A 144,179-nucleotide genomic window follows, 5' to 3' on the forward strand; every position below is an offset into this window, starting at 1 on the left:
TCCTGTAGTCCACAATCATCTCCTTTGTCTTGATCACGTTGACGGAGAGGTTGTTGTGCTGGTACCACACGGCCATGTCTCTGACCTCCTCCCTGTAGGCTGTCTCGTCAATGTCAGTGATCAGGTCTACCACTGCTGTGTCATCGGCAAACTTAATGATGGTGTTGGAGTCGTGAACGGCCGTGCAGTCATGAGTGACCAGGGAGTACAGGAGGGGACTGAGTACGCACCCCTGAGGGGCCCCCGTGTCGAGGATCAGCGTGGCGGATGTGTTGTTACCTACCCTTACCACCTGGGGGGGCGGCCCGTCAAGAAGTCCAGGATCCAGTTGCAGAGGGAGGTGTTTAGTCCCAGGGTCCTTAGCTTAGTGATGAGCTTTGAGGGCACTAAGGTGTTGAACGCCGAGCTGTAGTCAATGAATAGCATTCTCACATAGGTGTTCCTTTTGTCCAGGTGTGAAAGGGCAGTGTGGAGTACAATAGAGGTTGCATCATCTGTGGATCTGTTCAGGCGGTATGCAAATTGGAGTGGGTCTAGGGTTTCAGGGATAATGGTGTTGATGTGAGACATGACCAGCTATTCAAGCAATTCATGGCTACAGACGTGAGTGCTACGGGTCGTAGTCATTTAGGCAGGTTACCTTAGTATCGTTAAAGGTTGATGTGAAAGGTTAAAAATGATATAATAATACAAAATAAATGATCATCTTCAATTATAAATTAATTTCCCAACTCTGTTTGTAAGCTTAAATGATATCAATCTGAAGCTTTTATATTTTCCAGTGATGAAGACATGGACGTCTAATTGTAGGGTGAGGGATGCAAAACGGGTCAACTTTGAGCACCTTTATCACCAAAAAAGTCACTTTCTGAGCACTTCTACAATGGGTAAATATGTATCAAAAGGAGTACTCTCAAAAACAGATTGAATTCAACTGGATTTAGTTACCCGTTCAGTACATTTCATCACAGGGATAGATATTCGAATTTAGATGTGGGGATGGTTGACAAATACAAACTTTATACTGTTGCCATCAGAACAATGTAGCTAGTCACAAGTCAATTAAAATGCACGTGAAAAAGTGACACATACAGTACCAGTCAGGCTTGTATAATTACGAATCTGATCCATCTCTGAAGAATGTTGTGGTTCGTCCTGCCCAGTAGTTTAAAAAGAAGTCAAACAGGGTTGAGTTCAGTACGAGAGAACGGTGTGAAACGTTGAATTCAACGAAAACGGTAGACCTACTGTACTGAACGACCAGTTGAAAAACTTAGAAATTATGGTGGCTCAGAGTGCAGTTATCATATGGTGTGCTGCACGAGTTTTGCGATTTCAGATGGTCACACCTACATTGACCAGGCCACACACACACACCAAACGGGCGCAAACGTATGCTACCTCAAAGGCTTTCGAAGAAAGGTCTGCACCGTTTTGGGGAAACGTGTGGTTCAGTGTAAACGTTAACGCGAACTGAACGCACTCCAGCACACACACACACACTCTCAAACTGCATCGCGCTTAATGTCATAAACTAGTTTTGAGGACTTTGTAGCCAAATTAAGCCAATAATTGCAGTCAAATATTGATATATACAAAGTACTTTGCTACCAACAACTATTCAGCCTCCGCATTCTCTTGACTAGACATCCCACGCGAGTCATATTTGGGAGATTGCTGTCGCATGACAACCCTAAACGGACCAAAAACTATTGATACCGACGAATATGCGTATTTTTTAGGCAGGGCATGGGTCCTCTGTACAATTCTTAAGCCGTTACGTTTATCTAGGGCAAGTTATTTTCAATGATTTAGCAGGATTTAGTTCGCCTTGTCCAGCAGTGACTGGAACAGATTGGCATTTCGTTTTTAGACATGCACGGACTGAGTTGCAAATGTAAATGGGGCCTTACTTTCACTCTGTTCTTATCTGTCATTTGCGTGTTTATCTTCTGTGAATATTTGATATATTACCCTGCAATTTTGCGTTGTTCGTGGCCGAAGTTGAATAGAGACAGCGGCAAGGGAGTCCCCCCGCTTCAGGCTTTGTTTCTGTCGGATACCCACCTCCTTGGCGCAATAAAGGGACACTGGTTCGACAAACTGCGAAGGTAGGCTTTAAACTCCTATTCCAATTTCATTGCTTATGCGTATTTGATAAGTTATCATATTAATAAAAAAAATAGTTTATTTTTGTGTGTTTTACATCCCTGTAGGACTGTCGTTTGTTGAATGTGTGCATTTCAAACCTCTCTTTGATCAAAACTGTAATTTGCATCTCATATCAGATGTACAGAAAACTAAAATCTGGAAACAATGAACAGAAACAGACAGCACAATTCCCTCCAAACACGTCCATAAATCATGGACAGTGGGAGCTTTTTTTTTAGGACAGGAATAGAATTAATCCTCTTAGATGGCTCAAATTAATATCAGATAATATGAAATCACCATGGCATCCAACTTCACCAGCTAGGGCACTAAACCGGATCACAGGTTTGACTGCAATGCTTCATGTTCACATGGTCCACAAAATGAGTTCTAGTGGTCAGTCTCAATAGCTTTTTTCATTGGGAGGATGCTACCAGGATTTATTAAATACATTATACAGCATGATGGACAAGAACACTTTCAATCAAAGATGGTTGTATCTTGGTAGTGTTGGGTAGTCCTGACCAACAGATTATTATCAGGGCCAGGAGTATTTCCTTATGAGGCCTCATCAGGACAACTCTGGACTGTAATAGGCTATCACTATAGTCAGGGCCCAGAGTTTTTCCTAGTGGTCCTTCCTTGTGTTCTTTCCACATGGTCAGGAAAACTCCCTGCCCTAATCATAATGTACTGTACTTCCTGATAGAGAATGGCAGATGGAGAGAGCTTTCCAGACCGCACTGGGGGTCCTACAGCCAGAGGTGGTCTTCATTTTGGGAGACATCTTCGACGAGGGGAAATGGAGCTCCCCAAAGGTTAGTTGATGGACACGGTCGATTATCAGAAACGATAGACCACACACACCGCCAACAGCTAGACTACTCAGGATATGTGATAATAATATTATCTGTTGGCACATAAGGGGATGTGCGTGTGTGTGTGCGTGGATTTGAGCATTGGCCATTCCAATTTCATTTTTCTTGATTTGATTGTCCTTGAGGTGTGACTAACCTCCACCAGTTGTGCTTTAGTAGAAACACAGACAGTGAATGGCAGTAGGTGTTTGGGAGTTCATTACATGTATTATGAGGTAATGGTATGATGTAACCTAAATCCAACTGAGGGTGGAATTAAATAACAGTAGTACACACCCTACTGTGTCTAGTGCTAGGAGGGGTTGAGGCAGATGTTGATACCCCAGCTCAAACTGTTCCTCTGTGACCCTCTGAATATGCACCTTGTGTTCTTCAGGACTGGGAGGATGACGTCCGCCGCTTTAAGCAGATCTTCCGACATCCCAGAGACATGGAGCTTATAGCCATCATTGGTAACCATGACATCGGCTTCCATCATGAGTAAGTTAAGTTCAGAAGTCTCACTGTTAAATGGAGGCTACCAAGAACATGTCAACAGCGTTGTTCTCTCTATTCTCACCTAGTTCCGCTAACAATAGGGAGTTATGTTGTCTGTAGTTGATGTGCGTTAGTAGGCCCTAGCCCTGTGGTTGTGCTCACTTTCTCTTGACATAACATTTTTTTTTTTTTTTTTTTTTTTAAATCTTTGAACAGAATGAGCTGGTACAAACTTGAACGCTTCGAGAGGGTGTTCAATGTCACCTCTGCCCGGATCGTAACCAACAAGGGAGTCAAGTAGGTCCCTTTACTGTAAATTGTGTCATCTAACCTTGTCTCAAAATTATGCATGTAAACAGTTTAACAATGTGTTGTTTGTGGTTAGTCACGTTGATGTGTAGCTTAGCTCCAATCCTTGTACCAACATTAATGTGTGTGTGTGTGTGTGTGTGTGTGTATGTATGTTCCCACAAAGTTTTGTACTGGTGAACAGTATGGCCATGCATGGAGACCGCTGCCCCATCTGCGAGCATGTGGAAAACGAGCTGTACAGCCTCTCTCAGGCTCTCAACTGTTCAGTGCTGGTGATCTTAATCACAACCATCATCCTCATCAATGCCACACACACACACACAAACACACAAACAAAATAGGGGTTATTGGGATTTGGAAAGAAGCAGAGATTTGAACATTGACAAAAAAATAAGTATTTCTCTCCCGAGTGCAATCAAGAGTCACCATATGGCTTTTGCATGTTACTCAGCGCCAAAGATATGTGGGTCAAATGTTTTGGGTTAATCCCAGACTTTATTCACTAACATCCCCAGAAATGTCTTTTGAAATGTGGTAAGCATTATGTTGTCACGAAAGAGGAAGGATTGTCCCTACACATTGTCAACATTATGTTACTCCCATTGCTAATGTGAAAGTAGATTGTAATGATATTGTGGATTTCACAGAGCCACCGGTCAAGCAGCATGAGAACATACTGTCAGGAGGATATGCAGAAGTTTCCCCGCTCATCACCTATCATCCTACAGGTAAGGTTTAATGTGTGTGTGCGTGCTTGCGAAGTGACTGAGACTACTTTAGTTAATTATAGGTCATTGCAGAGTCATTGTACACTGAGTGTACAAAACATAGGAACATGGCATGGACTACAAGGTGTTGAAAGGATGCTGGCCAATGTTGACTCCAATGCTTCCAACAGTTGTGTCAAGTTGGCTGGATGTCCTTAGGGTAGTGGACCATTCTTGATACACACAAGAAACTGTTGAGGGTGAAAAAGCAAGCAGTGTTGCAGTTCTTTACACACACAAACCGGTGCGCTTGGCACCTACTACAATACCCCATTCAAAGGCACTTACATATTTTATCTTGCCTATTCACCCTCTGAATGGCACACATACACAGTCCATTTATCAATTGTCTCAAGGCTTAAAAAGCCTTGTTTAACCTGTCTCCCCTTCATCTATACTGATTGAAGTGGATTTAACAGGTGACATCAATAAGGGATCATAGCTTTGGTATTTTCTGTTTTATTAGGATCCCTATTAGCTGTTGCAAAAGCAGCAGCTACTCTTCCTCGGGTCCACACAAAACATGAAACATGACATAATACAGAACATTAATAGACAAGGACAGAACTACATACATTCTTTTAAAAGTCACACGTAGCCTACATATCAATGCATACACAAACTATCTAGGTCAAATAGGGGAGAGGCGTTGTGAGGTGTTGCTTTATCAGTTTTTTTAAAACCAGGTTTGCTGTTTATTTGAGCAATATGATATGGAACAGAGTTCCATGCAATATGGCTCTATATAATATTGTACGCTTTCTTGAATTTGTTCTGGATTTGGGGACTGTGAAAAGACACCTGGTGCCATGTCTGGTGGGGTGTGTGTGTCAGAGTTATGTGTAAGTTGACTATGCAAACAATTTGGGATTTTCAACACAATGTTTCTTATAAAAAGAAGTGATGCAGTCAGTCTCTCCTCAACTCTTAGCCAAGAGAGACTGGCATGAATAGTATTTATATTAGCCCTCTGATTACAATGAAGAGCAAGACGTGCCGCTCTGTTCTGGGCCAGCTGCAGCTTAACTAGGTCTTTCCTTGCAGCACTGGACCACACAATTCGACAATAATCAAGACAAAACTAGAGGCTGCAGGACTTGCTTTTTGGAGTGTGGTGTCAAAAAAGCAGAGCATCTCTTGATTACAAACAGACCTCTCCTCATCTTTACAACCATTGAATCTATATGTTTTGACCATGACAGTTTACAATCGAAGGTAACGCCAAGTAATTTACTCTCCCCAACTTGTTCAACAGCCACACCATTCATTACCAGACTCAGCTGAGATCTAGAACTTATTGAATGATTTGTACCAAATACAATGCTCTTAGTTTTAGAGATGTTCAGGACCGGTTTATTACTGGCCACCCATTCCAAAACAGGTTGCAACTCTTTAAGTGTTTCTGTGACTTCATTAGCTGTGGTTGCTGATGCGTATATGGTTGAATCATCAGCATACACGGACACACATGCTTTGTTTAATGCCAGTGGCAGGTCATTGGTAAAAATAGAAAAGAGGGCCTAGAGAGCTGCCCTGCGGTACACCACACTTTACATTTTTGACATTAGAGAAGCTTCCATTAAAGAAAACCCTTTGAGTTATATTAGATAGATAGATAGATAGATAGATAGATAGATAGATAGATAGATAGATAGATAGATAGATAGATAGATAGATAGATAGATAGATAGATAGATAGATAGATAGATAGATAGATAGATAGATAGATAGCTCTGTATCCACGATATGGCAGAAGTTGAAAAGCCATAACACATACGTTTTTTCAACAACAGGTTATGGTCAATAATATCAAAGGCTGCACTGAAATCTAACAGTACAGCTCCCACAATCTTCTTATTATCAATTTCTTTCAACCAATCATCAGTCAATTGTGTCAGTGCAGTACATGTTGAGTGCCCTTCTCTATAAGCACGCTGAAAGTCTGTTGTGAATTTGTTTACAGAGAAATAGCATTGTATTTGGTCAAACACAATTTCTTCCAACAGCTTGCTAAGAGCTGGCTGCACTGAAAGCTTATAGGTCTGCTGTTAGAACCAGTAAAGGCAGCTTTACCACTCTTGGGTTGCGGAATGACTTTGCTTCCCTCCAGGCCTGAGGACAAAGACTTTCCTCTAGGTTCAGATTAAAGATATGACAGATAGGAGTGGCTATAGAGTCAGATTAAAGATATGACAGATAGGAGTGGCTATAGAGTCAGCTACCATCCTCAGTAGCTTTCCATCTAAGTTGTCAATGCCAGGAGGTTTGTCATTATTGATCGAAAACAATAATTTTTCCACCTCTCCCACACTAACTTTACAGAACTTGCAATGCTTTTCTTTCATTATTAGTTTTCTTATGCATGAATACGATGGCTCACTGTTCATTGTTGACATTTCCTGCCTAAGTTTGCCCACTTTGCCAATTAAGTAATCATTAAAATAATTGGCAACATCAAATGGTTTTGTGATGAATAAGCCATCTGATTCGATGAAAGATGGAGTTGAATTTGTCTTTCTGCCCATAATTTCATTTAAAGTACTCCAAAGTTTATATCATTGATCTTGGCTTCATAATACAGTTTCTTCTTCTTTTTGTTGAGTTTAGTCACATAATTTCTCAATTTGCAGTAAATCAGCCAGTCAGATCTGCAGCCAGACTTATTAGCCACTCCTTTTGCCCCATCTCTTTCAACCATATAGTTTTTCAATTCGTTATCAATCCATGGAGCCTTAACAGTTCTAACAGTCAGTTTCTTAACAGGTGCATGTTTATCAATAATTGGAAGAAGCAATTTCATAAATTCATCAGGTGCAGCGTCTGGATGCTCCTCATTAATCGCATCAGACCAACAAATATTTTGAACATGAGTCACAGTAAAATCTTTTGTATGATCTCTTATACATTATTTTAGGCACAGCTGTTGGAACTTTGGCTTTCCTGGATATAGCCACTATATTGTGATCACTGCATCCAATGGGTACAGATACAGCTTTAGAACAAAGTTCTACAGAGTTAGTAAAAGTGTGATCGATACATGTGGATGCTCTTGTTCCTGTAGTGTTTGTAAACACCCTAGTAGGTTGATTAATAATCTGAACAAGATTACAGGCACTGGTTACAGTAAGAAGCTTCCTCTTGAGCAGACAACTTGATGAAAACCAGTTAATATCCAGGTCCCCAAGAAAGTAGACCTCTTTGTTTACATCACATACACTATCAAGCATTTCACACATTATTTAGTTACTGAATTAATTATCTAAGTGAGTCTCAGAAATGGCTAATATATGAATGTTATCTGATGTTAGCAAGTTATTGATTTTATGAACCTTATTTCTAAGGCTACATCTATTAATATGGGCTATTTTCAGCACTTTCCTGGGTAGCTTATCACTTAGACATAATACTGAAAAGAGCAAGCAAAGCAAGAGAACAAAATATACATTCAGCAGTCCATTAATCAATTGGTGTGTGTGTGTTGCAGGGTTGAAGCTACGAACCCATAGGCTTGGCTCTCTCATCCCCTCCAGGCTTCTGGGAGGGAGGGTGGACAATGAGTCTGTCGTAGCGGATGTACGCAATGTCCCCATGCACTCTGGCAGCTTCCATGGCTGGGATCAGTTATTTCCTCTTCTGGCGCACAGCTTCAGGATAGTCCTTGTTGAGGAAGATATACGTTCCTCTCAAGTTCTTGGCTCTTTCCAGAACAGCTATCTTGTCCTTGAACCTCATGAACTTGAACACTATAGGCCTGGGCCTACCACCTGGGCCGGTTGTGGGCTTTCCAGTCCTGTGGGCACGTTCCAACTCAATCTTCCTGTGGTCCATCTTCAATTTCTCAAAGATCATTTCCCTCACTTTGTCTTCAGACTCCATCTATGTCTCATGTGGAGATTCTGCAATTCCATCCACAACCATGTTGTTCCGCCTCGACTGTCCCTCGATGTATCTGTCATTGTTATCATGGCCTCACACATAGATCTGATGTCCTCTCTCAATGACTTACAGATTGCTGTCATCTTGCCGTTCTCCTGTTTCAACTCATTGAGCTGACCGTGGGAGAACTGCAAACTGTTCTTCGGGTCCTGGACCTCTCGTGTCAGGTCATCCATTCTTTTATTAGTTGAATCCACCAATATTTGGACAAAACACTTGAAGCTATTTCCTTGTTATTGTAACAACTGCTTGTGGAACTATTTTTGTTCGTTTAAAAGATCTTTCACCTGTGATTGAGAGACACCACTGTCCTCAACGGTATTTCCGCCAGCTTTGGTCTTTGTCATGGTAGCTAGCAACGTATGTTAGGCTGTTAATCCTTGCAGTTCCAGACAGGGCAGGTCACAGGGAAGATTGAAAACAACAAACTGCAGGGATCTAGACAGCCACAAACCCGGGACAATCTGCGGTCCCAGCCACAATGGCTAACCGCATCACGGGCTACGTTCAATCCCTCAAGAAAACCCCGCTACCTTGATATGCAGCTAGCTAGCAGCTAGGCTAGTTGAGGACTTGAATTAGCTAACACAACATGCCATTGGAACACAGGAGTGATGGTTGCTGATAATGGGCCTTTGTACGCCTATGTAGATATTACATAAAAAATCTGCCGTTTCCAGCTGCAATAGTCATTTACAACATTAACAATGTCTGCACTGTATTTGTGATCAATTTGATGTTATTTTAATGGACAAAAAATTAGCTTTTCTTTCAAAACAAGGACATTTCTAAGTGACCCCAAACTTTTGAATGGTAGTGTATGTCTAGTATATAATTCTGTAAAGTTATAATAGCCTAAATCTGTTCCAGTTCACACCATCTCATGATGCTCAGCACTTCAAGCCATGCGCCATCCATGTGTACACCTCTCTCTTGCTCTCTCCCCACTGGTGAAATTTCTCACGCCTGCACTTATCTGACCAATCAAACATGTAAACAACTAGGGTTCCAAAGCAAGCTTCTCTATCCGTGCTAATGAGTCAAGTAAATATATATGCTCTTTCCATGACATAGACTGACCAGGTGAAAGTTATGATCCCTTATTGATGTCACTTGAAAATAGATTTTTTAAAGCATCTCTCCTGTAACTATTCCCCAGGCCGTTGCTGTAAATAAGAATGTGTTCTCAGTCAACTTACCTGGTAAAATAAGGGTTCAAATAAAATTGAGACATGGATTGTGTATGTGTGCTATTCCGAGGGTGAATGGGCAAGACAAAAGATTTAAGTGCCTTTTGAATGGGGTATGGTAGTAGGTGCCAGCCACACCAGTTTGTGTCAAGAACTGCAATGCTGCTGGGTTTTTCCACGCTCAACAGTTTCATGTGTGTATCAAGAATGGTCCACCACCCACAGGACATCCAGCCAACTTGACACAACTGTGGGAAGCATTGGCGTCAACATGAGCCAGCATCCCTGTGGAACGCTTTCAACACCATGTAGAGTCCATGCCCTGACGAATTGAAGCTGTTCTGGGGGAGGGTAGGGTTGCAAATGAAATCCATATTGTGTATAGCCTACCTATTATACAAAAACACCTAGCATTGTTCACTTACAGTATGTTATGTACTGTGTATTGACCTTCTGTCGGAAGCACTACCCTTTGTACCGACCCAACGATGCAGAGTGCACTGGGCAGGACGCCGCCTCTCCTGAAGAGCGACAGCAGGTGTTCCATGAGCGCTATGACGTGCTATCCCAGGAGGCTTCTCAAAGGGTGAGCTTACACACACTCGGTCATATAACTAACACCTGGGGTGCATCTCATTGTCTAAAGTGGCCTCCTCTCCTTGCTTGCACCGGTTTTATTTTATTCAGATCGTGCAGATGAAGGAAAGGAGACAAGGAGAGGAAGCCACTTTAGGCTATTGAGATACAGCCCTAGGGCTCATTCTGAAGAGTGCATGTTTCTGACTGAAAACCATAACAAATGTTGGGTCTTCTTAAGCCTTGTTCACACCGCATGCCTTAATGCTCATATCAGTTTTGTTTGTTCAGTTTATTTTGGCAAGTTACAAGTGACCAAATTGTGTGTGTTCAGACAGCAGTCATGTGCTGACAAGGCTATGCTAGTTGTCATAGTAACGAGGGGTGTGTGTGCAGTGGTCTAGACTGATTGGTGGTGGTGCTTGTGCTTCCTATCACTCAGTTATGTAGCAAGCTAAGGTGACAATAATGCCTGTCATGGACATTTCCCAGTTGTTTTGAATGTTCAAAATCATAGTGGTAAGAACACTTTTAAAGCTTCAAAGGATAAGATGATCCAACTTTCAAAACAAGTGCTTTTTGACTAGCCACAGCAGTCCACTAGCTAGCTGGCCAGCCACAGCAGTCCACTAGCTAGCTAGCCACAGCAGTCCACTAGCTAGCTAGCCACAGAAATCTACTAGCTAGCTGGCCAGCCACAGTAGTCTACTAGCTAGCCACATCAGTCTACTAGCTAGCTACAGCAGTCTACTAGCTAGCTACATCAGTCTACTAGCTAGCCACAGCAGTCTACTAGCTAGCCACAGCAGTCTACTAGCTAGCCACAGCAGTCTACTAGCTAGCTAGCCACAGCAGTCCACTAGCTAGCTGGGTAGCTGTTTAGCTTTCTAGCACATTCACTCATTTGTTTCTAAACAATTAACAAGCTATGTGGCTACCACATGTCAACAGTTGAATAAAGGTTAAATTAAAAAAACATTAAAAACAGAGTAGCTAGCAAGCAACAAGATACCAACTAACAGTCTAAAACCACATGATGACAAATAAATCAGATTTGACTGTTCAGACACAAGTCGCATGGCCAGGAATCGAATTTGTATATGACTTCAAACCACTTAGGAAGGTGGTTTGAAATGTGGCTAGAAATATCTGATTCCATGTGTTTTTTGGCTGTTCATACTGCAGGAAAAATAAATAAATACGATTTGAGTCAGTTCAAACGGCCAATGTGAACACGACTTTCGAGGCATGTTATTACAGAAATATGATCGATTCTTTTGGTCCCACTCTGCAGTTACTTTGGTGGTTCCAGCCCCGCCTTATCCTGAGTGGCCACACCCACAGTGCCTGTAAGGTGGTCCATGACAACAAGCACCCAGAAATCAGCGTTCCTTCCTTCAGCTGGAGAAACCGCAACAACCCCAGCTTCATCCTGGTAACTAATTAACTACACTGAATGAAAATATAAACACAACATGTAGAGTCCCATGTTTCATAAGCTGAAATAAAACATCTCAGAAATTGTCCATACGCACAAAAAAAACATATTTCTCTCAAATGTTGTGCACATCCCTATTAGTGAGCATTTATCCTATGCCAAGATAATTGGTGGGGGTATAGGCAGGCATAACCTACGGACAATGAACACAATTGCATTTTATCGATGGATATTTGAATACACAGATACCGTGACGAGAACCTGATGCCTGTTGTCGTGCCATTCATTCGATCCACCAACCTTTCGGTTACTGGCCCAACGCTCTAACCACTAGGCTACCTGCTGGTTACTGGCCCAACGCTCTAACCACTAGGCTACCTGCTGGTTACTGGCCCAACGCTCTAACCACTAGGCTACCTGCTGGTTACTGCCCCAACGCTCTAACCACTAGGCTACCTGCTGGTTACTGGCCCAACGCTCTAACCACTAGGCTACCTGCTGGTTACTGGCCCAACGCTCTAACCACTAGGCTACCTGCTGGTTACTGGCCCAACGCTCTAACCACTAGGCTACCTGCTGGTTACTGGCCCAACGCTCTAACCACTAGGCTACCTGCTGGTTACTGGCCCAACGCTCTAACCACTAGGCTACCTGCTGGTTACTGGCCCAACGCTCTAACCACTAGGCTACCTGCTGCCCCCATGTCACAAGGATCTGTACACAATTCCTGGAAGCTGAAAATGTCCCAATTCTTCCATGGCCTGCATATTCACCAGGCATGTCACCCATTGAGCAAGTTTGGGATGCTCTGGATTGACGTGTACAACAGCGTGTTCCAGTTCCCACCAATATCCAGCAACTTCGCACAGCCATTGTAGTGGGACAAAATTTCAGTCAACAATCAACAGCCTGATCAACTCTATGCAAAGGAATGTGTTGTGCTGCATGAGGCAAATGGTGGTCACACCAGATACTGACTGGTTTTCTGATCCACACCCCTAGCTTTTTGTTTAAGGTAGTCGTGACCATCAGATGCATATCTGTATTCCCCAGTCACATTTCCTTATATGAACTGTAACTGTTCTTTGAAATCGTTGCATGTTACGTTTATATTTTTGTTCAGTCTCAGGGTTGGGGTCAATTCCATTTTAAATTAAAGTTTACCTCTCTCTCCAGGGCACCTTCTCTCCCACGGACTTCCAGTTGGCCAAGTGCTTCCTGCCAGAAGAGAGCAGCGTGGTGGCCATCTACTGTTCCACAGCCATGGTCGTCTCCCTCCTGCTCTTGGCCCACCTACACCTCACCAAGACCTCCATGCTCCTGGCCACCAATCTCATGGGCAAGCACAAGGGCTTCTGACAGTTTCCCCTAGATCAAACTATTTGCTTGGCGGGCCGCTTAAAAGAAAGTCCCCTGAAGTGTGACTGAAACCAATAGAGGGTGAAATGTTCTAGGTGAAGGGCAAGAGATAGGCCCTATGATACCTGTCAAAGTAACTGTATGAGGACATCGGTGTGACCTGTCACCTTTGATGCCCTCAGGCCCCATGTTCCAAAGACTCCTGTGTAGTGTAGACACTCCTGACATAGAACCCAACATCACCTTTTACAGGGAGGGTCTGGGTCCTGACATAGAACCCAACAGCACCTTTTACAGGGAGGGTCTGGGTCCTGACATAGAACCCAACAGCACCTTTTATAGGGAGGGCCTGGGTCCTGACATAGAACCCAACAGCACCTTTTACAGGGATGGTCACTCTGGGATAGCTTTTACTGATCAATTACGTGCCCTGAGATTTTATCCGTTGTTTCCCTTTTTAAATTATTGGCAACTTGAATGTTTTATTTTATCTCTGATCTACTGGTGAATAAGCTATGGCAGGGCCATCTTTGAGCTTTTTAAATGTGACCTGGACGAAAACAGTCGAGGGAAGATGGTGACACTGGGTTTCTTGTAACTGTAATTTATGCATATACAAAGTGTACATAATCTGTCATATTTTCCCGCATATTCAGTTTCGACAAACCCCCCCCCCCAAAAAGTATTCTGATGTGCCTCTTTATTAAAATAAAAATGTTTTTCCGTATTCCATAAAGGCCTGACACAAACGTATCACTCCTGCCTCCTCGCTCTCAGAACAGACTTGCACATTGAAAGCTGCTGTTCGGTGTAAAGAACAGCCCATCTAACTGGGTTCACACACTCACGCCTGTGGCAATGTGAAGGGCTCTCCGTGTCCATGACCGACGTGATCACTACTTTCTACTCTCATTCTATATAAGTTGATGCCTATGCATGTGTATGCATACATACGTTCTAGACATTCATAAATATGTATACACATAGGCACACACATTACTATGTATAATTGTACATATAGATTTATAGAATATATGTATATCTTTAAATGTATATGTACATATATAAAATGTATATGTACAATGTACATATACAATGCATGAGTGCATGTGTGTATATGTTTTACAGTACATGCATGCTTCGAAGCACACACACACACATTTACTGGTACGTGTATGTATACATCTCATACACACTTCATATCTAAAAAGTTGCTTCCTACTGTAGTAAAACAACACCAGGTTGCGATTTGGACACGTCAATTGATCTTGTAATGTATTAAAGCTGAGAATCAGAAACAAAAATTGAAATGTTCACCGTCAAAACGAAGGAGGATGAATGCAATGTCTCTGGCTGCGACCTGGGGTCACTGCGGTAGGTAAGTGGTTAATTTGCATAATGTATACAGGATTTCCGTGTGTTTTTTTTTAACCCCTCGCAAATTTTTCCTCCTTTTTCTATTAAAGAACATTTTCCTTTTTTATAAACCAGAAAAATGTACCTCTACAGAGAGAGAGAGAGAGAGAGAGAGACGCCCTACCTGCAGTCTCTACTGTCAGATAGAGTTTGACATCAAGCTGTACAGGGGCAGTCAACAACATACATCAGAGCTCAATTTACAGGTACAGCCATTATCAAGGCACAAAGATCTTCTACAAGTAGTTTTTTTCTCAATAAAGTTGTACAAAATAACATTACATTTTGCAGTCTGTACAAGATAATCAACAAAAACAAATCTATATATATATATATATAGAACTCTTGCCCAAGAGGATCTAAGTAAAAAGGACCGTCTGTGGGCAAATCAAAGTGAGTGTGGTATTTCTCTTTCCATCTAGACACGTGGCAGAAAGCTGCTGCTGCCCCTACAGCCGGAGGTGCATTGGACTCAAACTCCCAGCATCCTCCTATTCTCCCACAAGCCCCACCCCCTCTATGCTAAAATCTACAGCCTGAAAGCCTCGCTCTCCATCATCCTGCAATAAAATGATACAAAATAAACAAAGTGACAGAGTAATAAATATCACGGTGCTACATCATGTGTATACTTCCTTGACGGCATTAAGTTACCTGATACATCTGCTGCCCGCCCCACCCACCCCTTCATCAAGTACTCGAGAAAGAGAAAGAGGGAGAGAGAGAGAGAAGTGTTGGGAGGAACCAGCATACACAGGAGTCCATCAGATCCCTCAACTCTCACGCACACACACACCCTCTTAACAACTTCAGCTGGTCCAGATCAAACAACAGAAATGACAGAAGAAGATGACTAGTTTCAAACAAAAACTACAAGAAAATATGTCTAAAAAGGCTTAGTGGAATGAACAGAATAAAGGCATTGGAAATAAAAGATGAGGCACACACACAATGTCCCATCCCTGCTTAGACCTACAAAATAAAGTCAAGATTGGCCATAAATAAAAGAACAAAGGAAGGAGAAAACAAAATAGAAAAACAACAACAATGGCAAACAAAATGACAGCATTGTGATGCTTCAGTAGTTCTCCTGGTCCCCCTGGTAACAGGGCCTTGTGTTTTGGGAGTGGAATCATACTGCGCCGGGATTGGCAGAGCGCTGACTGGATGGTGGGCTGCAACCAATCACAATAGTTCGTATTGGCGCAGGTGCATCCTCTGGATGATGTCTCGGCAGTCGTTGAAGACACGACGGATGTTCTCCGTGTCCACGGCGCAGGTGAAGTGGGGGTAGCAGTAGTGTTTGCCGTCACCGCTCGCCGTGCTGATCCTCTGTGGGGTGGTGGAGAGACACATCCACATTTCACTTTATTTCGTGAATTGACTGAACTGAAATGGAAATGACTCCAACCTTGAAATGGCTGCCTCTAAGTTAAGACTAGAAAACAAGGGTCTACAGTCAGTACAGAATGAAAACGGTACGTACAAGGAACTCATCTCGGATGAAAAATTTGGCCCGGGTCACTATAGGGTCCTCTCCAGGGTCTGGAACGGCTGTCCACAAAGAGACAAGCGGTTCAGGGTTTTAAAGACTACAGTATTTAATGTCATCAGAAGAAGGATATCATTAGGACAGGATGTAATCAGTGTAGTGCCTGATGGCAGTGCCTGCAATCAAATGTTTATCTCTCTAACTACTGTTCTCCATGCTCCAAACCATTCTCATTTCACAATGGGAAGAAAGGCATGTTAATGCTCACATACTGCAATAGAGTCCCTGGAATATCTAGAAGTAATAGTGTCATTGGAGGTCTAAATTAGGTTGATTCCAGGGCCAGCGCAAATGATTCCATTTGATTCACATTTTCAAAAGTGTGAGTTGCCAAAATGGGTTAACCTTTGAATACATCTTGAGGATCGGTTTGGAAGTCCTTCACTGTGAAGCAACAACAACGATGCTTCGTTTCTGGAGTGTGTGAACCTTAGGTTAGTAAATTTGAATAATTTATTATGATCCAGTTTATAATAGCTTTTAAATAATGAACAATTATAAATGCTTATAAATATTGAATATGAGTAAAATCAACAATGATTTAAACAATGGGGTGTTTTCCGTCCATCTTAGTACCCACCTTCAGCCGGTACTGTATAGCGAACATACTCAGGGAAGTAGTCTTCTAGTTTGGATTTCCCTGCTAAGATCTTGTCAGCCAACATGTCCTGCTTGTTCAAGAACAGGATGACTGAAATGGTCCGTAGAAACCTGAAAACAAAGAATGGCGTGACTAGACAGGTATTTAAACAATCACATTGTGTCAGAGTTAGTGGAATGTGAACGGATGGCTTTAAAAATAAAACCTCTCCGTCCAACTCTCATGTTTCTGCTTCTGTTTAACACTGATTTCACAACATTGTCCGATTAACACTGATTTCACAACATTGTCCGATTAACACTGATATCACAACATTGTCCGATTAACACTGATATCACAACATTGTCCGATTAACACTGATATCACAACATTGTCCGATTAACACTGATATCACAACATTGTCCGATTAACACTGATATCACAACATTGTCCGATTAACACTGATATCACAACATTGTCCGATTAACACTGATATCACAACATTGTCCGATTAACACTGATATCACAACATTGTCCGATTAACACTGATATCACAACATTGTCCGATTAACACTGATATCACAACATTGTCCGATTAACACTGATATCACAACATTGTCCGATTAACACTGATATCACAACATTGTTCGATTAACACTGATATCACAACATTGTCCGATTAACACTGATATCACCACCTTGACCGATTAACACTAAATGGGAAGCACATTTATATAGTGTTGCAATGTGTTACAGAAAACACCAACAAAGTTGGTTTGAAATGCATTTTCAGTTTGCAAATGTATTGCAAGTGTATTGAAAATATATTGAAATCATAACACAATGGAATGCCAATGGAATACATTACTAAATCTGGTGCGAAATGTTCAGTACGGCAAAATTGGGTTGGGAGAGGGCAGCGAGAGCCAGACGAGGTGACTGAGGACCAGAGGGCAGAGAGCCAGACGAGGTGACTGAGGACCAGAGGGCAGAGAGCCAGACGAGGTGACTGAGGACCAGAGGGCAGAGAGCCAGACGAGGTGACTGTGGACCAGAGGGCAGCGAGAGCCAGACGAGGTGACTGAGGACCAGAGGGCAGCGAGAGCCAGACGAGGTGACTGAGGACCAGAGGGCAGCGAGAGCCAGACGAGGTGACTGAGGACCAGAGGGCAGAGAGCCAGACGAGGTGACTGAGGACCAGAGGGCAGAGAGCCAGACGAGGTGACTGAGGACCAGAGGGCAGAGAGCCAGACGAGGTGACTGAGGACCAGAGGGCAGAGAGCCAGACGAGGTGACTGTGGACCAGAGGGCAGAGAGCCAGACGAGGTGACTGTGGACCAGAGGGCAGAGAGCCAGACGAGGTGACTGTGGACCAGAGGGCAGAGAGCCAGACGAGGTGACTGTGGACCAGAGGGCAGAGAGCCAGACGAGGTGACTGTGGACCAGAGGGCAGAGAGCCAGACGAGGTGACTGTGGACCAGAGGGCAGAGAGCCAGACGAGGTGACTGTGGACCAGAGGGCAGAGAGCCAGACGAGGTGACTGTGGACCAGAGGGCAGAGAGCCAGACGAGGTGACTGTGGACCAGAGGGCAGACGAGGTGACTGTGGACCAGAGGGCAGAGAGCCAGACGAGGTGACTGTGGACCAGAGGGCAGAGAGCCAGACGAGGTGACTGTGGACCAGAGGGCAGAGAGCCAGACGAGGTGACTGTGGACCAGAGGGCAGAGAGCCAGACGAGGTGACTGTGGACCAGAGGGCAGAGAGCCAGACGAGGTGACTGTGGACCAGAGGGCAGAGAGCCAGACGAGGTGACTGTGGACCAGAGGGCAGAGAGCCAGACGAGGTGACTGTGGACCAGAGGGCAGAGAGCCAGACGAGGTGACTGTGGACCAGAGGGCAGAGAGCCAGACGAGGTGACTGTGGACCAGAGGGCAGAGAGCCAGACGAGGTGACTGTGGACCAGAGGGCAGAGAGCCAGACGAGGTGACTGAGGACCAACCTGTTATTCCAGATGCTCTTGAAGAGATCCAGTGATTCCCGGAGTCTGTTGGTGCTGTTGTCTTCCCTTATGACCATGTTATAACTGCTGCTTGCTGCCACAAAGATGATGGCCGTCACGTCTGAAAGAAATAGGAGCACAGTGAAATGGGTTGTTTCAGTACTCATTTATAAAAATAAAAAAATAAAAAAATGTAACCTTTATTTAACCAGACAAGTCAGTTAAGAACAAATTCTTATTTACAATGATGGCCTACCCCGGCCAAAACCTAACTAGGACGACGCCGGGCCAGTTGTGCGCCGCCATTTGAGACTCCCAATCACGGTTGGTTGTGACACAGCCTGGAATCGAACCAGGGTCTGTAGTGACGCCTCTAGCACTGAGATGCAGTGCCATAGACCGCTGTGCCACTCGGGAGTGAGTACCAGACGCTGAGACCTCGCAAACCACATCATATAGCATGTAATACTAATGAATCCTTCCGTATAAAATGTGGAAGTGGATCCAGATATGGTATACAATGCAGAGCTACTGCAACACAGTCGTCTGTCCCACTTCAAGACTGTGCTAGCCTGTTAAGCTAAAGCCTGGGCATTATCATATGTGCTAACATGAGTCTTCCAGTTTCAGAAAAGTTTACTCGTTGACCCTCATTCACCGAACCACCATAGTTACACTCACAGCACAACACAGTGGGGAGCGGAACAGCACAGTGGGGAGCAGAACAGCACAGTGGGGAGCAGAACAGCACCGTGGGGAGCAGAACAGCACCGTGGGGAGCAGAACAGCACAGTGGGGAGCAGAACAGCACAGTGGGGAACAGAACAGCACAGTGGGGAGCAGAACAGCACAGTGGGGAGCAGAACAGCACGGTGGGGAGCAGAACAGCACGGTGGGGAGCAGAACAGCACGGTGGGGAGCAGAACAGGACGGTGGGCAGGAGAACAGGACGGTGGGCAGGAGAACAGGACGGTGGGGAGCAGAACAGCACAGTGGGGAGCAGAACAGCACCGTGGGGAGCAGAACAGCACCGTGGGGAGCAGAACAGCACAGTGGGGAGCAGAACAGCACAGTGGGGAACAGAACAGCACAGTGGGGAGCAGAACAGCACAGTGGGGAGCAGAACAGCACGGTGGGGAGCAGAACAGCACGGTGGGGAGCAGAACAGCACGGTGGGGAGCAGAACAGGACGGTGGGCAGGAGAACAGGACGGTGGGCAGGAGAACAGGACGGTGGGGAGCAGAACAGCACGGTGGGGAGCAGAACAGCACAGTGGGGAGCAGAACAGCACAGTGGGGAGCAGAACAGCACAGTGGGGAGCAGAACAGCACGGTGGGCAGGAGAACAGGACGGTGGGCAGGAGAACAGGACGGTGGGCAGGAGAACAGGACGGTGGGCAGGAGAACAGGACGGTGGGCAGGAGAACAGGACGGTGGGCAGGAGAACAGGACGGTGGGCAGGAGAACAGGACGGTGGGCAGGAGAACAGGACGGTGGGCAGGAGAACAGGACGGTGGGCAGGAGAACAGGACGGTGGGCAGGAGAACAGGACGGTGGGCAGGAGAACAGGACGGTGGGCAGGAGAACAGGATGGTGGGCAGGAGAACAGGATGGTGGGCAGGAGAACAGGATGGTGGGCAGGAGAACAGGACGGTGGGCAGGAGAACAGGATGGTGGGCAGGAGAACAGGACGGTGGGCAGGAGAACAGGATGGTGGGCAGGAGAACAGGATGGTGGGCAGGAGAACAGGACGGTGGGCAGGAGAACAGGATGGTGGGCAGGAGAACAGGACGGTGGGCAGGAGAACAGGACGGTGGGCAGGAGAACAGGATGGTGGGCAGGAGAACAGGATGGTGGGCAGGAGAACAGCACTGTGGATAGCAGAACCGTACACAGGATCCAAACTCACCGTTAAAGCACTGGATCCATTTTCTCCTCTCGTCTCTCTGGCCGCCTACATCAAACATACTGAGAGAGAGAGGGACAAACCTGTTAACTTCTGTATGGTCCAATGTGTGGAGAAGCCCATTTAACTCAAACCTTGAGACAGTCTATTGGACTAGTTTTCTACATGGAGTGATGGTGATGGAAACAGAGCCCCCTTGTGGGTAAAGTTAACCACAACACTAAACCACTTGGCAGTATGTTGATTTGCCGTGTCATGGTGTTTCAGTGCTGATACTTCTTTCCATTTAGTGTGCATTTGTTAGACAACCAACATGTTAATTACCAAAAAGGAAAAGACAAAAAGACTCTTCCAAAGAAATGTTGGTGGTTGACTGTAAATAGTATGATACTAATCACTTAGCTACATTTGTATTTTAACAAATGATGTCCATATAACAAACAAAAACCTAACACAAACAGAAGCAAAGCTTTATGCTTTTCATGACAGCCATTTAGAGACAAATTAAAAACTACCCTAGACGACCACAAGGTGGGGACATTTCCATGATAACAGGAAACCACCATAGCCATGTACATACAGTACATTGTTCATACAGTTAAGACAACAGACAATGCTGTGTAACATTACATCACAATGAAGGAAAGGGAACACTTACTGAAAGTTCACTTTGTCGACTTGAAATCTTGTTTCAAAAATACCTGAAGTCAAAACTCGGCAGCGAAGCAAGTCCTGGGGTTCAAAACAAGAGGGGCACAGAGATGAAGAGATGCACAAAAAGAATAACCAAAATAGAAAGGAAGAAGGAGAGAATTTGAAAACAAATCAAACATTGATAAACTCCCATAACTGTTAGGTGAAATACCGCAGTGTGCAGTCATGTTGCCATGAGAAAAGGGTAGCCAGTGGAGCACAAACAACATTGTAAATACAACCCATATTTATGTTGATTTTCCATTTCATACTTCAACTACTATCACATTGTTAAAACACTGTACATAGCCAACAACATAACATTTGAAATTAAATGTACTAATGTTTCCCTTGTTTATTTCCCCTTTGTTTATTGTCTATTCCATTTGCTTTGGCAATGTAAACACGTTTCCCATGCCAATAAAGCCCTTTGAATTGAATTGAATTGAGAGAGAGCGAAAAAGAGTGACGAGAAAGAGCGAGAGAGAAATAAAGAAAGAGAGAACGAGAGAGAGAAAGAGTAACGTTTTACTACACAGTGCTTCAGATAATACAGCAAAACAACGTTTAACATGTCATTTATCAGTACATTAGAGCTATGCTCTAGAATGTTGAAAACCCTTCTAACCTGATCTGTTGGTGTGTAGTCATTCGACCTCACAGACTCAATTTTGTTCAAGAAGCTGCAAAACAGAAAACAAAAGACATAATTATATGACACTGGCCTGGATCTAAGGAACAGTACATATCACTGACATTATAGTAGAATAGATAAAGATCTGACTCCACACATTTTAACTAAGGAAAAGCATTAAGAAGAAATAAAGTCATATTTTCTTGTGTCTGTTGCCATGGTGTCTTTAAACCCCTCCCCTATCGCACGCACGCACGCGCCCCAGTGTGTTCCTGGATAGATGCAGCATATGGCTGGATATGGCGGCTGGTTTTGGAGCTGGGGCTCTGAGACAACCAGTGGTTAGGGACAGGAGAAGAGGGAGGGACAGTGAGAACACTAGAGAAACACACAATACAACATAATGTTTTTCTATCAAACAGACAGTGGATCAGAGGTCTAGCCAAGCACGGAACAATAATTTCATTACATAGCTATATCTGTTCTAACTGCCAAAATAAAGGAAACACTTGAGTAAATGAGGGATACAAAGTATATTGAAAGCAGGTGCTTCCACACAGGTGTGGTTCCTGAGTCAATTAAGCAATTAACATCCCATCATGCTTAGGGTCATGTATAAAACACCCAGTTACACATTCTGGCTACCATGGCTAGAAGAAGAGATCTCAGGGACTTTGAAAGAGGGGTCTCAAAGGAGCTCAGGGGGTTAAAGGGTGTGTGTGTGTGTGTCTCAGTCTCCAGATCTCAACCCATTTGAACACTTACAGGAGATTCTGGTGTGGTGCCTGAGACAGCGTTTTCCAGCACCATCAACAAAAACACCAAATTATGGAATAATGGTGTCACATCCCTCCAATAGAGTTCTAGACACTTGTATAATCTATGCCAAGGTCCATTGAAGCTGTTCTGGCTCGTGGTGGCCCAACGCCCTATTAAGACACTATGTTGGTGATTCCTTTATTATGGCAGTTAACTGTATATATACACTGCTCAAAAAAATAAAGGGAACACTTAAACAACACAATGTAACTCCAAGTCAATCACACTTCTGTGAAATCAAACTGTCCACTTAGGAAGCAACACTGATTGACAATACATTTCACATGCTGTTGTGCAAATGGAATAGACAAAAGGTGCAAATTATAGGCAATTAGCAAGACACCCCCAATAAAGGAGTGGTTCTGCAGGTGGTGACCACAGACCACTTCTCAGTTCCTATGCTTCCTGGCTGATGTTTTGGTCACTTTTGAATGCTGGCGGTTCTTTCACTCTAGTGGTAGCATGAGACTGAGTCTACAACCCACACAAGTGGCTCAGGTAGTGCAGCTCATCCAGGATGGCACATCAATGCGAGCTGTGGCAAGAAGGTTTGCTGTGTCTGTCAGCGTAGTGTCCAGAGCATGGAGGCGCTACCAGGAGACAGGCCAGTACATCAGGAGACAGGCCAGTACATCAGGAGACGTGGAGGAGGCCGTAGGAGGGCAACAACACAGCAGCAGGACCGCTACTTCCGCCTTTGTGCAAGGAGGAGCACTGCCAGAGCCCTGCAAAATGACCTCCAGCAGGCCACAAATGTGCATATATATATATATATATGTCTGTCATGTAAGACATATAATGGGGTCCGCTCTATTCACTGTATTTCTATCTACTGCATTCTGAACATGTCACTTCACTACATAGCTAAACTCAGCAAAAAAGAAACGTCCTCTCACTGTCAACTGTGTTTATTTTCAGCAAATATAACATGTGTAAATACTTGTGTGAACATAAGATTCAACAACTGAGACAAACTGAACAAGTTCCACAGACATGTGATGAACAAAGGGGGGGGGGTCAAAATCAAAAGTAACAGTCAGTATCTGGTGTGGCCACCAGCTGCATTAAGTACTGCAGTGCATCTCCTCCTCATGGACTGCACCAGATTTGCCAGTTCTTGCTGTGAGATGTTACCCCACTCTTCCACCAAGGCACCTGCAAGTTCCCGGACATTTCTAGGGGGAATGGCCCTAGCCCTCACCCTCCGATCCAACAGGTCCCAGACGTGCTCAATGGGATTGAGTTCCGGGCTCTTCGCTGGCCATGGCAGAACACTGACATTCCTGTCTTGCAGGAAATCAGCCATACTGCTCGTTCTGTGCGTGGTGGCATTGTCATGCTGGAGGGTCATGTCAGGATGAGCCTGCAGGAAGGGTACCACATGAGGGAGGAGGATGTCTTCCCTGTAACGCACAGCGTTGAGATTACCTAAAATGACAACAAGCTCAGTCAGATGATGCTGTGACACACCGCCCCAGACCATGACGGACTCTCCACCTCCAAATCGATCCTGCTCCAGAGTACAGGCCTCGGTGTAACACTCATTCCTTCGACAAAAAACGCAAATCCGACCATCAACCCTGGTGAGACAAAACCGTGACTCGCCAGTGAAGAGCACTTTTTGCCAGTCCTGTCTGATCCAGTGACGGTGGGTTTGTGCCCATAGGCGACATTGTTGCCGGTGATGTCTACAAGCCCTCAGTCCAGCCTCTCTCAACCTATTGCGGACAGTCTGAGCACTGATGGAGGGATTGTGCGATCCTGGTGTAACTCGGGCAGTTGTAGTTGCCATCCTGTACCTGTCCCGCAGGTGTGATGTTCGGTTGTACCGATCCTGTGCAGGTGTTGTTACACGTGGTCTGCCACTGCGAGGACAATCAGCTGTCCATCCTGTCTCCCTGTAGCGTTGTCTTAGTCATCTCACAGTACAGACATTGCAATTTATTGCAGTCCTCATGCCTCCTTGCAGCATGAGGCACGTTCACGCAGATGAGCAGGGACCCTGGGCATCTTTCTTTTGGTGTTTGTCAGATTCAGTAGAAAGGCCTCTTTAGTGTCTTAAGTTTTCATACCTGTGACCTTAATTGCCTACCGTCTGTAAGTTGTTAGTGTCTTAACGACCATTCCACAGGTGCATGTTCATTAATTGTCTATTGTTCATTGAACAAGCATGGGAAACAGTGTTTAAACCCTTTACAATGAAGATCGGTGACGTTATTTGGAATTTTATGTTTATGAAAGACAGGGTACTGAAAAAGGGACATTTCTTTTTTTGCTAAGTTTATATCGCTAGGAGATATCACTATGCTGACTGACTAACACTACTGCAGATCTCATCCCCAGGCTGTACCATCCCTCCCCAGCAGAGGGCGTCCCCCTCTTCCTGTTCCATTATTAAAGACAGCAGTTAGTTCCTGCCATAGAGCTAGATCAGACCATCTTGCTCTGGTGTGCACGAGCTGTATCTTCCCTGTGTGTGTGTGTGTGTGTGTGTGTGTGTGTGTGTGTGTGTCCCTGTGGTCCAAACCCCATGCACGCACCCAAGCACGCGCGCGCACATTTGTAACCGCTGAACCAGCAGATACCACCCTAAACATCCCAACTCTAATTTACTCTATTCTGCCGTCTTCTATTCTACACTGAGGAGGCAACCACCACAAAAGTCAGTTCTGTAAAGTTTTATTTGAGGTTGTGTTCTAACTTAAGAATTCACTTATAGGAACTGACGGATATATAGGCCTGCGTGTGATAACAATGATCACACGTTGCGCATTAGGGAGGTCCATGATCAAGTCTATTTAACCAGGTCCATTATCAATTATATTTAACCAGGTCTTTAAACGTGTACATGACATTGCAACAAAATGTCCCCATCGGGACAATAAAGTCACTTAGTACCGACTGGTGCTAGTTTGAATTAGTCCCATAAAAAAACAGAATATAAGGTTGTTACTGTGTTATTGCCTTCATATACATTCTGATGTAACTACCTGGTTAGTCCTTTATAATGGACCTGGTTAAATACATTCTGATGTAACTACCTGGTTAGTCCTTTATAATGGACCTGGTTAAATACATTCTGATGTAACTACCTGGTTAGGTCTTTATAATGGACCTGGTTAAATACATTCTGATGTAACTACCTGGTTAGGTCTTTATAATGGACCTGGTTAAATACATTCTGATGTAACTACCTGGTTAGTCCTTTATAATGGACCTGGTTAAATACATTCTGATGTAACTACCTGGTTAGGTCTTTATAATGGACCTGGTTAAATACATTCTGATGTAACTACCTGGTTAGGTCTTTATAATGGACCTGGTTAAATACATTCTGATGTAACTACCTGGTTAGGTCTTTATAATGGACCTGGTTAAATACATTCTGATGTAACTACCTGGTTAGGTCTTTATAATGGACCTGGTTAAATACATTCTGATGTAACTACCTGGTTAGGTCTTTATAATGGACCTGGTTAAATAGAATTGATAATGGACCAGTTGGTACCAGCCAGTTACCAATGGAATTATTTAGTTAGAACCATAGTTAATAAAATGTTACCAACCCTCTTATACAAGTTACACAGAAACCCCGAAACAAAAAGTATCCTGTAGAGTTTGGGCCTGTAAACACGACCAAACACAGCCACGTTTCATAATTCACTCTCCCTGACTGAGTGACCCCCCATCCCTTGCTCCCAACACTCAGCTCTTAAACGGAAGGTTGAACTGTTACTCCACTAAACACAGACCAGTGCTGCCCTGTTTTCATTTGACCCATGGACTTGTCCACAGCCTAAATCTACTGGCTGATGCTATTAATTGGTCGAATGGAAAGATGGAATCAATAGTTTCCACATTTTGAGTGTCTGTGGTGGTCAGTGTGGAAATCGGGTCACTCAACAAAACGATCACTCACGATACAACACACAGAGAATGGCTTTACCAAAAGAACCAGACGCTTTCAAAATAGCAGTGAGAGAAATATGGATGATTGGGACGGCCTATACTGTAGTCTCTCCTAATGACTGCTAATAATACAAAGAAGAGACTGGAAACATTTTAGACCACAAGTTTTGACTTAAAGGCACATCTGTAAGCTTGATGGAGTATGAAGCCATTTCACAATAGGATGCTGTATACATAACACACACTTTGTAACACCAAAGCAGGGCACTAAAATACACTGAAAAATATAAAACGTAACATGTAAAGTGTTGGTGCCATGAGCTGAAATAAAAGACCCCAGAAATTCTCCATATGCACAAAAATCTGATTTCTCTCAAATTCTGTTAGTGAGCATTTCTCCTTGGCCAAGACAATCCATCCACCTGACAGCTGTGGCATATCAGCATGATCATTACACAGATACACCTTGTGCTGGTGGCAATAAAAGGTCATTCTAAAAATGTGCAGTTTTGTCACACAACACAATGTTATAAATGTTTAAAGTTTTGAAGGAGCGTGTTCTCAGCGCTACTACATTGACGTTAGGCGTGTTCTCAGCGCTACTACATTGACGTTAGGAGTGTTCTCAGCGCTACTACATTGACGTTAGGAGTGTTCTCAGTGCTACTACTACATTGACGTTAGGCGTGTTCTCAGTACTACTACATTGATGTTAGGCGTGTTCTCAGAGCTACTACATTGATGTTAGGCGTGTTCTCAGAGCTACTACATTGACGTTAGGCGTGTTCTCAGCGCTACTACATTGACGTTAGGAGTGTTCTCAGTGCTACTACATTGACGTTAGGAGTGTTCTCAGTGCTACTACTACATTGACGTTAGGCGTGTTCTCAGTACTACTACATTGATGTTAGGAGTGTTCTCAGTGCTACTACATTGACGTTAGGCGTGTTCTCAGCGCTACTACATTGACGTTAGGCGTGTTCTCAGCGCTACTACATTGACGTTAGGAGTGTTCTCAGTGCTACTACATTGACGTTAGGAGTGTTCTCAGTACTACTACATTGACGTTAGGAGTGTTCTCAGTACTACTACATTGACGTTAGGAGTGTTCTCAGTACTACTACATTGATGTTAGGAGTGTTCTCAGTACTACTACATTGACGTTAGGCGTGTTCTCAGTGCTACTACATTGACGTTAGGAGTGTTCTCAGCGCTACTACATTGACGTTAGGCGTGTTCTCAGCGCTACTACATTGATGTTAGGCGTGTTCTCAGCGCTACTACATTGACGTTAGGAGTGTTCTCAGTGCTACTACATTGACGTTAGGAGTGTTCTCAGTGCTACTACTACATTGACGTTAGGCGTGTTCTCAGCGCTACTACATTGACGTTAGGAGTGTTCTCAGTGCTACTACATTGACGTTAGGAGTGTTCTCAGTGCTACTACTACATTGACGTTAGGCGTGTTCTCAGCGCTACTACATTGACGTTAGGCGTGTTCTCAGCGCTACTACATTGACGTTAGGCGTGTTCTCAGCGCTACTACATTGACGTTAGGCGTGTTCTCAGCGCTACTACATTGACGTTAGGAGTGTTCTCAGTACTACTACATTGACGTTAGGCGTGTTCTCAGCGCTACTACATTGACGTTAGGAGTGTTCTCAGTGCTACTACTACATTGACGTTAGGCGTGTTCTCAGCGCTACTACATTGACGTTAGGAGTGTTCTCAGTGCTACTACTACATTGACGTTAGGCGTGTTCTCAGCACTACTACATTGACGTTAGGCGTGTTCTCAGCGCTACTACATTGACGTTAGGAGTGTTCTCAGTGCTACTACTACATTGACGTTAGGCGTGTTCTCAGTGCTACTACATTGACGTTAGGAGTGTTCTCAGTGCTACTACTACATTGACGTTAGGCGTGTTCTCAGCGCTACTACATTGACGTTAGGCGTGTTCTCAGCGCTACTACATTGACGTTAGGAGTGTTCTCAGCGCTACTACATTGACGTTAGGAGTGTTCTCAGCGCTACTACATTGACGTTAGGCGTGTTCTCAGCGCTACTACATTGACGTTAGGAGTGTTCTCAGCGCTACTACATTGATGTTAGGAGTGTTCTCAGCGCTACTACATTGACGTTAGGCGTGTTCTCAGCGCTACTACATTGATGTTAGGAGTGTTCTCAGCGCTACTACATTGACGTTAGGCGTGTTCTCAGCGCTACTACATTGATGTTAGGAGTGTTCTCAGCGCTACTACATTGATGTTAGGAGTGTTCTCAGCGCTACTACATTGACGTTAGGCGTGTTCTCAGTGCTACATTGATGTTAGGAGTGTTCTCAGTGCTACATTGATGTTAGGAGTGTTCTCAGTGCTACTACATTGATGTTAGGAGTGTTCTCAGTACTACTACATTGACGTTAGGCGTGTTCTCAGTGCTACATTGACGTTAGGAGTGTTCTCAGTACTACATTGATGTTAGGAGTGTTCTCGGCGCTACTACATTGACGTTAGGAGTGTTCTCAGTGCTACTACATTGACGTTAGGCGTGTTCTCAGTGCTACATTGATGTTAGGAGTGTTCTCAGTACTACATTGATGTTAGGAGTGTTCTCGGCGCTACTACATTGATGTTAGGAGTGTTCTCAGTGCTACTACATTGACGTTAGGAGTGTTCTCGGCGCTACTACATTGACGTTAGGAGTGTTCTCAGTGCTACATTGATGTTAGGAGTGTTCTCAGTGCTACTACATTGACGTTAGGCGTGTTCTCAGTGCTACTACATTGACGTTAGGAGTGTTCTCGGCGCTACTACATTGACGTTAGGAGTGTTCTCAGCGCTACTACATTGACGTTAGGAGTGTTCTCAGAGCTACTACATTGACGTTAGGAGTGTTCTCAGCGCTACTACATTGACGTTAGGAGTGTTCTCAGCGCTACTACATTGACGTTAGGAGTGTTCTCAGCGCTACTACATTGACGTTAGGAGTGTTCTCAGCGCTACTACTACATTGACGTTAGGCGTGTTCTCAGCGCTACTACATTGATGTTAGGAGTGTTCTCAGCACTACTACATTGACGTTAGGCGTGTTCTCAGCACTACTACATTGACGTTAGGAGTGTTCTCAGCACTACTACATTGACGTTAGGCGTGTTCTCAGCACTACTACATTGACGTTAGGAGTGTTCTCAGTGCTACTACTACATTGACGTTAGGCGTGTTCTCAGCACTACTACATTGACGTTAGGCGTGTTCTCAGCACTACTACATTGACGTTAGGCGTGTTCTCAGCACTACTACATTGACGTTAGGAGTGTTCTCAGTGCTACTACTACATTGACGTTAGGCGTGTTCTCAGTGCTACTACATTGATGTTAGGAGTGTTCTCGGCGCTACTACATTGACGTTAGGAGTGTTCTCAGCGCTACTACATTGACGTTAGGAGTGTTCTCAGTGCTACTACTACATTGATGTTAGGAGTGTTCTCAGCGCTACTACATTGACGTTAGGAGTGTTCTCAGCGCTACTACATTGATGTTAGGAGTGTTCTCAGCGCTACTACATTGACGTTAGGAGTGTTCTCAGCGCTACTACATTGATGTTAGGAGTGTTCTCAGTGCTACTACATTGATGTTAGGAGTGTTCTCAGCGCTACTACATTGATGTTAGGAGTGTTCTCGGCGCTACTACATTGACGTTAGGAGTGTTCTCAGTGCTACTACATTGACGTTAGGAGTGTTCTCAGCGCTACTACATTGACGTTAGGCGTGTTCTCAGAGCTACTACATTGACGTTAGGCGTGTTCTCAGAGCTACTACATTGATGTTAGGAGTGTTCTCAGAGCTACTACATTGATGTTAGGAGTGTTCTCAGCGCTACTACATTGACGTTAGGAGTGTTCTCAGTGCTACATTGATGTTAGGAGTGTTCTCAGTGCTACATTGATGTTAGGAGTGTTCTCAGTGCTACATTGATGTTAGGAGTGTTCTCAGTGCTACATTGACGTTAGGAGTGTTCTCAGAGCTACATTGACGTTAGGAGTGTTCTCAGTGCTACATTGATGTTAGGAGTGTTCTCAGTGCTACATTGACGTTAGGAGTGTTCTCAGAGCTACATTGACGTTAGGAGTGTTCTCAGTGCTACATTGACGTTAGGAGTGTTCTCAGTGCTACATTGACGTTAGGAGTGTTCTCAGTGCTACATTGACGTTAGGAGTGTTCTCAGTGCTACATTGACGTTAGGAGTGTTCTCAGTGCTACATTGATGTTAGGAGTGTTCTCAGTGCTACATTGACGTTAGGAGTGTTCTCAGAGCTACATTGACGTTAGGAGTGTTCTCAGTACTACATTGACGTTAGGAGTGTTCTCAGTGCTACATTGATGTTAGGAGTGTTCTCAGTGCTACTACATTGACGTTAGGCGTGTTCTCAGCGCTACTACATTGATGTTAGGAGTGTTCTCAGTGCTACTACATTGACGTTAGGCGTGTTCTCAGCGCTACTACATTGACGTTAGGAGTGTTCTCAGTACTACATTGACGTTAGGAGTGTTCTCAGTGCTACTACATTGACGTTAGGCGTGTTCTCAGCGCTACTACATTGATGTTAGGAGTGTTCTCAGCGCTACTACATTGACGTTAGGAGTGTTCTCAGTGCTACTACATTGACGTTAGGAGTGTTCTCAGCGCTACTACATTGACGTTAGGAGTGTTCTCAGTACTACATTGACGTTAGGAGTGTTCTCAGTGCTACTACATTGACGTTAGGCGTGTTCTCAGCGCTACTACATTGACGTTAGGAGTGTTCTCAGTGCTACTACATTGACGTTAGGAGTGTTCTCAGTGCTACTACATTGACGTTAGGAGTGTTCTCGGCGCTACTACTACATTGACGTTAGGCGTGTTCTCAGCGCTACTACATTGATGTTAGGAGTGTTCTCGGCGCTACTACTACATTGATGTTAGGAGTGTTCTCAGCGCTACTACATTGATGTTAGGAGTGTTCTCAGCGCTACTACATTGATGTTAGGAGTGTTCTCAGCGCTACTACATTGATGTTAGGAGTGTTCTCAGCGCTACTACATTGATGTTAGGAGTGTTCTCAGCGCTACTACATTGATGTTAGGAGTGTTCTCAGTGCTACTACATTGACGTTAGGAGTGTTCTCAGCGCTACTACATTGATGTTAGGAGTGTTCTCAGCGCTACTACATTGATGTTAGGAGTGTTCTCAGCGCTACTACATTGACGTTAGGAGTGTTCTCAGCGCTACTACATTGATGTTAGGAGTGTTCTCAGTGCTACTACATTGATGTTAGGAGTGTTCTCAGCGCTACTACATTGATGTTAGGAGTGTTCTCAGTACTACATTGATGTTAGGAGTGTTCTCAGTGCTACTACATTGATGTTAGGAGTGTTCTCAGTGCTACTACATTGACGTTAGGAGTGTTCTCAGTGCTACTACATTGACGTTAGGAGTGTTCTCAGCGCTACTACATTGATGTTAGGAGTGTTCTCAGCGCTACTACATTGATGTTAGGAGTGTTCTCAGTGCTACTACATTGACGTTAGGAGTGTTCTCAGTGCTACTACATTGATGTTAGGAGTGTTCTCAGTGCTACTACATTGATGTTAGGAGTGTTCTCAGCGCTACTACATTGATGTTAGGAGTGTTCTCAGTGCTACTACATTGACGTTAGGAGTGTTCTCAGTGCTACTACATTGATGTTAGGAGTGTTCTCGGCGCTACTACATTGATGTTAGGAGTGTTCTCAGTGCTACTACATTGACGTTAGGAGTGTTCTCGGCGCTACTACTACATTGACGTTAGGAGTGTTCTCAGCGCTACTACATTGATGTTAGGAGTGTTCTCAGCGCTACTACATTGACGTTAGGAGTGTTCTCAGTGCTACTACATTGATGTTAGGAGTGTTCTCAGCGCTACTACATTGACGTTAGGAGTGTTCTCAGCGCTACTACATTGATGTTAGGAGTGTTCTCAGTGCTACTACATTGATGTTAGGAGTGTTCTCAGCGCTACTACATTGACGTTAGGAGTGTTCTCAGCGCTACTACATTGATGTTAGGAGTGTTCTCAGTACTACATTGATGTTAGGAGTGTTCTCAGTGCTACTACATTGATGTTAGGAGTGTTCTCAGTGCTACTACATTGATGTTAGGAGTGTTCTCAGTGCTACTACATTGACGTTAGGAGTGTTCTCAGCGCTACTACATTGATGTTAGGAGTGTTCTCAGCGCTACTACATTGATGTTAGGAGTGTTCTCAGTGCTACTACATTGATGTTAGGAGTGTTCTCAGCGCTACTACATTGATGTTAGGAGTGTTCTCAGCGCTACTACATTGATGTTAGGAGTGTTCTCAGTGCTACTACATTGACGTTAGGAGTGTTCTCGGCGCTACTACATTGACGTTAGGAGTGTTCTCAGCGCTACTACATTGATGTTAGGAGTGTTCTCAGCGCTACTACATTGATGTTAGGAGTGTTCTCAGCGCTACTACATTGACGTTAGGAGTGTTCTCAGCGCTACTACATTGATGTTAGGAGTGTTCTCAGCGCTACTACATTGATGTTAGGAGTGTTCTCAGCGCTACTACATTGATGTTAGGAGTGTTCTCAGCGCTACTACATTGATGTTAGGAGTGTTCTCGGCGCTACTACATTGACGTTAGGAGTGTTCTCAGTGCTACTACATTGACGTTAGGAGTGTTCTCAGTGCTACTACATTGACGTTAGGAGTGTTCTCAGCGCTACTACATTGACGTTAGGAGTGTTCTCAGTGCTACTACATTGACGTTAGGAGTGTTCTCAGTGCTACTACATTGACGTTAGGCGTGTTCTCAGAGCTACTACATTGATGTTAGGAGTGTTCTCAGAGCTACTACATTGATGTTAGGAGTGTTCTCAGCGCTACTACATTGACGTTAGGAGTGTTCTCAGTGCTACATTGATGTTAGGAGTGTTCTCAGTGCTACATTGATGTTAGGAGTGTTCTCAGTGCTACATTGATGTTAGGAGTGTTCTCAGTGCTACATTGACGTTAGGAGTGTTCTCAGAGCTACATTGACGTTAGGAGTGTTCTCAGTACTACATTGACGTTAGGAGTGTTCTCAGTGCTACATTGATGTTAGGAGTGTTCTCAGTACTACATTGACGTTAGGAGTGTTCTCAGTACTACATTGATGTTAGGAGTGTTCTCAGTGCTACTACATTGATGTTAGGAGTGTTCTCAGTGCTACTACATTGACGTTAGGCGTGTTCTCAGTGCTACTACATTGACGTTAGGCGTGTTCTCAGTGCTACATTGATGTTAGGAGTGTTCTCAGTGCTACTACATTGACGTTAGGCGTGTTCTCAGTGCTACATTGATGTTAGGAGTGTTCTCAGTACTACTACATTGACGTTAGGCGTGTTCTCAGTGCTACATTGACGTTAGGAGTGTTCTCAGTACTACTACATTGACGTTAGGAGTGTTCTCAGTGCTACTACATTGACGTTAGGAGTGTTCTCAGTGCTACTACATTGATGTTAGGAGTGTTCTCAGTACTACATTGACGTTAGGAGTGTTCTCAGTGCTACTACTACATTGACGTTAGGCGTGTTCTCAGTGCTACTACATTGACGTTAGGCGTGTTCTCAGCGCTACTACATTGACGTTAGGAGTGTTCTCAGCGCTACTACATTGACGTTAGGAGTGTTCTCAGCGCTACTACATTGACGTTAGGAGTGTTCTCAGCGCTACTACATTGACGTTAGGAGTGTTCTCAGCGCTACTACATTGACGTTAGGAGTGTTCTCAGTGCTACTACTACATTGACGTTAGGCGTGTTCTCAGTGCTACTACATTGACGTTAGGAGTGTTCTCAGCGCTACTACATTGACGTTAGGAGTGTTCTCAGCGCTACTACATTGACGTTAGGAGTGTTCTCAGCGCTACTACATTGACGTTAGGAGTGTTCTCAGCGCTACTACATTGACGTTAGGAGTGTTCTCAGCGCTACTACATTGACGTTAGGAGTGTTCTCAGTGCTACTACTACATTGACGTTAGGCGTGTTCTCAGTGCTACTACATTGACGTTAGGAGTGTTCTCAGCGCTACTACATTGATGTTAGGAGTGTTCTCAGTGCTACTACATTGATGTTAGGAGTGTTCTCAGCGCTACTACATTGATGTTAGGAGTGTTCTCAGTACTACATTGACGTTAGGAGTGTTCTCAGTACTCCATTGATGTTAGGAGTGTTCTCAGTACTCCATTGATGTTAGGAGTGTTCTCAGTGCTACTACATTGATGTTAGGAGTGTTCTCAGTGCTACTACATTGATGTTAGGAGTGTTCTCAGTACTACTACTACATTGATGTTAGGAGTGTTGTAAATACTACTACATTGATGTTAGGAGTGTTGTAAATACTACTAGAGCCTATGATAGGAGCTCTTCTTCTGCCTGACAATGGACAGTTTCTATGAGGAAAGACGGGGCCATTTTGCATCCTGACAGATACATTAAACAGATTAAGACTTGCACCAGTGTTTCTGCTGCACTTATTTTGCCGATCCAACAGGTCCCAGACGTGCTCAATGGGATTGAGATTTGGCCTCGTCGCTGGCCATGGCAGAACACTGACATTCCTGTCTTGCAGGAAATCATGCACAGACCGAGCAGTATGGCTGATGGCATTGTCATGCTGGAGGGTCATGTCAGGATGAGCCTGCAGGAAGGGTACCACATGAGGGAGGAGGATGTCTTCCCTGTAACGCACAGCGTTGATAATGCCTGCAATGACAACAAGCTCAGTCAGATGATGCTGTGACACACCGCCCCAGACCATGATGGACCCTCCACCTCCAAATCAATCCTGCTCAGAGCACAGGCCTCTGTGTAATGCTCATTCCTTCAACAATAAACGCGAATCTAACCATCACCCCTGGTGAGACAAAACCGCAACTCGTCAGTGAAGAGCACTTTTTGCCAGTCCTGTATGGTTCAGCGACGGTGTGTTTGTGCCCATAGGCGACGTTGTTGCCGGTGATCTCTGGTGAGGACCTGCCTTACAACAGATCTACAAGCTCTCAGTCCAGCCTCTCAGCCTATTGCGGACAGTCTGAGCACTGATGGAGGGATTGTGCATTCCTGATGTAACTTGGGCAGTTGTTGTTGCCATCCTGTATCTGTCCCGCAGGTGTGATGTTTGGTTGTACCGATCCTGTGCAGTTGTCGTTACACGTGGTCTGCCACTGCGAGGACGATCAGCTGTCCGTCCTGTCTCCCTGTAGCGCTGTCTTAGTTGTCTCACAGTACGAACATTGCAATTTATTGCCCTGGCCCCATCTGCAGTCCTCATGCCTGCAGCATGCCTCAGGCATGTTCACGCAGATGAGCAGGGACCATGGGCATCTTTCTTTTGGTGATTTTCAGAGTCAGTAGAAAGGCCTCTTTAGTGTCCTAAGTTTTCATAACTGTGACCTTAATTGCCTACCTCTGTAAGCTGTTAGTACTTCTTATGGCTGCAAGGGGCAGTATTGAGTAGCCAGTTAAATCGTGCCCATTTCAAACGGCCTCGTACTCAATTCTTGCTCGTACAATATGCATATTATTATTACTATTGGATAGAAAACACTCTCTAGTTTCTAAAACCGTTTGAATTATTTCTCTGAGTGAAACAGAACTCATTCTGCAGCACATTTCCTGACCAGGAAGTGGAATGTCAGAAATCGATGCTCTGTTCAACTTCCTGCCTATACATGGGCATGACACGTAAGAGTCTACGTACACTTCATACACCTTCCCCTGGTTGTCAAGAGGCGGTGAGAGAAGAAATTTCGTGTTTATCTTGGTCTGAGGTGGAATTAAAGCTCTTTGTATGACGTGACCGTCCATTTCCTGTTTCTGGAGCGCGCGAAAGGGGACATGGATTTGCCTTCTGTTTAGCTGTCGTTATGGACGACTAACATCTCCGGTTTAGATTTTATTTGATACATGTGACCATATCATCGTAAAGTATGTTTTTTCAATATAGTTTAATCAGATTATTGAAATTTTTTCGGGAGTTTTGCCGTGTTCCGTTCTCTGACTTTGTTGACGTTGGAGAGATCCGTGCCACTTGGCAAGTGCCCATGCTAAATCAAGAGGGAAATTTGCCGTTCCAGATCCAAACAACGACTGTTCTGGACAAAGGACACCTTGTCCAACATTCTGACGGAAGATCACCAAAAGTAAGAAACATTTTATGATGCTATTTCTAATATCTGTCGTGCATGTGAACTGGTCGTCGGCGCCCAAGTGTTTCTGGCTATTGTGGCTACGCTAATATAACGCTATATTGTGTTTTCGCTGTAAAACACTTGATAAATCGGAAATATTGTCTGGAATCACACGATGCCTGTCTTTCAATTGCTGTACACTATGTATTTTTCAGAAATGTTTTATGATGAGTAATTAGGTATTTGACGTTGGTGTCTGTAAATATTATGGCTGCTTTCGGTGCAATTTCTGATTGTAGCTGAAATGTAAACTATGATTTATACCTGAAATATGCAAATTTTTCGAACAAAACATATGCTATACAATAAATATGTTATCAGACTGTCATCTGATGAAGTTGTTTCTTGGTTAGTGGCTATTTATATCTTTATTTGGTCGAATTTGTGATAGCTACTGATGGAGTAAAAAACTGATGGAGTAAGAAAAGTGGTGTCTTTTGCTAACGTGGTTAGCTAATAGATTTACATATTGTGTCTTCCCTGTAAAACATTTAAAAAAATCGGACATGTTGGCTGGATTCACAAGATGTGTACCTTTCATATACTGTATTGGACTTGTTAATGTGTGAAAGTTAAATATTTAAAAAAAATATCTTTTGAATTTCGCGCCCTGCACTTGAGCTGGATGTTGTCATAAGTGTACCGGTGTCGGGCTGCACCCCAAACAGGTTAACGACCGTTCCAGAGGTGCATGTTCATTAATTGTTTATGGTTCATTGAACAAGCATGGGAAACAGTGTTTAAACCCTTTACAATGAAGATCTATGAAGTTATTTAGATTTTTACGAATTATCTTTGAAAGACTTGCTGAGTTTACATTTACCAATATGTTATTGGGCTCATTTCTGAAGGTGGAAATGATATTTTATATGATGTCAGCATAATTTTTTCCCCATTTATTTTGGAGTAGAATGTCCTTTTAAAAAGTCACCAGAACTGAGCTTCTCAGTACTTCAAAATAAAAAAAAATCCGGGGGGGATCCCAGACTCCCAGAACAACCCCCCCCCCCACTGCAACACATTTTTCCAGAGGAAACCTTACGTGCCAATACACAAATACACCCCCCCCCCCCCCACACACACACACACACACACACATAGACACACCCAGCTGTAGGGGAGCTGGTGCTAAAATTAACCCTGGGAATGGATCTTCAGATTATACAAGCCCCGAGCAGGCGTATAAACACACTGTACCTGCTCCACTACGATAGTGCACAGAGTGGGGGGGGGGGAGACAGCTAAGCACATACACTCAGCAGGACCTAGCAGTGTGACACACACACACACACACACACACACACACACACACACACACACACACACACACACACACACACAGGGGAGTAGATTTATGTGCAAACTTTTGAGGAACTGCTGACGACGAGAGAGGTATGTCTAAACGTCTACAGCTGTTCCAATCGTTAACTTCCCTAAATAAAACGGGGACAAATATATAGTAGCAGAGCTCTGATAGGATGTTTTATTCCCTCAAAAGGAACGGGGCCAAGCCCATGCAGCTTCTTGACTCTATACTGACTGAACCGAGCAGACGGGGTGAGGCTCCATTTGTGTTATTCCTCTAGTGGCCTCTGGGTGGCGCCCCCTCAGATGGGCAAAGCGAGAACACCTCCTTTGGTGACCGACTGTGCCTGCATTGGGCTGCAGCTGGGTTGCCACGGCAACCCCTGTCAGCGGGGTCGATAGAGAGCGCTCCTCCTCTTCCTTAGCTGGCTTATGCTCGATCACACACACAATTTACAGAGATGTGTGTATGCGCCTAGGCCTCTTTCCATAACAGCTGGACCTAACTGACTGACGAGAGAAGTCTCTACAGCTGGATCTAACTGACTGACGAGAGAAGTCATAAACTACCTAAAGAATCAGAGTAAATCACAAACATCAAATGTATCTGTCTAGAAACCTCTGCACATGGACAAACAATGACCAAAGGCTGTGTGGTGATTAATGAAGGTGACAAACTAGAGAATGAATCAAAATGTCTGACAAGGACCAAGTGGTGAAGGCAGTTAGAGGAGAAGGATGGGCCTTCAACTCTCCTCCATTTTAGATGCATTGCCACCAGGATTGGAGCTATTTAGTATAGTTGCCATACATACAGAAGTTGCCGTATACATTTCTTATTTATTTATTTCACCTTTATTTAACCAGGTAGGCTAGTTGAGAACAAGTTCTCATTTACAACTGCGACCTGGCCAAGATAAAGCAAAGCAGTGCGACAAAAACAACAACAGAGTTACACATAAACAAACATACAGTGAATAATACAATAGAAAAAGTCTATATACAGTGTGTGCAAATGAGGTAGGAAAAGGGAGGTAAGGTAATAAATAGGCCATGGTGGCAAAGTAATTACAATATAGCAATTAAACACTGGAATGGTAGATGTGCAGAAGATGAGCGCGCAAGTAGAGATACTGGGATGCAAAGGAGCAAAATAAATAACAATATGGGAATGAGGGAGTTGGATGGGCTATTTACAGATGGGCTACGTACAAGTGCAGTGATCTGTGAGCTGCTCTGACAGCAGATGCTTAAAGTTAGTGAGAGAGATATGGGTCTCCAGCTCCAGTGATTTTTGCAGTTCGTTCCAGTCATTGGCAGCAGAGCACGCGTAGGAAAGGCGGCCAAAGGAGGAATTGGCTTTGGGGATGACCAGTGAAATATACCTGCTGGAGTGCGTGCTACGGGTGGGTGCTGCTATGGTGACCAGTGAGCTGAGATAAGGCGGGGCTTTACCTAGCAAAGACTTATAGATGACCTGGAGCCAGTGGGTTTGGCGACGAATATGAAGCGAGGGCCAGCTAACGAGAGCATTCAGGTTGCAGTGGTGGTTAGTATATGGGGCTTTCGTGACAAAACGGATGGCACTGTGATAGACTGCATCCAATTTGCTGAGTAGAGTGTTGGAGGCTATTTTGTAAATGACATCGCCGAAGTCAAGAATCGGTAGGATAGCCAGTTTTACGAGGGTATGTTTGGCAGCATGAGTGAAGGATGCTTTGTTGCGAAATAGGAAGCTGATTCTAGATTTACTTTTGGATTGGAGATGCTTAACGTGAGTCTGGAAGAGGAGTTTACAGTCTAACCAGACACCTAGGTATTTGTAGTTGTCCACATATTCTAAGTCAGAACCGTCCAGAGTAGTGATGCTGGACGGGCGGGCAGGTGTGGGCAGCGATCGGTTGAAGAGCATGCATTTAGTTTTACTTGCATTTAAAGAGCAGTTGAAGGCGACGGAAGGAGAGTTGTATGGCATTGAAGCTCGTCTGGAGGTTAGATAACACAGTATCCAAAGAAGGGCCAGAAGTATACAGAATGGTGTCGTCTGCGTAGAGGTGGATCAGACATGGTATATCATGTATACAGTCGTGGCAAAAAATATTGGTACCCTTGCACTTCTTTCAAGTAACACACAGTTTTCCCTAAAAATAAGTTGAAATTTACCAAAGTATTTGGTCTCCACAGTTCATTATATCACTGTTAATAAAACAGAACCTTTGTTTTTGATTCAGAACTTAATATATCCATTTAAATTGACATCATAGACTTAATATCTGGTAGCACAAACTTTGGTCAAAATAACTGCAATCAAGTCCAGTGTTTTGTCTTGAACCCTTCCTGGGTGCTTTTTGAAGTGTGTTTGGGTCATTGTCCTGCTGGAAGACCCATGACCTTCGATGGAGACCCAGCTTTCTGACACTGGGTCTGACATTGCGCTCCAAAACGCTTTGGTATTCTCCTGATTTCATGATGCCATACACACGTTCAAGGCACCCAGTGCCAGAGTCAGAAAGCAACCCCAAAATATCACTGAACCTCCTCCATGTTTGACTGTAGGGAAGGTGTTCTTTTATTTGAAAGCTTTATTTTGCTTTCTGTAACCATCGAGATGGTGTGCTTTACCCAAAAGCTCTAATTTGGTCTCATCTGTCCACAGGACAATCTCCCAGAAGGACTTTGGCATGTTCCAATGTGTTTTGCCAAATTGCAGTCAGGTTTTTTATGTCCCTCTCTCAGCAGTGGGGTCCTCCTGGGTCTCCTACCATATAACCCCCTTTCATTGAGTTGGCGACGGATGGTGCGAGTAGAAACTGTCGTACTTTGTGTCTAAAGTTCAGCTTGAATCTGTGTGGCAGTTCACCGAGGTGCTTATCCAACATTCAAACAATCCTCCGCTGCAAACTTCCATCAAGTTCTCTCGTGCGGCCACGTCCAGTGTGGTTGGCTACAGTGGCATCGGCCTTAAAACTTCTTGATAACATTACGTACGGTGGAAACAGGAACATCAAGGTCTCTGGAGATGGACTTGTAGCCTTGAGATTGTGCAAGCTTGGCTACCATCTTGTGTCTGACCTCCTCAGATAATTCTCTGGTTGTGTTTGTTTTCTCCATCGTGCTCATTGCGGTACACGCAGTGACACAAAACAGAATGAGTCCATTTCTCTATTCAAACTGGTTGAATTCGCGATTTCTATATTGCAGGCACCTGCAACTTACCACAGGTGAGTTCAATTCCAAAGTAAAAGGACAATCATCTGCTTGAAATCAAATTATTTCTAACCACTTCTAGAAGGTGCAAATAATATTGTCCGGGACATTTTAGGATTTCTTTGTGGAATAAGCTAACATTTAGTAAATTATTCAGATATTTTGGTTTTGTTGAACTGCAAACCAAAGACATACATACGTGGATATCAAAATACGTTTTAATTTCAACCGTTTTCTGGAAGAAATGGTGCATTATTTGAAAAAAGTGCATGGGTGCCAATATTTTTTGCCACGACTATATAATTCTAAGAAGCAGAATATCTTCAGAGCATTGGTGTGGGACTGTGTATTAGTGCGTGAGTTACATGCATATGACAAATGCTCTGTTCTGTGTGTCTAGTCTGTGTGGTGCCGTCCCCTCCACTTTCCTAAGACGGCTACAACACACACACACACACACACACACACACACACACACACACACACACACACACACACACACACACACACACACACACACACACACACACACACACACACACTCCTGAGTGATAGAGGAGGGGGTGGAAGGCACTGGGGGCTTCACACAAGGATGAGCTGTCTGCAAGCACACACACACACACACACATTCCTCTAGGGGCCACCTATCCCTATCCAGTAGCACCACAAACGAGTGTGTGTGTGTGTGGTGTGTGTGTGTGTTTTGCTATAATCAGAGCTGGTGTCACAATGATATCCTCTCCTAAGGCCTTCAGCCCGTGTGGCTTGGTTGAGTTGAATGTTTGGCAGGACTGTGTGAGTGCACAAGCAAAGCAATCTATATGTGCACTGTCTCACCTTCTGAGTAAGGGTGTGTGTGTGTGTGTGTGTTTATGCTAGCGTGTGCATTGAAGACCAGAGAATATTTTATATGTGTATGTAAGTAGTACAGTCTATGAGTGTGTGTGTACAGTATGCATGTATGTGCACATGTACGTATATATATATATATATATATATATATATATATATATGTGTGTGTGTATGCTCAAAGACCCATGTACTACTACAGTACCTAGTATGTGTGTTCTGTGTGTGTGTGCTAAATGTGTGTGTGTGTGCAGACCACCTCTCTCTGTGTGTGTGTGCCTGACCTTCCTTTGTCTACAGCCTATTGGTGGGTTCCTCCCTTTGATTTGGCCACACAGCCACGTGACCCTGCAGCCAGCCTGTGCTCTGCAACTCGGCACTGCTAAAAATAGCTCCAGCTCGCCCCAGCTCGTTTACATAAGCTCTGAGGAGCTGGGGGGGAGAGACCCCGAGGAGAGGAGGGGGGATGAGAAAGAGGAGGAGTAGTGGACAGAAGTCCACAGGCGCTGGCTGGGGCCTAAAATACAGCGCTGTGGCCAGCTGTTCTGCTCTCCAGCTGTTCCTGCATGTCCTCTCTCTCACTCTCTCCCTCTCCCTCTCTCTCACTCTCACGCTGGTGCCTGATGCACGCATGCGCACAGACGGACACAGAAACACATACACAAACACACTCAGAGAAGCAGACAGGCACAGATACGCATGTACACACATAGCTACTTTGAAACAGCCCTCATACTGAATGAGTCACAGAGTAGTCATCTCCAAGTCTGTCTTTATGGTGTTATGTTATGGTCCTAATCTGTCCTATGCTACGGTCCTAATCTGTCCTATGATATGGTCCTAATGTGTCTTTATAGTGCTATGCTATGCTCCTAATTTGTCTTTATGGTGCTATGCTCCTAATCTGTCTTTATGGTGCTATGCTCCTAATTTGTCTTTATGGTGCTATGCTCCTAATTTGTCTTTATGGTGCTATGCTATGCTCCTAATCTGTCTTTATGGTCATATGCTATGCTCCTAATCTGTTTTTACGGTGCTATGCTATGCTCCTAATCTGTCTTTACGGTCATATGCTATGCTCCTAATCTGTCTTTACGGTCATATGCTATGCTCCTAATCTGTCTTTATGGTGCTATGCTATGCTCCTAATCTGTCTTTATGGTGCTATGCTATGCTCCTAATCTGTCTTTATGGTGCTATGCTATGCTCCTAATCTGTCTTTATGGTGCTATGCTATGCTCCTAATCTGTCTTTATGGTGCTATGCTATGCTCCTAATCTGTCTTTACGGTCATATGCTATGCTCCTAATCTATCTTTATGGTCATATGCTATGCTCCTAATCTGTCTTTATGGTCCTAATCTGTCTTTATGTTGATATGCTGTAAATGAGAATGCGTTCAGTCAACTTACCTGGTAAAAATAAATAAAAATGTTAGAAAATAAATTTCACCAAGACAAATATGATTCTTCATGTTCAGAACGGTTCAGTGGGGTCTTTCTCTAACATATCATTCATTAATAAGGCCCGGGGTTGGGTTTATACTAAGCTAACATATCATTCAGTAATAAGGCCCGGGGTTGGGTTTACCCTAAGCTAACATATCATTTAGCAATAAGGTCCGGGGTTGGGTTTACCCTAACATATAATTTAGCAATAAGGCCAGAGGTTGGGTTTATCCTAAGCTAACATATCATTCATTAATAAGGCCCGGGTTGGGTTTATACTAAGCTAACACATCATTCATTAATAAGGCCCGGGGTTGGGTTTATACTAAGCTAACATATCATTCAGTAATAAGGCCCGGGGTTGGGTTTACCCTAACCTAACATATCATTCAGTAATAAGGCCCGGGGTTGGGTTTACCCTAAACTAACATATCATTTAGCAATAAGGTCCGGGGTTGGGTTTACCCTAACATATAATTTAGCAATAAGGCCAGAGGTTGGGTTTATCCTAAGCTAACATATCATTCATTAATAAGGCCCGGGGTTGGGTTTATACTAAGCTAACATATCATTCAGTAATAAGGTTGGGTTTATACTAAGCTAACATATCATTCAGTAATAAGGCCCGGGGTTGGGTTTATACTAAGCTAACATATCATTCAGTAATAAGGCCCGGGGTTGGGTTTATACTGAGCTAACATATCATTCAGTAATAAGGCCCGAGGTTGGGTTCATACTAACCTAACATATCATTCAGTAATAAGGCCCGGGGTTGGGTTTACCCTAAGCTAACATATCATTTAGCAATAAGGTCCGGGGTTGGGTTTACCCTAACATATAATTTAGCAATAAGGCCAGAGGTTGGGTTTATCCTAAGCTAACATATCATTCATTAATAAGGCCCGGGGTTGGGTTTATACTAAGCTAACATATCATTCAGTAATAAGGTTGGGTTTATACTAAGCTAACATATCATTCAGTAATAAGGCCCGGGGTTGGGTTTATACTAAGCTAACATATCATTCAGTAATAAGGCCCGGGGTTGGGTTTATACTGAGCTAACATATCATTCAGTAATAAGGCCCGAGGTTGGGTTCATACTAAGCTAACATATCATTCAGTAATAAGGTTGGGTTTATACTAAGCTAACACATCATTCATTAATAAGGCCCGGGGTTGGGTTTATACTAAGCTAACATATCATTCAGTAATAAGGCACGGGGTTGGGTTTATCATAAGCTAACATATCATTCATTAATAAGGCCCGGGGTTGGGTTTATACTAAGCTAACATATCATTCAGTAATAAGGTTGGGTTTATACTAAGCTAACATATCATTCAGTAATAAGGCCCGGGGTTGGGTTTATACTAAGCTAACATATCATTCGGTAATAAGGTCCGGGGTTGGGTTTACCCTAACCTAACATATCATTCGGTAATAAGGTCCGGGGTTGGGTTTACCCTAAGCTAACATATCATTCAGTAATAAGGCCCGGGGTTGGGTTTATACTAAGCTAACATATCATTCAGTAATAAGGCCCGGGGTTGGGTTTATACTAAGCTAACACATCATTCATTAATAAGGCCCGGGGTTGGGTTTATCCTAAGCTAACATATCATTCAGTAATAAGGTTGGGTTTATACTAAGCTAACATATCATTCAGTAATAAGGCCCGGGGTTGGGTTTATACTAAGCTAACATATCATTCAGTAATAAGGTTGGGTTTATACTAAGCTAACATATCATTCAGTAATAAGGCCCGGGGTTGGGTTTATACTAAGCTAACATATCACTCAGTAATAAAGCCCGGGGTTGGGTTTATACTAAGCTAACATATAATTCAGTAATAAGGCCCGGGGTTGGGTTTATCCTAAGCTAACATATCATTCTGTAATAAGGTTGGGTTTATACTAAGCTAACATATCATTCAGTAATAAAGCCCAATGTTGGGTTTATACTAAGCTAACATATCATTCATTAATAAGGCCCGGGGTTGGGTTTATCATAAGCTAATATATAATTCAGTAATAAAGGTTGGGTTTATACTAAGCTAACATATAATTCAGTAATAAGGCCCGGGGTTGGGTTTACCCTAACATATAATTCAGTAATAAGGCCCGGGGTTGGGTTTATCCTAAGCTAACATATGGAATTGTTTTAAGATGGTCATACCATGGATCTTTTAGCTATTTGATTTGAAAATTTAAGACCCCTGTAGGTTAATATACAGTATATCATCAGTATATCAGTATATCATATCAATTATTCGAAGAAACATTGAATTTGGCCTTACTGCTACTAGCCCATAGAAACACATTGATTAACAGATTCATAAATGGAAAAACAGTCCAAAAATAAATCAAAAGGAAGTATGTTTTGAAGCGTCTGTCCTGAATCTGAGAGATATACGAAAGATCAGAAAAATATAATTTGTGGAATTATCCCTACACCTTTGATGTAAATGCCCCATTCACCAGGTTACCTTCCAGTGACACTTGTGTGGGTCATAAAGCAAAACAGAGAACACCATCGTGTTTGTGAGAGTTTCATCTTTTCATAGAGAGGTCAGATTATTTTGTAGCCCAAATGGACACTACAGATGTTTGTGAGAAGACCGATGTCTGGGATGTCTCCTAGTCTGACAAACAGAGCTGTAGCTCTGCCACCTTCCACTGCAGATGCGGAAGGCCGACATCGGCAGATTGAGATGCAGCCCATGCAAGAAAACAGACTTCTCTAATTTAAAACAGACAAATTTGCTAAATCTAAAATCTACTGTATATGTATCTTACCTCTATATTGTTTTATGTCCTCTGGATTCGAGAAGAAAGATGAGTTCAAAGGTGAGCCTGTCAGTTAGCATCAACTCTCGCATAGCATCCAGTCTAGCTGACATATCATCTATTTTCCAGATTTTTTCCCACTTTTTTTCTCTGGCCTCCATTGATTTAGTCACCCTAATTCTAGCCATCCTACAAGGGAAAAACTCCAATAACTTTTGAACGGATTATGATAGAGATATGAGGTTTAGAACATTCATTTTTCATAGAGGAGCAGCTACATAATTAACAGAATTTTACCCATTAGTCAAAATATGTGTTTTGATTGTACCATTTATACTGGGTCATAGAATACTTCATTATCATGATATTGTCATTTTTACATATTTAACTGTACGTCCAGTATATGTGGCTCATGCAGGAGTCAGAAGCACCCTAATGTTGCAAGCACCAGGGTCCAACCACAGAATTAAATAGAACAACTGCAATGGTCATCAAAACAGGCCGTATAAGGGCAATAAGACGTTATGCAGTATATGCCGTTTAGCAAGATGCTTTTATCCAAAGCTATTTACAGTCACGCGTGCACACAGTTTCTATGTATGGGTGGTCCTGGGAAACGACCCAACTATCCTGGCATTGGAAGCGTCACGCTCTACAAACTGATCTACAGAGGACCTCCGGTGGCCAGGCTACACACTTGACCCTGGGTGCTCCTCGTTGTATAATCTGGAAGAAATCCAGCACAACGGCAGAACCATATGTAAGATCTTAATTTGAGCGAGCTTTCTGCAACAACAGGATGATCAAATTAAGATAAGGCATCTGTATCATAGAACAATGACACAGTGTGTGGTTGAATTCAACTGTACTGAGTAATTTGGCTGCATTGCACAATCTTCTAGGAAGCCCTTGTATGGCAAATAGGAAGTCTGATATTCCTGCATTCATTGACATAATTGGTAAACACCACACCTCAATTAGAACAATATTTGATCTCAAATTGTAATCTCAATACTATTTTTTTAGGGTATACGTGTTCAGCCAAAGCCAATTCCAAAAGCACGAGATCACCAGAGTTGGCGACATGCTCCGGTACTTTGGCGACTAGTAAGTTTTATTTAAACCTCCCGTTTTGGGCTGGATGTCTAAATGTGTAGTTCATACAGGCATAATCTATAAGCAGAATAACGTTTTTACAGATTTAAGATCTTCATTTAAGCCTGTTTAATACATCAGGAAAATATTCCTGCAGCAACAGGAATTATTATGTGGATTATAATAATGGACATTTTTGTAGGGTTGATACATTTTTCAAGTCTGAAATGCCAAAGTGGAAATGATAAAGTTCTCCTGCAACAGGGTGATCAAATTAAGATCCTACATCTGTGCCTCAATTAACCAAGAAATTCCTAGTTTGAAAGCATCTGTTTTCTGGAAGGTGTGCGGTGCCATTTTCCCTTACATTTCCCCCATGTTGACCAGCCCTCTAGCAATTCGAGTTTCAGCCAATGGGCTTCAGCCATTCGCCATTTGAGTCACAGCTAGCAAGACACACACAGCAGAGCAATGACGTGGTGCACATATGTAATGTAGTACACAATTTTCGGGGACCACTTTTGGCTCGTGGGCACTACTTTCAGAACTACTGGCTAAAAGGTATACAAAAGTACCGGAGAATATCTTTAAAGCTGGAACCCTTAATGGTCAAACTGCCACGTCCGTTTGCAATATTACAACAAAGAAGTTACTGCAAACAGTGTTTTTCCCCCATGACATCACTGATAGAACAACAGAATATGTACTTGTCAATAAAACAAAAACAATAGCGTTCATTGGGCGGACAGTGGCGCAGTTTGAAATACGGCTGAGACAGAAACAAACTCAACTAAAGGCTGCTTACAATCTGGTTTGGGCAGGGGGGAAAAAACTGTGCACTTGGGAGTCTCCACATAGGACCATCTAGATTAACTAGGGCTGGCCTGGAGAGGGAGTGCAGGGTTTGTGTATGCACAATGCTCTCGCCGAGCTAGAAACAGAACAGGCCAGTCAGAACAGGGCACCTATTGTGCTCCCACAGGACTATATTAAGGCCTTATCAGCCTGCAACATCAACAGTGTCCTCTGCTTCCTACTGAGCACACAAACCAGGATCTGCAGCTAGCGCACACAGCTTTAGCATGCTAATGAGCACACACACCAAGATCTATAGCTTTAGCATGCTAATGCTAATGAGCACACACACACCACTGTGCTAAGCTAATGATGACATCTAACGTGCTAACACTTACCATGCTAGCGCTAATGTTTTGGAGGTGGTAGCTATCAAATACATGACCACATGAGTAGGGAAAGGGGGACACCTAGTCAGTTGTACAACTGAATGCCTTCAACTGAAATGTGTCTTCCGCATTTAACCCAACCCCTCTGAATCAGAGAGGTTCGGGGGGCTGCCTTAATCGACATCCACGTCTTCGGGGCACGGGGAACAGTGGGTTAACTGCCTTGCTCAGGAGCAGAAAGACAGATTTTTACCTTGTCAGTTCGGGGATTCGATCCAGCAACTTTTCGGTTACTGGCCCGAAGCTTTAACCACTAAGCTACCAGTATCAGTGACACAGCCGACAGGAGTTACCGTGTAGCTTTGAGAGTACAACATACGGTTGTTATGTGTATACAGGGGCGCAACTTTGGTTTTTGAAGTGGGGGGGGGGGGGGGGGGGTCGGCATTATTCTTTAAAAAAAACACCCAAACAGCCTACCCGACTGCTCAGAGGCGTCAGCAAGTTCCTAAAGCACATCGTTGCCTCGTTTTTTAAAATCACACTCCAATGATAAAACTGGGGGGACAAAAATACAATTTCAGAATGTGGGGGGACATGCCCCCCCCCATCCCCTGTGAAAGTTGCACCCCTGTGTGTATATGTTTGCATGACCATGCGTGCGATGTTGTTTTTAAGCAAAATTCAAACGTTAAGTCATAGGTTGAAGGCATCCATTTTGACGGGCTTAAATCTTTGGAGTTTTGTATATCAGGATGAATGAAGTAGCCTGAAGCCGAGATTACCTGTCGAGGGAGGAATTCTTGAGTACTGGTATGATATCAGTTACTGAAACGTACAGCAAGCTAGAGGGTAAACTCCATGGTACACAAAGGGAAGAGCCTCTAGATGCTAGCTCTCAAGCTACGGCACAGTATTGTATAGAAAACTAGATGGTATGGCTGTCGTTGGCAAGTTAAAATGTCGGACTGCATCCCTATATCAGGTTGTTATATATATAATATATATATATTTAGTTGTTTTGTAAATAGCAATTTGTTCACTGCTGTTTTAATACAGTGTAATATACCCACAACTGACAAGTGTTTTGTATTGATACAGGGTGCTACAAGTACAAAGTAAAGTTAAAACGTCAAGACACTTTACTTTAGAACAAGTTGAGTCACAACTCTGGACAAAACACTAATGAGTAAAACAAAGTGGAATGAAACAAACGAGCCATTCCATGACATTTATGGGCTTTTCCAAACAACGATGCTTCATTGCATGGCCCAAAGGCTCCAACTGGGCTGGGCAATGGAACAGAACATTGAAATCAATTCAAATGCTGAAAATTGATCTACCCCTCCTCCCAAAACAGGCCTACATGTACAATATACAGTCGGTATTGACTGGCTTATAGGATTGTGGAACGTCAATATGGGCCTCCTCTTTGACACAAGCACTTGGATCGGCCCATAATCATTTTGCGTTTCAATTGGGGCTGGAGAGATAGCAGCAGCTAGCTGAACAAGGGGGTGCTAGTGAGCACTGATTGCTCAGCAGTTTCCATTGCTTTACACGTTCATTGGAGGACCTAAGAATAGCACCACGTAGACTATGCTGGTTCTGATGGTGGCTCTGAACCAGCCACCAATGGAAAATCACGACTTAAAAGGAAGACACAGCAATATGACATCATCAAAACAGAGGGGCGACTTCCTGCTTACCGATATCAACAACAGATTATAAACAGCCAATAGTGGCAGCCTTGGCAGAGTTGACATTTGTCTACCAGCTGTGTACAATGACATCATATCGCTGAATCTACCTTTAAGGCGAAACAAAGTGAGCAGACTAGAAACAACACGTTATCATGCTAGCTACAGCTAAATGAACAGGAACAGAGGTTGAAATGCGCTGTCATGCTAACTTAGAGCTAAGCGTCAGTTATGGACCCTGACAGATAACAGTTTCCTCCTCCTAACCCCAACGGGTGTCACTTTGTTTCAGTATACAGAAGGCAGAGATATTGTCAATGGAAACGAGATAGAGCTGTTAAACATGGATACAGTGGAGCTACTGTGCGTCATGGCATTGAGCGATATGTGCATGCGCGCGCACACACACACACACACACACACACAGTTAGCCAGAACAAGCACTAGACGGGTGTGTGTCTGCCTTCTGTAAGCCTCAGCATAACGTCTGTCTTCCTGGGAGAGGAACAACAAGGGGGTCTGACGTCACATATTTCATGCCACTCCAATCCAAACACCTCACAGCCACGTTCTGACTGACTGGAGATTAGAAAAGGGACAACTTGTGTGTATTTCATGGTCACAGAACTTGCCGGTGGTATAAAACACTGCTTCACACCGAAGAGGGGAGCACAATCAGAGACTAGAACTCGGCCAGCAAGCCAAGTGGTGTCTGGAGTGCTCCTCTTAAACAAAAGCTATGGAAATCATAACCTTGAGTCACATATTGTCTACTCTCATTCAAGCACATCATCGACAACAACATGTTGCACTGTATGTTACATAATACGCGTTACCGTCGCCTATGGAAATGGCATGGTTATTAATGAGGGTCAAATAATGATCTAATAAGGGGTTGGGTTCTGCAGACCACCATAAAAATAAAGAAATACTACAGTACTTACTATAGAATACTACATTACTTACTATTGAATACTACAGTACTTACTATAGAATACTACAGTACTTACTATAGAATACTGTAGTATTTCATTTGCATATACCCAGCCCATTCCCCTCCCCATATCCCAACATGTTCCACACATAGAAACCTAAATGCCAAGTATAGACCATATATTGTATTCTATAGTCCACAACAACACTAGAGTAAATACTACAGTATACTACATTCCGCAAAGACACTACAGTAAATACTACAGTCCACAGAAACACTACAGTAAATACTACAGTATACTGTACTACAGTCCACAGAAACACTACAGTAAATACTACAGTATACTGTACTACAGTCCACAGAAACACTACAGTAAACACTACAGTCCACAGAAACACTACAGTATACTACAGTAAATACTACAGTATACTACATTCTGCAGACACTACAGTATACTAGAGGAATGGCCGATTAATTAGGGCCGATTTCAAGTTTTCATAACAACCGGAAATCTGTATTTGTGTTTTTTTTTTTTTACACCTTTACACCTAACCATAAACATCAATGCCTTTCTTAAAATCAATACACAGAAGTATATATTTTTAAACCTGCATATTTAGCTAAAAGAAATCCAGGTTAGCAGGCAATATTAACCAGGTGAAATTGTGTCACTTCTCTTGCGTTCATTGCACGCAGAGTCAGGGTATATGCAATAATAATAAACGTTTTGTTTTCTAAATGATAGTTTCCGGATTCGACCATATTAAATGACCAAATGCTCGTATTCCTATGTGTTATTATGTTATAATTAAGTCTATAATTTGATATTTGATAGAGCAGTCTGACTGAGCGGTGGTAGGCAGCAGCAGGCTCGTAAGCATTCATTCAAACAGCACTTTCGTGCGTTTTACCAGCAGCTCTTCACTGTGCTTCAAGCATTGCGCTGTTTATCACTTCAAGCCTATCACCTCCCGAGATTAGGCTGGCGTAACCGATGTGAAATGGCTAGCTAGTTAGCGGGGTGCGCGCTAACTAGTTTCATACGTCACTCACTCTGAGACTTGGAGTAGTTGTTCCCCTTGCTCTGCATGGGTAACGCTGCTTCGAGCGTGGCTGTTGTCGACGTGTTCCTCGTTCGAGCCCAGGTAGGAGCGAGGAGAGGGACTGAAGCTATACTGTTACACTGGTAATACTAAAGTGCCTATAAGAACATCCAATAGTAAAAGGTATATGGAATACAAATGGTATAGAGAGAAATAGTCCTATAAATACTATATTAACTACAACCTAAAACCTCTTACCTTGGAATATTGAAGTCTCATGTTAAAAGGAACCACCAGCTTTCATATGTTCTCATGTTCTGAGCAAGGAACTTAAACGTTAGCTTTTTTACATGGCACATATTGCACATTTACTTTCTTCTCCAACACTTTATTTTTGCATTATTTAAACCAAATTGAACATGTTTCATTATTTATTTGAGGCTAAATTGATTTTTATTGATGTATTATATTAAGTTAAAATAAGTGTTCATTCAGTATTGTTGTAATTGTCATTATTACAATAAATGTAAAACAAAAATGGCTGATTAATCGGTATCGGCTTTTTTGGGTCCTCCAATAATCGGTATCGGCGTTGAAAAATCATAAAATCGGTCGACCTCTACAGTATACTACAGTCCACAAAGACACTACAGTAAATACTACAGTATACAGGTACACAATTATCTATATCCACAGTAAAACGAATCCTATAGACATAACTTGAAAGGCCGCTCGGCAAGGAAGAAGCCACTGCTCCAAAACCGCCATAGAAAAAGCCAGACTACGGTTTGCAACTGCACATTGGGACAAAGATCGTACTTTTTGGAGAAATGTCCTCTGGCCTGATGAAACAAAAATTGAACTGTTTGGCCATAATGACCATCGTTATGTTTGGAGGAAAAAGGGGGAGGCTTGCAAGCCGAAGAACACCATCCCAACCGTGAAGCACGGGGGTGGCAGCATCATGTTGTGGGGTGCTTTGCTGCAGGAGGGACTGGTGCACTTCACAAAATAGATGGCATCATGAGGCAGGAAAATTCTGTGGATATATTGAAGCAACATCTCAAGACATCAGTCAGGAAGTTAAGGCTTGGTCGCAAATGGGTCTTCCAAAATGACAATGACTCCAAGCATACTTGCAGAGTTGTGTCAAAATGGCATAAGGACAACAAAGTCAAGGTATTGGAGTGGCCATCACAAAGCCCTGACCTCAATCCTATAGAAAATTTGAGGGCAGAACTGAAAAAGTGTGTGCGAGCAAGGAGGCCAACAAACCTGACTCAGTTACACCAGCTCTGTCAGGAGGAATGGGCCAAAATTCACCCAACGTATTGTGGGAAGCTTGTGGAAGTCTACCCGAAACATTTGACCCAAGTTAACAATTTAAAGGCAATGCTACCAAATACTAATTGAGTGTATGTAAACTTCTGACCCACTGGGAATGTGTTGAAAAAATAAAAGCTTAAATAAATCATTCTCTTTATTATTATTCTGACATTTCACATTCTTAAAATAAAGTGGTGATCCTAAGACAGGGAATGTTTACTAGGATTAAATGTCAGGAATTGTGAAAAACTGAGTTTAAATGTATTTGGCTAAGGTGTATGTAAACTTCCGACTTCAACTGTGTTTGTTATTTCATAGTTTTGATGTCTTCACTATTATTCTACAACATAGAAAATCGTAAAAAATAAATTAAAACCCTTAAATGAGTAGGTGTGTCAAAACTTTTGACTGCTACTGTGTACATTCACACACACACACACACACACACACAAACAGCCAAAACATTATGTGCCATTAAACTCCCTGAAGAGCACCTCTGAGGACTTGGAAGACTTTGTCAGAGCTCCATGGGTGATTATATGAGGTCTAAAAGGCCAATCAGAATGCCCAGAACACATGAGGAGAGTCAACGGAGACACACCATTGGCTGAGAGAGCAACCAGGGCTGTGATGGGATGGAAATTGCCTCTCAAAGGGATCTACCTTTCATTAACGAGGAAGCTTGCGTAACACACAATGAATATCCTTACACGTAAAACAACCGGACTGGCTTAATTAAGGTACTTTCAACAACCTCTCTACTGGATTCTTACAACAGGGGTTGTCACCTGTTACTTGGGGATGAGTAGTTATGCATAACAATACATGTGTGCCTGCGTGTGTTTTCTTCACACACCGCTAACCAGAAAAATTATTTTGGGGTGGTACGAATTTCAGTCGGTAATTGCCAGCAACCTGAGATGGAACACAAACATTGTTATATGGACCAAGCCTCCAAGAGATCCACATGGTAAACCCCAGGTAGCGCTACCTTACTGGGGACATCAATGTGACTGGGTGAAAGGGCCTGAAAGCACGGTTACCTCAGTGCAAGGTAAAAGACACGTGTTGTGAACAACGCTAAAAGCCCTCTCTTCTCTTCACCAGGAGCGTGCGTCTCAACATACGGTCTTAAGGGTACTATCTGAACACAACTGTGCGTGTCTTTTTGTCGTCACAACAGGGCACCTGGCACATGTGGGCTTCTGGGGGTTCGGGTTAGCAGACTGCGGGACACGCAACGTCAGTGGAGAGATGGAGAGTCCACAGGGATGGGTTAGCGAGGGAGAGTGGGATATAGGAGGAGAGGGAAGGAGGGATGGAGAAGAATGGAGAGTTAGAAGGATGAGTTGAGAGAGGAATGGAAAGAGAGGGATGGGGAGGGAGGTATAGGAATGGAAAGAGAAAGAGGGATGGGGAGGGAGAGATAGGAATGGAAAGAGAAAGAGGGATGGGGATGGAGAGATAGGAATGGAAAGAGAAAGAGGGATGGGGATGGAGAGATAGGAATGGAAAGAGAAAGGGGTATGGGGAGGGAGATAGAGATAAAGGGATAGGACAGAGGGAGAAAATGGACAGGGAGGAAGAGAGAAGGGAAGAGAGGAGAAAGGGGAATGGGAAAAGAATGGTGAGAGTGGAAGAGAGAGATGAGGAGGAAGGGAGGGTACGAGGGTTGGGGCCCAGGGGGTACTCACTACTGTGCGCAGTCGATGAGCTGGTACTCATTGGAGCGCTCAAAGCAAGCCTTCACGCCTTCATCGTCCCACAGCTGCTTGGCATGCTCGAAGAACTCCTGTTGTTCATGAAAGAGAATAAAAGAGAGAAACAGGAGCTTTGGTTTCAGACAAGAGAGACAACTTGTCATCACGTTGGCTTTGCTGTACATTTGCATGATAGATGAAAGTACATTTGATGTGATTGTCCTCTGTAGCAGCATGTTAGATAATCATTGTACATTACTCAGGTGTTGCAGAGGGTGAACTGACTGGTCCTATAGGATGAGAAATACAACTACGGTGGAAAACGTCTGATCCATTCACAACGTCAAACACAAAAAACAAGAATAAGGAGGAGGGAAATTATACCCTTCCCTGAGAAAGAACATCCCCATAAATACCTATTCAATGATAGACTGCTCTTCCACTCACTTGCCTATGGACAGAAGGTGTGTAGTGGAGGAGGGTGGGAACTTGTTTCATATGAGGACCGGGCTAATCTAACATGGCACTGGTGCCTTCTAGACAGCCACAGACACGCCAATATAAAGATTAACTTTAAAAATCCAAACTGAGAAAGACATGACAATATAAAGCTGAACGTTTAGGGACCAACCAGCACTAAAATTCAAAATGCTTTTTTTGATGCAACACAAACACACTGTTTGCCATCTTCTGCCTCAGAAGTATACCAATGGGAAAGAGAGCGGGAGGGAGGGACGAGTGGAGGCAGGAAGGCGAAGAGAGGAGAGAGGGAGGGAGGTTCTGAGAAAGAGAAGACTTGTTTTCCCACCCGCTTGTTCCTTAGAGAGAGCCGAGAGCTGGGTTTACAATAATTAGTCCCCCGGTGGGGTCATCGCATAATAACCACAATACAGGCAAACAAATGGCAACAGAGATGCAAAACAAACTCAGATGCTAAAGTCGCTAACGCCGATGCAACAAGGCCTTGCGTGAAGTTTGAACAACCCTGTAAATGGCAGCATGTTCACGATTCAGCTAAACAGTCTGAGCTGAACTATTGTGCAGTATCGACCGTGTATCTATTGTCAAAAATGTGTCAACCATTTTCTAGAAACAAAACACAGTAGGAGGCCATTTACTCATTTTGACAGTTCACTTTTTTTTTACTTTCACACCTCAATACTACCATAGGAAAAACAATTCCTCCACACACTGTAATGTGCAAAATATGCAAGATAGGTTATTACCATGAGAACTACACCTCAAATCTACATCTTAATTAGCTTCACTTAACAGATTTACTGTGAATGTCTCCCTTCACACACTGAAAGCCAGCTGTGTATGAGCACAACCGCACCTCTCGGACTTCCTCTTTGCTCCCATTAGTTACAGGTGACATTTTGATGCACCGAGTCAGGATCTCTCTCTCCACATGCAAAGCAGAGTGTGTCTGCCTGCCAGGGCAGTTTCCTGGCCAAGGCTGATGATCTCACCACGAGAACAGGAAGTCGCTAAGCGGAGAGGACACAGAGACAGTTCATCTGCCCGTATCAGCCCAGACGCTGCTGTACTATGTGTTTACAGGGAGAATGGAGAAGATATGGGGATGTTGCTTTAACGTGTGCCATGTTACTACGTTACAATAACACTGAGCCAGGTCCTGTCGGTCTCGTGACTGAGGAAAGTCGGATGTTTTTCCCCCATATGAGTCATTAATTGCACTGTTGTCGACTCAACCTGCGACTGTCAGTATCACATATATTGCAATGAGGATACTCTAGAACGTTCTAGAACTACTGACAAGCACACAGCCTATACTTTTCTACAATTTTGTCCCCAAAACATTGGCTAAGAAAGTTAATTAATTGTGGAGTGCAAAAAAGGGGAGGTACCCAGCCAACTGAAATCCATGATAATAGAGTGAAATTCCCCACTATGAACCAGTTTCAATTCCTGAAAAAAAGCAAAAAAACACTTGAGCAAAAAAACTAAATAACTGTAGAGAACCTATGTAGCCTACTTGACAGGCAGCCTATCACAGGGATGGGGAATACTAAAGCAGCCCTGTGGGTCCCCACAGTCAAAACTCACAGGGCCCAACACTGAGCCCTGGGGAGCACCTGGTGACACAAAAACACGTAAACAAAACACTGAAGCCCATTAGGAGCCCTTCCATTTAACCGGCACGTCCTTTACTGAACCTAAGCCTTCATTAGTGATGCGGCGAAGGCAAAAAAAAAGAGTCATTAGCAGTTGGGTTAGAAACAGCTAGCCCATGGGCCTGTGGCTAATGACGTCCCTGGCTGCTTTTCGGGCATCCTCCAGTCCCTCCACACCGCTACCAGTGCGATCACCTCAGATTCCCTGGGCACACTCACCCACCCCTGGGTATCAACGCTATCCCTTGTATACCCACCATTGGACCAGAGAGGGAGATTGTGCTAGGATACCGCTGTCTTTAGTGCCACAACACAGGGTCAATCTATGGCGATCTATGTGACTGTTAGTTGTTAGGGCCACAGTTCTGTCCAGGTGATGGGTGACATCACAGTCATGTAAAGGCCATGTTCAGGGTGGTCTGATACCTGACTTAGAACACAGGGAGGCTGTGGACGTTCAGCTCAAAACAACTGTGTGTGTGTGTGTGTAGGGAGGGAGGGAGTTCTTCCTGTGTCTTCTGCAACACTGTTGTGTTATGGTAACCACAGACAAATCAAAAGACAAAGTTCTGGTGAGACGACATTCTCAGTCACGTGTAAAGAATAATCAACTCACTCAATGAAGCCCTTTGGGTAGCCTGCCTGTCAGCTACGGTTTGCTGTCACTAAATGCTCCATTAAATGCTCCAGTGTTTCAGTTTGTGCATGTGGATACATATTCCATAAACCATGAATGTAGCAATATCCACATTGTTATTCATGGTTATCCCTTTTTGAACACAATGGTTCATCAAGTTTATGAAAACAACATCAAACATGAAGTCCCATGAACGATCCCCTTGAATGTATTTCGGCTTAGAAACCAAGTTGGAGAATACAATGAGACAAAGGATTCTTAGATATATTTTCCAATGCACAGCTATGTGTAACGGATCTGAAATGGCTAGCTAGTTAGCGGTGGTGCACGCTAATAGCGTTTCAATCGGTTACGTCACTCGCTTTGAGACCTTGAAGTAGTGGTTCCCCTTGCTCTGCAAGGCTTTTGTGGAGCGATGGGTAACGATGCTTCGCGGGTGACTTGTCTGTGTGCAGAGGGTCCCTGGTTCGCGCCCGGGTCGGGGCGAGGGGACGTACTAAAGTTGAACTGTTACATATGCACCAAGTCATTTTACAGAGCCTGCGTTTCTGGCCCAGGTATAGCTTTACTGTCATACATAAGACTACGATGAGTCATCAACAAAACGAATAGTTCTCAAACACACACACGATCAGACAAGATCGTCAGGGGAGACACAGCGCTGGTCACAACGCCAGTGAGGCGTGATCCTGCGTCTCTCTGCTACGTCCTGTTACACTTCAAAACCTCCCTTCCTGTCAAACACGCACACACACATACTGATGCGCACAACCACTTTCTGGTCGAAAAACATAAGCAAATCTCAACTGCCTGCCTGCCTGTCTGCCTGTCTGCCTGTCTGCCTGCCTGTCTGCCTGTCTGACTGCCTGTCTGACTGCCTGTCTGACTGCCTGTCTGACTGCCTGTCTGTGCCATGCCATGCTGTAGAGTAGACTAATCTGGTCTAAATCTCTGCTGTTAGGAAATGGTGATGCAGCCCAGAGCAAATGAGCCCCAGACAATGGATTCACAGAAAGAGATCGAGAGAGAGACATAGAGAGATAGTGAGAGAACAAGTGAGACAAGAGAGTAAGAAAGAAAAAGAAAGAGAAAATCTGGTCCTGTTACCAATTCTGCTGTATTATTTTGTCACTGCCTGACAAAGAGAATAATGGATCTGAACTGGATCTGTGGGTGACTGAATGTATTGAAATCCTAGCCTGACAACAAACACCCCATAGCCCAAAAAAGTTGACAAACATGTCACACGGCATTTCGGGGAACCTTCTTAGAACTAAAACAGATAAATATCGGATTAATCTGCAATTATCAATGGTCTATTTTGGTTTAAGGATGTTTGGGTGGGGAGACTGTTACACAGTAGTATTCAGTGTCTTCAGCAAGCATTACAAAATGTAATTCCTGAGGTCTGTCTGAAGGGCGGGCTTACCCAGACAAGACTGGAGGTCTGCGACTCAAATTATAATTTTTAAATGTTTTTTTAATTTTTTTATTTAACTAGGCAAGTCAGTTAAGAACAAATCCTTATTTACAATGACAGCCTAGGAACAGTGAGTTAACTGCCTTGTTCAGGGGCAGAACGACAGATTTTTACCTTGTCAGCTCGGGGATTCGATCCTTTCGGTTACTGTCCCAACGCTCTAACCACTAGGCTCCCTGCTTCCCCATTTAATTTGGATTAAAAAGCCTATCGGTCTTCATCTTGCTATCAATGGCCTACTAACTAAAACATATGACTGATCTCACTTTGTTTACAAATGCTATGTATGCTATGTCGGCCAAATGAAGTCACAGAGCCAGACTACTCCATACTGTAGTGTATGGTGTTAATCTCGTCCACCATTCAACCCTGTCCCCTACACTCTGCAGGGTTCGTCCACTATTCAACCCTGTCCCCTACACTCTGGAGGGTTCGTCCACCATTAAACCCCGTCCCCTACACACTGGAGGGTTCGTCCACTATTCAACCCTATCCCCTACACTCTGGCGGGTTCGTCCACCATTCAACCCTGTCCCCTGCACTCTGGAGGGTTCGTCCACCATTCAACCCCGTCCCCTACACACTGGAGGGTTCGTCCACTATTCAACCCTATCCCCTACACTCTGGCGGGTTCGTCCAGCCGTCAAGTTGAAAAAGACTTAAGCGCCAATGGCTCTGTCCTCTTCCAATGGCTTAACAAAGGAGGCCTACTATGATCAAACTGTGTGTGTGTGTGTGTGGGTATATAAAGAAGCAGAAGACACTCCTCAGGGCTCAGTTTCAGGGAGGCTCATGACACAGTGTGAATAAATGCAGTATGCAGTTTACTGCCTCTAACGGAAGGGCCCATGAAAGAGAGCAAGCGGGACGTTGTGCACATAACTTACGGTTCCTTAACCGTTTCATACCTATGGCCTTATACCGCGCTCTCACCGTATTGGTCAAACCTTATTAATCCAATGTACTGACATTTCTGTAGTTGTCTCAGATAAATGTCTTCATTGGTAGCTGCCGTCATTTACATGAGATATTAACAGGAGTGTGTGTTTTATATAATTGATTGTTACAGCTTAATACCTGCATCAATAGTTTACATAGAATACATAGACACAAGTAGATTAAATGTTTGAAGGAATAGTTGTGATGTTGCATATTGAAGTGGTAAACGTCAGCTTTGGGCAGATGAAAAAAGGCCTAGTAAACTGAACACATGAGAATGTACTGGAGCCAAGTGGCAAGCCCCAAAACAATCTAAGATTATTCTAGTCTAGCCGCTACTGGCACCATGACAAGAAATCCTGGAATGGATGAAGAAAATAAAAAAGTATGCTCTTCAATTATGTAACCGCAATCAACTGCTGATGCATTGTTTTAAAGCCCAGTGTTTTAAGACCAAGGGTATGTCATCTACTGCCAATATAAGCATTGAGCCAGGGCAGCAGCAACACAAGCCATATATTTTGCCATATTTATTTTAGCGTAAATAAATGGCCAAGCAATCTCTGAAAAACGAGATAGACATAAAGACACATTCACTCTGTTTTATCATGCTGCATGATAAACTGGTTGTGATGATTAATTACCAACGAGTGCAGGTGGGTAGTGATTAAAGCATATGGTATGAAACTCTGCTTGTTATTGTTTTAATCATCTGAAGGGAACCATTTTGAAAGGGTGTGTGTGTGTGTGTGTCTCTCACGCGCTCCCTCTCGTGGGCATGGTGCATGAAGTTGAGGGCATAATTTCATTAATTCAAGTGAAATTCAACAAAACGTGAGGTTAAACAAACCCATTTGCGAAACAACTTAAACACTGGACAAGTGCTCTTCTTAGAAATTCCCTTTTTTTTGCAACATTAACAAGTTACACATGCAGGCGGCAATTGGATGATACGAATCTACATTTGCCTACAGGTAGCATAGCATGGCAGCAAAAGCATCACATCAACTGTCAAATCATCAGCGGAGGCCAAGGCTAAAAGTTATTCTTTGTCATTTTTTCTATACGGTTTGTGGGGAAGTTGCATTTTGAAATCTCTGCTGTGGTAGACAAAGGGTGTTTTGAGTCCTGGCAGAAACAAGGCCTTACATGTGACATAGGAGGCCCTACATGAAACACGGACCTGCTTTAGAGGAAAATATTCATTTGTTTGAATGCTGTGAGGGCCTCTCTTTGTCCACATGTCTGAGCCACTAGCCAGCTGGTTTACCAACAGAAATCGATGTGCCTTTACATAATAGGCCTAATTAATGAAACCTGTGTTGCAGCCAAAAAATCTACTGTTCCTACTGTCCATCTTTGACTGACTGGTATACAGTATGGATCACCACTGGTATGAATACACAGACAAAAACACAGACGGACAGACGGACGGAGACGGGACAGATACCGCCAACAACTGGGCAAAACCAGAGAGAATAGGACTAATTCAACTAATTAAAGACAGACAAAAAAATATATAATTCATGAATTTACATCTAATTAGTTTGAACTTTAAAGCAAAAGCACCAGATCTAACTCAAAACAACATTAAGGGAGGATCTTTTCGCACACAACGCAATAGACTTCATGTACCACTACTTCTTAGAGTGGTCCCTTATAAAAAGCTAATTTTAAAAAATTCTGCACCGCGGAAACGGAAGCTCGTACGTCACAGATATCCTCATCTCGGGGTCAAATAAAGTTTTGAAAGTCCCATATTTCATGCTTGTGGTCCACTCACAAATCAGTGTTTCCTATTAGCAATCCACTGTCAGCATCACAACAACCTCCATCAGCGCTGGCAGAGTACACAGTTAAAGCATTAGATAACAGAGTATCAACAAACCCTGGAGCAGACCCTTATTCCCATCATCGTTTCATGTCGTCTGCAGCGTCACTGACCCAACACAGGGAATCTGAGACACTAAAAGAATCGACTGTTTGGAATCTTTCGTAACACCTCGGCACAAACAGACCAACGCTTTGTCTGCCTTGCCTTGACCCACAGCACTCAAAAAAGGCATCAAACAATTCCTTTTGAGGGAGAAGGGACGGCTTTGATTTAAATTGCTAACGATGCGCTCCCCCAAACTCCGCCCTCCCCCCAAAAAATAAAATTAGGTTACTAAAAGCTTTTTTTAGCAAGCCGACTCATCATGTAACAGTTGATTAGTATTTATCTAGTCCAACAGATGTGTCCAGATTGCGCACTGGGCCAGCTTACCCTTATTCACTGTCTGAAAAAACAAGGTTCCTGATTGGAGCAAAGTTTTGGACCTAAATCCGATTTTGTGGACATTCCAATGGGAGAAAAAAAAGAACAAATACCAACAGCCAATAGGAACTCTTACAGGGTATATACTGTGTAGATACACTATATATACACAAAAGTATGTGGACACCCCTTCAAATTAGTGGTTTCGGCTATTTCTGCCACACCCGTTGCTGACAGGTGTATAACATCGAGCACAGCCATGCAATCTCCGTAGACAAATATTGGCAATTGAATGGCCTTACTGAAGAGCTCAGTGACTTTCAATGTGTCACCGTCATAGGATGACATTTTTCCAACAAGTCATTTTGTCAAATTTCTGCTCCTCTAGAGCTGTCCCGGTCAACTGTAAGTGCTGTTACTGTGAAGTGGAAATGTCTAGGAGCAACAACGGCTCAGACGCGAAGTGGTAGGCCACACAAGCTCACAGAACGGGACCACTGATTGCCGAACTGTGGAGCGTAAAAATGGTCTGTTCTCGGTTGTAACACTCACTACCGATTTCCAAACTGCCTCTGGAAGCAACGTCAGCGCAAGACTTTGTCGCAAACTACATGAAATGGATTTCCATGGCAGATGCCAAGTGTCGGCTGGAGTGGTATAAACCTTGCCGCCATAGGACGCTGCAGCATTGAAAACGCATTCTCTGGAGTGATGAATCATGCTTCACCAACTGGCAGAGGCCAGGAGAACGCTACCTGTCCGAAGCCATAGTGCCAACTGTAAAGTTTGGTGGGAGGAGGAATAATGGTCTCGGTCTGTTTTTCATGGTTTGGGCTACGCCCCTTAGTTCCAGTGAAGGAAAATCGTAACACTATAGCATACGACAATTCTGTGCTTCCAACTTTGTGGCAACAGTTTGGGGAAGGCCCTTCCTTGTTTCAGCATGACAATGCCCCCATGCACAAAGCGATGGTAATACAGAAATGGTTTGTCAAGATCGCTGTGGAAGAACTTTACTGGCCTTCACAGAGCCCTGATCTCAACCCAATCGAACACCTTTGGGATTAATTGGAACGCCGACTGCGATCCAGGCCTAATCACCCAACATCAGTGCCGACCTCACTAATGCGCTTGTGGCTGAATGGACGCAAGTCCATTCAGCAATGTTTCAACATCTAGTGGAAAGCCTTCCCAGAAGAGTGGAGCCTGTTACTGCAGCAAAGGGGGGACTAACTCCATATTAATGACCATGATTTTGGAATCAGATCTTTGACGAGCAGGTGTCTACATCATTTTGGTCATGTAGTGTATATTTCCAGGCAGTCAAATATAGCAAAGTATTTGTTTTACTGTGTACTCATAAAATTCTATTCATAGCTGGGCGATATCACTGGAAGCAAACACCAGAAGTAATTACATCTATTTGCCCACATCAGGCCCTTTCAATCAAATCCAAAGTAAAGAAATCATCTAAGGTAATTCCACCGTGGCTTACTACTGGGTGTTTGCAGAACGTGTTGCAGAGCTCAGGTAATCATACATATTTCACAATTTAATAAAGCATTTACAACTTAAAAAATATACCCTGCCATGGTTCATTCATTTCTAAATTGCCTAATCATATAGCTTATGTTCCAGTAGGTGATGGTTTTGAATGGACTCTTATCCTTTGTATGTAGGATCTGAACATTTCTCAGAACAAACGTAAAATCCCTCGCTTCTCGTTGTTTCCTCCAGGAAGAAATTGCATATGGAGCTAGTGGACACTAGTGAATGTGTTTTTTTTTAGATGACTGCTATTTCAGTATAGGCTTGCATAACTTTTTTTCATAGTCACCGTATATTTGGCATCAGCATTTAAACAGACTCCACTTTGAACAACCTGACTACAAATAGACTTAGACAACATTTGTATTTGATTGTCCACTGAATGAGTAAATTCAATCAGAGTTGGATACACTATGAATCTATGAATAGCAAAGACCTGATCAATGCCTCGAGGTTGCTTCTCAGGGCATAACTAACAAGCTGTAAAGATCTCTCTCTCTCTACGTATGTATGTATGTATGTATGTATGTATGTATGTATGTATGTATGTATGTATGTATGTATAGATCAGTCAGAGTTTGACAGACGGTCGCCCCTTACCTCTGTGTAGTCGAAGTCCGAGAGAGGTGCTATACTTTTGATGTAGTCAATTCTGTACTCGTTCGCTGGGTTACCTATTGGAACTGGGGGTATTAACGTGCTCATCGCCGAAACTACCGTCTACAAAGCAGATAAAAACAAAAACACAGACATCAAGCCGGATACATGGGGAAAAGCCCTTCTATCAGTCAAATGGGATTGCAGGAAACAATCTCAGCGGGTGTGACCATGTACATTATATCATACAATTCTCAGCACCTCATCTTTTTATTTGAGTAGGCTACATACAGCCTACAACTTACCACAATGGCATCCTTCACATTTTTCCGGATGTCCAGGACCTTCTGTTTCTTTTCTCTGGGTGGAGAAACAACATACAGAATTAGGACTGTTAGGCATTAATGAATAATGGAAAAGTGATCGCTGGATTCATTAAAAGGAACCTTTATGCTGTCCTGTAGAAAGAAGAGGATGTCTCACAGACCACTAATGCAAACCAGAGGCATAATAGGTTGTTTGGTCATACTTACCATTTGTAAATTAACAGTAATTATGTATTGTGCTAAAATGTTATTTGAAAGTTTACTTTATAATACTATTACAGTAGCCTCCCACTGGGCACAGACAATAATTAAACGTCTATTCCACGTTGGTTCAACGTAATTTTGAAACAAGTTGATTCAGTGGGCTGTTAGCACTACCCCAATATTCAGAGAGATTTGTCCCATTCAGCAACAAAAGTGGATGGACATTAAGCATTGACTATATGTATCTTGGTCCATTTGCTGAAATACTATCAAAGATATTATTACATATATAAATAGGAGGCAGATTTTCAAAAAACGTATTAAATTAGACCTCTACAGCCTATACAGAATACTATATATAGTACATTGCACAATGTAATCAAATCAAACGATAATGTAACTAAGTCTAGATGGGATATTATAGGCCATAGAAAGGCTTACAGATACATTGTTTCAGCATCGTTGTAAAATACCACTGCACACGTTACTTTTGTATAACCGTTTTTTCAGCCAATGAATTCAGTTTTTAGATGTTTTTTTTGTTGGCTTGTGCATTATAATGTAATAGCAACTAAGACTAACATTTATCTGGCAGTGTTTTGGCACACAGAATCTAGACCACATAATATGACGTCTTTATCTCTGTGACAGCTATTAGAAATCAGTTGGACATAGCAGGCTGGTCGCCATGCTGTTGTTAAAACCATTGGGCCCGATGACTCCCGATGGACACTGCAGTGCTACAGCGCAAAGAAACGTCTACCCAACACACGGTCATTTTCTTCTCTTGCATGGAACAAATTGAAATGACCACAAGAAAACATATTCTAATACACAACAGTATCCACATAGAATAGGAATACGTCAACATTTGGTACGTAAATGCGGTCAAATATATGAAATAACGTGTACTTACTCTGCGTTAAAGCCATTGACGTGCAGAATCCGCATCTGCTTGACAATCGTGCTTTTCCCAGACTCTCCAGCCCCTTCGACATAAAACACAGATCTAACATAAGGACCTGGAGCTATCACTAAAATATTAAAATATACTTGGGTGCCGCATATGCTGGTGTTTAAAATCCATGAGAATTAGGCTACAATCCATCTGAAGATTCAGTCAGCGCTCGCTTGCGAGACCTGTCAACGTATGTGGGCTGGGGTGCGAATCTCTGAAAACATACATGATACATATCATTTATCAAATCCACCTTCTGGACCTTACCCAATAAAAGCAGTCGATGTGTGGCTTTATATGCTTGTCTTTCCTTTTGTAATTGTTTCTCTATTTTTTTATTCGCTTCTCTTTGTGCCTTTTCATCGATGCGTTGATCTTCAGTCTTGCTGTTGCCCAAACAACCCATCTTCCGCTGACCTCTTCTCGTAAACAGAAAGTATAAAATAACAGCTAATGTAAATCCTTCTTTCAATATAAAATGAGAACAAATGGGGCGATAAATCCGTGCGCCACTTCTCCGTCGCTCAGAGAAAAACCTTCCCGTTACAATTTCGTTTTAACCCCTTGTCAAACCCAATCCAGTAGATTCAGTCGATTCTAATAAATACGTGCATCATAAATAGAACAAAAAGATAGATACATTAATTTCATAAATATGCAAAGAGTGGAGCGGGGCTGAATCTGGAAGCCAGCCAACTGCTCCTCTCTCTCGCTCCTGCTTCCCACTCTCTATTTTTCCTTTCTAAAATGCTGTTTGTGTTTCTGTCTTTTTAACTCAGCACTGCCTCTCTCTGTAGCACCAGGAAGTCACACAGAACCGAAAAAGAAACACCTCAAAGCGCGCGCCACCATACCACTGTTTGAATATCCAGTTGAACAAAAAAAAATGATTTATCGACTATCTTATCTTGATTTTTACCGGTAGAACAAACAAAAAGTACAGCCTACGTTAATCTAGTAAATGTGCGTCAAAAGCTTTCGCTTCAGAAGGACGGGGGCCCCAGGGAAAGTTAAGACTACCCGTTGATATGGTTTCTATATTTGCCTTCCTCTCTCTGTGATAGAGGGGCATTGGCTTCACTTTAGTTCTTTAATGGGCGGGTCTATATATTATGTTAATGATATAATGTATTTACATATGGCCTACATATTTACACTATTAAAAACATTGGCTACAATAACATGAGAATAATTCAAAGCCTTGTTGAATGTATTGGAAGCTCTCTAATGGCCCGCCGGATAGCCTAATGAATGTTTAGCATAAAAAAAAGGTAATTGATATAGTTAAATATAGTTTACAAAAACGTGTTTATATTTGTGTTATTATTGAATAGGCTACCTAGAATAGAAGATGCACCAGACAGACACTTGATGGCGTTTTCCACAAATAGTTTCCTTTATACACTTCACGCGCGTAAATAATTTCACTGGTGCCCGCAAACACCGGTAAATGGAGCTAAACTAGAGCACGCGACCAAACAGGTTTATACACTAGATAGGATCCCTACCCTATTGCAGTCGTAATTTCAAATGGTTAAGTTAACTCACGTGGAAAACTGATTGGATTTGCAAAAAGTCAACAACATAAGGTTATTTCGTCTCTTTTTTTACCCAACTTTTAACCTAAATCCAATGGCATGGCGCATTTTTTTGTTGATTTCACTTTAAATTCAAGTTAGTTGACAACTCAACCAAATGTCAATCACAACTATACCTTGACATCTATGCCCAGTGGGAAGGGTTATGGAAAGGGTATGGGTAGGGGTTAAGGTTAGCGTTTAGGGTAGGGACGTCCCAAGGATCCCGGATCTCACTAAGCCGCACACCAGACGCATAACCACACAAACCATATTGAAATTACGAGACCAAATGATAACACAGTTACAAAATCTGAACAAATAAGACTTTTTTTTTTATAGTTGGCTGCTATTCAAAGTTCTCTGAAGTATTAACTTGACATAGGCCTACTACTGTATATGACCTTCAATCTGTAGCAAAACAAAATGTCAAACTATAATAATAGTAGAGAATGTAAAGGTTGACTATAACAGAAAAGTACCTCAACCTTTGAGGGACAAAAAAGACATCATGCAAATGTAATGAAATATATGCAAACAAGTTGGAGTTTAGATGTCAGTGTCTATGTCCTAGCAGATGTCCATGTAGTGAGTGAGAGCCCAAGACAACCTCCCAAATTGTATGGGATGGAGGAGCTTTCTGGGTCATTTTAAGGGGTAGGTTGGATGAATAGACAAATGTTCTGACAACCAATAAAAGCCATCCTCAAAGGAAAGCATTGTTGGGGAAATGAATCACTAATGAAGTCCTTTCAAACCCCATTAAAATGTAGTGAACTAATTGAAAGACAACTGGTACACTGATTAAAGTAGTACTTTGTGATCTGAAGTAAGTGGGGTTGATGTGTTTGACTGTTTCAGTGGCAAACTAGACTCAGAAGGACTAGAATGAATTACATTGATTGAACGATTGATTGATTTCCAAAACGTCAAAAACAGAATTCTGACCTCATATCAAAACATGGATTATACCAAAAGTAGTGTGAGGAAAACTGTCAACCGTGAGACCAGATGACTATCTGTGTCACTGGCGAGAACATTACAGCCTCCAGAACAATTGAAAGATTCTCCAGTACCAAAAAAAAAAAATTATGAAAACAAGATGCAAATGTGATCTTATAGGGTGAGTTGACCAGTGTGGCTCCTCTGGATGCAAATTTAGCCCGCTGAGCTTCCTAACTGTTAATGTGTGTTGGTTGAGTGCACTGTTGAGAGATGTATTCAGAAGTGAGTCATGTACTATATGTCTCCCTACAGTGGCCATGGGGAGTAAAGACAATCTTTGCTGTCACTCATTTTGGTTTTTGTCAACTTTTTCGATACAACTATGTGAGCTACAGTGCCCAAGTTCTTTTCCTGTTTGGCACAAGGAGTTAAGTAACAAAAACACATTTATTTAATGCCAGTGTCAATGTAAATCAGCACATTGCATGTTGTCTTACATTGCCTTTTGTCTCCCTCTTGTGGTTTGCATGAATACTACACTTCAATGTGTGTGTGCATGCGTGATGACAATATGCATTTACAACAAGGGAATGGTCAAGAAAAACAGGCGTCCTTTACGAGAGAGCCATGACTGTATGACTTTCCCCCCTCCTCCTTGTTCCCTGGATAAAAATGTATTGTGTATGAGGTTAATATATGTTCAGGTCATAGACTAGAAAACAGGTTTCCAGTCTATCTTTAGTCAGGTGCATTCTTTGTGTTTCCAGTGAGTACACAGATATGATTAGAGATTAAGAAGATATCTGGAATGATAACTAGTTTTCTAAAAGTTAACCATATGAGATTCCCAACAGGCCCTGTACAGGGCCATATTCTTTAGGCACCAAATGGAAGAAAATGGCTTGACACAGGGAGGGACTACCACAGGGAGGGACTAAAAATGTGCGTTACTGATTGGACTTCTTTTCCCAAAACACTTCACTACGGTGTGCCCTACTGAACTCGACCCAGGAGATCTGCAGGTTACTATTGATCAGGTAAACTTGCAAATTGCAAAAGCAAGTTGAGAGTGCATCTACGAGAAGAGCAGTCTGTCAGCAGGCTAAGAACAGGGTGGTCTGTCAGCAGGCTAAAAACAGGGTGGTCTGTCAGCAGGCTAAAAACAGGGCGGTCTGTCAGTAGGCTAAAAACAGGGCGGTCTGTCAGCAGGCTAAAAACAGGGCGGTCTGTCAGTAGGCTAAAAACAGGGCGGTCTGTCAGTAGGCTAAAAACAGGGCGGTCTGTCAGTAGGCTAAAAACAGGGCGGTCTGTCAGCAGGCTAAGAACAGTGCGGTCTGTCAGCAGGCTAAGAACAGTGCGGTCTGTCAGCAGGCTAAAAACAGTGCGGTCTGTCAGCAGGCTAAGAACAGGGCGGTCTGTCAGCAGGCTAAGAACAGGGCGGTCTGTCAGCAGGCTAAAAACAGGGCGGTCTGTCAGTAGGCTAAAAACAGGGCGGTCTGTCAGCAGGCTAAAAACAGGGCGGTCTGTCAGCAGGCTAAAAACAGGGCGGTCTGTCAGCAGGCTAAAAACAGGGCGGTCTGTCAGTAGGCTAAAAACAGGGCGGTCTGTCAGTAGGCTAAAAACAGGGCGGTCTGTCAGTAGGCTAAAAACAGGGCGGTCTGTCAGTAGGCTAAAAACAGGGCGGTCTGTCAGTAGGCTAAAAACAGGGCGGTCTGTCAGCAGGCTAAAAACAGGGCGGTCTGTCAGCAGGCTAAAAACAGGGCGGTCTGTCAGCAGGCTAAAAACAGGGCGGTCTGTCAGCAGGCTAAAAACAGGGCGGTCTGTCAGCAGGCTAAAAACAGGGCGGTCTGTCAGCAGGCTAAAAACAGGGCGGTCTGTCAGCAGGCTTCAAGCTAAAACAGGGCGGTCTGTCAGCAGGCTAAAAACAGGGCGGTCTGTCAGCAGGCTAAAAACAGGGCGGTCTGTCAGCAGGCTAAAAACAGGGCGGTCTGTCAGCAGGCTAAAAACAGGGCGGTCTGTCAGCAAGCTAAAAACAGGGCGGTCTGTCAGCAGGCTAAAAACAGGGCGGTCTGTCAGTAGGCTAAGAACAGGGCGGTCTGTCAGTAGGCTAAGAACAGGGCGGTCTGTCAGCAGGCTAAAAACAGGGCGGTCTGTCAGCAGGCTAAAAACAGGGCGGTCTGTCAGCAGGCTAAGAACAGGGCGGTCTGTCAGCAGGCTAAAAACAGGGCGGTCTGTCAGCAGGCTAAAAACAGTGCGGTCTGTCAGTAGACTAAAAACAAGGCGGTCTGTCAGCAGGCTAAAAACAGGGCGGTCTGTCAGCAGGCCAAAAACAGGGCGGTCTGTCAGTAGGCTAGTGGCCAAAATGAGTGCGTTTGGGATATTACTGTCCTTTGTCACACATTCCTGGTGTGTGATCTTTGGTTTTGTTTTTGTTCGAGATGAACTTTCAAATCCCGCTGGACAGCCCCGGGCTAGTATCCGCAGGACGGTGGGGCCCAATTTAGAAAGCGAGAGTAAAAATATAGCCAGAAAACAGGACGCACATTTTCTCCCCAGATAACGGTAGGTGTAAGAGAGGTCTGATGAGGTCATCAACACCACTGTCTGTCTGGCCAGAGTTGGACACAGGACTGAGCAAGTGAAACCATTCCCAGGAATGACATATCTTTACAAATGGCACACCATAATTAAGTCACCTTAACTTGAACCCTTTGTAGAAAGAGCTACATGTCGTGGTAATTATGTTATAGATGTCATAAATATATCTGGATGCTGGACTGGTATCAGCTTTTAAACAGTTGGAAATAAACCAAGGTTTAACGATAGCCAACTTGCTTACCTCATGACATTTTATCTGATGAGTCAGTTGACAAACACAAAAATGCCCCCCCCCCCCCCCCCCCCAAAAAAAAATGAAATCTGTTACATTACTATTATAAAAGCAATATGTAAGCCTCGTAACTTATGTCTCCAGTTAAGTGTAACCAGCAGACGTTTGGCTGCTGACTTTGGCACTCTATATAGTGAATCATAATCTCCGGTTTTGAGGAAACTCCCAAGTCAGATCTACTGGTCTAGTGACTGAGGGAGAAAACTGATTAGGGACGTTGCCGTCAAGGAACATTAAAGGATGTTAGAAGAGATCAGTAGTTAGGAGGAGGTTTTTGTCCCAATAACCTGACCAGTGTCTGCTGACCAAAATGTAAATAGAATGATAGTCCTATTTTTCCTATTACCAAACAGAGAAATGCCACCAAGGCTTGAACGATATACAAAAAAAAAAAATGGAACAAAATTTTCCCGGATTGACTGACCTTCATGTCTTAAAATAATGATGGACTGTTCTGTTTCTCTTTGCTTACTTGAGCTGTTCTTGCCATAATATGGACTTGGTCTTTTGCCAAATAGGGCTATCTTCTGTATACCAACCCTACCTTATCACAACACAACTGATTGGCTCAAACACATTAAGGAAATTCCAAAAATGTACTTTTAACAAGGCACACCTGTTAATTGAAATGCATTCCAGGTGACTACCTCTTGAAGCTGGTTGAGAGAATGCCAAGAGTGTGCAAAGCTATCATCACTGGCCACTTTTAAGAATCTCAAATATAAAATATATAACACTTTTTTGGTTAATACATGATTCCATATGTGTTACTTTATAGTTTTATGTATTCACTATTATTCTACAATGTAGAAAATAGTACAAATAAAGAGAACCCCTTGAATGAGTAGGTGTGTCCAAACTTTTGACTGGTACTTTAGATAAAAACCTTTTGGGGACATGTTTGGCCTTTTCACACGGCATGTTCTTACCTCAGAATGATCCTTAATTAATATTACACTTAGGTGAAAACGGGAAGAACGGAACTGATTGGCTACCCTAACCCTGAAGATATCATGTTTTTAAGAGCTCTCAATTGTGGATTTCTTACTCACTTAGAAGGTTAAATGCAACGTATATGACTTTAGTGTTACATTTTCAAAAGATGGCTACTTGAGGGTGTAGGATATTTTCCCACTGACCTCAGAACATTTGCATATTTGGATAGAACCTGAACCTGCTTGAGAGCATCTCTGTTCCATTTCTTGAAATTCCGTAACCCAGATTCTATCTGAATATGGGCTAAAAATAGCCTCCTGGAGAGCGTCTCTCTCGCTCAGAGCCTCTCACTGCTGCTCTGATATGGAATGATAACAGAGCCAACCTGCCACTTAGCATGCAGAAAACACACAAACAAACTAACATGCACACAGAGACATGTAACACTGTACACATATGTGCACACTTCCAATTGCCTCCTCACAAACTTGCTCCACCACACTCACAGGTACACACACACACACCACTTGAACTCAAACTCCCATCTTCATAACTAAGGGATATGTGCTGTATGAATAAGCAATGAACATATGGTACTCTAAGGTAAAGCCTTCCCCTCTATCTCTTATCATTGACCATCCCAGAAATTAAACATCCCAATACCTGAAAACGTGGCTGCCATAATCAGGCCATGAGACAGAGAAAGCAAGATGATGAAGGGTTTATGGGACGGACCGGCAGCAAAAATAGCACAGACTTTGGACTATTCCCACTTGCTTCTATATATGGCAACTTGACACAAGGATGGACCTCACTCTCAATAAACAGGATATCATAAGATGGGATGAGACGTGCATACAGTAGGAGAATTAGGAGTTGTTGGTCAAGGAGAGAATAGAACTAATCCTAATCATCTCAGACCTTATTTGGTTATAGACAGACCAACATGCCAGCAGTAAAGTACACTAGCAGTAGCAAAGTATAGTATTCATATTTGTAGAACTGTGATACTCCTTGCCAGGGCAAGTGTATGCTGTGAAGGGTAGTACCTAAATACACAATCATAGAGTTCTAGCAGGGTAGTAGAATCTGGACACACCTGTGTGTGTGTGTGTGTGTCCAAAATTCTGTGTTTTCCCAGAGGCTGCTTTGGAGGCCTTGGTCCCCCACCTGAAAGTACATGTGGGGGTTGAAAATAGGCTCAGATGCACATAGGGTAGCCCAGAGATTGGATAGCAGCAAACTACCAACAGGTCACGTACCATTTTCACACTTTTATGCCGACACAAACCATACAGTGATGTTTCCTTTTCACATTGTCCAGTTCCAGCAACTATGGCGAATACATAACCAGGCCTGCACAGTCCAGCTTGGTTTGGCTCAGCTCAGCTTGGTAGTGTGGAAAGTTATGTAGCAGATGAGTGTTGGGCATATGATGCCTGCCTGTGCTCCCAATGATGATCAGCCTCCATCAAGAATGCTGAAATACTTCAGGATGATTGAAGGTTACGCAAGAAGATGCTGATTGTCTTTTATGTAATCATTCAAAGAAATTGCCATTGGTAGGCCTAAAACGTCGATTGCCTTTTAATAAAACTAAACTACCATGGCAAACTGACTGACATTCTAAATAGGATGCCTCAGTGTGACTGTGAATAACACACACACTTGATTAGAATCAGTGCTGATGCTGTTCTGAGTCTGACACGGTCAAAACATTACCTGACTGTTAGCTCTGATCACCTCCGACCTACCTAAACGTTAAATTCCTTAGACTAACACACACCCTGATACCTCCGGTTGCTAGGCGCCAGTCATATAACCCTAAGTGAAGTTGTCACCTTCTTCGACTTCCCTTCCAAATAAAAAGCAGAGGAATGGTGTCAAATCTAGCGTGCTTGTCATTTCAGCAGTAAACTGCTACAGCTTACACTGTATAATAACATGAACTATCATGTGATAGTTGTGAGTGTTATGGTCAGCAAGTATTTTCTTATTTTTACTGCACGTTGTCAATAAAAGGATAATTCTGTCATTGGAGAAACAAATTACTTTTTGATTCAAAAACAGCAAATACAGATTGCTACCCCTCATTTGAAATCTAGACTCCATCTGACGTTATAAGGGGAACTGACTGACTGATGTTCCAGGACACTTGCTGGTCACATTCACTGGGCCTACTACCACTGCTAGTTAAGCAGTATTTGATGTGTGCCTCTTGGTCTTTGATAAACTAGATTTTGGAATGCTGCGATACGACCACTGTGACGGTTACACATATTCTGGTCCCAGATCTGTTAGTGCAGTCTTGCCAACTCCTATATGATCATTGTCACGTTAAGGCAAGACTTCACAAACAGATCTGGGACCAGGCTAGGTTACACAAGGGGCTGTCATTGTGACATTGTTAGAAAGCACTGATTCCATGCTTGATTTGGAATGCATGGGACTGGATGATAGTATCTGTGTGGATGCATGTGGTAGACTACAGTAGTCTTGTGTTCTTCTTTGGTTTTAAATTAAGTTTGAAATACTTTAAAAGTGGCACTCATGTTGTCATGTAGGGCTGGGCGATATATTTAATTAATTTGAATGTATGTTTAAGAGCGATGTTCCAAATGCCTTTATCGCAAGAATCAAAGTTGTTATTTTTGCAATTCTACAAACAATTATCATATTTTTGGGAGTGGCGGCAACGATTTAGCAGCGGCGGCCCGTCGCTGCTAAATTAATATAGGGGAAACACTGAGCCTTATATTTAAAAATTATTATTATTATTTTACTAGGCAAGTCATTTAAGAATAAATTCTTATTTACAAAGAGCCTACCGGGGAACAGTGGGTTAACTGCCTTGTTCAGGGGCAACAGGTAGCCTAGTGGTTAGAGCATTGGGCCAGTAACCAAAAGGTTGCTAGATTGAATCCCCGAGCTGACCAGGTAAAATCTGTCATTCTGCCCCTGAACAAGGCAGTTAACCCACTGTTCCTAGGCTGTCATAGTAAATAAGAATTTGTTCTTAACTGACTTGCCTAGTTAAATACATATATTTTTAAAAGAGAAGATTTTTTACCTTGTCAGCTTGGGGATTCAATCCAGCAACTTTTCAGTTACTGGCCCAATGCTCTAACCACTAGGCTAAGCCATATACATGGTCAATATAAGGCTCTGCCACAACTTCAGGGTATAATTATGATCTTTATGGGCTTTAGTGACTGAAAATATTATTTGAAGTTGCTGGGTGAAGTGTCTCTTTATTTTCTGTTGCCTCTTGTACAGCATTGGTGCACTGATAACGATGACCCCTTTGCATTATGTAGGCCTGTTACATTTAACTCCAAGTACATCACTGGTAGGCTACATATTTTGAATATAACAGACTCATTAATTGGTAGAGGAGAACTAGTGAGCATAAGCCTGGTGACCATCAAGACACCACGTGTTAGAGGTAGCCGTGCATTAATTGCCCGAGACGTTTACCATATCTTGATTGCGCGCGAATTGTGCACAGAGGTTAATATGCGGATATGATAGGCAGAAGCTACTCACACGTCTATTCTGTTCCATTTGATAGAGCTAATATAGCCAAATCATATATCTCATTGATTTGACTTTGTGGCACGTTGATTGCAGAAGGATAACATACCTCATAAGCCTACCCTACAGCCTCCCGTTCGCACCTGACCTAAGTCAGGACATCCGAAATTAAATACGGGAAACGTTATTTCAGGGCTGAAATGTGATACACAAGAGCACTTGGCTGGTCAATTTATTGGCCCCAACCTTACCATCTCCCACCTACCAAGTAAAAGCAGACGATGAGTCTGCTCGTATTCCCGTTGATGCTCCTTCAGAGTTAGATCGATATGTTTACTGACTTTCTTCGCCTGTTTTTTGACCTCCTCCGATAACTTTTTGTCCTTGTTTTTCTGTTTGCTGAGCGTTTTCTGCAGCAATTGCTGTCGCTGGCTGCGGTCTGCTCCCCCACCGCCCCCATTCTGTATGGGCACGCCGTCAGTCGTGTCCCATCGACGGGCATCTCCCCCAAATGGTTTGCCTTTGCCAGGGCCCCTGCGGTGACAGAAACAACGACGGCACGGTGACATGTCATTATATGCCTCTGTATCCTCGTGATCAAGGTCCTTGGAGCGTAACCGTACAGAGGTGTCCGCCGGCTGCTCGGTATCACCGGGTTCGTCAAGACTAGGACGCAGGCTATAGCACAGTCCCATTGTCGTGTTTGTTCCTTAGTAAAAATGGAAACGAATAATTCAGATTAAAATTTTAAAAATCCTCAAGAGATGATACCTGTCCTCATTGCGGTATTTCCCCTGTCCTGGGATGTGTGTGAAATTCCAACTGGATATGTTATCTAATCACGATTCTGGACAATTTTGCATTTTGTCCCGTCTGTTAATGACAGTCAGCCCGTAATTGGATCCGCTGAGCTATAATAAGAACTAGAGACAGCCTCCAAGATGGCCGACCATTGTTTTCAAGTACTCTACTCATGGTCGCATTCGTGGGGGCTGACATCTTGCTAGTTCCTGTTTCAGGAGCCAATTAGTACATGCGCACTGGAGCCAAGCCCAGCTAGAACACAACGCCTGCAGGAGCAGGGACTGCACTACAGCAGCGCTAGAGCGGGGTAGTGGAACCAGTGGTGTAATGCCATCATTTCCTCAATCAAAGTTTGTACCGACAGATGTAGCCTATTGAATAGCATGTCGTTATAGAACAGGGTTCTCCAACCCTGTTCCCGGACCGGAGAGCTACCCGACTCAGCACGTGACGTCCATGGGACATAGAATTATGGGCGTTATCGGATCCGTCCGTCGTGGTCGCTATTTCCCAAATTGGGCTATGTTTAGTTCATCCGCTAGCTTGCTGTGCTCATTGAAAACACGAGATCCATGAAATAATAATTTATTGCATTGCCTATATTGATTATGGTGGCTTAATGGAAATATCCACAGTAAAATAATATTTATCTTGTTAAATTGTCAGATGTTCTGACAGGCAAAATATGACTGAAAACAGCCTGTAATCTCATGAGTGCACAATTTAACAACTGAATTTATAACAATTTGAATTGGATATTTTAAACGCCATTTCTTCTTTGACAACGTTACTGCACAAGTGCTAGGGGGACACGCGACTGTGAGCCATTTGCACCGTTTACTCCTCACGACCACACAGTTGCCATACAGCACAGCGACAACTTAAAAAAAAAATTGTCAGAATAATTTTCTAAACATTTTGTAGTCTGATCAGGTCGCAAACTTGTTTTCTCTAGACTTCTCTCTAGAATGCAGATGCTAACTAGCTAGCTAGCTAACGTTACAACAGACAGAAGTGGATAGCTAAATATCTAGACTAGATACAAGGCGGGAAAACATAGTTAGCAAATCAGCTAGCTATCTAACGTGCTGTATGGATTAACTAGCTTTCTAAATAGCTAGATATCATAGTTTGTGAGGCGCATTAATAAGCCACTAAGAAGGGAGATGAGGACAATGAGTTGGCCAAATGTATTTACCTAGATGGCTACAGTTGAAATCGGAAGTTTACATACACTTTAGCCAAATACATTTAAACTCAGATTTTCACAATTCCTGACATTTAATCCTAGTAAAAATTCCCTGTTTTAGGTCAGTTAGGATCACCACTTTATTTTAAGAATGTGAAATATCAGAATAATAGTAGAGTGATTTATTTAGGCTTTTATTTCTTTCATCACATTCCCAGTGGGTCAGAAGTTCACATGCATTCAATTAGTATTTGGTAGCATTGCCTTTAAATTGTTTAACTTGGGTCAAACGTTTCGGGTAGCCTTCCACAAGCTTCCCACAATAAGTTGGATGAATTTTGGTCCATCCCTCCTGACAGAGCTGTGTAACTGAGTCAGTTTTGTAGGTCTCCTTGCTCGCACACGCTTTTTCAGTTATGCCTACAAATCTTCTATAGGGTTGAGGTCAGGGCTTTGATGGCCACTCCAATACTTTGACTTTGTTGTCCTTAAGCCATTTTGCCACAACTTTGGAAGTATGCTTGGGGTCATTGTCCATTTGGAAGACCCATTTGCGACCAAGCCTTAACTTCCTGACTGATGTCTTGAGATGTTGCTTCAATATATCCACATCATTCTCCTACCTCATGATTCCATCTATTTTGTGAAGTGCACCAGTCCCTCCTGCAGCAAGGCATCCCCACAACATGATGCTGCCACCCTCGTGCTTCACGGTTGGGATGGTGTTCTTCAGCTTGCAAGCCTCCCCCTTTTTGCAAGCCTCCCCCTTTTTGGTCATTATGGCGTAACAGTTCTATTTTTGTTTCATCAAACCTGAGGACATTTCTCCAAAAAGTACGATCTTTATCCCAATGTACAGTTGCAAACCGTAGTCTGGCTTTTTTATGAAGGTTTTGGAGCAGTGGCTTCTTCCTTGCTGAGCGGCCTTTCAGGTTAGGTTGATATAGGACTCGTTTTACTGTGGATATAGATACTTTTGTACCTGTTTCCTCCAGTATCTTCACAAGGTCCTTTGCTGTTGTTCTGGGATTTATTAGCACTTTTCGCACCAAAGTGCGTTCATCTCTAGGAGACAGAACTTGTCTCCTTCCTGAGCGGTATGACGGCTGCGTGGTCCCATGGTGTTTATACTTGCGTACTGTTGTTTCTACAGATGAACGTGGTACCTTCAGGCATTTAGAAATTGCTCCCAAGGATGAACCAGACTTGTGGAGGTCTACCATTTTTTTTCTGAGGTCTTGGCTGATTTCTTTTAATTTTCCCATGATGTCAAGCAAAGAGGCACTGAGTTTGTAGGTAGGCCTTGAAATACATCCACAGGGACACCTCCAATTGACTCAAATTATGTCAATTAGCCTATCAGAAGCTTCTAAAGCCATGACATCATTTTCTGGAATTTTTCAAGCTGTTTAAAGGCACAGTCAATTTAGTGTATGTAAATTTCTGACCCACTGGATTTGTGATACAGTGAATTTTAAGTGAAATAATCTGTCTGTAAACAATTGTTGGTAAAATGACTTGTGTCATGCACAAAGTAGATGTCCTAACCGACTTGCCAAAACTGTAGTTTGTTAAACCAGAAATTTGTGGAGTGGTTGAAAAACAAGTTTTAATGACTCCAACCTAAGTGTATTTAAAATTACGACTTCAACTGTAGCTACTGCTGGGGATTAGCTAATCATTGGTGTGTGCGCGTGTAGCTAACTAACGTTAGTTATGTAGCTAGCTTTCGTTAGCAAACCTTTTTTTTCTCTAGCAGCTAATGTTAGCGTTAGCTACTCTGGGTAACCTTAACTGCAGTCAGATGCTGAGTTACCTAATAGGTAAACAATTTTCATTCCAAAACACTATGTATCCACTGGGGGGGTATCTTTCTCTTTCAGGTATATCAGATACATATCTAGATAAGATACATGTTTATACAAGGAAGAAACTATTCAATTTGGTTATATATCCTTCATCCTTAGACTACGCTGGAGAGAACCTGTCAGGCTCAGGTTTGTATGTCCGTGCAGAAGACAGTCATTATTTTATGCAGAATAGTACATTCTGATTTAAGGGCATATTTATGTCTGTTTTGACTTTATCTGTATACATCTTGATGCTTTTTATAGTGGAGATCAAGTTTATAAATTGCCTGGCAGGGCTAATGATACAGTGGATTGCGCAGTCAGATTGAACAGAGGAAATAGGCATTTTAACATCACAGATTAGCTGTTGGTAACTTGTGGAATAGACACCAGCTGGAATGCGGCTTTAACCAATCACTATTCAGGATTAGACCCACCCGTTGTATAATCACAGTCACTGTCAGTACACTCAGTGGTGGGAAAAGTACTCAATTGTCATACTTGAGTAAAAGTAAAGACACATTAACAGAAAATGACAGAAGAGTGAAAGTCACCCAGTAAAATACTACTTTAGTAAAAGTATTTGGTTTTAAATATACACTACCGGTCAAAAGTCTTAGAAAACATAACCATTCAAGGGTTTTTCTTTATTTTTACTATTTTCTACATTCTAGAATAATAGTGAAAACATCAACACTATGAAATAAGCCATATAGAATCATGTAGCAACCAAAAAAGTGTTAAACAAATCAAAATATATTATTTATTTGAGATTCTTCAAATATCCACCCTTTGCCTTGATGACAGCTTTGCACACTCTTGGCCTGAGGTAGCTTCATGAGGTAGTCACCTGGAATGCATTTCAATAAACCGGTTTGCCTTCTTAAAGGTTAATTTGTGGAATTTCTTTCCTTAATGCGTTTGAGCCGATCAGTTGTGTTGTGACATGGTAGGGGTGGTATACAGAAGAAAGCCCTATTTGGTAAAAGACCAAGTCCATATTATGGCAAGAACAGCTCAAATAAGCAAAGATAAACGACAGTCCATCATTACTTTAAGGCATGAAGGTCAGTCAATACGAAACATTTCAAGAACTTTGAAGGTTTCTTCAAGTGCGGTCACAAAAACCATCAAGCGCTATGATGAAACTGGCTCTCATGAGGACCGCCACAGGAATGGAAGACCCAGATGTACCTCTGCTGCAGAGGATAAATTCATTAGAGTTACCAGCCTCAGAAATTACAGCCCAAATAAATGCTCCACAGAGTAGGGTGCAGGCCAGGCAGCAGGCTGTTAGCCAGCCTGTCAGCTTAGTGGAGTCTGCCACTAGCACAGTCAGTGTAGTCAGCTCAGCTATCCCCATTGAGACCGTGTCTGTGCCTTGACCTAGGTAGGGCAAAACTTAACATGGCGGTGTTCGCCTTAGTAATCTCACTAGAATAATGACCTCCTCCATTCCTGCCATTATTGAAAGAGATCGTGATACCTCACATCTCAAAATAGGGCTACTTAATATTAGGTCCCTCACTTCAAAGGCAGTTATAGTCAATTAACTAATCACTGATCATAATCTTGATGTGATTGGCCTGACTGAAACATGACTTAAGCCTGATGAATTTACTGTGTTAAATGAGGCCTCACCTCCTGGTTACACTAGTGACCATATCCCCCGTGCATCCCGCAAAGGCGGAGGTGTTGCTAACCTTTACGATAGCAAATTTCAATTTACAAAAAAAAACAGACGTTTTTGTCTTTTGAGCTTCTAGTCATGAAATCTATGAAGCCTACCCAATCACTTTTTATAGCTACTGTTTACAGGCCTCCTGAGCCATATACAGCGTTTCTCACCGAGTTCCCTGAATTCCTATCGGACCTTGTAGTCATAGCAGATAATATTCAAATTTTTGGTGACTTTAATATTCACATGGAAAATTCCACAGACCCACTCCAAAAGGTTTCGGAGCCATCATCGACTCTGGACCTACTCACTGCCACAGTCATACTCTGGACCTAGTTTTGTCCCATGGAATAAATGTTGTGGATCTTAATGTTTTTCCTCATAACCCTGGAATATCGGACCACCATTTTATTACGTTTGCAATCGCAACAAATAATCTGCTCAGACCCCAACCAAGGATCATCAAAAGTCGTGCTATAAATTCTCAGACAACCCAAAGATTCCTTGATGCCCTTCTAGACTCCCTCTGCCTACCCAAGGACGTCAGAGGACAAAAATCAGTTAACCACCTAACTGAGGAACTCAATTTAACCTTGCGCAATACCCTAGATGCAGTTGCACCCCTAAAAACTAAAAACATTTGTCATAAGAAACTAGCTCCCTGGTATGCAGAAAATACCCGAGCTCTGACGCAAGCTTCCAGAAAATTGGAACGGAAATCGCGCCACACCAAACTGGAAGTCTTCCGACTAGCTTGGAAAGACAGTACCGTGCAGTATCGAAGAGCCCTCACTGCTGCTCGATCATCCAATGTTTCAACTTAATTGAGGAAAATAAGAACAATCCAAAATTTCCTTTTGATACTGTCGCAAAGCTAACTAAAAAGCAGCATTCCCCAAGAGAGGATGGCTTTCACTTTAGCAGTAATAAATTCATGAACTTCTTTGAGGAAAAGATCATGATCATTAGAAAGCAAATTACGGACTCCTCTTTAAATCTGCGTATTCCTCCAAAGCTCAGTTGTCCTGAGTCTGCACAACTCTGCCAGGACCTAGGATCAAGGGAGACACTCAAGTGTTTTAGTACTATATCTCTTGACACAATGATGAAAATAATCATGGCCTCTAAACCTTCAAGCTGCATACTGGACCCTATTCCAACTAAACTACTGAAAGAGCTGCTTCCTGTGCTTGGCCCTCCTATGTTGAACATAATAAATGGCTCTCTATCCACCGGATGTGTACCAAATTCACTAAAAGTGGCAGTAATAAAGCCTCTCTTGAAAAAGCCAAACCTTGACCCAGAAAATATAAAAAACTATCGGCCTATATCGAATCTTCCATTCCTCTCTAAAATTGTAGAAAAAGCTGTTGAGCAGCAACTCACTGCCTTCCTGGAGACAAACAATGTATTTGAAATGCTTCCGTCTGGTTTTAGACCCCATCATAGCACTGAGACTGCACTTGTGAAGGTGGTAAATTACCTTTTAATGGCGTCAGACCGAGGCTCTGCATCTGTCCTCGTGCTCCTAGACCTTAGTGCTGCTTTTGATACCATCAATCACCACATTCTTTTGGAGAGTTTGGAAACCCAAATTGGTCTACACGGACAAGTTCTGGCCTGGTTTAGATCTTATCTGTTGGAAAGATATCAATTTGTCTCTGTGAATGGTTTGTCCTCTGACAAATCAACTGTAAATTTCGGTGTTCCTCAAGGTTCCGTTTTAGGACCACTATTGTTTTCACTATATATTTTACCTCTTGGGGATGTCATTCAAAAACATAATGTTAACTTTCACTGCTATGTGGATGACACACAGTTGTACATTTCAATGAAACATGGTGAAGCCCCAAAATTGCCCTCCCTAGAAGCCTGTGTTTCAGACATAAGGAAGTGGATGGCTGCAAACTTTCTACTTTTAAACTCGGACAAAACAGAGATGCTTGTTCTAGGTCCCAAGAAACAAAGAGATCTTCTGTTGAATCTGACAATTAATCTTGATGGTTGTACAGTCGTCTCAAATAAAACTTTGAAGGACCTCGGCGTTACTCTGGACCCTGATCTCTCTTTTGACGAACATATCAAGACTGTTTCAAGAACAGCTTTTTTCCATCTACGTAGCATTGTAAAAATCAGAAACTTTCTGTCCAACAATGATGCAGAAAAATTAATCCATGCTTTTGTTACTTCTAGGTTAGACTACTGCAATGCTCTACTTTCCGGCTCCCTGGATAAAGCACTAAATAAACTTAATTTTAGTGCTAAATACGGCTGCTAGAATCCTGACTAGAACCCAAAAATTGGATCATATTATTCAGTGCTAGCCTCCCTACACTGGCTTCCTGTTAAGGCAAGGGCTGATTTCAAGGTTTTACTGCTAACCTACAAAGCATTACATGGGCTTGCTCCTACCTATCTTTCCGATTTGGTCCTGCCGTACATGCCTACACGTACGCTACGGTCACAAGACGCAGGCCTCCTAATTGTCCCTAGAATTTCTAAGCAAACAGCTGGAGGCAGGGCTTTCTCCTATAGAGCTCCATTTTTATGGAATGTTCTGCCTACCCATGTGAGAGACGCAGACTCAGTCTCAACCTTTAAGTCTTTACTGAAGACTCATCTCTTCAGTAGGTCATATGATTGAGTGTAGTCTGGCCCAGGAGTGTGAAAGTGAACGGAAAGGCTCTGGAGCAACGAAACGCCCTTGCTGTCTCTGCCTGGCCGGTTCCCCTCTCTCCACTGGGATTCTCTGCCTCTAACCCTATTACAGGGGCTGAGTCACTGGCTTACTGGTGCTCTTCCATGCCGTCCCTAGGAGGGGTGCGTCACTTGAGTGGGTTGAGTTGCTGACGTGATCTTCCTGTCTGGGTTGGTGCCCCCCTTGGGTTGTGCCGTGGCGGAGATCTTTGTGGGCTATACTCAGCCTTGTCTCAGGATGTTAAGTTGGTGGTTGAAGGTATCCCTCTAGTGGTGTGGGGGCTGTGCTTTGGCAAAGTGGGTGGGGTTATATCCTGCCTGTTTGGCCCTGTCCGGGGGTATCATCGGATGGGGCCACAGTGTCTTCTGACCCCTCCTGTCTCAGCCTCCAGTATTTATGTTGCAGTAGTTTATGTGTCGGGGGGCTAGGGTCAGTCTGTTATATCTGGGTTATTTCTCCTGTCTTATCCGGTGTCCTGTGTGAATTTAAGTATGCTCTCTCTAATTCTTTCTTTCTCTCTCTCGGAGGACCTGAGCCCTAGGACCATGCCTCAGGACTACCTGGCCTGATGACTCCTTGCTGTCCCCAGTCCACCTGGCCGTGCTGCTGCTCCAGTTTCAACTGTTCTGCCTGTGGCTATGGAACCCTGACCTGTTCACCGGATGTGCTACCTGTCCCAGACCTGCTGTTTTCAACTCTCTAGAGACAGCAGGAGCGGTAGAGATACTCTCAATGTTTGGCTATGAAAAGCCAACTGACATTTACTCCTGAGGTGCTGACTTGTTGCACCCTCGACAACTACTGTGATTATTATTGTTTGACCTTGCTGGTCATTTATGAGCATTTGAACATCTTGGCCATGTTCTGTTATAATCTCCACCCGGCACAGCCAGAAGAGGACTGGCCATCCCTCATAGCCTGGTTCCTCTCTAGGTTTCTTCCTAGGTTTTGGCCTTTCTAGGGAGATTTTCCTAGCCACCGTGCTTCTACACCTGCATTGCTTGCTGTTAGTGGTTTTAAGTTGGGTTTCTGTACAGCACTTTGATATATCAGAAGGGCTATATAAATACATTTGATTTGATTTGAGTTCAAGTAACAGACACATCTCAACATCATCTGTTCAGAGGAGACTGTGAATCAGGCCTTCATGGTCAAATCGCTGCAAAGAAACCACTACTAAAGGACCCCAATAAGAAGAAGAGACTTGCTTGGGCCAAGAAACACGAGCAATGGACATTCGACCGGTGGAAATTTGTCCTTTGGTCTGGAGTCCAAATTGGAGATTTCTGGATCCAACCGCCGTGTTTTTGTGAGACGCAGTGTGGGTGAACAGATGATCTCTGCATGTGTATTTCCCACCGTAAAGCATGGAGGAGGAGCTGTTATGGTGTGGGAGTGCTTTGCTCGTGACACTGTCAGTGATTTATTTAGAATTCAACCAGCATGGCTACCACAACCTTCTGCAGCGATACGCCATCCCATCTGGTTTGCGCTTAGTGGGACTATCATTTGTTTTTCAACAGGACAATGACCCAACACACCTCCAGGCTGTTTAAGGGCTATTTTACCAAGAAGGAGAGCGATGGAGTGCTGCATCAGATGTCCTGGCCTCGACAATCCCCCGACCTCAACCAAATTGAGATGGTTTGGGTTGAGTCGGACCGGAAGAGTGAAGGAAAAGCAGCCAACAAGTGCTCAGCATATGTAGGAACTCCTTCAAGACTGTTGGAAAAGCATTCCAGGTGAAGCTGGTTGAGAGAATGCGAAAAGTTTTCAAAGCTGTGGCTATTTGAAGAATCTCATTTTGTTTAACACTTTTTTTGGTTACTTCATGATTCCATATGTGTTATTTGATAGTGTTGATGTCTTCACTATTATTCTACAATGTAGAAAATAGTAAAATAAAGAAAAACCCTTAAATGAGTAGGTGTTCTAAAACTTTGGACCGCTAGTGTACATGCAGTGCATTCGGAAAGTAATCAGACTCCTTGACTTTTCCACATTTTGTTACTTTACAGCCTTATTCTAAAATGTATTCAATATTTGCAAATGTATTAAAAATAAAAAACAGAAATACCTTATTTACATAAGTATTCAGACCTTTTGCTATGAGCCTCGAAATTAAGGTTTGGTGCATCCTTTCCATTGATTGTCCTTGAGATGTTTCTACAACTTGATTGGAGTCCACCTGTGGTAAATTCAATTGATTGGACATCTATATAAGGTCCCACAGTTGACAGTACATGTCAGAGCAAAAACTAAGCCATGAGGTTGAAGGAATTGTCCGTAGAGCTCAGACACAGTTGTCGTGTCTTTGCTATCATTAAATTGAAGACTTATAGTTTATATCAAAGATTTTCTGTAATTAGTTATTACGCGATCAACTAAACAAATTAACTAGGAATTTTGGGGGACCAGGGAAAGTGTTCAGATTACAAAGTTATAATTTCCCAATATAACCTTTCAGATATTTTCATATCTGATCAATAGTCTTCTGATTAATGATTTATTTATTTTACCTCACGTTAGTCTCATTCCAAACGTCGTAAATTGTTGGTTATCTGCACGAACCCAGTCTTCACTATGAGTCATCCATACATCAATTGTCTTAAATTATTTATTTATTACTAACTAAGTAATTCACAGAAATGCATAAACAAACAAACAAACTTAAAATGGTTACATGAAGTGATAATATGCCCTAGTGGGCTGAACCGGCATGGCGGCTTGTTAGACAAAGGGGAAATGGGGGGTCGACCAAGAAGTCACTGCAGAGTTCATAATTATAACAATTGACATGCTAATCCTTTACACATGAACGCTCACTCATTCAGGAACAATTGCAATCAATATATATATATTTACGCTCAGTGTGTCGTCTTGATCGCTGGAGAAAAGTTAGTTTCTGTTGGAGAGTTTCGTCCGTCTCTGTCTTGGTTATTGTGAATAGTTCAGAGTGACATTCGTTATAGAATGGATGTTTCGGCGGTTGTCGTTCTTCGCGTTCAATGATACCGAATTCCTAGCTGCAGACTAGTAGTCAATATCAAAGACTTGTTCTTATTCGTCTAAGAGTTTAACCACGTGGTATGGTTAACAGATTCAGCAATGGTACTCAACCTTCGTTCTCCTCCTATGGAGAAAAAACATGGTCTAGTGATAATTTCTCAAATTGGGTTTTTATTAGGAATTGCCGAAAGGGGCTGTCCCAGGATGTCTGACCCAACTGGGCTCAGGGGAGGGTCCTCGGATTTAGTTCAAATCAAAAGGGATTTGTATTTTTCTTCATTAAACAGTCCAAAATTATATTACACAATTATACAAACAGTATCATACTCACTCATTCATTTTATACAACAATTAGATGTAAACCTCATATCTGAGGTTATTATATAAACAGCGGTATGGTAATGTAGCCACACAGTCTCCCATGAGTTTCCCCAGTTGTGACAAACGGACATGTTAATAGCTGGAATCTTCACCGCTCTTTTATACTTTTTACGGAACATGAAATCTGTTCGTACCTCAAGTTCTGTGAGGTGGAAGAAAACCCTTTGTCCTGAAAGTTTACCCTCTCTCTAATACTGTTTGGCCAGGAGGAGATTCTCAGGAATTTACGACGTCTCTCTGTGACCACAGCATGGGTTGAAGGAGGAAAGGGGGAGGCAGGGAGTGGCAGGGAGAGGGGGATGGGCTTTATGTACCAAAACAGGCAACGTCATGACACAGTATTGTGTCGAGGCACAGATCTGGGGAAGGGTACCAACATTTCTTTGCAGCATTGAAGGTCCCCAAGAACACAGTGGCCTCCTTCATCATTCTTAAATGGAAGAAGTTTGGAACCACCAACTCTTGCTAGAGCTGGCCGCCCGACCGAACTGAGCAATCGGGGGAGAAGGGCCTTCGTCAGGGAGGTGACCAAGAACCCGATGGTCACTCTGACAGAGCTCCTTTGTGCAGATGGTTGTCCTTCTGGAAGGTTCTCCCATCTCTGCAGCACTCCACCAATCAGGCCTTTATGGTAGAGTGGCCAGACGGAAGCCACTCCTCAGTAAAAGGCATGACAGCCCACTTGGAGTTTGCCAAAATGCACCTAAAGACTCTCAGACCATGAGAAACAAGATTCTCTGGTCTGATGAAACCAAGATTGAACTATTTTTCCTGAATGCCAAGCATCACGTCTGGAGGAAACCTGGCACCATCCCTAAGGTGAAGCATGGTGGTGGCAGCATCATGCTGTGGGGATGTTTTTCAGTGGCAGGGACTGGGAGAATAGTCAGGATCGAGGGAAAGATTAACAGAGCAAAGTACAGAGAGATTCTTGATGAAAACCTGCTTCAGAGCACTCAGGACCTCAGACAGGGGCGAATTGTGTGTAGATTGATGATTATTATTATTTTTTATCCATTTTAGAATAAGGCTTTAAAGTAACAAAATGTACAAAAAGTAATGGGGTCTGAATACTTTCCCGAATGCACTGTATGTATCAAAAGTAAAAGTCAAAGTATAAATCATTTCAAATTCCTTATATTAAGCAAACCAGATATTAAGCATATCCAGCCGTACACTCCACCACATAATTTACAAACTAAGCATTTGTGATTAGTGAGTCTGCCAGATCAGAGGCAGTAGGGATGACCAGGGATGTTCTCTTGATAAGTGTGAATTGGCAATTTTCCTGTCGAAATGTAACAAATACTTTTGGGTGTCAGGGAAAATGTATGGCGTAAAAAGTACATGCTTTTCTTTAGGAATGTAGTGAAGTACCTGGCTGAGGACAGGGAGAAGACACTACTTATACAGGTGAGGATTCTTCTTCTGGGTTACCTGGCTCAGGACAGGGAGAGGACACTACTTATACATGTGAGGATTTTTCTGGGTTACCTGGCTCAGGACAGGGAGAGGACTACTTATACAGGTGAGTGTACAACCAAATCTTCAGTTTTGTGATGATGTATGTGTATTTATGACAATGTTGTTGATTATGTGTGTGAATGTGCGTGGGTGTGTGTCCAGGTGCGGAAGTCACTGTGCCAGGCCTGGGCCAAAGTAGTATGGAGCATCAGTTCTATGTGAGTGTACAGTCGTGGCCAAAAGTTTTGAGAATGACACAAATATTAAGTTTCACAAAGTTTGCTGCTTCAGTGTCTTTAGATATTTTTGTCAGATGTCACTATGGAATACTGAAGAATAATTACAAGCATTTCATAAGTGTCAAAGGATTTTAATGACAATTACATGAAGTTGATGCAAAGAGTCAATATTTGCAGTGTTGACCCTTCTTTTTCAAGACCTCTGCAATCCGCCCTGGCATGCTGTCAATTAACTTATGGGCCACATCCTGACTGATGGCAGCCCATTCTTGCATAATCAATGCTTGGAGTTTGTCAGAATTTGTGTGTTTTTGTTTGTCCACCCGCCTCTTGAGGATTGACCATAAGTTCTCAATGGGATTAAGTTCTGGGGAGTTTCCTGGCCATGGACCCAAAATATCGATGTTTTGTTCACCGAGCCACTTAGTTATCACTTTTGCCTTATGGCAAGGTGCTCCATCATGCTGGAAAAGGCATTGTTCATCACCAAACTGTTCCTGGATGGTTGGGAGAAGTTGCTCTCGGAGGATGTGTTGGTACCATTCTTTATTCATGGCTGTGTTCTTAGGCAAAATTGTGAGTGAGCCCACTCCCTTGGCTGAGAAGCAACCCCACACATGAATGGTCTCAGGATGCTTTACTGTTGGCATGACACAGGACTGATGGTAGCGCTCACCTTGTCTTCTCCGGACAAGCTTTTTTCCCGGATGCCCCAAACAATCGGAAAGGGGATTCATCAGAGAAAATGACTTTACCCCAGTCCTCAGCAGTCAAGTCCCTTTACCTTTTGCAGAATGTCAGTCTGTCCCTGATGTTTTTCCTGGAGAGAAGTGGCTTCTTTGCTGCCCTTCTTGACACCAGGCCATCCTCCAAAAGTCTTCACCTCACTGTGCGTGCAGATGCACTCACACCTGCCTGCTGCCATTCCTGAGCAAGCTCTGTACTGGTGGTGTCCCGGTCCCACAGCTGAATCAACTTTAGGAGACGGTCCTGGCGCTTCCTGGACTTTCTTGGCACCCTGAAGCCTTCTTCACAACAATTGAACCGCTCTCCTTGAAGTTCTTGATGATCCGATAAATGGTTGATTTAGGTGAAATCTTACTTGCAGCAATATCCTTGAACAATGATTCCAAGCACCACCCTCCTTTTGAAGCTTCCAGTCTGTTATTCGAACTCAATCAGCATGACAGAGTGATCTCCAGCCATGTCCGCGTCAACACTCACACCTGTGTTAACGAAAGAATCACTGACATGATGTCAGCTGGTCCTTTTGTGGCAATGCAGTGGAAATGTTTTTTTGGGATTCAGTTCATTTGCATGGCAAAGAGGGACTTTTATTTTATTTTTTCAAGGGGTGGCTCACCTTAATATTGCGGAAAGAATGTTGCAACCATCAATGTAATTGTCTGCATCATTTCCAATCCCCCATATATTTTTGGGGTAAATATATATATCCATACACACATGCATACATATACACATATATACATACACATACCTATATAGACATACATACTTTTTTAAAGAATATACCTTTATTATTATTCCCCGCAAACCCTACCACCGATCCCCCAATTGGAGTAAACTAATAAACACTTCGGCTTTTACCTTCAATCTATACATCTTATACACATTTTACAGACACAATCTACTTTACAATAGTTCTCTCTTGTTTGTTCTTAGTCCTTCCTATATTTCTGATGTCCATCTAGTTTGATTTCTATTTGTAACTGTGCTATTTCACAAAAGTTCCGAACCTATATACATTTTACAGATCCCGTATGTTTTACATTGTTTATCTTGTTATTAGTCCCACCCTTCAGCTCCATTCAACCACTCCCATCTATCTCTCAACATCATCCATTTCGGATTTCTATTTGCCATATATTTTTCAACTGTGCTGTGATGCTTCACAAAAGAAATTAACCTTTCTATTCTCATAGCTTCTACAGATTGTAAATGAAAAATAAACATTTTTGCTAAAATAATTATTATATTATTGACTGATTGACTATGGCTTTTCAAATCACCCAGTATTGCTATCTGTAGCATTAGTTCTAGGCAAATGTTGCAATGTGTCAAAGAGGGACTTTGCAATTAATTGCAATTCATCTGATCACTCTTTATAACATTCTGGAGTTTATGCAAATTGCCATCATACAAACGGAGGCAGCAGACTTTGTGAAAATGTATATTTGTGTCATTCTCAAAACTTTTGGCCACGACTGTACAACATCAAATACAAAACCGAATGGAATCCCCTTTGTTACTATGTATTAGCAATAATTCACTTAATGGTGAGGCATGGAATAATACATTTGTATATTTTTTCACACTGGATGTTTGAAATATGAGTAGGTGATTTGAGTCATGCTTCTTCAGTAGTGGCATAAAGACAATTAGCACTTGTATGTTGTAAATAAATACTGTGTGTAAATACTGGAACGTATGATTGTTAATAAAGTAGTTCATATACCATTTTTTTTATACTGTGTCCATGTGTATGGAAGTTCCTTGAAATTACGTTGTTTTCAAGTTGTTGAAACAACGACCTGATTTTTTTTTTTTTTACGAACGTAGACGGAAATCTTTGTATAGTTGTCTTTTCAACGACATAAAAAAAACATGCATTTTCAAGGACATGACATGTACCTGTTTCAATTACAGTAAAAATATGTATTTTCGACTTTCTACCAAAATCAAACGTAGATAGGATGTCGGGCATAGTCATCTTTTCAACATCTTTTTAATGACATTTTGCTAGGTGAGAACCTCCTGTAGGTTTTCACTCCAACCCCAGTTGTAACTAACCTGATTCATCTAATAAACCAGCTAATTATTATAATCAGTTGCACTAGATTAGGGTTGGACTTGGAATGAAAACCTACAGGATGGTAGCTTTGAAGCCAATTTATGCTTGATCCGAAAATGTGGTCAGAGGCATCGTATGGATGGTGTGACGCGATTGCAGGGCCAAATTGAGCTCCGTAACACCACTGCAAACGTCAGATTCACCATGCAGAGCCTTTTAAAGGTGCTGGATGGTCAATCCGACATCTGCATTGGCTGTGCAGCATTTACAGTGTGTCACGGCTCCTCTGCATTGCAGGGGCGGTTCCTCCTGCAGGCAGAGGAGAGTCGTTAGTGATTAGAGCCACCTGGGCTCAGGGTATAAAAAACTGCTTCACTAATTACTTCTCTCTCTCTCTCTCTGCTCCTCCAGGTATGATCCTGTTTTGTTTGTTCCTTTGTAGTTTTGCATAGTTTTCACTCAGTCATATTCACACACACAGATTCACGCATCCATGCACTTTACATACACCTTACATTATGATACTTCCACACCTCATTCCTTTTTCTTTGTTTAAAGTTAATAGTTTTGTTTAGAATAAAGAACCTTTTTAATTGGCCTATACCTGTTGTTCGTGTCCCCTCATTTTTGTCACAGGCTATGAGCCGACAAGTGGGGGCTCATCCGGGATAGTAGTTAACTTGGGTTAGTTTAGTTCAGATTGCCAAATTTTTTTGTTTGAGGGGATGTTTTGGTTGGGCCAATTTTGTTGAAGAGAGCGTTGACAGCCATGTGTTCTTTTGGTTCAGTTAGCTTGGTAGCTAAGCAATTCACTCAATTCACTGTTTTGTTCAGGTGGGAGTCCTCTCCTGTTCAGGCTTATCAGCGAGTGTCAATAGGAGGCTTGTGGTGTTTTAGGTGGCAGTGAACGTGGGTAGAGCATCCTTTTCCCCTATATCGGCTCGGGAGCACCTCCGTGGTTATGGGGGAGCCGCCAGTTTCTGGTTGTCTTTTCCACTCCACTGGTTTTGTGTGCATAAAACCCCACCACGTGTGACTGCACGAAGACCAGGGCCAGTTAGTTAGTTGTTTTTGGAGGATAGTGGGGTGTGGCTCCTGTCCTTGAACCCAGACTGACAGCAGGTGAGTTGTGTGTTTTTTGGAGCATTTGTAATAGTTGTATTGGTTGAGGAAAATGTCTTCCATTTTGAGTAGTTTTGTTCAAGCTCCTTCAGAGGTAGCCTTAGAGTTGTGTACTAAGGAGCAGTTAATTGAAATTGCTGAACATTATCAGATTGAGATTGTTGATTAAAAAAATTAAAGAGACTGTTAAAACTAGATTAAAGCAGGGTCTTAGGAAAATGGGTGTTTTTGGCAGTCAGTCTGCTAGTAGTGAGGGTGCAAGTTTTCAGTCTAGCCCTTCATTAACTTTTGAGCAGCAGAGGGAGCTGTTGCAAATGCAGTTAGAGAGAGCGCGATTGAGAAATGCTAATAGACCAGAAGGACTACCACAGTTTTGATGTTTCACAGAATCTTCGTTTGTTGCCTAAATTTGAGTCTGATCCAGACACATACTTTACTTTATTTGGACATGACTATGTTGTTGCAATGTGTACTTACACGTAAGGCACGTGAGGCTTTTGCAGCACTGAGTGTAGCTGACAGTAAAGTTTTTGCTAAAGTTAAATCAGCAGTTCTGAAGGTCTACGAGCTTGTGCCAGAGGCATATCGTCAACGTCTTCGTTACAGGAAAAAGTTAGATTCACAAACCTATTCTGAGTTTGTTCGTGATTTGACTTCTGCATTTAATCGTTGGTGTACAGCTTCTGAAGTTAGTACTTTTGAGGGTCTGTCTAATTTGATTGTGTTAGAACAGTTCAAAAATTCGGTGTCTGACCAGGTTGCTACATACATGAATGAACGTAAAGTTAAGTCTCCAAGTGATGCAGCAATCCTTGCAGATGAGTACAGGCTAACACATAAAAGCCATTTTGAGTCAGTGACATGTACCATAAAAATAACTTTACACCTAGGAATAGTAGGTCACCTTTTTTTGGAGCTTCTTTCCAAAGGCCTCAGCAGAAGTTTGGGTCTGGAGGACTTAAAGCACAGGTTAATGCTAATACCTGTCGCTACTGTTTAGTTGAAGGACATTGGAAGAAAGATTGTCCTCTGCTTAAATCAAAAAAGTCAGGTCAAGTTAAACCTGCTGTGATGGCAGCTCCTGTTACAGCCTCTGTCCACCAGGGTGAGCGGTTTCAGCCACTAGTTTGATTCTCAGTCTTCCCACTGTGATTTTTCAGCCTTTATTTCAGATGGTGTAGTGTCCCTGGTAGATGGCAACCAAAATGTTTCAATCAAGATCTTAATTTGCTGTACACCATCGATTTTTCAGAAATGTTTTATGATGAGTATTTAGGTATTTGACGTTGGTGTCTGTAATTACTCTGGCTGCTTCGGTGCTATTTCTGACGGTAGCTGTGATGGTAGCTGCAATGTAAAACTGATTTATACCTCAAATATGCACATTTTTCGAACAAAACATAGATTTATTGTATAACATGTTATAAGACTGTCATCTGATGAAGTTGTTTCTTGGTTAGTTTGGTTGGTTCTTGGTCAGTTAGGTTGGCTTTGTGCATGCTACCTGTGCTGTGAAAAATGTCTGTCCTTTTTTGTATTTGGTGGTGAGCTAACATAAATATATGTGGTGTTGTAATTTTTGGGTAGTACTCACGGGCTTTTCGGGCTTCCGTGCTAGACGCGTCCCCTCATAACGCCGGTTCCTCTCTCCGGTTTCCTCCGCTCTCCGAGCTGCCTCCAGCTGTTCCCATGGGAGGCGATCCTTTCCAGCCAGGATCTCCTCCCATGTGTAGCAACCCTTACCGTCCAAAACATCCTCCCATGTCAATTCCTCCTTCTTGCGCTGTCGTTGCTGTCCGTTAACCCGCTGCTTGATCTGGGTTTGGTGGGTGATTCTGTAACGGCATTCCTCCTCCTCTTCATACGAAGAGGAGGAGTAGTGATTCGACCAAAGTGCAGCGGGTTGTGAATACATAATGATTTATTAAAGACAAGACAAAAAACGAACTATACTTGACTAACTAACAAAATAACAAAACGGAGTGTAGACTGACCTAAACCATGAGAACTTACAATTAACACGAAGCACGTAGGAACAGGTACAGACTATAACAAACGAACGAACAAACGCTACAGTCCCGTGTGGTGCGCAGACACAGACACGGACGACAATCACCCACAAACAAACAGTGAGAACAACCTACCTTAATATGACTCTCAATCAGAGGAAACGTCAAACACCTGCCTCTAATTGAGAGCCATACCAGGCAACCCCAAAACCAACATAGAAACAGAAAACATAGACTGCCCACCCAAAACTCACGCCCTGACCAATAAACACATACCAAACAACAGAAAACAGGTCAGGAACGTGACAGGTGTTTTCGCTGTAAAACATTTTAAAAATCGGACATGTTGACTGGATTCACAAGATGTGTATCTTTCATTTGCTGTATTGGACTTGTTAATGTGTGAAAGTTAAATATTTCTCAAAAATATTTTTGGAATTTCGCGCTCTGCCTTTTCAGTGGAATGTGGGAGGAGTTCCGCTAGCGGAACCCCGGTGCCAGACAGGTTTTAAGAGACACTGGAGCTTTAGATTATTTTATTCTGGAATATGTTTTGCCGTTCTCTAAAGAGTCTGATACTGGCAGTTGTGTAGTGGTATGGGTTTAGTTCCATTCTCTTGTCCTTTACATGAAGTTACCCTAAAATGTGGTCTGGTAGAGGGTGATATAGATGTTGGAGTTAGACCCCAGTTGCCAGTAGAGGGAGTCCACATGATTTTGGGGAATGACTTGGCAGGTAGTAAGGTGTGGGCAGATGGCAAACTAAACATCTGTAAGAAGCAACCTTCAGTGTCCCGTGCAAGGGAATCTCTGGATCAAAACTGTCTCCTGAGGTATTTCCAGTTTGTGCGGTTACCCGCGCAGCCTCTCGTAAGGAGATTGAGAGTAAGCCAGAAAGTCTTGAGTTGCCAGTCAAACTCCAGACAGAACAGTTGACTAGTTCTAGAGATTCATTGATGGCTGAGCAAAAGGCCGATACTACTTTGGCTGATCTGTTTGATAAAGTTGTTCCTGATTCAGTGGTGAGGAATAATGCTCAGTGTTATTTTCTTCTTGATGGGCTGTTGGTCAGGAACTGGATTCCACACTATGATCAGGGTCTAGGAGAACCAGTCTTTCAAATAGTTGTACCTACTACTTTGCGAAATAAAGTGTTGCAAACTTCACATGGTGATGTGGCAGGTCATATGGGTGTTCGTAAAACTTATGATCGCATACTTCGTTATTTTTTCTGGCCCCGTTTAAAGCGGGATGTATCTCAGTTTATTAAAACTTGTGATACGTGTCAGCGCACAAGCAAGCCAAATCAGGTTGTAAAGCCTGCACCTTTGTATCCAATACCAGCCGTAGGGCAACCTTTTGAGCATCTTATTATCGATTGTGTTGGGCCATTACCAAGGTGCAAGTCAGGTCATAGCTACTTATTAACTTATGTGTCAAGCAACTAGATATCCGGCAGCTTTTTCCTTGCGTACCATAACTTCAAAATCAGTAGTTAAATTGAGTTAACGCTTTATTTCAACATTTGGGATTCCAAAAATCATCCAGTCAGATCAGGGGTTTAACTTTACCTCCCATTTATTTGCTCAGGTTCTCAAACAGCTTAAAGTTTAACACAACAAGTCTACTGCGTTCCATGCCCAGAGCCAGGGAGCTTTGGAACGTTTTCATCAAACTTTAAAATCCTTGCTTCGTGCATATTGTACAGAACTGTCTGCAGATTGGGAGGAGGGGTTACCTTGGCTGTTACTAGCTGCTCGTGAAGTAGTGCAGGAAAGCACAGGGTTTAGGCCAAATGACTTAGTGTTTGGTCATAAGGTGCGTGGGCCTTTAGCAGTGTTGCAGGATGGTTATTTGCCTGAGGTGTAACGTTCGTCTTGTGGTGATTGAACGGACCAAGGCGCAGCGGGTGATGAATACATACTGAATTTATTTAACAGACGAAACACTGACAAAACACTAGAACAAACTACAAAACAATAAACGAAGGCAACAGGCCTGAAACAAACGAACTTACATATAGACGAAGAACGCACGAACAGGAACAGACTACCTAAAATGAACGAACAAACGAAACAGTCCCATGTGGTATACACAGACACAGGAACAATCACCCACAAACAAACAGTGAGAACAACCTACCTTAATATGGCTCTCAATCAGAGGAAACGACACACACCTGCCTCTAATTGAGAACCATACCAGGCAAACCATTAACCCAACATAGAAAACACATAACATAGACTACCCACCCCAACTCACGCCCTGACCAATTAAACACATACAAAACAACAGAAAACAGGTCAGGAACGTGACAGAACCCCCCCCTCAAGGTGCGAACTCCGGGCGCACCCCTAAAACTCAAGGGGAGGGTCTGGGTGGGCATCTGTCCGCGGTGGCGGCTCCGGCGGTGGACGAGGACACCACTCCACTACTGTCTTTGTCCCCCTCCTTAGCGTCCTTTGAGTGGCGACCCTCGCCCCCGACCATGGTCCAGGAACCTTCACCAACGCCCCTCTAAAATAGAGGAGACAACTCAGGACAGAGAGGTAGCTCAGGACAAAGAGGTAGCTCAGGACAAAGAGGTAGCTCAGGACAGAGGGACAACTCAGGACGAATGGCAGCTCCGGACTGAATGGCAGCTCCGGACTGAATGGCAGCTCATGACTGGAGGGCAGCTCATGACTGTAGGGCAGCTCATGACTGGAGGGCAGCTCATGACTGGAGGGCAGCTCATGACTGGAGGGCAGCTCATGACTGGAGGGCAGCTCATGACTATAGGGCAGCTCATGACTATAGGGCAGCTCATGACTATAGGGCAGCTCATGACTGTAGGGCAGCTCTGGCAGCTCCTGACTGGCTGGCGGCTCTGGCAGCTCCTGACTGGCTGGTGGCTCTGGCAGCTCCTGACTGGCTGGCGTCTCTGGCAGCTCCTGACTGGCTGGCGTCTCTGGCAGCTCCTGACTGGCTGGCGTCTCTGGCAGCTCCTGACTGGCTGACGTCTCTGGCAGCTCCTGACTGGCTGGCGTCTCTGGCAGCTCCTGACTGGCTGGCGGCTCTGGCAGCTCCTGACTGACGGACGGCTCTAGCGGCTCCTGACTGACGGACGGCTCTAATGGCTCGGGACAGACGGGCGGCTCTAATGGCTCTTGGCAGACGGATGACTCAGATGGCGCTGGGCAGACAGATGGCTCAGATGGCGCTAGGCAGACAGATGGCTCAGACGGCGCTGGGCAGACGGATGGCTCAGACGGCGCTGGGCAGACGGATGGCTCAGACGGCGCTGGGCAGACGGATGGCTCAGACGGCGCTGGACAGATGAGCAGTGCAGGCGGCGTTGAGCAGACGAGCAGTGCAGGCAGTTCAGACGGCACTGGGCAGGCAGGCAGCTCAGACGGCGCTGGACAGATGAGCAGTGCAGGCGGCGTTGGGCAGACGGACGACTCTGACCCGCTGAGGCGCACAGTAGGCCTGGTGCGTGGTGCCGGAACTGGTGGTACCGGACTGGAGACACGCACCTCAAGGCTAGTGCGGGGAGCAGGAACAGGGCACACTGGACTCTCGATGCGCACTATAGGCCTGGTGCGTGGTACCGGCACTGGTGGTACCGGGCTGAGGGCACGCACCTCAGGGCGAGTGCGGGGAGAAGGAACAGTGCGTACAGGGCTCTGAGGACGCACAGGAGGCTTGGTGCGTGGTGCCGGAACTGGAGGCACTGGGCTGGAGACACGCACCACAGGGAGAGTGCGTGGAGGAGGAACAGGGCTCTGGAGACGCACTGGAAGCCTGGTGCGTGGTGTAGGCACTGGTGGTACTGGGCTGGGGCCACGCACCATAAGGCGAGTGCGGGGTGCTGGAACTGGAGGTACTGGGCTGGGGCGGGAAGGTGATCCCGGATATACCGGACCGTGCAGGCGTACTGGCTCCCTTGAGCACTGAGCCTGCCCAACCTTACCTGGTTGAATGCTCCCCGTAGCCCGTCCAGTGCGGGGAGGTGGAATAACCCGCACTGGGCTGTGTTGGCGAACCGGGGACACCATGCGTAAGGCTGGTGCCATGTACACCGGCCCGAGGAGACGTACTGGAGGCCAGATATGTAGAGCCGGCTTCATGGCACTTGGCTCAATGCTCAATCTAGCCCGGCTAGTGCGGGGAGGTGGAATAACCCGCACCGGGCTATGAACACGTACAGGAGACACCATGCGCTCTACTGCGTAACACGGTGTCTGCCCGTACTCTCGCTCTCCACGGTAAGCATGGGAAGTGGGCGCAGGTTTCCTACCTGCCCGCGCCACACTACCCTTTAGCCCCCCCCCCCAATAAATTTTTGGGTGAGCCTCTCGGGCTTCCAGCCGCTCTGCCTTGCTAGCGCCTCATAATGCCGCCTCTCCGCTTTAGATGCCTCCAGCTCCGCTTTTGGGCGGCGACACTCCTCTGGCTCTGCCCAGGGTCCTTCTCCGTCCAGAATCTCCTCCCATGTCCATTCCTCCTTGAACCACTGCTGCTGTCGCTGTTGCCCGTTAACCCGCTGCTTGATCCGGGTTTGGTGGGTGATTCTGTAACGTTCGTCTTGTGGTGATTGAACGGACCAAGGCGCAGCGAGTGATGAATACATACTGAATTTATTTAACAGACGAAACACTGACAAAACACTAGAACAAACTACAAAACAATAAACGAAGGCAACAGGCCTGAAACAAACGAACTTACATATAGACGAAGAACGCACGAACAGGAACAGACTACCTAAAATGAACGAACAAACGAAACAGTCCCATGTGGTATACACAGACACAGGAACAATCACCCACAAACAAACAGTGAGAACAACCTACCTTAATATGGCTCTCAATCAGAGGAAACGACACACACCTGCCTCTAATTGAGAACCATACCAGGCAAACCATTAACCCAACATAGAAAACACATAACATAGACTACCCACCCCAACTCACGCCCTGACCAATTAAACACATACAAAACAACAGAAAACAGGTCAGGAACATGACATGAGGAACCACCTCGGAACCTTATTGACTATGTAAATGGTTTTAGGTTGAAGTTGTATAGGGCTGGTGAACTGGCAAAAGAAAAACTAAAATGTTCTCAACGGAAAATGAAACTGAAATATGACGGACAGGCTGAGCTGTGTGAGTTTAGTCCCGGTGATCGTGTACTTGCTCTTCTGCCTCTTTTAAGTTCACCTTTTCAGGCAAAATACTGTGGTCCTTTCACTGTGTTGCATAAAGTGTCAGATTTGAACTATCTTATTGAAACCCCTAGTCATAGGAAGTCCTCCAAATTATGCCATGTGAACCTGTTAAAATGTTATCACTCCCGTGATCTAAGCAAAGTTGAAGGCACTCCAGCGGTGAGGTCAGCGTTGACTGCTGCTCCAGTCACTGCGTCTTGTGGCTTTAATTTGGTGGAGGGGGGAGAAGAGGAGGAAGTTAAAGTTTCGGATGAGGTCTTACAAGGTCGGTCAACTCCCAGACTTTGTAAAACCTTGGTTTTGGTAGATCATTTAGACTCTGAGAAACGTGATGAATTGGTAGCTCTTATTAGAAACTAGCCTGTTTTTGTTTTCTGACACGCTATCACAAACCCACTTAATTGAGCATGATATAGACATCGGAGATGCTAAGCCTATCAAACAGATTTTATGATGTTTCTGAGGAGAAGAGATTGAAACTAGAAACAGAGGTGCAGTATATGTTGGACAATGGTATTGCGGAGCCATGTTGTTCAAATTGGGCTTCACCCTGTCTTTTGGTCAAAGAGTCTGATTCCACTTTCAGACCTTGCACTGATTATAGAAAAGTTAACAATGAAAACTCAAAATGTGAGTTTGCCAAAGCTACAGTCACATGCCTAGGCAAGGTTGTTGGTCAGGGATTTGTCTGTCCCGTGGAAGCCAAGGTTCAGGCTGTGAAGCAGTTTCCACAGCCCTCCACAAAGAAAGAACTGATGCGCGTCCTGGGAATGGCGGGGTACTACCATGCTTTCTGTAAACTTTTCGGTAGTAGTGTCCCCACTGACCAATCTGTTGAAGGCCAGGGCTGAATTTCTGGTCCACCCAGTGTCAAGAGGCATTTGATGCAGATAAGGTTATTTTGTGTTTGGCACCTGTGTTGGCAGCACCAAATTTTGGGAAACCTTTCAAATTGCAGGTAGACGTCAGTCAAATCGGTGCTGGGGCTGTGCTTCTCCAGGAGAACGATGACAATGTTGAGTGTCCAGTCAGTTTCTTCTCCCGGAAATGTAATAAGTATCAGAAAAACTATTCTGTAATTGAAAAGGAGGCTTTAGGTCTCATTTGGGCTTTAAAGCACTTCGAGGTCTATGTTGGTTCTGGTTTGACCCCTTTAACTGTGTTCACTGACCACAACCCACTTGTTTTTCTGAGGTCCCTGCAAAATCCCAACCAGCGCCTGATGCGTTGGGCTTTGTTCTTGCAACCATTCAACCTTGATATTAGACACATTAGTGGTAAGGATAATATCATTGCTGATGCTCTGTCCCGTGCTCCTTTAACCTAGTTTGTATCTTTTCTCTGCTGACCCCTATGGGTTGTCTGTGCCTCTTTCCTCTTAAATTGCCCCCCAGGTACCAGGGCTGCTGAGTTTGAGGGGAGACAGTCAGATGGGGGACACGGGGCTACTGCTAGGAGCCGGGACTGGTATCCTTTTTTTTGGGGGGGGGGGGGAAATGTGGATTGTTTTGAATATGTTGGAGGAAGTTGGGTTAAGGGTGGGACCCTCATTTTAAGGAGGGGGGTGTCACGGCTCCTCTGCATTGCAGACAGAGGAGGGTCGTTAGTGATTAGAGCCACCTGGGCTCAGGGTATAAAAAAACTGCTTCACTAATTACTTCTCTCTCTCTCTCTGCTCCTCCAGGTATGATCCTGTTTTGTTTGTTCCTTTGTAGTTTTGCATAGTTTTCACTCAGTCATATTCACACACACAGATTCACGCATCCATGCACTTTACATACACCTTACATTATGATACTTCCACACCTCATTCCTTTTTCTTCGTTTAAAGTTAATAGTTTTGTCTAGAATAAAGAACCTTTTTTAATTGGCCTATACCTGTTCGTGTCCCCTCATTTGTCACAGGCTATGAGCCGGCCTGGCCTCTGCAGAACTCAGGGCATTCATATTTCTTGTGCTTCATGGAGCAGAGCTGTTGTGAAGGAAGTTGTCAAGGAAGTGAGTTTGTGTTAATACAGGACCTCCCGCCCTCACCTACAGTCAACCAATCATGTCAATGCGGAGCTATATGGAGCCCTCCACATTGTTACAACATTTGAGAGGCACACGGCCATGCAGTACAGAGCTTGATTTGGCCTCTGCATGCCTCCAGAGGCTCCGAAATTGCGTCACATCCTCCATATGAAGCCTTCGACCACATTTTCAGATCAAGCATAAATTGGCTTTGAGTTGAATACCCCTGCTGTAAAGGGCTCTACAGAAACAGCGTTGGACAGCCCTGCTGTAGAATTTGCGTTAAATGCATCCTCCAATTGCAACGTCTGCCTGTGCCCACACATATTCTCAACAAGAAATGGTTTATTTTTAATACCCTCAAACACCTAATTACTTACCTCATTTCAAAATGGACCATAATCACTGTAAATCGTTTTACCGGTGAAACTGCATGTGCATGCCAATCATTTGATTGATCTCGATCAGTTTCATGGGAACAGCCTATGCATTTCCATCTTCTAGAATTACTGTTTCGTGAGTCAATTAGAGCAGATGATGTTAACAAACTTTTAGCCTTTCTTGTATTTTTGTTTTAAATCAAAGCAGACATCATCGTAGTGGCAACAATCTGTTTTGGCGCATTATCTTTATTTTTCTACTATTCAGCTCCCGCTAACATCTAATTCGAAATGAGGAGGTACGTTATAGGCCTACTAGCTATGCTATTATATTTAGTTATGTAAAATACTAATTTGTCATTATGTGACCTTGTGAGACATTGATTCAGCTTTGATCTAACTTTACTAAACGAGCAGCATTGTGAGAAGTGATAATCTTCTATTTGTAGTAATAATAATAACAGGTGATGAGTAGGACTGTTAGGCGTAGGCAACAGGTCTTGATGAATGTTATTTTAAACAGTTGGAGCACCCTTCGGGGTTCTGAAAGGACAGTGTCAGGATTGCGTAATATAGATCCCTTTCCTGCAGTCATTGACCAAAAGCGCCCTCTTTGGCCTCGTGGGTGGAATGTTATTAATATTTTTCAGAATTTCATCATTAATAATGATTACAAAAAATAAAACTGATGCAAATCTGGTGTTTCTATGTCAAACAGTTTTGTTATATTTCAGTTTTCTGTGATGTATATAAAGTGTAATATTGGGATGCAAACTCAACATTTGATCAATTTCAACTCTATATCTGACATGGTACAGGTGTCTTATTTTTGTAAGTAGATTTGCTTAAGAATACCAAGAATCACTCTTTGTGACCCTGATTTAGCCCACTGCAATAAAAGGTTATTAAAGAAGTTGAACCAACTTGTGGTGCTGAATGATAGCTCTGACATTCGACCAGTTCAGGAACAAACAACAATAATTTGCAGTAAAGCCTAATAGGTCTATGACTACATTGTATAGCTATTTGTACACTACAGCCTAATGTAAATACATATAGCTTAATATTGTCACGTTCCTGACCTGTTTTCTCTTGTTTTGTATGTGTTTATTGGTCAGGGCGTGAGTTTTGGGTGGGCAGTCTATGTTTTCTATTTCTATGTTGGGTTTTTGTGTTCGGCCTGGTATGATTCTCAATCAGAGACAGGTGTGTATCGTTTGTCTCTGATTGAGAGTCATACTAAGGCAGCCAGGGTTTCACTGGTGTTTTGTGGGTGTTTGTTCCTGTGTCAGCGTTTGGGCCACACAGGACTGTTGCAGGTTAGTCACGTTTGTTGTTTTGTTAATTTGTAGTGTTTGTTGGTTTGCCATTAAATCATGAATACTTACCAATCCGCATCTTGGTCCGATCCATGCTCCTCCTCGTCCGAGGAGGAGAACGACATTGACAGCCGTTACAGAAACACCCACCAAACCAGGACCAAGCGGATTGGAGAAGGACGGCAAGAACAAAAGCAATGGAGAGAAGAGGAATGGACATGGGAGCAAATATTCAACGGAGAAGGACCCTGGGCTAAGGTGGGAGAGAATCGCCGCTCTCGGGAGGAGAAGGAGGCAGCCACAGCCCAGGAGCGCTGGTATGAGGAGGCAGCACGTAAGAGAGGCTGGAAGCCCGAGAGGCTCACCCAAAAATTTCTTGGGGGGGGGGCTAAAGGGGAGTGTGGCGAAGCCGGGTTGGTTACCTGAGCCAACTCCCCGGGCTTACCGTGGAGTGAGAGGGCGTCGTACTGGTCAGACACCGTGTTATGCGGTAAAGCGCACGGTGTCCCCAGTACGCGTGCTTAGCCCAGTGCGGGCTATTCCACCTTGCCGCACTGGGAGGGCTAGGTTGGGCATCGAGCCGGATGTCATGAAGCCGGCCCAACGTATCTGGCCTCCAGTACGTCTCCTCGGGCCGGCGTACATGGCACCAGCCTTACAGGTGGTGTCCCCGGTTCGCCTGCATAGCCCAGTGCGGGCTATTCCACCTCGCCGCACTGGCAGGGCTACGGGGACCATTCAACCTGGTAGGGTTGGGCAGGCTCGGTGCTCAAGAGCACGTGTCCTCCTTCACAGTCCGGTATACCCGGTGCCACCTCCAAGTACCAGTCCACCGGTGGCAGCCCCCCGCACCAGGCTGTCTCTCCGGGTTCTCTCTCCAGCTGCTCCCACCTGTCCAGCGCTGTCAGAGCTTTCCTCCTCTCCAGCGCAGCCAGTGCCTATACCACGCACCAGGCTGTCTCTCCGTCTCCTCCCTACAGGTCTGCCAGTCTGCCCAGAACTGCCCGTCGGGACTGAGCCTGCAGAGCCGTCGTCCAGCCAGGACCAGCCAGAGCCGTCCAGCCAGGACCAGCCAGAGCCGTCCAGCCAGGACCAGCCAGAGCCGACCAGCCAGAGCCGTCCAGCCAGGACCAGCCAGAGCCGTCCAGCCAGGACCAGCCAGAGCCGTCCAGCCAGGACCAGCCAGAGCCGTCCAGCCAGGACCAGCCAGAGCCGTCCAGCCAGGACCTGCCAGAGCCGTCCAGCCAGGACCAGCCAGAGCCGTCCAGCCAGGACCAGCCAGAGCCGTCCAGCCAGGACCAGCCAGAGCCGTCCAGCCAGGACCAGCCAGAGCCGTCCAGCCAGGACCAGCCAGAGCCGTCCAGCCAGGGCCAGCCAGTCAGGAGCTGCCGGAGCCAGCCAGCCAGGATCCGCCAGAGCCTTCCGCCAGCCAGGATCCGCCAGAGCCTTCCGCCAGCCAGGATCCGCCAGAGCCTTCCGCCAGCCAGGATCCGCCAGAGCCTTCCGCCAGCCAGGATCCGCCAGAGCCAGCCGCCAGCCAGGATCCGCCAGAGCCAGCCGCCAGCCAGGATCCGCCAGAGCCAGCCGCCAGCCAGGATCCGCCAGAGCCAGCCGCCAGCCAGGATCCGCCAGAGCCAGCCGCCAGCCAGGATCCGCCAGAGCCAGCCGCCAGCCAGGATCCGCCAGAGCCAGCCGCCAGCCAGGATCCGCCAGAGCCAGCCGCCAGCCAGGATCCGCCAGAGCCAGCCGCCAGCCAGGATCCGCCAGCCGCCAGCCAGGATCCGCCAGCCGCCAGCCAGGATCCGCCAGCCGCCAGCCAGGATCCGCCAGCCGCCAGCCAGGATCCGCCAGAGCCAGCCGCCAGCCAGGATCCGCCAGAGCCAGCCGCCAGCCAGGATCCGCCAGAGCCAGCCGCCAGCCAGGATCCGCCAGAGCCAGCCGCCAGCCAGGATCCGCCAGAGCCAGCCGCCAGCCAGGATCCGCCAGAGCCAGCCGCCAGCCAGGACCCGCCAGAGTCCCTCAGCCAGGACCCGCCAGAGTCCCTCAGCCAGGACCCGCCAGAGTCCCTCAGCCAGGACCCGCCAGAGTCCCTCAGCCAGGACCCGCCAGAGTCCCTCAGCCAGGACCCGCCAGAGTCCCTCAGCCAGGACCCGCCAGAGTCCCTCAGCCAGGACCCGCCAGAGTCCCTCAGCCAGGACCTGCCAGAGTCCCTCAGCCCGGAGCTGCTGCCCCTTATCCCGATGCTGCCCCTTCATTTAGGTGGGTTTAGTTGGAGGGTGGTCATTGGGAGGGGGATACGGAAGCGGGGAGTGACTATGGTGGGGTGGGGACCTCGCCCAGAGCCTGAGCCACCACCGTGGTCAGATGCCCACCCAGACCCTCCCCTAGACTTTGTGCTGGTGCGCCCGGAGTTCGCACCTTAAGGGGGGGGTTATGTCACGTTCCTGACCTGTTTTGTATGTGTTTATTGGTCAGGGCGTGAGTTTTGGGTGGGCAGTCTATGTTTTCTATTTCTATGTTGGGTTTTTGTGTTCGGCCTGGTATGATTCTCAATCAGAGACAGGTGTGTATCGTTTGTCTCTGATTGAGAGTCATACTAAGGCAGCCAGGGTTTCACTGGTGTTTTGTGGGTGTTTGTTCCTGTGTCAGCGTTTGGGCCACACAGGACTGTTGCAGGTTAGTCACGTTTGTTGTTTTGTTAATTTGTAGTGTTTGTTGGTTTGCCATTAAATCATGAATACTTACCAATCCGCATCTTGGTCCGATCCATGCTCCTCCTCGTCCGAGGAGGAGAACGACATTGACAGCCGTTACAAATATCATTGCACTGTTTACGAGAGCTTTATTTGCGAGTCGATATGTCTTTGTATTCTGTAGCTTACACAATGTATCATAAATAAACTTTGATTTGATTAGCTGGAACACATGGTTACAATACTACCCTATTACAAGATAATATAAAACAGAGGTGAACTATCAATTCATAGAATGTTTAATCGATGCAAATAGATTCTATCAAATCAATTGACAAAGAAATCATTACTATGTAGAATTGTAGGAAATCTGTTTTAAAACAGCCGTCAAATCAACCTTTTGGTGTGGTGTATTCATTCACCTCAATAAACTAAGAACCTAAAGGCATTATTACCTCCCAATTCACATTTCCAATTGCCCACCCTGACATGCCAAGCTAGAACGGGCCCTGCATCGCAACCAATAGCCAATGTAGACAAAGTATCCCAAGCAGGGCTACAGCAACTTCCAGAGTTTCAGTCTCCCTCTGGTTTGGGTGTCCTTGGCAGAAACGTGTCGTCGTTACCAAGTGGTCACATGGTTCTGGGTTCCACTACTCAAGACGTGGTCAACACACGGTGAATTAGGATATATTTTTTCAATGTTCTGATTGGCCAACGTGGTCAATCCTCTGATGGGCCTCTGCAGTATACACAGGTAGCCTACGTAGAGCTTCATAACAGGTAGCCTACGTAGAGCTTCATAACAGGTAGCCTACGTAGAGCTTCATAACAGGTAGCCTACGTAGAGCTTCATAACAGGTAGCCTACATAGTGCTTCATAACAGGTAGCCTACATAGTGCTTCATAACAGGTAGCCTACATAGTGCTTCATAACAGGTAGTCTACATAGTGCTTCATAACAGGTAGCCTATATAGTTCTTCATAGGTCTTACCGCCACCAGAAAGAAGACAGGGAAGAAACCACCATTTACCTCTAGACTGCTATACATATTTATTTGGTTTGTCATTCTACCGTTCTTCATGGAATTTAAGTGGTAATTAAATATAATTTATTTTGAATTTATCAGAATACATTTTCCTGAAATAGTTTTACCAGCTCCTTGTATTCTCAAATCGAAAAAAGTGAGGGAGTGCTGCCCCTCCACACTCCAGCAGCACTATACCCCTGCGTGGATCCAAGGGGCCAGGGTTCTGGTCAGGAAGCATACCCTCCCATGTACCCAGAGGAGATTGGCGGTACTGCACTTTAACGGACGCTGAGCCCAGAAAGACAATTCCAATAGAGAAGTCTATAAAGATTTTTTTTTTACTTTCGTTATCACCTTTGTGCCAAAAATAACCATTGAATTTTTCCATGAAGTGTCTTCGAGGTTGACCTTCTTTCCATTGATAACAGCGAAAGTTATTAATGTTGTATATTCATGCTGTTACACGGATGAGCTTGTGTCACATACAATCACAGAAGGACAAACTGAGGAAATCATTGACTGGCTCTAGTCCGGGGACCTGCTCCTTCATGGTGCAGGATTCCTGAGATTGGAAGATGGAACTGGAAGACTGACTGTGAAGTGAATGGTTCCAAATAATGTCATTACGTCATGAAATTCACGGACATTTTTATTTGATGCATGCCATGTATTGCTATTATTGATACAATCTGAACTTAACCGAAAGGTCGCTAGTTCGAATCCCCGGGCCGACTAGGTGAAAAATCTGTCGATGTTCCCTTGAGCAAGGCGAATTGCTCCAATAAGTCCCTCAGGATAAGAGCCTCTGCTAAATGACACAAATGTAAATGAATCTGTTGGAGATGTTGGTCCTACATAATAGTTTGTGCCTGTTACATTTAAAAGTTGGTGCACCTCTCACCTCCAGACAGGTACATCGGAGCCCTGGTAGCCAGCAGGAGTCCCCAGGCCCTGTATGAGTTTCTTGTCAAGCCCGCTACAGCCCAAGCTTCTACCACAAGGTGCTGGCGTCCCTAGAGGCCAGAGTACAGGAGGAGAAGAGTCAGATCAGGGAACTTCAGCTGGACATGCAGGAGGAAGAGGATGGGTATGAGGATGAGGGATTCCTGGGGTGCGTGGCCATCGGCGTTAGGATAGAGGTGTCTGAACTACTGCCGTTGGACAGGGATATGGTCACGCTCATGTTGCTGTAAACTATAGACTGATCTGCTCCTACTTATACTGGATTCTTGTGTATATGTTATGTGTAAATAGTTCACTAAAGTTGTCTGCATTTTACTGGTCACCTACTGTTTTTTTTCTTTATTCTACACAAATACTGTACCATCAAGACCTCCAGTGGTGTCAGGCTACATGCTGACTGCTGCTGGTCTACTGTCCATCAGTTCACCTCCAGTGGTGTCAGGCTACATACTGACTGCTGCTGGTCTACTGTTCATCAGTTCACCTCCAGTGGTGTCAGGCTACATACTGACTGCTGCTGGTCTACTGTCCATCAGTTCATCTCCAGTGGTGTCAGGCTACATACTGACTGGTGCTGGTCCACTGTTCATCAAAATCTCCAGTGGTGTCAGGCTACATGCTGACTGGTGCTGGTCTACTGTCCATCAGTTCATCTCCAGTGGTGTCAGGCTACATACTGACTGGTGCTGGTCCACTGTTCATCAAAATCTCCAGTGGTGTCAGGCTACATACTGACTGCTGCTGGTCTACTGTCCATCAGTTCACCTCCAGTGGTGTCAGGCTACATGCTGACTGGTGCTGGTCCACTGTCCATCAGTTCACCTCCAGTGGTGTCAGGCTACATACTGACTGCTGCTGGTCTACTGTTCATCAGTTCACCTCCAGTGGTGTCAGGCTACATACTGACTGCTGCTGGTCTACTGTCCATCAGTTCACCTCCAGTGGTGTCAGGCTACATGCTGACTGGTGCTGGTCTACTGTTCATCAGTTCACCTCCAGTGGTGTCAGGCTACATACTGACTGCTGCTGGTCCACTGTCCATCAGTTCACCTCCAGTGGTGTCAGGCTACATACTGACTGGTGCTGGTCCACTGTCCATCAGTTCACCTCCAGTGGTGTCAGGCTACATACTGACTGCTGCTGGTCTACTGTCCATCAGTTCATCTCCAGTGGTGTCAGGCTACATACTGACTGGTGCTGGTCCACTGTTCATCAAAATCTCCAGTGGTGTCAGGCTACATACTGACTGCTGCTGGTCTACTGTCCATCAGTTCACCTCCAGTGGTGTCAGGCTACATGCTGACTGGTGCTGGTCCACTGTCCATCAGTTCACCTCCAGTGGTGTCAGGCTACATACTGACTGCTGCTGGTCTACTGTTCATCAGTTCACCTCCAGTGGTGTCAGGCTACATACTGACTGGTGCTGGTCTACTGTCCATCAGTTCACCTCCAGTGGTGTCAGGCTACATACTGACTGGTGCTGGTCCACTGTTCATCAAAATCTCCAGTGGTGTCAGGCTACATACTGACTGGTGCTGGTCTACTGTCCATCAGTTCACCTCCAGTGGTGTCAGGCTACATGCTGACTGGTGCTGGTCTACTGTTCATCAGTTCACCTCCAGTGGTGTCAGGCTACATACTGACTGCTGCTGGTCCACTGTCCATCAGTTCACCTCCAGTGGTGTCAGGCTACATACTGACTGGTGCTGGTCCACTGTCCATCAGTTCACCTCCAGTGGTGTCAGGCTACATGCTGACTGGTGCTGGTCTACTGTCCATCAGTTCACCTCCAGTGGTGTCAGGCTACATGCTGACTGGTGCTGGTCTACTGTCCATCAGTTCACCTCCAGTGGTGTCAGGCTACATACTGACTGCTGCTGGTCCACTGTCCATCAGTTCACCTCCAGTGGTATCAGGCTACATACTGACTGGTGCTGGTCCACTGCATGAAACTTGATCAGGAGGACCGCAATATGCATGTGCTACAGAGGAGAGAAGAGAGGACAGCAGAGACAGAAAGGAGAGGAGCGAGAGAGACAGAGGACATGATTTAACATCCTCATGATTTGCCCAAAGACTGATGACATCCACGCAAATACATTTGTAGAACATCCACTAGGTCTCTTTCATCACAGTGAGGGTGATGTTATTTGATGTGATGTATGGTTATCTGTACGGTTATGTCAACTAAACAATTCATACAATATCTTCTAAAGCATGATGACATCCAAGCTGTTACATAGGCCACAATATCTTCTAAAGGATGATGACATCCAAGTTGTTACATAGGCCACAATATCTTCTAAAGCATGATGACATCCAAGTTGTTACATAGGCCACAATATCTTCTAAAGGATGATGACATCCAAGTTGTTACATAGGCCACAATATCTTCTAAAGCATGATGACATCCAAGTTGTTACATAGGCCACAATATCTTCTAAAGGATGATGACATCCAAGTTGTTACATAGGCCACAATATCTTCTAAAGGATGATGACATCCAAGTTGTTACATAGGCCACAATATCTTCTAAAGCATGATGACATCCAAGTTGTTACATAGGCCACAATATCTTCTAAAGCCTCATGACATCCAAGCTGTTACATAGGCCACAATATCTTCTAAAGCCTCATGACATCCAAGTTGTTACATAGGCCGCAATATCTTCTAAAGCATGATGACATCCAAGTTGTTACATAGGCCTCAATATCTTCTAAAGCATGATGACATCCAAGCTGTTACATAGGCCACAATATCTTCTAAAGCATGATGACATCCAAGCTGTTACATAGGCCTCAATATCTTCTAAAGCATGATGACATCCAAGCTGTTACATAGGCCACAATATATTCTAAAGCATGATGACATCCAAGCTGTTACATAGGCCACAATATCTTCTAAAGCCTCATGACATCCAAGTTGTTACATAGGCCACACTATCTTCTAAAGCCTCATGACATCCAAGTTGTTACATAGGTCTCAATATATTCTAAAGCATGACATCCAAGTTGTTACATAGGCCACAATATCTTCTAAAGCCTGATGACATCCAAGTTGTTACATAGGCCACAATATCTTCTAAAGCATGATGACATCCAAGTTGTTACATAGGCCACAATATCTTCTAAAGCATGACATCCAAGTTGTTACATAGGCCACAATATCTTCTAAAGCCTGATGACATCCACGTTGTTACATAGGCCACAATATCTTCTAAAGCCTCATGACATCCAAGTTGTTACATAGGCCACAATATCTTCTAAAGCCTCATGACATCCAAGTTGTTACATAGGCCTCAATATCTTCTAAAGCATGACATCCAAGTTGTTACATAGGCCACAATATCTTCTAAAGCCTGATGACATCCAAGTTGTTACATAGGCCACAATATATTCTAAAGCATGATGACATCCAAGTTGTTACATAGGCCACAATATCTTCTAAAGCCTGATGACATCCAAGTTGTTACATAGGCCACAATATCTTCTAAAGCCTGATGACATCCAAGTTGTTACATAGGCCACAATATCTTCTAAAGCATGACATCCAAGTTGTTACATAGGCCTCAATATCTTCTAAAGCATGATGACATCCAAGTTGTTACATAGGCCACAATATCTTCTAAAGCATAATGACATCCAAGTTGTTACATAGGCCACAATATCTTCTAAAGCCTCATGACATCCAAGTTGTTACATAGGCCTCAATATCTTCTAAAGCATGATGACATCCAAGTTGTTACATAGGCCACAATATCTTCTAAAGCATGATGACATCCAAGTTGTTACATAGGCAACAATATCTTCTAAAGCATGATGTCATCCAAGTTATTACATAGGCCACAATATCTTCTAAAACCTGATGACATCCAAGTTGTTACATAGGCCACAATATCTTCTAAAGCATGATGACATCCAAGTTGTTACATAGGCCACAATATATTCTAAAGCATGATGACATCCAAGTTGTTACATAGGCCACAATATATTCTAAAGCATGACATCCAAGTTGTTACATAGGCCACAATATCTTCTAAAGCATGATGACATCCAAGTTGTTACATAGGCCACAATATCTTCTAAAGCATGATGACATCCAAGTTGTTACATAGGCCTCAATATCTTCTAAAGCATGATGACATCCAAGTTGTTACATAGGCCACAATATCTTCTAAAGGATGATGACATCCAAGTTGTTACATAGGCCACAATATCTTCTAAAGCATGATGACATCCAAGTTGTTACATAGGCCACAATATCTTCTAAAGCCTCATGACATCCAAGTTGTTACATAGGCCACAATATCTTCTAAAGCATGATGACATCCAAGCTGTTACATAGGCCACAATATCTTCTAAAGCCTCATGACATCCAAGTTGTTACATAGGCCACAATATCTTCTAAAGCCTCATGATATCCAAGCTGTTACATAGGCCACAATATCTTCTAAAGCATGATGACATCCAAGTTGTTACATAGGCCACAATATCTTCTAAAGCATGATGACATCCAAGTTGTTACATAGGCCACAATATCTTCTAAAGCCTCATGACATCCAAGTTGTTACATAGGCCACAATATCTTCTAAAGCCTCATGACATCCAAGCTGTTACATAGGCCACAATATCTTCTAAAGCCTCATGACATCCAAGTCGTTACATAGGCCGCAATATCTTCTAAAGCATGATGACATCCAAGTTGTTACATAGGCCTCAATATCTTCTAAAGCATGATGACATCCAAGCTGTTACATAGGCCACAATATCTTCTAAAGCATGATGACATCCAAGTTGTTACATAGGCCTCAATATCTTCTAAAGCATGATGACATCCAAGCTGTTACATAGGCCACAATATATTCTAAAGCATGATGACATCCAAGCTGTTACATAGGCCACAATATCTTCTAAAGCCTCATGACATCCAAGTTGTTACATAGGCCACAATATCTTCTAAAGCCTCATGACATCCAAGTTGTTACATAGGCCTCAATATATTCTAAAGCATGACATCCAAGTTGTTACATAGGCCACAATATCTTCTAAAGCCTGATGACATCCAAGTTGTTACATAGGCCACAATATCTTCTAAAGCATGATGACATCCAAGTTGTTACATAGGCCACAATATCTTCTAAAGCATGACATCCAAGTTGTTACATAGGCCACAATATCTTCTAAAGCCTGATGACATCCACGTTGTTACATAGGCCACAATATCTTCTAAAGCCTCATGACATCCAAGTTGTTACATAGGCCACAATATCTTCTAAAGCCTCATGACATCCAAGTTGTTACATAGGCCTCAATATCTTCTAAAGCATGACATCCAAGTTGTTACATAGGCCACAATATCTTCTAAAGCCTGATGACATCCAAGTTGTTACATAGGCCACAATATATTCTAAAGCATAATGACATCCAAGTTGTTACATAGGCCACAATATCTTCTAAAGCCTCATGACATCCAAGTTGTTACATAGGCCTCAATATCTTCTAAAGCATGATGACATCCAAGTTGTTACATAGGCCACAATATCTTCTAAAGCATGATGACATCCAAGTTGTTACATAGGCAACAATATCTTCTAAAGCATGATGTCATCCAAGTTGTTACATAGGCCACAATATCTTCTAAAACCTGATGACATCCAAGTTGTTACATAGGCCACAATATCTTCTAAAGCATGATGACATCCAAGTTGTTACATAGGCCACAATATATTCTAAAGCATGATGACATCCAAGTTGTTACATAGGCCACAATATATTCTAAAGCATGACATCCAAGTTGTTACATAGGCCACAATATCTTCTAAAGCATGATGACATCCAAGTTGTTACATAGGCCACAATATCTTCTAAAGCATGATGACATCCAAGTTGTTACATAGGCCTCAATATCTTCTAAAGCATGATGACATCCAAGTTGTTACATAGGCCACAATATCTTCTAAAGGATGATGACATCCAAGTTGTTACATAGGCCACAATATCTTCTAAAGCATGATGACATCCAAGTTGTTACATAGGCCACAATATCTTCTAAAGCATAATGACATCCAAGTTGTTACATAGGCCACAATATCTTCTAAAGCCTCATGACATCCAAGTTGTTACATAGGCCTCAATATCTTCTAAAGCATGATGACATCCAAGTTGTTACATAGGCCACAATATCTTCTAAAGCATGATGACATCCAAGTTGTTACATAGGCAACAATATCTTCTAAAGCATGATGTCATCCAAGTTGTTACATAGGCCACAATATCTTCTAAAACCTGATGACATCCAAGTTGTTACATAGGCCACAATATCTTCTAAAGCATGATGACATCCAAGTTGTTACATAGGCCACAATATATTCTAAAGCATGATGACATCCAAGTTGTTACATAGGCCACAATATATTCTAAAGCATGACATCCAAGTTGTTACATAGGCCACAATATCTTCTAAAGCATGATGACATCCAAGTTGTTACATAGGCCACAATATCTTCTAAAGCATGATGACATCCAAGTTGTTACATAGGCCTCAATATCTTCTAAAGCATGATGACATCCAAGTTGTTACATAGGCCACAATATCTTCTAAAGGATGATGACATCCAAGTTGTTACATAGGCCACAATATCTTCTAAAGCATGATGACATCCAAGTTGTTACATAGGCCACAATATCTTCTAAAGCCTCATGACATCCAAGTTGTTACATAGGCCACAATATCTTCTAAAGCATGATGACATCCAAGCTGTTACATAGGCCACAATATCTTCTAAAGCCTCATGACATCCAAGTTGTTACATAGGCCACAATATCTTCTAAAGCCTCATGATATCCAAGCTGTTACATAGGCCACAATATCTTCTAAAGCATGATGACATCCAAGTTGTTACATAGGCCACAATATCTTCTAAAGCATGATGACATCCAAGTTGTTACATAGGCCACAATATCTTCTAAAGCCTCATGACATCCAAGTTGTTACATAGGCCACAATATCTTCTAAAGCCTCATGACATCCAAGCTGTTACATAGGCCACAATATCTTCTAAAGCCTCATGACATCCAAGTCGTTACATAGGCCGCAATATCTTCTAAAGCATGATGACATCCAAGTTGTTACATAGGCCTCAATATCTTCTAAAGCATGATGACATCCAAGCTGTTACATAGGCCACAATATCTTCTAAAGCATGATGACATCCAAGTTGTTACATAGGCCTCAATATCTTCTAAAGCATGATGACATCCAAGCTGTTACATAGGCCACAATATATTCTAAAGCATGATGACATCCAAGCTGTTACATAGGCCACAATATCTTCTAAAGCCTCATGACATCCAAGTTGTTACATAGGCCACAATATCTTCTAAAGCCTCATGACATCCAAGTTGTTACATAGGCCTCAATATATTCTAAAGCATGACATCCAAGTTGTTACATAGGCCACAATATCTTCTAAAGCCTGATGACATCCAAGTTGTTACATAGGCCACAATATCTTCTAAAGCATGATGACATCCAAGTTGTTACATAGGCCACAATATCTTCTAAAGCATGACATCCAAGTTGTTACATAGGCCACAATATCTTCTAAAGCCTGATGACATCCACGTTGTTACATAGGCCACAATATCTTCTAAAGCCTCATGACATCCAAGTTGTTACATAGGCCACAATATCTTCTAAAGCCTCATGACATCCAAGTTGTTACATAGGCCTCAATATCTTCTAAAGCATGACATCCAAGTTGTTACATAGGCCACAATATCTTCTAAAGCCTGATGACATCCAAGTTGTTACATAGGCCACAATATATTCTAAAGCATGATGACATCCAAGTTGTTACATAGGCCACAATATCTTCTAAAGCCTGATGACATCCAAGTTGTTACATAGGCCACAATATCTTCTAAAGCCTGATGACATCCAAGTTGTTACATAGGCCACAATATCTTCTAAAGCATGACATCCAAGTTGTTACATAGGCCTCAATATCTTCTAAAGCATGATGACATCCAAGTTGTTACATAGGCCACAATATCTTCTAAAGCATAATGACATCCAAGTTGTTACATAGGCCACAATATCTTCTAAAGCCTCATGACATCCAAGTTGTTACATAGGCCTCAATATCTTCTAAAGCATGATGACATCCAAGTTGTTACATAGGCCACAATATCTTCTAAAGCATGATGACATCCAAGTTGTTACATAGGCAACAATATCTTCTAAAGCATGATGTCATCCAAGTTGTTACATAGGCCACAATATCTTCTAAACCCTGATGACATCCAAGTTGTTACATAGGCCTCACTATCTTCTAAAGCATGATGACATCCAAGTTGTTACATAGGCCACAATATCTTCTAAAGGATGATGACATCCACGTTGTTACATAGGCCACAATATCTTCTAAAGGATGATGACATCCAAGTTGTTACATAGGCCACAATATCTTCTAAAGCATGATGACATCCAAGTTGTTACATAGGCCACAATATCTTCTAAAGCCTCATGACATCCAAGTTGTTACATAGGCCACAATATCTTCTAAAGCATGATGACATCCAAGCTGTTACATAGGCCACAATATCTTCTAAAGCCTCATGACATCCAAGTTGTTACATAGGCCACAATATCTTCTAAAGCCTGATGACATCCAAGTTGTTACATAGGCCACAATATCTTCTAAAGCCTGATGACATCCAAGTTGTTACATAGGCCTCAATATCTTCTAAAGCCTCATGACATCCAAGTTGTTACATAGGCCACAATATATTCTAAAGCATGATGACATCCAAGTTGTTACATAGGCCACAATATATTCTAAAGCATGACATCCAAGTTGTTACATAGGCCACAATATCTTCTAAAGCATGATGACATCCAAGTTGTTACATAGGCCACAATATCTTCTAAAGCATGATGACATCCAAGTTGTTACATAGGCCTCAATATCTTCTAAAGCATGATGACATCCAAGTTGTTACATAGGCCACAATATCTTCTAAAGGATGATGACATCCAAGTTGTTACATAGGCCACAATATCTTCTAAAGCATGATGACATCCAAGTTGTTACATAGGCCACAATATCTTCTAAAGCCTGATGACATCCAAGTTGTTACATAGGCCACAATATCTTCTAAAGCCTGATGACATCCAAGTTGTTACATAGGCCACAATATCTTCTAAAGCATGACATCCAAGTTGTTACATAGGCCTCAATATCTTCTAAAGCATGATGACATCCAAGTTGTTACATAGGCCACAATATCTTCTAAAGCATAATGACATCCAAGTTGTTACATAGGCCACAATATCTTCTAAAGCCTCATGACATCCAAGTTGTTACATAGGCCTCAATATCTTCTAAAGCATGATGACATCCAAGTTGTTACATAGGCCACAATATCTTCTAAAGCATGATGACATCCAAGTTGTTACATAGGCAACAATATCTTCTAAAGCATGATGTCATCCAAGTTGTTACATAGGCCACAATATCTTCTAAACCCTGATGACATCCAAGTTGTTACATAGGCCTCACTATCTTCTAAAGCATGATGACATCCAAGTTGTTACATAGGCCACAATATCTTCTAAAGGATGATGACATCCACGTTGTTACATAGGCCACAATATCTTCTAAAGGATGATGACATCCAAGTTGTTACATAGGCCACAATATCTTCTAAAGCATGATGACATCCAAGTTGTTACATAGGCCACAATATCTTCTAAAGCCTCATGACATCCAAGTTGTTACATAGGCCACAATATCTTCTAAAGCATGATGACATCCAAGCTGTTACATAGGCCACAATATCTTCTAAAGCCTCATGACATCCAAGTTGTTACATAGGCCACAATATCTTCTAAAGCCTGATGACATCCAAGTTGTTACATAGGCCACAATATCTTCTAAAGCCTGATGACATCCAAGTTGTTACATAGGCCTCAATATCTTCTAAAGCCTCATGACATCCAAGTTGTTACATAGGCCACAATATATTCTAAAGCATGATGACATCCAAGTTGTTACATAGGCCACAATATATTCTAAAGCATGACATCCAAGTTGTTACATAGGCCACAATATCTTCTAAAGCATGATGACATCCAAGTTGTTACATAGGCCACAATATCTTCTAAAGCATGATGACATCCAAGTTGTTACATAGGCCTCAATATCTTCTAAAGCATGATGACATCCAAGTTGTTACATAGGCCACAATATCTTCTAAAGGATGATGACATCCAAGTTGTTACATAGGCCACAATATCTTCTAAAGCATGATGACATCCAAGTTGTTACATAGGCCACAATATCTTCTAAAGCCTCATGACATCCAAGTTGTTACATAGGCCACAATATCTTCTAAAGCATGATGACATCCAAGCTGTTACATAGGCCACAATATCTTCTAAAGCCTCATGACATCCAAGTTGTTACATAGGCCACAATATCTTCTAAAGCCTCATGATATCCAAGCTGTTACATAGGCCACAATATCTTCTAAAGCATGATGACATCCAAGTTGTTACATAGGCCTCAATATCTTCTAAAGCATGATGACATCCAAGCTGTTACATAGGCCACAATATATTCTAAAGCATGATGACATCCAAGCTGTTACATAGGCCACAATATCTTCTAAAGCCTCATGACATCCAAGTTGTTACATAGGCCACAATATCTTCTAAGCCTCATGACATCCAAGTTGTTACATAGGCCTCAATATATTCTAAAGCATGACATCCAAGTTGTTACATAGGCCACAATATCTTCTAAAGCCTGATGACATCCAAGTTGTTACATAGGCCACAATATCTTCTAAAGCATGATGACATCCAAGTTGTTACATAGGCCCAATATCTTCTAAAGCATGACATCCAAGTTGTTACATAGGCCACATTCTTCTAAAGCCTGATGACATCCACGTTGTTACATAGGCCACAATTCTTCTAAAGCCTCATGACATCCAAGTTGTTACATAGGCCACAATATCTTCTAAAGCCTCATGACATCCAAGTTTTACATAGGCCTCAATATCTTCTAAAGCATGACTCCAAGTTGTTACATAGGCCACAATATCTTCTAAAGCCTGATGACATCCAAGTTGTTACATAGGCCACATATCTTCTAAAGCATGATGACATCCAAGTGTTACATAGGCCACAATATCTTCTAAAGCCTGATGACATCCAAGTTGTTACATAGGCCACAATATCTTCTAAAGCCTGATGACATCCAAGTTTTTACATAGGCCACAATATCTTCTAAAGCATGATAATCCAAGTTGTTACATAGGCCTCATAATCTTCTAAAGCATGATGACATCCAAGTTGTTACATAGGCCACTATCTTCTAAAGCATAATGACATCCAAGTTGTTACATAGGCCACAATATCTCTAAAGCCTCATGACATCCAAGTTGTTACATAGGCCTCAATATCTTCTAAAGCATGATGACATCCAAGTTGTTACATAGGCCACAATATCTCTAAAGCATGATGACATCCAAGTTGTTACATAGCCACAATATCTCTAAAGCATGATGACATCCAAGTTGTTACATAGGCCCACAATATCTCTAAACCTGATGACATCCAAGTTGTTACATAGGCCCAATATCTTCTAAAGCATGATGACATCCAAGTTTACATAGGCCCAATTCTTCTAAAGCATGTGACATCCAGTTGTTACATAGGCCACAATATCTTCTAAAGCATGATGACATCCAGTTGTTACATAGGCCACAATATCTTCTAAGAGATGATGACATCCAAGTTGTTACATAGGCCACAATACTTCTAAAGCATATGACATCCAAGTTGTTACATAGGCCACAATATCTTCATAAGCCTCATGACATCCAAGTTGTTACATAGGCCACAATATCTTCTAAAGCATGATGACATCCAAGCTGTTACATAGGCCACAATATCTTCTAAAGCCTCATGACATCCATTTGTTACATAGGCCACATATCTTCTAAAGCATGATGACATCCAAGTTGTTACATAGGCCACAATTCTTCTAAAGCCGATGACATCCAAGTTGTTACATAGGCCCAATATCTTCTAAAGCCATGACATCCAAGTTGTTACATAGGCCACATATATTCTAAGCTGATGAATCCAGTTGTTACATAGGCCACAATATCTTAAAGCATGACATCCAAGTTGTTACATAGGCCACAATATCTTCTAAGCATGATGACATCCAAGTTGTTACATAGCCACATATCTTCTAAAGCATGATGACATCCAAGTTTTACATAGGCCAAATATCTCTAAAGCATGATGACATCCAAGTTGTTACATAGCCCACAATATCTTCTAAAGATGATGACATCCAAGTTGTTACATAGGCCACAATATCTTCTAAAGCCTGATGACATCCAAGTTGTTACATAGGCCACATTATCTTCTAAAGCCTCATGACATCCAGTTGTTACATAGGCCACAATATATCTTCTAAAGCATGATGACATCCAAGTTGTTACATAGGCCACAATATCTTCTAAAGCTCATGACATCCAAGTTGTTACATAGGCCACATATCTTCTAAAGCCTCATGATACCAAGTGTTACATAGGCCACAATATCTTCTAAAGCATGATGCATCCAAGTTGTTACATAGGCCACATATCTTCTAAAGCATGATGAATCCAAGTTGTTACATAGGCCACAATATCTTCTAAAGCCTAGACATCCAAGTTGTTACTATGCCACAATATCTCTAAAGCTATGACATCCAAGTTTACATAGGCCACAATATCTTCTAAAGCTATGACATCCAAGTGTTACATAGGCCCAATATCTTCTAAAGCATGATGACTCCAAGTTGTTACATAGGCCCAATATCTTCTAAAGCATGATGACATCCAAGTGTTACATAGGCCACAATATCTTCTAAGCATGATGACATCCAAGTTGTTACGGCCCCAATATCTTCTAAAGCATGATGACATCCAAGTGTTACATAGGCCACAATTATTCTAAAGCATGATAACATCCAAGTGTTACATAGGCCACAATATCTTCTAAAGCCTCATGACATCCAAGTTGTTACTAGGCCACAATTCTTCTAAAGCTTGACAATCCAAGTTGTTTACATAGGCCTCATATGGTCTAACGCATGACATCCAAGTTTGTTACATAGGGCCACAATATCTTTCTAAAGCCTGATGAACATCCAAGGTTGTTACATAGGCCACAATATCTTCTAAAAGCGATGAGACAATCCAAGTTGTCTACATAGGGGCCATCAATATCTTCTAAAGCATGAGCATCCAAGTTGTTACATAGGCCACAATATCTTCTAAAGCCTTGATGGACATCCACGTTGTTACATAGGGGCCCCAATATCTTCTAAAGCCCTCATGGACAGATGTCGCCAAAGTTGTTACATAGGCCACAATATCTTCTAAAGCCTCATGACATCCAAGTTGTTACATACCCCCCGCCTCAATATCTTACTAAAGCATGGACATCCAAGTTGTTACATAGGCCACAATATCTTCTAAAGGCCTGATGACATCCAAGTGGTTACATAGGCCACACATATATTCTAAAGCATGATGAATCCAAGTTGTTACATAGGCCACAATATCTTCTAAAGCCTGATGACATCCAAGTTGTACATAGGCCACAATATCTTCTAAAGCCTGATGACATCCAAGTTGTTACATAGGCCACAATATCTTCTAAAGCATGACATCCAAGTTGTTACATAGGCCTCAATATCTTCTAAAGCATGATGACATCCAAGTTGTTACATAGGCCACAATATCTTCTAAAGCATAATGACATCCAAGTTGTTACATAGGCCACAATATCTTCTAAAGCCTCATGACATCCAAGTTGTTACATAGGCCTCAATATCTTCTAAAGCATGATGACATCCAAGTTGTTACATAGGCCACAATATCTTCTAAAGCATGATGACATCCAAGTTGTTACATAGGCAACAATATCTTCTAAAGCATGATGTCATCCAAGTTGTTACATAGGCCACAATATCTTCTAAACCCTGATGACATCCAAGTTGTTACATAGGCCACAATATCTTCTAAAGCATGATGACATCCAAGTTGTTACATAGGCCTCAATATCTTCTAAAGCATGATGACATCCAAGTTGTTACATAGGCCACAATATCTTCTAAAGGATGATGACATCCAAGTTGTTACATAGGCCACAATATCTTCTAAAGCATGATGACATCCAAGTTGTTACATAGGCCACAATATCTTCTAAAGCCTCATGACATCCAAGTTGTTACATAGGCCACAATATCTTCTAAAGCATGATGACATCCAAGCTGTTACATAGGCCACAATATCTTCTAAAGCCTCATGACATCCAAGTTGTTACATAGGCCACAATATCTTCTAAAGCCTGATGACATCCAAGTTGTTACATAGGCCACAATATCTTCTAAAGCCTGATGACATCCAAGTTGTTACATAGGCCTCAATATCTTCTAAAGCCTCATGACATCCAAGTTGTTACATAGGCCACAATATCTTCTAAAGCATGAAGACATCCAAGCTGTTACATAGGCCACAATATCTTCTAAAGCCTCATGACATCCAAGTTGTTACATAGGCCACAATATCTTCTAAAGCATGATGACATCCAAGCTGTTACATAGGCCACAATATCTTCTAAAGCCTCATGACATCCAAGTTGTTACATAGGCCACAATATCTTCTAAAGCATGATGACATCCAAGCTGTTACATAGGCCACAATATCTTCTAAAGCCTCATGACATCCAAGTTGTTACATAGGCCACAATATCTTCTAAAGCCTCATGATATCCAAGCTGTTACATAGGCCACAATATCTTCTAAAGCATGATGACATCCAAGTTGTTACATAGGCCACAATATCTTCTAAAGCATGATGACATCCAAGTTGTTACATAGGCCACAATATCTTCTAAAGCCTCATGACATCCAAGTTGTTACATAGGCCACAATATCTTCTAAAGCCTCATGACATCCAAGCTGTTACATAGGCCACAATATCTTCTAAAGGATGATGACATCCAAGTTGTTACATAGGCCTCAATATCTTCTAAAGCATGATGACATCCAAGTTGTTACATAGGCCACAATATCTTCTAAAGCATGATGATATCCAAGTTGTTACATAGGCCACAATATCTTCTAAAGCCTCATGACATCCAAGTTGTTACATAGGCCACAATATCTTCTAAAGCATGATGACATCCAAGTTGTTACATAGGCCACAATATCTTCTAAAGCATGATGACATCCAAGTTGTTACATAGGCCACAATATCTTCTAAAGCATGATGACATCCAAGTTGTTACATAGGCCACAATATATTCTAAAGCATGACATCCAAGTTGTTACATAGGCCTCAATATCTTCTAAAGCATGATGACATCCAAGTTGTTACATAGGCCACACTATCTTCTAAAGCATGATGACATCCAAGTTGTTACATAGGCCACAATATCTTCTAAAGCATGATGACATCCAAGTTGTTACATAGGCCTCAATATCTTCTAAAGGATGATGACATCCAAGTTGTTACATAGGCCACAATATCTTCTAAAGCCTCATGACATCCAAGCTGTTACATAGGCCACAATATCTTCTAAAGGATGATGACATCCAAGTTGTTACATAGGCCTCAATATCTTCTAAAGCATGATGACATCCAAGTTGTTACATAGGCCACAATATCTTCTAAAGCATGATGATATCCAAGTTGTTACATAGGCCACAATATCTTCTAAAGCCTCATGACATCCAAGTTGTTACATAGGCCACAATATCTTCTAAAGCATGATGACATCCAAGTTGTTACATAGGCCACAATATCTTCTAAAGCATGATGACATCCAAGTTGTTACATAGGCCACAATATCTTCTAAAGCATGATGACATCCAAGTTGTTACATAGGCCACAATATATTCTAAAGCATGACATCCAAGTTGTTACATAGGCCTCAATATCTTCTAAAGCATGATGACATCCAAGTTGTTACATAGGCCACACTATCTTCTAAAGCATGATGACATCCAAGTTGTTACATAGGCCACAATATCTTCTAAAGCATGATGACATCCAAGTTGTTACATAGGCCACAATATCTTCTAAAGCATGATGACATCCAAGTTGTTACATAGGCCACAATATATTCTAAAGCATGACATCCAAGTTGTTACATAGGCCTCAATATCTTCTAAAGCATGATGACATCCAAGTTGTTACATAGGCCACACTATCTTCTAAAGCATGATGACATCCAAGTTGTTACATAGGCCACAATATCTTCTAAAGCATGATGACATCCAAGTTGTTACATAGGCCTCAATATCTTCTAAAGGATGATGACATCCAAGTTGTTACATAGGCCACAATATCTTCTAAAGCATGATGACATCCAAGCTGTTACATAGGCCTCAATATATTCTAAAGCATGATGACATCCAAGCTGTTACATAGGCCACAATATCTTCTAAAGCCTCATGACATCCAAGTTGTTACATAGGCCACAATATATTCTAAAGCCTCATGACATCCAAGTTGTTACATAGGCCTCAATATCTTCTAAAGCATGATGACATCCAAGTTGTTACATAGGCCACAATATCTTTTAAAGCATGATGACATCCAAGTTGTTACATAGGCCACAATATCTTCTAAAGCCTCATGACATCCAAGTTGTTACATAGGCCACAATATATTCTAAAGCATGATGACATCCAAGTTGTTACATAGGCCTCAATATCTTCTAAAGGATGATGACATCCAAGTTGTTACATAGGCCACAATATCTTCTAAAGCATGATGACATCCAAGTTGTTACATAGGCCACAATATCTTCTAAAGCCTCATGACATCCAAGTTGTTACATAGGCCTCAATATATTCTAAAGCATGATGACATCCAAGCTGTTACATAGGCCACAATATCTTCTAAAGCCTCATGACATCCAAGTTGTTACATAGGCCACAATATATTCTAAAGCATGATGACATCCAAGTTGTTACATAGGCCACAATATCTTCTAAAGCCTCATGACATCCAAGTTGTTACATAGGCCACAATATATTCTAAAGCATGATGACATCCAAGTTGTTACATAGGCCTCAATATATTCTAAAGCATGATGACATCCAAGCTGTTACATAGGCCACAATATCTTCTAAAGCCTCATGACATCCAAGTTGTTACATAGGCCACAATATATTCTAAAGCATGATGACATCCAAGTTGTTACATAGGCCTCAATATATTCTAAAGCATGATGACATCCAAGCTGTTACATAGGCCACAATATCTTCTAAAGCCTCATGACATCCAAGTTGTTACATAGGCCACAATATATTCTAAAGCATGATGACATCCAAGTTGTTACATAGGCCACAATATCTTCTAAAGCCTCATGACATCCAAGTTGTTACATAGGCCACAATATATTCTAAAGCATGATGACATCCAAGTTGTTACATAGGCCACAATATCTTCTAAAGCATGACATCCAAGTTGTTACATAGGCCACAATATATTCTAAAGCATGATGACATCCAAGTTGTTACATAGGCCACAATATCTTCTAAAGGATGATGACATCCAAGTTGTTACATAGGCCTCAATATCTTCTAAAGCCTCATGACATCCAAGTTGTTACATAGGCCACAATATCTTCTAAAGCCTGATGACATCCAAGTTGTTACATAGGCCACAATATATTCTAAAGCATGATGACATCCAAGTTGTTACATAGGCCTCAATATCTTCTAAAGCATGATGACATCCAAGTTGTTACATAGGCCACAATATCTTCTAAAGCCTCATGACATCCAAGTTGTTACATAGGCCACAATATCTTCTAAAGGATGATGACATCCAAGTTGTTACATAGGCCTCAATATCTTCTAAAGCATAATGACATCCAAGTTGTTACATAGGCCACAATATCTTCTAAAGCATGATGATATCCAAGTTGTTACATAGGCCACAATATCTTCTAAAGCCTCATGACATCCAAGTTGTTACATAGGCCACAATATCTTCTAAAGCATGATGACATCCAAGTTGTTACATAGGCCACAATATCTTCTAAAGCATGATGACATCCAAGTTGTTACATAGGCCACAATATCTTCTAAAGCATGATGACATCCAAGTTGTTACATAGGCCACAATATATTCTAAAGCATGACATCCAAGTTGTTACATAGGCCTCAATATCTTCTAAAGCATGATGACATCCAAGTTGTTACATAGGCCACACTATCTTCTAAAGCATGATGACATCCAAGTTGTTACATAGGCCACAATATCTTCTAAAGCATGATGACATCCAAGTTGTTACATAGGCCTCAATATCTTCTAAAGGATGATGACATCCAAGTTGTTACATAGGCCACAATATCTTCTAAAGCATGATGACATCCAAGCTGTTACATAGGCCTCAATATATTCTAAAGCATGATGACATCCAAGCTGTTACATAGGCCACAATATCTTCTAAAGCCTCATGACATCCAAGTTGTTACATAGGCCACAATATATTCTAAAGCCTCATGACATCCAAGTTGTTACATAGGCCTCAATATCTTCTAAAGCATGATGACATCCAAGTTGTTACATAGGCCACAATATCTTTTAAAGCATGATGACATCCAAGTTGTTACATAGGCCACAATATCTTCTAAAGCCTCATGACATCCAAGTTGTTACATAGGCCACAATATCTTCTAAAGCATGATGACATCCAAGTTGTTACATAGGCCACAATATCTTCTAAAGCCTCATGACATCCAAGTTGTTACATAGGCCTCAATATATTCTAAAGCATGATGACATCCAAGCTGTTACATAGGCCACAATATCTTCTAAAGCCTCATGACATCCAAGTTGTTACATAGGCCACAATATATTCTAAAGCATGATGACATCCAAGTTGTTACATAGGCCACAATATCTTCTAAAGCCTCATGACATCCAAGTTGTTACATAGGCCACAATATATTCTAAAGCATGATGACATCCAAGTTGTTACATAGGCCTCAATATATTCTAAAGCATGATGACATCCAAGCTGTTACATAGGCCACAATATCTTCTAAAGCCTCATGACATCCAAGTTGTTACATAGGCCACAATATATTCTAAAGCATGATGACATCCAAGTTGTTACATAGGCCTCAATATATTCTAAAGCATGATGACATCCAAGCTGTTACATAGGCCACAATATCTTCTAAAGCCTCATGACATCCAAGTTGTTACATAGGCCACAATATATTCTAAAGCATGATGACATCCAAGTTGTTACATAGGCCACAATATCTTCTAAAGCCTCATGACATCCAAGTTGTTACATAGGCCACAATATATTCTAAAGCATGATGACATCCAAGTTGTTACATAGGCCACAATATCTTCTAAAGCATGACATCCAAGTTGTTACATAGGCCACAATATATTCTAAAGCATGATGACATCCAAGTTGTTACATAGGCCACAATATCTTCTAAAGGATGATGACATCCAAGTTGTTACATAGGCCTCAATATCTTCTAAAGCCTCATGACATCCAAGTTGTTACATAGGCCACAATATCTTCTAAAGCCTGATGACATCCAAGTTGTTACATAGGCCACAATATATTCTAAAGCATGATGACATCCAAGTTGTTACATAGGCCTCAATATCTTCTAAAGCATGATGACATCCAAGTTGTTACATAGGCCACAATATCTTCTAAAGCCTCATGACATCCAAGTTGTTACATAGGCCACAATATCTTCTAAAGGATGATGACATCCAAGTTGTTACATAGGCCTCAATATCTTCTAAAGCATAATGACATCCAAGTTGTTACATAGGCCACAATATCTTCTAAAGCATGATGATATCCAAGTTGTTACATAGGCCACAATATCTTCTAAAGCCTCATGACATCCAAGTTGTTACATAGGCCACAATATCTTCTAAAGCATGATGACATCCAAGTTGTTACATAGGCCACAATATCTTCTAAAGCATGATGACATCCAAGTTGTTACATAGGCCACAATATCTTCTAAAGCATGATGACATCCAAGTTGTTACATAGGCCACAATATATTCTAAAGCATGACATCCAAGTTGTTACATAGGCCTCAATATCTTCTAAAGCATGATGACATCCAAGTTGTTACATAGGCCACACTATCTTCTAAAGCATGATGACATCCAAGTTGTTACATAGGCCACAATATCTTCTAAAGCATGATGACATCCAAGTTGTTACATAGGCCTCAATATCTTCTAAAGGATGATGACATCCAAGTTGTTACATAGGCCACAATATCTTCTAAAGCATGATGACATCCAAGCTGTTACATAGGCCTCAATATATTCTAAAGCATGATGACATCCAAGCTGTTACATAGGCCACAATATCTTCTAAAGCCTCATGACATCCAAGTTGTTACATAGGCCACAATATATTCTAAAGCCTCATGACATCCAAGTTGTTACATAGGCCTCAATATCTTCTAAAGCATGATGACATCCAAGTTGTTACATAGGCCACAATATCTTTTAAAGCATGATGACATCCAAGTTGTTACATAGGCCACAATATCTTCTAAAGCCTCATGACATCCAAGTTGTTACATAGGCCACAATATCTTCTAAAGCATGATGACATCCAAGTTGTTACATAGGCCTCAATATCTTCTAAAGGATGATGACATCCAAGTTGTTACATAGGCCACAATATCTTCTAAAGCATGATGACATCCAAGTTGTTACATAGGCCACAATATCTTCTAAAGCCTCATGACATCCAAGTTGTTACATAGGCCTCAATATATTCTAAAGCATGATGACATCCAAGCTGTTACATAGGCCACAATATCTTCTAAAGCCTCATGACATCCAAGTTGTTACATAGGCCACAATATATTCTAAAGCATGATGACATCCAAGTTGTTACATAGGCCACAATATCTTCTAAAGCCTCATGACATCCAAGTTGTTACATAGGCCACAATATATTCTAAAGCATGATGACATCCAAGTTGTTACATAGGCCTCAATATATTCTAAAGCATGATGACATCCAAGCTGTTACATAGGCCACAATATCTTCTAAAGCCTCATGACATCCAAGTTGTTACATAGGCCACAATATATTCTAAAGCATGATGACATCCAAGTTGTTACATAGGCCTCAATATATTCTAAAGCATGATGACATCCAAGCTGTTACATAGGCCACAATATCTTCTAAAGCCTCATGACATCCAAGTTGTTACATAGGCCACAATATATTCTAAAGCATGATGACATCCAAGTTGTTACATAGGCCACAATATCTTCTAAAGCCTCATGACATCCAAGTTGTTACATAGGCCACAATATATTCTAAAGCATGATGACATCCAAGTTGTTACATAGGCCACAATATCTTCTAAAGCATGACATCCAAGTTGTTACATAGGCCACAATATATTCTAAAGCATGATGACATCCAAGTTGTTACATAGGCCACAATATCTTCTAAAGGATGATGACATCCAAGTTGTTACATAGGCCTCAATATCTTCTAAAGCCTCATGACATCCAAGTTGTTACATAGGCCACAATATCTTCTAAAGCCTGATGACATCCAAGTTGTTACATAGGCCACAATATATTCTAAAGCATGATGACATCCAAGTTGTTACATAGGCCTCAATATCTTCTAAAGCATGATGACATCCAAGTTGTTACATAGGCCACAATATCTTCTAAAGCCTCATGACATCCAAGTTGTTACATAGGCCACAATATATTCTAAAGCATGATGACATCCAAGTTGTTACATAGGCCACAATATCTTCTAAAGCATGACATCCAAGTTGTTACATAGGCCACAATATATTCTAAAGCATGATGACATCCAAGTTGTTACATAGGCCACAATATCTTCTAAAGGATGATGACATCCAAGTTGTTACATAGGCCTCAATATCTTCTAAAGCCTCATGATATCCAAGTTGTTACATAGGCCACAATATCTTCTAAAGCCTGATGACATCCAAGTTGTTACATAGGCCACAATATATTCTAAAGCATGATGACATCCAAGTTGTTACATAGGCCTCAATATCTTCTAAAGCATGATGACATCCAAGTTGTTACATAGGCCACAATATCTTCTAAAGCATGATGACATCCAAGTTGTTACATAGGCCACAATATCTTCTAAAGCATGATGACATCCAAGTTGTTACATAGGCCTCAATGTCACAGCATATGTGTTTTGTATGCATTGTGTATGTCTATGTAAAAACCTTATGGCAAACTGTACAGCATGTAAAATGTCTTCAAAGGCCTGATGTAATCTTTGTATGGACTCACCCCGTATGAGTCTGCGGTGTGCAGGAAGATGAGGCCTCCCTTGACCTGAGCGTTGTCGTCATCCCAGTGCTCCAGGATGCCCTTGTCTCTCTCCTTCACCATGCCCAGAGACATGTTACCATCACAGTTCTTCTTGGTGAGGATACATACAGACAGATGAGTCATTAAAATGCTCGAGAAGCATTTGAAGTAAAAAGTTATCATTATACATACTGCACGGTACTGACTATAAAAACATCCTAGTAGCCATCAGTTAATCAAATGCAATTATTTTTGAAGAGCCTTTATGAAAGGCGGGAAGACTAACCTTGAGCTAATTGCCCTTGGTTTCAGCCTCAAAGAGAGGGGTGAAATCAGATAGTGTCACGTTCCTGACCTATTTCTGTTAGTTTGGTGTATGTGTTAGTTGGTCAGGACGTGAGTTTGGGTGGGCATTCTATGTTGTCTGTTTCTATGTTGGTTTAAGGGTTGCCTGGTATGGCTCTTAATTAGAGGCAGGTGTTTGGCGTTCCTCTAATTAAGAGTCATATTTAGGTAGGTTGTTTCACAGTGTTCGTTGTGGGTGGTTGTCTCCTGTGTCTGTGTTTGTTTTGCACCATACGGGACTGTGTCGTTCGTTCGTCTTTTTTTGTAGTAAGTACTTGTTCGTTCGTTCTGCGTGTGTATTGTAAGTTCGTCGTTCTAAGTCTGTCTGCATCGTTTATTTGTTTTGTTAGTTTAATCAAGTATAGTTCGTTTTCGTCTTTGTCTCTTTTGGTTTTAAAATAAATACGTCATGTCATTCCAACACGCTGCACCTTGGTTTAATTCCTGCTCCTCCTCTTCGTATGAAGAGAGAGAGGAACGACGTTACAGAACCACCCACCAATCCAGAACCAAGCAGCGTAATTTCGAGCAACGGGAAAGTATACAGGACTTGTGGAGTTGGGAGCAAGTATTTAACGGAGAAGGACCATGGGCTAAAGTGAATCACCGTCCATGGGAACAGCTGGAGGCAGTTCGGAGAGCGGAGGAAAAGAGAGAGAGGAACCGGCGTTATGAGGGGACGCGTCTTGCACGGAAGCCCGAAAAGCCCGTGAGTAACACCCAAAAATTTATTGGGGGGGGGCTAAGAGGTAGTGGGCCTAGGGCAGGTAGGAGACCTGCGCCCACTTCCCAGGCTAACCGTGGAGAGCGGGAGTACGGGCAGACACCGTGTTACGCAGTAGAGCGCACGGTGTCTCCTGTACGTGTGCATAGCCCGGTGCGGGTTATTCCACCTCCCCGCACTGGTAGGGCTAGATTGGGCATTGAGCCAGGTGTCATGAGGCCGGCTCAACGCGTCTGGTCTCCAGTGCGTCTCCTCGGGCCGGCATACATGGCACCTGCCTTACGCATGGTTTCCCCGGTTCGCCTACATAGCCCGGTGCGGGTTATTCCACCTCCCCGCACTGGTCGGGCGACCGGGAGCATTCAACCAGGTAAGGTTGGGCAGGCTCAATGCTCAAGAGAGCCAGTACGCTTGCACGGTCCGGTATTTCCGGCGCTACCTCCCCGCCCCAGCCCAGTACCACCAGCGCCTACACCACGCACCAGGCTTCCAGTGCGTTTCCAGAGCCCTGTTCCTCCTCCACGCACTTTTCCTATGGTGCGTGTATCCAGTTCGGTGCCTCCAGTTCCGACAACACGCACTAAGCCTCCTGTGCGTCTCCAGAGCCCTGTACACACTGTTCCTTCTCCCCGTACTCGTCCTGATGTGCGTGCACTCAGCCCGGTGCCACCAGTGCCGGTACCACGCACCAGGAATATAGCACGCTTTGAGAGTCCAGTGTGCCCTGTCCCTGCTCCCCGCACTAGGCTTGAAGTGCGTGTCCTCAGTCAGGTGCCTCCAGTTACGGCACCACGCACCAAGCCTACAGTGCGTCTCAGCCGGCCAGAGTTTGCCGTCTGCCCAACGGCGCATGAACTGCCTGTCTGCCATGAGCCTGCAAAGCTGCCCGTCTGCCATGAGCCTACAGAGCCTTCCGCCAGACAGGAGCAGCCAGAGCCTTCCGCCAGACAGGTGCAGTCTGAGCCATCCGTCTCCGCAGCGCCATCTGAGCCATCCGTCTCCCCAGCGCCGTCTGAGCCATCCGTCTCCCCAGCGCCGTCTGAGCCATCCGTCTCCCCAGCGCCGTCTGAGCCATCCGTCTCCCCAGCGCCGTCTGAGCCATCCGTCTCCCCAGCGCCGTCTGAGCCATCCGTCTCCCCAGCGCCGTCTGAGCCATCCGTCTGTCCTGAGCCATTAGAGCCGCCCGTCTGTCCCGAGCCGTCAGAGCCGATAGTCAGTCAGGAGCCGCTAGAGCCAGTTATCAGTCAGGATCTGCCAGAGCCGCCAACCAGACAGGATCTGCCAGAGCCGCCAACCAGACAGGATCTGCCAGAGCCGCCAACCAGACAGGATCTGCCAGAGCCGCCAACCAGACAGGATCTGCCAGAGCCGTTAGTGAGCCATGAGCGTCCAGAGCCGTTAGTGAGCCATGAGCGTCCAGAGCCGTCAGCCAGCCATGAGCGTCCAGAGCCGTCAGCCAGCCATGAGCGTCCAGAGCCGTCAGCCAGCCATGAGCGTCCAGAGCCGTCAGCCAGCCATGAGCGTCCAGAGTCGTCAGCCAGTCATGAGCTGTCCCTTAGCCCAGAGCGGCTATTTACCCAGAACTGCCCCTCAGTCCAGAGCTGTCTCTCTGTCCGGAGCTGCCTTTCAGTCCGGAGTTGCCCCTCTATCCTAAGCTACCTCTTTATCCTGAGCTATTTCTCTGTCCTGAGCTACCTTGTCCCGGAGCTGTCCTGTATCTTGGTGTTGCCCCTTAAATTAGGTGGGGGAAATAAGAGGGTGGTCATGATAAGGGGTAAACGTAAGCTGGGATTGACTATGGTGGGGTGGGGACCTCGTCCAGAGCCTGAGCCACCACCGTGGTCAGATGCCCACCCGGACCCTCCCCTAGACTTTCTGCTGGTGCGCCCGGAGTTCGCACCTTAAGGGGGGGGTTATGTCACGTTCCTGACCTATTTCTGTTAGTTTGTTGTATGTGTTAGTTGGTCAGGACGTGAGTTTGGGTGGGCATTCTATGTTGTCTGTTTCTATGTTGGTTTAAGGGTTGCCTGGTATGGCTCTCAATTAGAGGCAGGTGTTTGGCGTTCCTCTAATTGAGAGTCATATTTAGGTAGGTTGTTTCACAGTGTTCGTTGTGGGTGGTTGTCTCCTGTGTCTGTGTTTGTTTTGCACCATACGGGACTGTGTCGTTCGTTCGTCTTTTTTTGTAGTAAGTACTTGTTCGTTCGTTCTGCGTGTGTATTGTAAGTTCGTCGTTCTAAGTCTGTCTGCATCGTTTATTTGTTTTGTTAGTTTAATCAAGTATAGTTCGTTTTCGTCTTTGTCTCTTTTGGTTTTAAAATAAATACGTCATGTCATTCCAACACGCTGCACCTTGGTTTAATTCCTGCTCCTCCTCTTCGTATGAAGAGAGAGAGGAACGACGTTACAGATAGTTACGTTGACCGATGCCCCGTTTCTCACCAGCGGCTCAGCAACCTCACAGTGACAGTAGGAACAGACAAGACAGGGACACTAGAACACTGAACATGTCATTTACTCTATGTATTTAGTGCAAAACTAAATTCAATGATAAAATATATATTCAATCAATGCAGAACTAAAGCCAACTCAAAGACAGTATGGCCAGACAGACAGACACACTCAATGTCCAGTAACTAGTCACTCTGTCATGTTGAAAAGTTATGTTGCAGCTGTGACATTCACACCTGGATCCATACAGAAAGTAGTCCTGCAGGTGTCCACACAGGTGGTTATCTGAGCATTTTAAAGAAATGCTGAAATCAATGGCCTGTCTTGGTTTGAAGCCCACTCACCATGTCAAGGTACAGGCCATGAGTGTGTTATTATTAGACAATGTTATTTAAGAGTGTGTTATTATTAGATAATGTTATTTAAGAGTGTGTTGTTATTAGACAATGTTAGTTAAGAGTGTGTTATTATTAGACAATGTTATTTAAGAGTGTTATTATTAGACAATGATATTTAAGAGTGTGTTATTATTAGACAATGTTATTTAAGAGTGTGTTATTATTAGACAATGTTATTTAAGAGTGTGTTGTTATTAGACAATGATATTTAAGAGTGTGTTATTATTAGACAATGTTATTTAAGAGTGTGTTATTATTAGACAATGTTAGTTAAGAGTGTGTTGTTATTAGACAATGTTAGTTAAGAGTGTGTTGTTATTAGACAATGTTATTTAAGAGTGTTATTATTAGACAATGTTATTTAAGAGTGTGTTATTATTAGACAATGTTAGTTAAGAGTGTGTTGTTATTAGACAATGTTAGTTAAGAGTGTGTTGTTATTAGACAATGTTATTTAAGAGTGTGTTGTTATTAGACAATGTTAGTTAAGAGTGTGTTGTTATTAGACAATGTTAGTTAAGAGTGTGTTATTATTAGACAATGTTAGTTAAGAGTGGGTTATTAGTAAAGACAATGTTAGTTAAGAGTGGGTTATTAGTAAAGACAATGTTAGTTAAGAGTGGGTTATTAGTAAACGCAATGTTAGTTAAGAGTGTTGTTAGTAGACAAAGACAATGTTAGTTAAGAGTGGGTTATTAGTAAACGCAATGTTAGTTAAGAGTGGGTTATTAGTAAAGACAATGTTAGTTAAGAGTGGGTTATTAGTAAAGACAATGTTAGTTAAGAGTGGGTTATTAGTAAACGCAATGTTAGTTAAGAGTGGGTTATTAGTAAAGACAATGTTAGTTAAGAGTGTGTTATTAGTAAAGATAATGTTAGTTAAGAGTGTGTTGCTGTTAGACAATGTTAGTTAAGAGTGGGTTATTAGTAAAGACAATGTTAGTTAAGAGTGGGTTATTAGTAAAGATAATGTTAGTTATTAAGAGTGGGTTATTAGTAAAGACAATGTTAGTTAAGAGTGTGTTGCTGTTAGACACTGTTAGTTAAGAGTGTTGTTAGTAGACAAAGACACTGTTAGTTAAGAGTGCTGTTAGTAGACAAAGACAATGTTAGTTAAGAGTGTTGTTAGTAGACAAAGACAATGTTAGTTAAGAGTGGGTTATTAGTAGCCTCTTAAAGAAGAAGTTACAGGTCTGTGAGAGCCAGAAATCTTGCTTGTTTGTAGGTGACCAAATACTTATTTTCCACCATAATTTGCAAATAAATTCATTAGAAATCCTACAATGTGATTTTCTGGATTTTTTTTCTTCTCATTTTGTCTGTCATAGTTGAAGTGTACCTATGATGAAAATTACAGGCCTCTCTCATCTTTTTAAGTGGGAGAACTTGCACAATTGGTGGCTGACTAAATACTTTTTTGCCCCACTGTATTTGGCTGTTTTCAATGCATAACATTTATAAATTGTCCTTAGAAATCAGGTTTAGAAGCTAGCATACAAAACAAATCGATGGTGGTAATGAGGAGTTTTTAACTGTAATGCAGTTGATTGGTGATGATGACTTTAACATAGATTGAGGTTGACAAGCATTATACTCATTCTACTCCAATTCGTATGTCAACATTTCCAATGCTTTGAGACCAGTAAAGGATGGAAAAAGGTAACTCTGTACATGTTTATATTTACAGTTAGTTTAGAAGCATATTTACACTGGAAGCACGCACTCACCCACCCACACATTTGTACTTGTTTTTTATTTAACTAGGCAAGTCAGTTAAGAATAAATAGACACAGACACACTAAAGAAAATACACATTTTATTTCAACAATGTTATGAGAACATTACTGAAATACCTGCAAATATGTCGTTAGACTCAAGTATAAGGAATCCAGCACCTTGAACGAGCAGGTCCCAGAAGAGAGCGTGTGAGTGATTTCTGTAGTTTTTCCTTCTGTGATTGCATGTGACACAAGCTCATCCACTTAACAGCATGAATATAAAACGTAAATAACTTCGGCTGTGAGCGTTGGAAAGAAAATCGACCTCGAAGTCAATTAATGGAAAAATTCTATGATATTTTTGGCACAAAGGGGATTTTCAGACTTCTCCATGGAAATTGTCTTTCTGGGCTCAGCTTCCGTTAAAGTGCAGTACTGTCAGTCTCCTCTAGGTACATGGGATGGTGTGCTTCCTAACCAGAATCTTGGCCACTTGGTTGGATCACCTGATTGTAGATGCTGACGTTGTTGCCACTGTAAATAAATATATAGCACAACCCAAAGAATGCACAAGGGAGAGTGTGGGCTTTGTCAAGTCGGTGACCAAGGGTGTTGCATTATGGGGATAAAGATTGTCCGACTTGCTCCTATATGTGGACCAGTGAAAGCTACTGAGGGGAGAATGGCTCATAACAATGGCTGGAATGGAGTAAATGGAATAGAATCAAAAACATGGTTTTCATGGGCTTGATTCCATTCCGTCCATTATACTCCATTCCAGCCATTATTATGAGCCGTTCTCCCCTCAGCAGCCTCCACTGATGTGGACTGCATGCACTTTACAACAACCATGTGACCAAAGGTCATGAAGTTTCGTCTGAAGTTTACTTACATTTTCTGCAGTTGCTCCTCACCTGCTGCAACTTGCAGCCATAGCCTGCATTGAGGGAGGCACTATTTGTTAGCTAATCATTTGAATGTTTGTTTGACCCACGCGAACGGGAAGACGTGAATGAAAGAGGAAGCAACTTTGCCGCGATCAAAGATGATCTATTATATTGACATTATAACCGAGTGACCGCTCTAAAAATGGAAATACATGTCATCAATGATTGAAGGCAGGTGGGAGGAGGCGAGATCAGGAGGAACCACTCTAGCCAATGAGAGGGCACATAAGCATGAGAACAACAAGCACAGCTAACATGTTTTTCTCAAAGTTGCCGGAAAGCCACGTGCATCCAGTTATATCAGTACATGTGTGACAGCCTAAACATTACGAAACTTCTATTCGATCAAATAAGCCTCACTTAATTCAACACTCTCTCATAGACCTCCATACCATACAGAGCTTATCTCACGTGGACAGATAATGGGTGGAGTAAATCCTCTCGCTTCACCTCTTCCTCTCTGCAGCGATTCATATGTATACAGTGGATATGTACAAATTTGTTTGTGTGATATGGGGATTGAAGGCATGTTTATTTTGACATTAAAAATAACTTTTATTAACAATGACAACACGGCCATGTTGCACTGAGCCTGACCGTTGGAAAACCACATCAGTGTCCGACTTTCGTCTGTAGCAGAAGCACCTCCCCCGACTTTCGTCTGTAGCAGATGCACCTCCCCCAACTTTCGTCTGTAGCAGATGCACCTCCCCCGACTTTTGTCTGTAGCAGATGCACCTCCCCCGACTTTCGTCTGTAGCAGATGCACCTCCCCCGACTTTCGTCTGTAGCAGATGCACCTCCCCCGACTTTCGTCTGTAGCAGATGCACCTCCCCCGACTTTCGTCTGTAGCAGATGCACCTCCCCCGACTTTCGTCTGTAGCAGATGCACCTCCCCCGACTTTCGTCTGTAGCAGATGCACCTCCCCCGACTTTCGTCTGTAGCAGATGCACCTCCCCCGACTTCACTTCTCAGTTTATGTCTACAGTCGATTGCTTCAGCCTTACCACTCAAACGCAGCGCGTGTGTGCGTCCCCCTCACGTGTGAGGCGTCAGTGTTAAAAGAAAGATTGTCTATTATAGTGACAAGATAGTGAAGTGACCATGGAAATACATGTCCTCAAAGATGGAAGGCAGACAGGAGGAGGCGATATCAGGTGGGACCATTCTAGCCAACGAGAGGGCCGATATGTGTGTCAACAACAGGCCATAGAGCTAGGTAGAAGACTCATCTTTGTATCTGTGCCATGGTTTCCGTTAGCCAGTAATTGCCGGCTTCTGGCCAATAACAAAATTGCAAAGCCGAAAAATAGAATTGTCCGGGCAAAGGAAAAAATCCCATTGCGAAATAATGCTTTTTAGCCTATTCATTGATGTAAATACCAGTCGATGTAAATACCAGTCGATGTAAATACATTTGAACGGTCATGCATCGTTTTGTGAAATGAAATTGGCGGTGTGTATATTCGTTATGTATCTTATATACCACACGCGTACAACATACATATACAGAGCCGTTGAGAGAAAATCTGTCAGACAGCTGCTGCTACATCTCTTTCTTTGCACCTGGAGGGAAAAGTGATTTTATAAGCCCAATCTTTGTGCAACAATTATAAATGTAATTGCTTGTTTTGATGGCCATAAAAAGAGCTACTATTTTTATTTCTCAACTGGTAATTGAAGCATGCTTCAAATGCATAGGCAACGGAAGGCAGGCTTCATCAGCACACACCACTTTGCAATGAGCTGGAGGCAGTATGCATTTGGAAAACATATACTTAATTGTTTGAAACCTTAACTTTTTACTACATATTTTGAGGCATGTTTTACATTGCTTCAAAGTAGTCTAGGCAAAATCCAACCATATTCTTAGAAGCAATTATTTTGGAAAATACAGTGCCTTGCAAAAGCATTCAACCCCCCGTTTTTCCTATTTTGTTGCATTACAACCTGTAATTTATTTTTATTTGGATTTCATGTAATGGACATACACAAAATAGTCCAAATTTGTGAAGTGAAATGAAAAAATATTAATTGTTTCAAAAAAAAAAATATATATATTTTTTTTTAAAGTGGTGCGTGCATATGTATTCACACCCTTTGCTATGAAGCCCCTAAATAAGATCTGGTGCAACCAATTACCTTCAGAAGTCACATAATTAGTTAAATAAAGTCCACCTGTGTGCACTCTAAGTGTCACATGATCTGTCACATGATCTCAGTATATATACACCTGTTCTGAAAGGCCCCAGAGTCTGCAACACCATTAAGCAAGCGGCACCATGAAGACCAAGGAGCTCTCCAAACAGGTCAGGGACAAAGTTGTGGAGAAGTACAGATCAGGGTTGGGTTATAAAAAAATATTCAAATCTTTGAACATCCCACGAAGCACCATTAAATCCATTATTTAAAAATTGAAAGAATATGGCACCACAACAAACCTGCCAGGAGAGGGCCGCCCACCAAAACTCACAGACCAGGCAAGGAGGGCATTAATCAGAGAGGCAACAAAGAGACAAAAGATAACCTGATTGGAGTATCTGTCCATAGGACCACTTTAAGCCGTACACTCCACAGAGCTGGGCTTTACGGAAGTGACCAGAAAAGATCCATTGCTTAAAGAAAAACATTTGCAAACACGTTTGGTGTTCACCAAAAGGCATGTGGGAGACTCCCCAAACATATGGAAGAAGGTACTCTGGTCAGATGAGACTAAAATTAAGCTTTTTGGCCATCAATGAAAACTTAGTCTGGCACAAACCCAACACCTCTCATCACCCCGAGAACACCATGTTTTTATCGGCAGGGACTGGGAAACTGGTCAGAATTGAAGGAATGATGGATGGCGCTAAATACAGGGACATTCTTGAGGGAAACCTGTTTCAGACGGATGTTCACCTTCCAGCAGGACAATGACCCTAAGCATACTGCTAAAGCAACACTCGAGTGGTTTAAGGGGAAACATTTAAATGTCTTGGAATTGTCAAGTCAAAGCCCAGACCTCAATCCAATTGAGAATCTGTGGTATGACTTAAAGATTGCTACACACCAGCGGAACCCGTCCAACTTGAAGGAGATGGAGCAGTTTTACCATGAAGAATGGGCAAAAATCCCAGTGGCTAGATGTGCCAAGCTTATAGAGACATACCCCAAGAGACTTGCAGCTGTAATTGCTGCAAAAGATGGCTCTACAAAGTATTTACTTTGGGGGGGGTGAGTAGTTATTCACGCTCAAGTTTTCATTTTTTTGGTCTTATTTCTTGTTTGTTTCACAATAAAAAATATTTTGCATCTTCAAAGTGGTAGGCATGTTGTGTAAATAAAATGATACAAACCCCCCCCAAAATATATTTTAATTCCAGGTTGTAAGGCAACAAAATAGGGAAAATGCCAACGGGGGTGAATACTTACGCAAGCCACTGTACTTCCATGTGCCATTGAAACCAGTAGCCTATTAATCTCCTCTTTCATTCATTGTCCAGTAGCCAAAGGCACAATCCTTGTCATATTAGCAACCCATGCTAGTCATTGCATCTTTAAATCTCCCCTTTTTCAATTTTTTCATCTCTGTCACATGAAACCGCTCGCATGTATGGTGAGCTTTTGACAATGGTGTTTTCCCACTAATTGCATAATGGAATGAACATTCATGAGTAGCCTACTGGCTTCTGTGCATTGCTACGTTTATAATGTAAAGTAACAATAGTTTATTTTAGGCTAAACATTCTGATCTGTTGCATCAGACTCATTGCTTTTAACTTATTTTTGTTGTGTAGCCTAGTCCTACTGGTTGTATGAATGTGGGATCTATCATCCCACAACTGTTCCAGAGTCTGTTAGGAATAGGCTATTTCTTTCTCCACAAGCTGACCAATAGAATATGATCATTTTTCTACTATAGGGGATAGTAGATTGACACAGGCTAGTGATTTTGCTGTTCTTTGCTCGTCTTGTTGGCTGAGGAAAAGTAAATGTGGACAGTTATTCTAGCATCTTCAAAGTGTGCATCGGAATTCGTTGTTGCATCCTCGACTTGCATGTTCTGTTAAAAGGAATTACCATAAAATAAAGGTAATTTCTGTCATTCTGAGCACCATTGGTGGAAGCCCTAATCAGGTCAATGCATATGGGTTGTACATTTCTAAAATATCCAGTAAATAAAACTGTTCTTCTTCATTGACTGATTGCTTCCAACTCATAGGAATCCCCACCCAGTTCACTAATTTAAAATGTTTGAAGCCCTCAATAGCAATGCTAAAATGGGTTATATCTGAGTCCTCTATCTATCTCTATGACAACAGGGTTGCCACGTGCTTCCATGTATGTCAGTGCATGCGTAACAACCTAACCATTACGAAACTTCTATTCGATCAAATTAACCAAATTTAACACTCCCTCAGTTGACCTCCATACAAAGATACAATTATTTATAACTTGTTATTTGTATGAGCCCATATAATATTTTTCTAAACCTAGTCATAGGCCCATATAACAGAACAGACTAGATACTTCACTGCCCATTTTTCAATGGGAATTAATAATTTTGCTGTCACAATACTCAACCTCACACACACAGCAATACGGCAGTAGAAATTGTAGGGCCTAGGTAATTTGTTTAAGGGCACAACGGCAGTGATTGGTGGGCTATCTTGGATGAGAGATCATCAGCTTTCCTGTTGCCTGTTAAGTTTCCATTTGTACCTGGCCCAGAGGTAAAAATCTGAAAAAAGCTGTTGTTTAACACGTTATGAGATGATATAAAGACAGTATGGCTGTCATGAATGTGTCACGTTCGTCGTATTGATGAGACCAAGGCACAGCGTGATAAGCATACATTCTTCTTTTAATGAAGGAAAAACACTAAACAAACTAACAAAGAAACAAAACGCTGTATAACACACGTGCTGACATGCAACTACACATAGACAAGAACCCACGAAACCAAATGGGAAAATGGCAACTTAAATAGGATCCCCAATCAGAGACAACGATAAACAGCTGCCTCTGATTGGGAACCAATTCAGGCCACCATAGACCTACAATTACCTAGACTTACAAAAAACCCATAGATCTACAAAACCCCTAGACAAGGCGAACATGCATACCCACCGTCGTCACACCCTGACCTGACCAAAATATTACAGAAAACATAGATAACTAAGGTCAGGGCGTGACAACATGGTTATGACAAATCAAACAATATATACAGTACCAGCCAAAAGCTTGGACACATCTACTAATTCAAGGGTTTTTCTTTATTTTTATTACTTTCTACATTGTAGAATAATAGTAAAGACATCAAAACTATGAAATAACACATATGGAATCACGTAGTAACCCAAAAAAGTGTTAAACAAATCAAAATATATTTTATATTTGAGATACTTCAAAGCCTTGATGACAGCTTTGCACACACTTGGCATTCTCTCAACCAACTTTACCTGGAATGTTTTTCCAATTGTCTTGACGGAGTTCCCACATATGCTGAGCAATTGTTGGCTGCTTTTCACTTGGCTGCTTTTCCTTCAGTCCTCAAACCATCTCAATTGAGTTGGGGTCGAGTGATTGTGGAAGCCAGGTCATCTGATGCATCACTCCATCACTCTCCTTCTTGGTCAAATAGCCCTTACACAGCATGGAGGTGTGTTGGGTCATTGTCCTGTTGAAAAACAAATGATAGTTCTACTAAGCACAAACCAGATGGGAAGACGTATCGCTGCAGAATGCTGGTTAAGTTTGCCTTGAATTCTAAATAAATCACTGACATTGTCACCAGCAAAGCACCATCACACCTCCTCCTCCATGCTTCACGGTGGGAACCACACATGCGGAGATCTTATGTTCACCTACTCTGCGTCTCACAAAGACACGGCGGTTGGAACCAAAAA

The 144,179-nt window shown here is 43.0% G+C and overlaps 2 protein-coding genes and 1 long non-coding RNA gene across 5 annotated transcripts; 1 reads left to right on the forward strand and 2 right to left on the reverse strand.

The window, feature by feature from the left end:
• The first annotated feature begins 1,519 nt into the window (after positions 1-1,519).
• Positions 1,520-13,806, forward strand: mppe1 (metallophosphoesterase 1). Its single transcript, XM_038972734.1, has 9 exons — positions 1,520-2,111; positions 2,861-2,969; positions 3,406-3,509; positions 3,723-3,803; positions 3,982-4,090; positions 4,466-4,546; positions 10,175-10,297; positions 11,582-11,722; positions 12,902-13,806. Exons 1-9 carry the CDS (start codon positions 1,876-1,878, stop codon positions 13,082-13,084), a joined length of 1,167 nt encoding a protein of 388 aa, XP_038828662.1. The 5' UTR covers positions 1,520-1,875; the 3' UTR covers positions 13,085-13,806.
• Positions 13,807-15,165: 1,359 nt separating this feature from the next.
• On the reverse strand, positions 15,166-77,349 carry LOC120027732 (guanine nucleotide-binding protein G(olf) subunit alpha-like). 3 transcript variants are annotated; one of them, XM_038972732.1, is made up of 12 exons: positions 76,676-77,349; positions 66,487-66,559; positions 65,346-65,400; positions 65,044-65,163; positions 55,439-55,536; positions 21,858-21,912; positions 21,195-21,268; positions 20,540-20,598; positions 18,632-18,752; positions 16,633-16,763; positions 15,987-16,054; positions 15,166-15,832 (listed from the first exon to the last, which is right to left on the reverse strand). In XM_038972732.1, exons 1-12 carry the CDS (start codon positions 77,103-77,105, stop codon positions 15,686-15,688), a joined length of 1,431 nt encoding a protein of 476 aa, XP_038828660.1. In that variant the 5' UTR covers positions 77,106-77,349; the 3' UTR covers positions 15,166-15,685. The 3 variants fall into 3 exon arrangements, 2 of the variants coding, with proteins under 2 accessions (XP_038828660.1, XP_038828661.1); XM_038972733.1 differs by lacking the exon at positions 76,676-77,349 and adding an exon at positions 66,796-67,555 and having other exon boundaries at positions 15,167-15,832; XR_005473337.1 differs by lacking the exons at positions 15,166-15,832; positions 76,676-77,349 and adding exons at positions 17,501-18,215; positions 66,796-67,552 and having other exon boundaries at positions 18,488-18,752.
• A 60,078-nt stretch (positions 77,350-137,427) lies between these two features.
• LOC120027785 lies at positions 137,428-138,400 on the reverse strand. Its single transcript, XR_005473343.1, has 2 exons — positions 138,235-138,400; positions 137,428-137,876 (listed from the first exon to the last, which is right to left on the reverse strand). It is a non-coding gene; the product is annotated as an uncharacterized LOC120027785 (long non-coding RNA).
• Between the last annotated feature and the right edge of the window lie 5,779 nt (positions 138,401-144,179).

This window comes from Salvelinus namaycush, chromosome 33 (assembly GCF_016432855.1).
Source record: "Salvelinus namaycush isolate Seneca chromosome 33, SaNama_1.0, whole genome shotgun sequence".
Classification (NCBI taxonomy): Eukaryota; Metazoa; Chordata; class Actinopteri; order Salmoniformes; family Salmonidae; genus Salvelinus; species Salvelinus namaycush.

What these genes read in the sequence shown, in the direction of transcription:
- mppe1 (XM_038972734.1), top strand. Translation starts at nt 1,876, where the DNA reads ATGCACGGACTGAGTTGCAAATGTAAATGGGGCCTTACTTTCACTCTG. An exon ending in GGAAATGGAGCTCCCCAAAG is followed by an intron (nt 2,970 to 3,405) that starts GTTAGTTGATGG and finishes TGTGTTCTTCAG; the next exon opens with GACTGGGAGGATGACGTCCG. An exon ending in GTAACCAACAAGGGAGTCAA is followed by an intron (nt 3,804 to 3,981) that starts GTAGGTCCCTTT and finishes GTTCCCACAAAG; the next exon opens with TTTTGTACTGGTGAACAGTA.
- LOC120027732 (XM_038972732.1), bottom strand. Translation starts at nt 77,105, where the DNA reads ATGGGACTGTGCTATAGCCTGCGTCCTAGTCTTGACGAACCCGGTGAT. An exon ending in CGGACTTCGACTACACAGAG is followed by an intron (nt 55,537 to 65,043) that starts GTAAGGGGCGAC and finishes CATGAACAACAG; the next exon opens with GAGTTCTTCGAGCATGCCAA. An exon ending in TCATCCGAGATGAGTTCCTT is followed by an intron (nt 15,833 to 15,986) that starts GTACGTACCGTT and finishes ACCACCCCACAG; the next exon opens with AGGATCAGCACGGCGAGCGG.